Below are 144,179 nucleotides of genomic sequence, written 5' to 3'. Positions count from 1 at the left end.
CTGGGGTGTGAGTCTGACTGTGAGTGTGTGTGTGTGTGTGTGTCTGCTGTATCTCCCCAAGAAAGGCCTATCACACAAAAGCATGTTCATGTTGTAAGAATGAAATTCCACAGCCTTTTAAAGAGAAGCCACGTATGCGGCTAAAAAGCCCTTTACAAACCTGAGATTTTGTTTGCCAGAATTTAACCTAAGGAGGTTTACTGGAAACCATCCACTTAGCCAACAGTACAAAACTGGTTGGGCCATGTTTTTCTTTCTAAACGTGACACGTTACATAAGCAAAACAACTGTGTGAACTGACTCTCTGGGCTGTGAGGAGAGGCATGCCGTGCTGTACATTAAATGTGCTGTGGGCTTCAGTGTCAATGTCCGCCATGGGCTCCTTCATTTGAACACTTGTTCTCCAGCTCATGGCGCTGTTCTGCACAGTCATGGGACCTCCGGGCCATTGGGCCTGGCTGACAGACCTAGGGCTGTAAGGTGGGGCTAGAGGGTTACAGCTGGCCTCATCTTGTCCACAGACTCTGCTTCCTCACCACAGGTCACACAGCAAGCTTCTACCACCATGGGTAGACCCCAGCCAGAATCCTTCCCTGCCATTAAACTGTGCACTGAAACAAATCATTCCTCCTTAGGCTGTTTTTCATCAGGTACTGTTGACAGGCGTGAAGGTGCGACTAGTGCCCTATACAGGGAAGAGAGAAGCTTAAAATAAGCAATGGGTTCAAGTCAGGACACACACCATACACAGATGTAGACAGCCCTCCCACAGGCCAACAGCAAAATTCTCCTTGCCTCACCCCTCTGAAATGTACATATATCCCTTCCACTAAAAGAAGAGAGGAGAGAGAGGAGGCTCTGGCCCCACCAGCAAGGAAGCCTAGAAGAGGTTGTGGGTTCTCTCTCTGCCAAATCAACACATTCTAACACCTTTAGCAAGAAAGAAAACAACTGGGAATTGTGTAGGAGGGAGGGCAGAGGAGGAGGTCCTGGCCTGGGTGAAGGCGGCTACTGAGACCCTGCCTCGGTAAGGGGCAGCAGGAAAGGTGGGGAGCTCAGTTCTGGCTCCTGGCCACTCTTTGACACAATCATCCAGATCATGGATCACCACTTGTCCCTTTCTTAAGGACCTGGTGGCCAAAGTCAAGGCAGCTCATGTAAAAGCCTGGTGGAGGAGAAGCCTGGGAAGCTGCCATGCCTTAAGGGAACAGATGAGGGGCACAGGAGGGCACTGACCAACCTCAGGTGGCCACTCCTGCAACCTCCCCTCCAGGGCCCCGGGGCCTGGTAGACTGACATCAAAGGTAATGTCCTCCTTCCAACTCAGTTTCTCCTGAGGGAGTCAAGGCAGAAACTTGAAGGCGGGCTGGTGTGGTTGTCTGATGGGGAGATAACAGACATGAATGAGTGACTGTCGTGTTCTGGGAGGACCTGACACTCTGCTTTCCATGTGCTTCCATGGTTAGATGGACTATGGGAAATCTCCACAAAACTATCTCCTATAGAACACAGGCACCAGGGAACCTACACTGGGGTCTAAATGAAGGAACAGTTTTTATTTCCCATCCTCCTCTATCCTCCCTTCCCACCCAAAAAAAAAAAAAAAAAAAAAAAAAAAACTATTAAAAAAAAAAAAGGGAGAACTTAGTTAAAAACCCCTGATATTCCATAAAAATAAGCCATATGTGGGCATAAGTACACGTGACCCTAGTGGTACAAACGCAGCACTATGAGGCACAGCGACAGAGGGTGGTAGGCCTTGTTGGCTCCAGTCTCAGTCAGAGACTCTGTCTTGAGGGACTAAGGCAGAGGACAATAATGCAAAGATGTCATCCTCTGGCCTTCACCCACATGTGCATATAACATGCAGACACACAGCACCACCCCATATACACAAATGTATTCCTCTAAAGTGCGTGTACACACACACACACACACACACACACAAATGCCCAAATCAGCAAACACAAGACTAGCATGCCTGTCCTAGCGGGCTTTCTATTGCTGTGATAAAGACCTTGATCCAAAGCAGCTTGGGGAGGAAAGGGTTTATTTGCTTGACACTTTCTGGTCATAGTCTATCACGGAGGGAAGCCAAGGCAAGAACTCAGGCAGGGCAGGAACCTGGAGGCAGGAGCTGATGCAGAGGCCATGGAGGGGTGCTGCTTACTAGTTTGCTTCCCATGGCTTGCTCCCTCTGCTTTCTTATAGAACCCAGGACCACAAACCCAGGCATGGCCACAGTCAATGCCTTATAGACTTGTCTACAGGTCAGTCTGGGAGAGGCAATTCCTCAGTGGTCTTCTTCCAGAAGACCCTGGCTCGTGTCAAAAATACTAATCAACACAATAAGTATAAAAGATAAAATAACAAAAATATTAACATCATGAAATAGAATTCTGAAACAAGAGAGGCTTCATGTCTCAAGCCATTATGATGCGTGAGTAGCATTAAAGGGTAGAGATGGCACAAGTTTCAAAGTCAGTGGCAACAAAGAAGTGATTTTCAGAGTACAGCATATTTCTTTTCAAAAACAAACTTACTGTTCTTTATAAAGCATTATATAGCAATAAACTAACTCAGAGTTTCCCACACCCTAATGCAAACTGGCTGAGCCTAATCACAAAGGCCTAATCTTTAATCTGTCAAGAGAAATCCTGAAAATGATTAAAGGAAAAGACAATCTGGAGAGTAATATGGGTGGACACAGAAGGGGCAATCAGTGAGACCGAAGAAAATCAAGCGGCTCTCCCAAGGGGGGGCTGGGGGGGAGGAAACCCGAAATCAAATAACAATTTAAGCTGGTACATGCACTTGAGAGGTGAGGTAGAAGAATCAGAAGTTCAAGGTCACACTAGGTTACATAGGGAGTTTGAGACACACACACACACACACACACACACACACACACACACGAACCAAATTATTTATACATATATGTACAATGTACATGTATAAGTATATGCATGCGTGTATCTTAAAGTGGCATTAGACTTCTCAAAAACAATGCTGGAAAGAACAAAGCATTAAACATACAATGGACAAAAGTTTACCCAAGCTTCTGAGAAGTGTCGTAATATGCGAGGGAAATTACACGGAATGCCAACAGGACACACAAGGAAGAGCCGTTCAAGGTGTACATATACTTCTATTTTAAAATTCAAGGAAACTGGATACAAAGGGAACACTAAGGACTTTCAGAGAAAAAGACCCATTACCTTAAAGAAGCAAGAACCAAAGGAAGTGACACCGACACCTCAGCATCAACGCAGATAATGACACCACAGAGAGACAATGTGTGACTTTGTTAACATCCTTAGAACCAAATGATGTGTGTCAGGTTTGAAGAGATGGCTCAGCAGCTGAGAGCGTACTGTCCTTCCAGAGGACTAGGGTTCAGCTCCCAGCACCCACATCAGGTGGCTCACAAGTACCTACAAGTCCAGCCCCAGGGGATCTGATGCCCTCTCTGGCCTCCTTGAGCACTGCAGTCATGTGTGTGTGTGTGTGCGCGCACACACACACACACACACACACACACACACACACACACACAGAATGAAAACCAAACTTAAAAGCAAACCAAAACGCAGGCAGCGGCCCATATTTAGTTCACAGTCTGCAGCTTGCCAGGGTCTGAGGGGAGTACTGGCTAGAGGGAGTACACGGATGCCCTGGACATAGGATGGTACAGGCCTTGCTGAGCTCACAAGATTTGAGCAGGGACCTGACAGAGGACAAGTTACAAGCTCCTGGCAAAGGGAGGAGAAATGCTATGGCCAAAGAGGAGGGAAGAGACAGAAGAATGGCTAGCAGGAGCCTGGTCACAGGGCCTTGTGGTGAGGCTGAACGCAGTGTTGTAGCAAGCCTCCGTGGCTTGGCATCTAGTAGCTGAGACCCTGAGCGAGATGAACCTTTCCATAGCCATCATTCCTCATCAAAACAGCTTAAATAAATTAGAGCTATTATAGAGGGTGTTACAGGACTCAATGTCCGCATGAATGACAGCTGTCACATAAGCATTAGCTGGCACTGGAGTCCAGTTGGAGGAGCCAGGAGATGAGAGCAGCAAACGACATTTATCCAACTCACCCACGATGTCCACCACATCCGGCCGGATGAGCGGCTCCCCACCGGTGAGACGGATCTTGTCCACACCTTCCTTCACAAAGAGCCGAGCAAGGGTCAGGATCTCCGCTGTGGTTAGGAGGTCAGCTTTGGGGGTCAGAGACACACCCTCTTCAGGCATGCAATACCGGCCTGAGGTGGAAAAAGGGGGATGAAAAGGTAGGCGATAGGGTGGCAGGCAGGTGAAGATGTCCGTGCTCCTCAACAGGCTAACAGTAGTCCTGAACCCCATCTGAGTGGTACAAACTTATTGATACTCCTCACCAACTTGTAATCCGGCCTTACTATCCCTCCATCAGGGAGGTGAGGGTATGGGTTAAACATGATAGACTAGGACAATGGAAACCCTGGCTCAGAGCAGGGTCATGTCTGAGATACTGACTCCTTCAATCTGAGGGCACCCGGGCAGTCTAGAAAGGCCAAGGCCTTGTGCCTGTGTCAGACTATGGTCAGAGACACGATAGTCCATTCTCATTCAATCTAGCTGTGGCAAAGTTTCCTCTTTCACCCATGTCATGAGATGAAGACAGTACTTTGGCGTGGTGAAAGCCACTGTCCTCTGCTACCGCAGTATCCGCAGGTCCAACGGATGCACAGATTTGCATCAGGCTGGAAAACCCAGAGGTTCTTTTTCAAGATGAAGGAGCAGATGAAGGTAAAGAGGTGAGCTGTGGAGGCGGGGGCACAGTTTCCTACCATCACTTCCTGCAGGTCATTTTTATCAGGAGTCAGGCCAGATCTGCTAGACTCATGGCATGCCCATCCCAATGGATGGGCTGTATGTGGCCCAGACAGCTATCAGCACAGCCCATCGAAAAATCACAAACAAAACATTGTGAGACTTTTTACAGTTCTCTCTCTGTGTGTGTTCATGTGTCTGTGCAAGCGCATGTGTGAATGTAGAGGTCAAAGGTCAACGTGGAGTGTCTTCCTCAGTCACACTCTATCTTATTTTTGGAGACAAGCTCTTACTTTTATCGAAGCCTGCTGGTTCAGCTAGGATAGCTGGCCAGGGACGGGGTCCCCCTACCTCTGCCCTCCCAGCACTGGGATTATAAGAGGGCACCTCCAAGCCCTGCCTTCCACAGCCTTTTTTTTTTTTTTTTTAACATGGATTCTGAAAATTGAATTCAGGGTCCCATACTTGCATGACAAGCTCTTACAGACTAAGACACCTTCAGCCCCCCGACAGTTTTGTGCGTGTGAGTTTGTGATTTTGTTTGTTTCTTTGGAACCCAGTTGCCAGGGTCTCAGTGTGAACTCTGCAGACATCAACATCTTCTAACAATATAAGAAGACTGGAACTGCCCACTGGAGTCACAAGGTCAAATGCACACACTGAATGTACACCTGGATTCCACACTGAAGAGCCAGTGAGAACAGAAAAGCTCATATGCACTATATTGTTTGGCTAAACATTTACCAAATACGCATGCATTTACTTACTCAATTCTTCTTATTGTGAAATATAGTAGGAGGGCAGGAGGGGAAACGAGAAAAAGGAGGGAAGAGGTAAATGAGGATAAGAGGGAAGGGAATGGGCTGGAAAGAGGGGAGATGCAAACTGGAGTCTCCAGCAGTAGACACACCCCAAGAACACCCCTGGGATTGCACAGTGAGTTCTGTGTGTGGGTGTGGCTGCAGCTGGTCCAACACAGGCGAGTGGCATCTCATAGCTACATTTATCACTCCTCTGCAATGCCCCCCCCCCCCGTGTCCTGGTCTTTGGGAACTGAAGGGAAACCGTGGGAAGGAACCCTAAAGAGAACAGCCTCAGACCTATCCTTACCCTAAACCTGATCTCAAGGACAGCCCAACTTCCATAACGCAAAAGCTAACTTCAACCCTGTGTAGCCACTACAGGGTGACCAGCCTGCCAATGTGGAAGGTGGAAAGGAAAAGGGAGGGATGAAGAAGATGCTTTTGGACAGGGAATGGCTGCAGACATCACTTCATCAGAGGGACAGTGGCCCAGAGCTGTCCCAAGAGGTCACTCACACCGGAGGTTGCACTTCTCTGTGAGAGAGATCCGCAGGTAACTGTGTTGCCGGCCAAAGCTGTCTGTGAGGAAGGCGGAGAAGGGAGCTGCATGCTTCTGCAGGAACTGGAGCCTCATGGACAGCCCCTGCAAGTACAGGGACATGATGAAGCCCTTGCTATTGACTTTGGGAGATATGCAAAATATCCCAGCTGTGGAGAGCTGGGGCAGCCCAGAGCTGCCTCTCCCTTAGCTTCCACAGCACCTCTAGCCCTTCCAGTCAGCCACAGCAGCTAGCACTGCTCCTCTCACTGACAGACGGAAGGAAAGGAAAGGACCACTGAGACTGTGCAGACATCTTCCCTACAGGATTTACCCAAGCCAGGGGCATTCAAGCTGGAGGTGGGTGGGAATTCTAGATTCTTCTTTACAGTCCCCATTTTTTTGCATACCCTATCCGGTGCTAGAAGGATTAGTCAGCCATTGTGAGGCCTAGGGGAAGATTGCTACAGGCTCAAGAGAGGAGGTACCTAAAAGAAAGTTTGGGGCAGAATGCTAGCTACAGAGAATTAAGTCATTAGTGAGTCACTCCAGGTTGCAGGTCGTCATGGCCAGAGGTGCTCTCCCTTCTAATTTAACTTGTGGTTGCGCAAAGACAGGGGAGGAAACAAAGTAAATCCAGGAACTGGGAGTGAGAGGACCAAGGAACATGACTCAGCAGAAACCTGAGAGCAAGCCTGGCCAAGGAGTAATTAAGGGGCTGGCCATCAGCCCAACCATCCAACACACACCCTGCCGAACTCCCAGCTGGCCAAGCAAATTTATCACTTGGAGGCAGCAAGGCCATCCCTGACTCTTTTCTCCTCCTACACCTCATGACCTACTTCCACCCCAGGCCACTTTCCTCCAGCCTCCTGGAGGTGGAGCAAGCCTCTCCCACCCAAGGGGTCCAATGCTGCCCACAGCACGGCAAACCGCTGTGTAACATCTAGGCCTGCATCTAATGAAAAATGATAGCTGCAAACCCAGCTGCACAGAACCACTCCCAGACGGGTCTCTGTCAAACGGCTTAGCTCCGCCTCGGTTCTCAATGCTGGCAACAGATTTACTGCGGAGCTTTCAGGACAGCTGGAGTCCTGCTCCCAGGAGCAACTTCCTCTGAGGGCTGAGAGCTGCAGTGTGCAGCCAGGGCCGAGGAAACTTTTAACCCAGAAGTGATAATCCTGGTTCTGCGTGCAGATTTGGGGGCAGGTAACCCTGACTTACAAACCTGGTTCTAGCGATGGACCAAGCACCCAGATTCCTTTTTTTTAAGTTCCAGGCATGTCCCTGTTTTTGGATGTTGCAACATGACCCTGCCATCTACAAAGTTTATTTGCTCAAGAACCACCCACCCCATAATTTTTAAGTTATGACTTTGTGTTATCTTGGGGCACAGGTGGACTGTAGGTTGTGTAATGGGTATGGCCAAAGGACTAAGGCCGTTCTAGAGACACCGTTCCTCAATGTCTACCTGGACTGTTGAGAAAAGGTACCCCAGAGAATTGGAGTTTGCCCCCAAGGGTCTCATGTTGGGAGAAGGAAAAGATGCCAGGCAGAGGGGAACCTTGCCTTCCTACAGTGATTTCACACCACATTATAACCAGCCAGACTACTTTGCCTCAGACTGGGGCTGAGACAATGACAGGTCAGTGATGGACAGGACCACAAACATGCCCAGGACTGCTCAATTATGCACACTTCTTGCCTCCTAGTTGAGCGTACACCTCACATCAGCACCCCAAACACGGGCTTGTTGGGGGAGGTGTCCACTGAACCTCTTTGTCCCTCTTTCCTAAGTGGCCACATTAAATAAAACTTTTTTTTTCCCGTTTTTCACTATTAATTTGTCTTCTTGAGGACAGTGGCCAAGCCTGACCTGCTTTAGCGGGGCACGGGCTCTGACATGACTTCACAACATTTGGATGCCTGCTTGGCTTCCTCTTCTGCAAAGTGGAGACAAGGCCATCTAATTCAACTCAAGTGTCCCTAACAGTCAGTGACAGTATGTGACTGCCATCTGTGATGGTTGACAGTGTCTACCATCTCGATCCAGAAGTGCCTAGGAGACAAGCCCCTCTAGGCATGTGAGAGGCTATCTAGATTAGATTAATTGGGGGGGTAGGGGGGAGTAAAGTGCCCGCTTTACAGCGTGAGGGCCTGAGTTCAGTAACCAGAACCCATGTTTTAAAAGCTAGGGAGAGAGAAACGGGCACATCCCTGGTGCTCACTGGCTAGCCCTGGTTCCTAATAACAGACCCTGTCTCAAAAACAAAGCAGATGGCACCTGAGGAATGACACCTGAGACTGCATCATGGCTCCCAAACACAGGGACACATGAACATATATACATACTACATACTACAAACACACACACGCCTCAAACTATTAAATAAGTATTGCCTCATGCTTGGTCAGATGGCTCTCTCCCTTATGCCCTGAGAGTGAGGGTCTTTGCATCTTGTGGGTCCAGACCACAGAAGTCCATTCCCCTGAGACATGGATTTCAAGAAGCTGGGTAGGCTGAATGTGAAGGGGAAAGACCCTCCCGGCACTGTCTTCTACACTCCTCCCGGCACCACCACCCTGTTTTCCTCCTATACCTATTTCCTGTCTTCAACATCCACTTGCCAGCTTCTGGTCCTTTCTAGAACTCAGAACATGTAGATGACTTTGCCTTACCCACTCACCAGGTCCTTTAACCCCACCACAGATAGCAGGCTCGGGCCTCAGCCTCCAGAAAGTCAGAATAGAGTTCCAAAGAAAGAAAGCACAAACCTGGAGCTAAATCTGTTAGGGAAGATGTCTGGCACACCTGAACCATGATGGCGATTCCTCATACTGATCCAAGGGCCCCTTACCACCACCCCATGGCCAGCTCCCACAGCAGAGTGCTGTGGAGGGCAGGTAGAGAGTCCCTATAGGAAAAGAAGGGGAGAAGGGATGTTGCCACCTCTGCTCCTGCCCACTGGCAGTTCCATAAGGAGCTGAATGCATAATCTGACCTCGAAGATACTATTCTCTTACAGATGCCCACGCCCTATGCTCCTGTACAACGTGATAAGGTATAAGCCTCTGGCTTTATAGACAGAGAGCAAGGGAAAGTAGGAACATAGATTAGAAGCCAGATAAAATTAGAGGCCAACAAAAGATAAGATCACAGGTCTCCTTGTGTCTTGCTCTGTCTGCAGTTCTACCTAACTCATTAAATGTGCTTCAAGCAGCCAAACACAGTCGCTGGCTTGGCTGGCTGTATGCACTGTGGGGAACACTGTGGAAATGCTTAGAAAGGTTGAGGGAGCCATAGCATCCAGGAACTCTCAACTGGTGGAAGGCAGCCCCAACTGCGAGACTCAGAATACCACGGCCAGTGGCAGAGTTGACAGAATGACTGCTTTTCCCAGGTAGGAGGAGCCTAATAGGCCTTACTACAACATTTGCCACAGACTGAAAGGATCAATCATTACCACACACATCAACATAACAGTACCTCCATTCACCAGGCTTAACATGTGGGGACACTCAGCTCTAGGACACCCCATGATGAAGACATTTAACACTCTCATCCTAGAAAAAACACACACTAATTCTCTGAGAGAAAAGGCTCCCATGGCTAATAAGGTGTGAGACTGATTCAAATCCCCAGATTCCATTCTGGGGATGGTGCTAATGCTGCTGTATCAGACATGCCCTCACCATATAAAAGACCCAGTCCAGCGTCTGAGGGGAGAGGGCAGCACAGGCGTTAGGGTTATTCAGTTCTCGCTCCTCTGCCTTAGAGGGACCTGAGAGAAGATACACTCAGTTCACATGAGGATGAAAGGCCAGTTAGTCATGTCGCAGAAGAATTTTTCTTCTAATATCTTTTTTTAAAGCTCTCACAGTGGCTGCCGTTTCCCTAGCTTTTCACTCAGTCAGATACAAAGGTCAAGGGTTTGGAAAGCCCTGTAACAATGAGCCTGCTTTATCTCAGGATCCCAGAGAGGCAGGTCTGGTAAAGTGAGCAGCTCTGGCATAAGCCTGCCTATATCTTGAGCAAGACGGGAGAGTCAAACATTGTGAAATTCATAGTCCCCAGCACATCAAACTCAGGAGGCGGAAGAGAAGTGGACGGATAGACATGAAAAGGAACAGTTTCCCCCTGCGAGGGTTTCCTTAAAGCGGTACACAAAACAACAAACTTAAAACCTACTGTAACTGGAAACACTCGCAGAGGTGCAACGGAGGACTGAAGGACTGTGCCCCGCACTATGGCGGGAGCTCTTGACCATAGAGCTTGGTCTTGCTCTGTCCCTGACTTAAAATGAGGCCAAACCCTCCCAAGAGAAACAAGATAGGTCACGGAGCCCTGCCGCTACAAACTAACAACCGACTGTGGGTGGCACTTGCTAACCATATTTTTAGTCCTTGTCACACGAAGAAGCAGGTGTCCAGGGACACCTGCCTGGACTGGCATCCTCCACTCCGGAGGTGAAGAAAAAAAAATGTTTAAAAGGTTGGGTGGGAGGGAAGTCTGTGGTCCCTATTTCCTGCAGCGCGGAGACCCGGCTAGGGTCCGGCAGTCCAAGGGTTGGGTAGGGGTGAACTCAAGCAACCCATCCGTGAGTACCCAGGGTCCTCCCCAGAAAAGTACTCCAGGACTGAGGGTGCGGTCTCCACACTCAGGGCTGCATGCTCGGGTAGACCTCCAGGTAGGTGTGTGCAGGCGGGCGGGGTGGGCTCACCTCCCTGGCAGGTCTCGCGGGCTCCCCGGGGCGGGGCTGCGTCACCGGGGCCCCCGAGCTGCAGCCCCGGGCACCGGACCTCAGGAGCCGCCGCAGCATTCGGGACGCAGGCCTTAACGCCATGAAGCAAGCAAAGGAAGTGCCGGGCCTGGAGTCGGCCTCCAGAGCACTCTAACCCGGGACCTGGCTCGGGGTCATTTCAGAGGGGAGGAGCGGAGGGCGGTGCTCAAGCAGCCAATCAGCGAGGGCGGCGCTTCGCGTGGCCATCTGGAAGTTGTAGTCCCCCCTACTTCCCACTTCCAGACTGGAGGCAAGAGTCAAGTGTGGGAGAGCTAGGCTCTTTCAGCTTTGCCTGGTCTTGGACTTAAGCTCTCTTTAGATGCAGAATTTAAAGGGTGGCATAACAACTTTCAGGGAAGTTATACATTTGTGTGTGTGTGTGTGTGTGTGTGTGTGTGTGTGTGTGTGTGTGTTGAGATCCTACACCGGATCTCACTGTGTAGACCTGGCTGGCCCGGAACTCATTTTGTAGACCAGGATGGCTTTAAATTCAGAGATCCTTCTGCATCTGCTCCCGAGTGCTGGGATTACGGACGTTCGCCACTGAGCCAGGGGTGAGGTGGGGGAAATTTTTTTTACTTTTTTAGAAAACCTTTTTAAAAAATTATTTTTTTATGTGTATGAGAGTTTGCCTGTATATCTGAACGTGTACCACGGTGCATGCGGTGCTCGCAGAGACCAGCAGAGGGCGTCAGATCCTCTGGAACTGGAGTGACAAAGGATTGTGGGATGCCATATGGGTGTTGGTCCTCTGGAAGAGCAGTCAGACCTCTTAACCACTGAGCCATCTTTCTAGACTGTTACTTGTAAAGTTATGACATATTCTTAAATCAAGTGATATGTCAATATATCAAGATCTGAAAAAATGCCAGTTAAATATCAATCTTCTATTTAAAAACGACTTTACTCACTTTTTTCACTTTAGCATGCTCCAGCACCTGCGTGTAGGACTCCTCGCTCAGCCCCCTTAACATACACACTGCTCTAGTTGTGTCTCTATAGTCTTGGCTTCTCCATTCAGAGAAGATACATGAGAGGAAGACACAAAAAAAGTGATGACACTTGAAGTTCATTGGGGGTGCACACCGGAAGCTGAGTCAGCAAGATTATTGTGAGTCATGGCCTGCTTGATCTACATAGGAATCTACAAGCCGGTATGGGCTACAGGGTGAAGCCCTGTCTGAAAGGGGGAAAAAAGAGGGGGTGCTATTCTCAAACCTGCTAATCCAACATACTCAGAACTCTTCTGCTATGAAACTGATAGAACCACGACCAGTACAGAGCATCTGTGTGTTTGAGCTGTGCGTTTGGAGGTGGAAGTGTGACTTACAATCTGGAAGAACTGAAGATAACTAAGAAAGACAAGAATAATTGATGTTTACAAATACAGGCTGGTTATTGGAAAAGTGGGGATGGTTTTAGCCTTATAGCCAGATACACCTTCCCTTGGTTGTTTTCACTTTGAGTGATATCACACACACACACACACACACACACACACACACAGGTCAGCTTGAATTTGAATGGATTTGATGATGGTATGTCTGTCAACGGGGCCTAGGGACCCACTGAGGATGGCTAAAGTACTGCCCACTGCTAAGGCTCTCTATGCCTGCATTTGTCAGAAGAGCTATGAATGGGATTGAGGAAACCAAAACTTATTTATTTGCAGGTATGAGGCCTGAAAAGCCTTCAAGAGAGCATCCGACCCAGGCAAAGAAGCCATTGACATGATGGACTTGATCCCGGAACAAGTCTTTAGACCTCAGAGGCAGATGCCTCGGGTAGCTGCTCCCTGGAAGGGCTGCACCATACCGCTAAAAGCGAGTCCTGTGGCCATATCTTCTTGGAAAACAAACACTGAGTGTCCCCACGGAGAGGGGATGCTCATATTGGTGTCCAGAAAATCACTTACCATAGGAAAGCTTTCCCATGCACTTCCGTGGACCGTATGAGGCCATCGCTTGTCCTGGGGGACTTAGATTTGTTGTAGACACTTCCACCTCATGGTGAACCGGCCACGGAGATCACAGATGTGTGGACCAATCCTGGTGTTTCGAGAATTCCTTCCCTGGGGAGACTCCAAGTCTACGCCCTCCTCCTAAGGTGTGTCCTTCTAGTGACAAATTGGATCCCACCAAAACTTAACCTGGCAAACAATGAGTTTGTTGGGCTTCTTTACTTACAGGGTGTGAGCGAGCGGTTCTCCACACAGTGGCAACCCTGGAAAATCTTTATCTGGCAGGAATGATGGCTTCCCTGTAGCTGTGGAGGAGGAGACTACTTCCCAGACCGTGTACTCGAGACACCCAGGAGCCACCAGCAGTCAGGGCAGAAGGGTATACAAATACGTGGGAGGAAAAGCAAGATCCCGTGGCCCTTCCTACTTCCTCCCTCTGCAGGCCTGTGGTGACAGACCCTTGAAACCAGGCACACCTGATCTAATGAAGATGGCAGCTGTTTTTGCTCAGAGGACCAAGTTCTACAACCCCTGGTTCCAGATCCATGAAGGGTGGTTGCCAGAAATTTATTCTATGTTGTCAGAAGATGAATGCAGTCGGCAAATACCCTTGAGTAGTCACTTTATTTCTTTAAAGACACCGCCATTACGTTGCAAGGAGATACCTGTTGATGGTTATCTTGGAGGACTTGGGGTGTCCTGTTCTCCACTTGCCTCACTCTTGATATTTTTTCTACCCAAATCTGCTTCCTCACTAAGAGGTTAACTCCATGATCTTCCAATCTGCACTCAGGCTTTCCTTGGATCCCACCAGTGGAAGGCATGCCGGGGGCGGGGGGGGGGGGAGAGCAGGGGGCAGTGTGGGAGAGGGACAAATGGTCATGTGCCGATCTCCCTGACTCTCCTTTCTGACCACCACGCCAGGAAAGGCAAGGGATGACAACATATAGGGCAATTTTACACCTGAAAGCCAAGATGCTCTATACAAAAGCAACTCCCACTCAGTTCAACATTCAATCTGGAAAATATCTCTTTTCAGGGGCTCAGGAGATGGTCAAATGTTTGCCATGAAAAGATGAAGACGTGAGTTCAGATCCCTCAAGCCCCAGATGTACTGGAGTGCACTTATAATCCTCACAGAGATGGGAGGATCTCTGGGGCTTCCTGGCCAGTCACTTGCAGAATCAGGGAGTTCTAGCTTCAGTGTGAGACTCCATGTTTAAAAAAAAAAAAAAATAGGTGAAAGGATGAAGTCCAGTGGATAACACTTGGCATGCAAATGTAAGGACTAGAGTTTGGATCCCCAGGACCCACATAAAAGCAGAGCAAGTGTGGTGACGACGTGTTACCTTAGCACTCAGGAGGCAGAGGGCAAGGAGCCCCGGGCAAAACAGCTAGGTAAGCTAGCTGAAACCTGTGAGCGCTGGACCCTGCAAGAGACCACACCTCAGTAAATAAAGGGGAGAGCAATTGAAGAGGACACCCAATGGCAACTTTGGGTTTTCACACATGCGCACATGTATGTTCATGTACATTGGTACCTACACATGCATCCACATACATAAGAACATGGATATATGCTTATATAAGGGTAAAAAAAAAGGATTGGTGAGATGTGTCAGTTGGCATGAGGAAAGGCACGTGCTACATATAAGCCTGGCGATCTGGAATCCCCCAAACCCATGTAAAGACGTGAGGAGAGAACTAGATCCACAGAGCTGTTCTCCGACCACCCCCATACATACACATACGATGTGCACACATGTATTATGCACACACACTTAAAAAATTAATTTAAAAATAAATAAATAAGGAAAAAGCGACAAGGGGCAACAGACCTCTGGCCTCCATACACATGTGCCCATGAACACACATGCACACGTACGCACACATACACACAGAGACAGACAGACAGATAGAGAAAATAAAAGAAGGAAATTTGTGTGGACTCCCCAAGACAACAAATTCCACTTCCTTGGGCCTGATTCCTGCATCAAGTTCGGGTTTGCTGCCTTTGGTTAAACGTGGTTGGAGCAGTTAGTGGGTGGAGATGGAAGCAGGACGCTGACATTTCTGGGAATGTTTCTTTGAGCTGTTGCTGCTCCTGTGGGTACTGGCCAAGCTGAGAACACTCTGAGCCAAGATCCCCCTGTGGATCAGGCGGGGAGGGGTGCACCTTCATGAGGGAGGCCGGAGAGAAACTTCGAGGAGCCCTGACTTAGCACTAGGAGCTCTGATTGCCAGCCTACACTTGCCACACATTCAGGACTGAGCCTAGGGCCAATTGCTCAACATCTCTGGCGTCACCCTGTGTATCTGAGAGAAAGCTGCTTAAGCTGTTTATCTTCACTGTCTCACAGGGTTGTAGCTACAGTTTAAGAAAAAGAGAAAGAAAAATCCAAGATAAATTTAAAAAAAGGGCTAAGGAATTGGTCAAAGATCATATTAAGTGCAAAGCTGAGACTTGAACCCAAGGCATGGCAGAATCCAGACCTAACACACCATGCCCTGGCCCTGACCACACCCTTGCAAAGAGTTCTTTTCATAAATTGTCTTTCAGGATCCCTTAGCCTCTGTTCTCATGCAATATAACTTAAGCAGCACTCTTAAAAACAAAAGAAAAACCGAATTGTGTGTGTGTGTGTGTGTGTACTCACAGGGCCCCACAGAAGCCAGAAGAGGGTGTTGAGTTACAGGGGGTTGTAAGTCACCCTACCTGAGTGCTGGGAACCAAACCTGGGTCCTCTGGAAGAGCAGCAAGTGCTTTTAACCATTGAGCTATCTTTCCAGCCCCATGATCAATATTTTAATCTACTTCATGAATAATTTTCTTAACTACATGTGCCCTAAAACTTGTTGCAAAAACGAAGTGTGGACAATAAGACAAAAATCGAAATGCCTACATCAACAATCCTGAAGCCTGGTAATTCCCAGCTGTGTCTAAAGTTCACCGCTCATTTGTAGGGCAATTTTCCCCTGTGTACATGGTGCAAGATTAATGAATAGGGAGGAACAATGATGGTACAGATACATATGAGAAGAGCCAAGTAATTGAGCTTTCTATTTGAATTGGCTTACAAAGTTTAATCAATGGAAAGAAAAAGAACATATGAACTAGCAAGAGATTAATCTTGCTCCTCCCTGGCTTTTGTAACCATGGGTCAAAGGGCAGAGACTGGGGTAACAACTTCCACTTCTCTTTCAGTTCCCACTCTTGAGTGGGGCTTATGCTGCAGGAAGAGAAAGCCAAGCCAAGCCAAGCTCTTCCCAACCACTCAGCCAGCCATGCCCAGTCCCCTTAATCCTGCAAGGACTCTCATTGATTTGATCCTGCTAATCTCTAGCTTGCTCATGCCCACCTTCTGTGCACTTTAAAAGGCCTTGACCGTCCCTGATTTAGGCTCTGAGATTTGCTGAAGGAGCCAAGGAGTCATGGGTGTGGTTGGCATGCCAGACACCTGTAGCTGGTGCCCTGCCCACACTCTCCATGTCTTCCAGAGTTCAAGGCAGCTGGGATTGGCAAAATCACAAGAGAGTGAGCTATGATCTTCCTGAATGCTGAGGGTTTTGCCCTAAGAAGTTGGTTGGCAGAATCCTTGGCAGGGAACTTGTCATCAGAGGAACTCTACAACCGGGCATGGAGTTGGGAAATAGATGAGTCATGGAGTTCCTCAGTGGTCCAGGAAATGTTAGCCTTAGGAGTGTACCACAGTCTTGCCCAAGAGCATCTGCTTTCCTTCTCCTTGTCTCCCCTGTGCCCTCATTGGTCATTATAGCATTCACCTTCCCTAAATTAAAGAGCCAGTAGTTCCCATTTCTTGTCTGAGTCAGGTGCTGGAGAAATACAAACTAAGACAGAGGCTGGAAAGGAAATTATCTACACCAGCCTTGCTTCCTTCTCACCTCCTATTTCCTTTCCCACCCTCTTCCTGGGCCTGTCACTATGAAACATCCAATATTTCTATGAGTTTGTCCTATCATACCCCATATCCCCTTGGAACACATTGGCTCCTGGGACAGCCCTCTCCTTCATTTTCCCTTACCATGTTACCTGTCATGAGCATGTTCAAAGGGGAGTGCCATCTTCACCATTGCCCTTAAGATTCCATGCCCACAGAGCTCTGCCTCATTTCTCTTCCGTTCTCACTTGGCCAGGGCCCCACGTCCATCTCTTGCACCCGGGTGTCTATTCTGAGCACTCTTCTCTTCTGTTCAACCATCTGCTGGGAGGAACCCTGTCTTAGCACGTGGGTGGTCACTTCCGCATGCCCTCAGATAAGTCTTTGTAGCAGAGCCTTTTCCTCTGAAGAAATTTGGCAGAGGATGGAATAGAGACAAGGAAGGGAGGAGGCAGGCTGAGATCCGGAATGGACTGTTTTCATATGGGTAAATGCCCTAGTTAGGTGGTAATGTTAACTTTACACAGCCAAGAGTCACCTGGAAAGAGATTATCACCTGAGGGACTTCCCAGATCAGAAGGGCCTGTAGCCATGTCTGTGCAGAATTGTCTTGATTATTTATTGATATGGGAGGCCCAGGCCACGATGGGTAGTGCCACCCTGGGTAGGTGATCCTGGGTTGCTTGAGAAAGCTGGCATCGAGAGCCATGGGGAGCAAGCCTAAGAACGTCCCAAAGAACAACACACACACACACACACACACACACACACACAAAGTTCATTTTCCATAATCCACTTATAGTGGCTCATTACCACCTGTGATTCCAGGGAGATCTGATGCCCTCCTCTGGCCTCCACAGACACCTGTGTACATGCATGTTCATGCACAGACAAATAAAAAATGAACTTGAAAGGATGGGGAAAGGAAACTTTCAGAAAGAAAAATCTAGAAGCTGTTGGGAAAGGGAAGAATGCTGGGAAAGTCCATCAGGAAATGTCTACCCTATTTCATGTAACAAACTATTCAGGCTTATTAAGGTAATTGAAGTCAGCATTATGATGTGTATGTAGGAGAGAAACACGTGGTGGCTCCAGGCTCCTCGTTCCACTATGGTTCCCAGCAACCCGAGGCTGATGACAGGAGTAGAGAGAGTGAGCAATTGGATTGATTTGGAGCTGGCATCGTGCCAGGTATACATTCTGAAAGGACAGCTGGGCAAGATTCAAGCGGAGGGTAATAGAGTGCTTGGGGTGATGGATGGGGGGAGATGTGAGTTTGGAGAGAGCTGATAGATTAGATAAAGTGGAGCAGGTTCAAAGACTGAGAGCTTAGATGAACTCAGAGAAGATGGCATGAGGTTCGGGAAGGCTTGGTGCCTACACAAGAGACAGTGAGCAAAGCCAAGGAGCAAGAGAAAGCTAGTAAGAAGGGAGAAGGGAGAGGTTTAAGCCCCTCGAAGCATGCAAGTGGCCAGGCTCACCCCTGAGGACCTGCAATTGCCAGGCTCTGCCCACAGAACCCTATGGGCCCTAACAGCCAGACCCAGACCCTGCAGATGGCCAAGCACCCCCCTGCAGAGTAAAAGCCCCAGCTCAGGGATTGAAAACCCACCAGTCTCCACCCTAGAACTCTCCATCCTGGAAAACTCTGCTCCCCTTCCCAGGAAACCCTATATGAACTCTATGTCTTCTGCTCAGCTGCTTGCTGCTTCTTGCCTGAGCAGAGGCAGCCACCCTCCTGGACTTTTCCCTCTCAATAAATCTCTTGTGTGAGGTGTGTTGTGCTGTGTGAATTTGTGGTATTCCTTGGCTCCCAACTTCCTCTCCCTTCAGCCCTCTAACGCTTGCACTGGGAAAACTTCCCTCGGAGCAGAGCTGTAACACTTTCACTGGTAAAGCCTTTTGTAAATGGATGGCTTTTCTATGCCCACACTAGCTCCCTAATAATGGCACTGTGAGGTCTTATATTTATTGTTCGCTTATGGCACTACGCTGGGCAGATCCTGAGCTATTCTAACTTGACTATACTGGCTTGGCCTACTTCCCAGCCATATGGCCTGTTACCTGGCATCGTTGTCTCACCTTGGCTGCTTCTTTTTCATCTGTGTTCCAATGGTGACTTCCCCCTCTCTGGTCCCCAGAAGTCCCGCCTCCTAATCCTGCCTCAGCTTATTGGCCATCAAATTTTCATTAAAATCAATCAGAAGGTGATGGGGAACAATGTTTACAAATCATTGAGACAGGTGATGCTTCATGAAAATGATAATGCCAAAGTCTGGCTTGAGTCAGATCTGAACCAGCACAGAAATCAGCATCTGAATGTACAAGCATAATCTTTACACAGTGCACAAAGCGTCACTCCAACAGCCTTTCCCCTCAGAGCTGTAACACTTAAACACTGGTACCGTCACTCTGATAGGCTCTCCTAGTGTCCACGCTCCGTCTTGAAGTCTATACACACAACAGACTGACCTTTCGGCTCACTGATCACTTGGCACCCCATCCACCAGTAAAAATTAGGTAAGTTTCCCCTTTGGTTAGTGCAAACATCTCTCTAAGCCTGAGGAAGTGACCACTGAGCATTCAGAACCCTCTGGTTCTCTTGGAGGTGGACATAACTCCAGCCAGAGTCTTTAAGGCCACAACTGGCCCTCTTCACTTGACTATGCCCCTCTACCCTGGGAGCTGCAATCCTGTAGTTTCCTTAGGCCCAACTGGCCTATTATGCCCCACTATGACTTCCTCTCCCACCTTCCCCTCAGAGCTGCCTTTCATCCCACAGCTCCTCTAGGCCCTCAAGGCTTTTGTGACTCCATTCTTCAACCCGTTCCTGTGGATTGTGGATGAGATCCTCCCCACCACTAGACCTCCGTTTTCATCCTCACCTGGCCTCCTCTCCTTCTGGCTTCCACAAAAGCCCTGGTACCAGGCACCTAACCTCATCTCATAAGCTTCTGACCCCAGCTGAGTGTGGTAATGACCCACTAAAAAGCTTGTCTTCCTCTGGCCCTCTGGAGACTGGAGTCCTTGGGACGGCCTTGACTACAGGCTGCAGTGACCTTTTCCCTCCCATCCCCCCTCTCATCTATGAGAATGGCGTCTTCCATACCCTCTCATTCCTCCTTGGGATGCCTCTCAGAAAACCTCCAGCCTTTCTGCCTGATACCTGACATGAAGGACCCTAAATTTATTCGCTTCTGTGATCAAATTTAGCCTCAATACCCCTTAGATAATCAATTCAAATGGCCACCTAACCGCACCTTAGATCCTAGTTTTATTCAGGACTTAAACAACTCCTGCAAGCAATCCAGTAAATGACAGATTCCCCATTTCCTATTTCTCATTTCTCCTCTCCAAGCCCTGTTTTATCTAGCCATTATGTCATCCTGTGCTCCCCCTGCCCAGGAGAAATGCTCTGTCTTTTAAGTTAGCATTTATGGATGGTAAGCTTGTTGTGAAGCTGAAGTGGGGACCTAGCAGGAGAGGGAAAAGACAAAGGTCTAGACAGGCCGGCTGCGATGTGCCCACCCCCAGCACACACTAGCTGCTGGCTGGTGCCTCTCTCAGCTCTTTCCTGCTGCATCCTCTGCCTACAGTCAGGGCTCAAAACTTTCCTATCTTGAAGACTTCTTTGTTCTTAGCTTTACTGGATTCATTTTTGCAGGGATTCATTGTAAACATGGAAACAATGGCAGAAATCAGTCAGGCTTAGTTGAAGTTATGAAGAATGGTGGCCACCACATGTTTTGTTTCTGACCGGTCTTCTTTCGGTGTGTGAGCTTGCTGCATTCTGTGCTTATTGGTTTTGTCTTTGCTTTCTCTGCCCCTGCCAGCCCCTGGTCACTGCTGCTAATGCTACTTGCTATGGCTGCTTCATTGGCCAGAGATCAGAATTTATCTCTGGGCTCTCTGGTCACTGAATTCAGTTTATTAGAGATAGGATTTAAAAACAGTGCTTGCTTAATAAGGTATTAAAGCAATATGTCCATGCATTCAGACACTGTTGGAAGCACTCTGCTGTTTGAGGTTGTAGTTTGCCTGGTCCAGATAGCCATTCTGAGCGTTAAGAAGGACTCCTTCTTTCCCAGCACGGCCCCTTGCTCTCTGCCTGGCTTCATCTGGAGAACATCTTTAGACACAGATGCCCCTAACCACATTTGCTATCTGGCCTCTGACATAGTTCCCTGCTAGTGCCTCCCCCCCAACTCTATGACAGGGACACGCTGTATAATGCAAATCAAGCATCCTTAAAGTGTCCAGTTCCAACCAATTATGTTCAGCTATCCTTGGAGCCTCCACCCACTCCCCAAGGAGCACATAGCCTCTGTTCTCTGGAATTAAAGTTGAGTTAGCCGCCAGCTGGTTCCTGGGTGTGTGATCCCTGCATGGTACTCCCCGGCCATTCCAGGCAAGCGTCTCCTCTCATGCCCCTCTTGACGTCGTGGGCTGCAGGGAGACAGCCCCCAGGCAGGAGGAGAACCAGAATGTACAAGGATGCACCTCTGGCCGTAGCTGGACTTCTTATACACAAATCGAAAAGGCTAACCTTTGAGTCACCTATTGCCTCCTGTTACTCTCCTCACCACCTGTCCCACCTTCCAACGTAGAAGGGTCTCCAAACACTATTCTCTCTCTTAGGTAGCATCGGCAGAGGATGCCACACTTACCTTTCAGTCATGCCCATGTGTCAACATTTCAAACTGGCTCAGGTTGACTCTTACGCTGAGTACAGATCATTTGTTTCTGCTGTCTTCTGCCACCCATTATATTTGATTCCAAATTCCAGAGTTCACCTCTTCAGCTACCCTAAGCATCTGTCCCTCCCCGCCTACTGGACAAAAGTCCTCTCTCTGACTCCTGGAGCATGCTGTGCTCTCTGGAGCCCCACCACATGGACACTTGCTCTGCTCCCTCTGTTGGAACCCTCCCTATTTCCTTGCCTCCTCGCTCTAGGAGCTGCCTGCTAAGGAGCTTCCTTCCCTTCTGGGCCTCTGTAACATTGTCCCTAGTATCTCTCAGCTCTGTCCCGGAAGTCTCACACCCTCCCTCTGCCCTCCTGAGCGCCAGCCTCTCAGCTCTCACTTGGAACTTATAGGAAACCCCTCAAGTGGAGCTCATTTCACAGCCCTTCCTCTTTTCTTCCCTCCATGTACTCAGATTTTATTAAAGCCTCGCTCTGTTACTGCAAACAACTTGGCCTCTGTACAGTTCAATGTCCAAAACTGACATGCTCAATTTACGATGGTGACAAATTCTGCCACTGTACAAATAATTTGAAAATCTTTTATATAAACTTGCTCTGGTTATGCCCGAATCGCGAGCCCCCAAAACACCACCACCAGGAGTCGAGACCATTGCATAACACATGAGGATCTTTTTATTACAAGCTGCAGCTTGGGCTCACACCCCCACCGCTGAAGCGGTGAGAGCTGAGAGCCCTGTACTCAGGTTAGTTGGTGATTGGTCCCTCCCAGGGTGCCCAAGCAGGGGATTCCTGCCTAGCAAGCATCTATTGGTCGAAACACAAAAGGGATGTTGCATTTTGAATTGATTGGCTATAGGAAGGTCCCTAAAAACATTTATGACCTGGTGTCCCTCCCTAGGGGGATGGGCCGGTTTCCTAGCAACTAGTGGGCATGCAAAGATTGCCTTAAGCTAGTTTCTTTTCCCAGGTGGTTGCGGCTTTAAACTTTTTGGTCTCTCACTCTCTCCTCTATTACTGCCTTTCTACACCTGTTTGGTGTAGCGCTTACATATGGATATTTAATATCCAAGAGACCTCTATTTCTAACCAATACCCCCAGCCTAGTAGGGTCAAGAAATTGCTCTGTAACAATCAGGCTGTCCAAGGCTGATTAAGTTCCCTATATCTCCCTCATCCTTCTCTCCCTCACTGGGACTCTCCGGACTAGGTAAATCTGGTTAGAAATCTAGACAGGAAGTTTTTGAGGCAGGGTGTGGCTAGTCGGATTAAGAAAAGGAGGAGAAGGGGTGGTAAGAAGGGTAATATCGATTCCATGCTCAACTGTCAGTGAGCCGCCAGCCAGAGGTGTGGAGCTGCTTATGTTTTTGGAGATCTGTCTGGAGTTGCCAGGTTTTATCTTTTACAAAGACTATCTTCTCTTCGCCCCCTATGCTTGTTTTCTCTATGACGAAAAAGAAGATTGCTATGAAAAGCAACCAGAAACTTAAAGAGGTTGCCCATATTAGTTTTGTAAATACAATGGGACAAACCTAGACTGCCCTATTTGCATATCAGCTACTGAATAACAACACTCTGACTGGATGCTTTGAAGAGTTCCTCCTGGGTCAAACTCACAGTCACCCTTCGAAACCTCACCCATCGGACTCGGACTCTCACCTCACCTCTCATCAACTGCTCTGAGCCAAACACCACTCTACCCCTTACCTCTCCCACATCTCTCTGGTCTCACAGACTGTTTTAACTTCTCAGAGACACCCTTTACGGGCACACTGGATCCCTCAGACTGTAATAATACTTGACTCTGAGCACGGCCACTTAGCTCTTATCCGCAAACATTCACAATGCCTCAATTATCTGTGGCCTTCAAGTTTACTGCTTGCTAGCCACTGGGTGGTCTGAGACTTGTGCCCTGGTCTCCCTTTTTACCAAAACTGGGGGGAGGGGTTTGAAACCTGCTGAAAAACCCTTGCCAATTCCCGTCCCCGGGTTTATATTGGCAGGGCATGAAAAACAAGTGGTTCAGGTTATTCCCTTTCTCACAGTTCTCGGTATAACTGCTGGTGTCTCTACCGGAGCAGCAGGACTGACTACTTCCCCAGATGCTTACTTACCACCTGTTTTCATCTCAGCTCAGATAGGATCTGCATCAGACCATCCTTACCCTCCAGGGACAAACAGTCTCACTGGCTGCCATCGGTGAAGATTTGATTTGCTAACAGCAGAGAGGTGGCCTTTGCCTCTTCCTCAGGGAGGCACACTGCTTCTGTGTCAACCAGTCAGGTAGTAAAAGATAAGATCCGACAACACTAGACAGAACTCCAAAAATGTAAGAAACAAAGCGAAGCCTCTGGCTGGAGGATCATTGACAGTTCAGCATGGAATTGGATATTACCCTTCTAAATCCCCCTTCTCTTCCTTTTCTTAATCCTACTAGTCATACCCTGCCTCATAAACTTCCTGTCTAGATTTCTTCAACAACAGATCCAAAAGGTTTCCAGCCAGACTTTTAATCAGTCGCTATTCCAGGATTATCAGCTCCTCACTATGGAGCCAGAGGCCTATGACACCTGATCATACCCTGACGGTGAAGATCAAGTTCACCCTAAAGACTCCGTTGCCCACATTCAGCAGAAAGTAGTATAAAGATAACTTTGCCTTCTTTTCCCAACCTCTGATTGTGTGTAAATACTAAACAAAAAAAGGGGGGGGGGGAGGAAATCACCTCAAGGCATGCAAGTGTCCAGGCCCCGCCCCTGAGAACCTTCAACCCACTACAATCTACCCACAAAACCCTCTAAGGACCTTAACAACTGGATCCAGCCCCTCCAGATGCCAGTGGCCAAGCTCCACCCTGGTGGCCAAGCTCCACCCTGCAGAGTAAAGGCCCAAGCTCAGGGCTTGAAAACCCACCAATCCCCACCCTGGAAATCTCCATCCTGGAAAGCTCTGCTCTCCTCCCCGGGGAAACCCTATATATATATATCCTATCTTCTGCTCAGCTCTCTGCTGCTTCTCGCTTGAGCAGGGGCACCTTCCTGGACTTTTCCCTCGATCACGGAAGAGATCAATAAATCTCTTGTGTGAGGTGTGCTGTGCTGCGTGAATTTGTGGTTTTGCCGGGCTTCCAACTTTCAGGATATGTTTCTCTTCAGCTCTGTAACACTTGCGCTGGGGAAACCTTCTCCCCAGAGCAGAGCCCTAACACTTTCGTGGTGTTACTTTCAGTGCTGTAATTCTTACAAATGACCCTGTCCTTTCAAACCCAGAGCTACACAGTAATGCCAGGAGACCCTTGGGCTCTTTTGTCTAAATGGAGACACTGTGTCACATGTGTGACAATTTGTAATTGGCTTGCTAACCTAATACACAACTAAAATCTCAGATGAGCATCAGCAATCCGACACGACACAGGGGGATGGAGAGATGGCTCACTGGCTAGAAGTGCTTACTGCTCTTAGAGAGAACTCAAGTTCCTTTGGTTCCTAGCACCCATACCAGACAGCTCACACTCATCTATAACTCCAGGCCCAGGGGTTTCGACACCCCCTTCTGACCTTCACAGGCACCAGCACCCATATGTGTATACCTACACGCACACACACAACTTTAAAATAATACAACAAATCTAAAATATTATGTGTATGTGTGTGTGTGTGTGTGTGTGTGTGTGTGTCTGAGAGAGAGCAGATGCCTATGAAAGTCAGGGTCATCAAATGCCCCTAGACTTGGATTTACATGTGGTTGTGAGCTACCCAACATATTTGTTAGAAACTGAAGTCAGCCTCTCTGCAAGAGCACAGTAAGTGTTCTTAACTGCTGAGCCATATTTTCACCCCTACCTCCAGCCATTAAAAAAAGAGAAAGAAATCTGAGCCATGTCACTAATGTGTGCCTTGCCTGTCATTTCCTGCAAATGTCAGTGCAGCTGGCCTATTGCATTTAAGAGCATCCTGGACTTCCCTTTGTTTAGACAAATAACCACGTCCTAATAACCACGAGGCCGCTTTAAGCTTTCTCATCATCCAGGGAGTCTGCAAAAATTGTTCATTTGTTTGTTTGTTTTCTATCTTTTTCTTTCAAAGACATATTAGCCTACCTTGATTCTTGGAACAGAAAAGAGTAGAAAGGTACAAAGAATATACATGTTTTAACCACTAATTTTTAAATCAGACTTACTGTGGGCTCAAGAGATGATGATGATGATGACAATAATAATGATAATAACATCAGTCTATGAGCTTAGCTGTTTTCTTCATAAACCCTTCAAAAGACTCATGGTTCTAAGTTTGGGGTTTCCCAGATAGAAAACAAATCTCTGTGAAGTCTTCTAACCTCTGAACACAGTTTAAGGTCCTCTACTAGATCTTTGATTTCTCACAGCAATGTGTTATAATTTTTAAGGTTTTTAAAATTAATTTAAAACTTTGTATGTATGCTGTTTTGCCTGCATGTATGTCTGTATACCACTTGCTGGTTTGATGTCCATGGAGTCCAAAAGAGGGCATTAGATGTTCTGGGACATCACACAATCATATGTGATGATTATGAGCCATGATGTAGGTGCTGGGAATTCAACCTGGGTTGTATGGAAGAGCAGCCAGTGCTCATAACCCCTTAACCACTTCTCCAGCTCAATGTGTTATCCGTTTGAGCAATAAGCTCCCATATGCTCTGCTTGATTTATCTCTCGATCCTTCTCAGGCTTTGGGTGTTATACACTCTGCTTTCTAAATGTGTAATTATCCGTTGCTGGAACCTGCCCAGCCTCCACCTGAGCCAGTCTTTCACTGCCCCTTCCCAGGTCTCTTTTGTTTTGAAACAGGGTCTCTGTAGGGTGGTTGTGAATATGTGCTTTCTTGCTTCAAGCTAAGCGCTCCAGCCTTCCCAGCAGGGGGAAGCAGACAAGCAGCCACTATGCCTGGGCCCTGACATGCTTTATAGCCAAGAGGAACTAACACAGATTTGCCTGCCATCCTACAAACGATTTTGTGCTTTGTCTGTTGCCCTGGCATCCTCTGTCTGCAGGAAACTATCAGGTGACCATGTTAGCTTGTACATAAAGTAAAATCCCAGCCCTTCCCAGTTTGTGAAGTTGCCTGTTCATATTTATCATGATCAACAGCCACCAAATGTCACTGGCTTTCCAGTCACTTCTAGCCTTCAGGGAATCTCAAAAGGTAGACCTGGTTCAGTCTTAAACTGAAAATCCATGCTTTTAAAGGAAGTAAGTGATGATAGTATAAAGCATGGAACCCCTGGGTATATATAACCTGATACCCAGACCTCCACACTACATAACTCCAGGTGTAGTGTTTGTTCCCTGCGTAGCTAGCAAAGAGTTCTTCTTTTCCTAACACTATCAATAGCAAAATATACCGTAATTTCAGGTGTCACTGAGGAAGAAAAGGCCACCTATTAAATTATGACAAAAGGTTTTCTTTTATTCAGAGTTTGTGTATTTATTGAGAGAGAGCTGTTTTAGACTTACTATTTATCCATCTTGCTCACAAGTGAGAATAAAAGGCATATGAATTGGAAAGAAAGAAATAACTATTTTCAGGCAACGTGATTATTTACATGCTAAGTCCTGAAGAATAGAAAATAAATGCCATTGTGATTTTTTTCCCCTCTGGTTGCAAGATACAAGGAGAATATACAAAAGTTCCTTTTATTTCTAGGACCTGGTAATGAACAATTATAAATTGAAAAAGAAATGTCACATATAATGCACTAAAAACTTGTGAAGTATTTGGAGATAAACAAAATAAGACTCTGTGGAAGGTTTGTGCTGGAAACTATCACATATTGCTGAGAGGAATCAAAGACCTAAATAAATGACAAGATACGCTGGGCTTAGAGGACTCAGTGCTGTGAAGATGTCAATCCCTTCCAAACTGATCTATAAATTCACCATAATCCCCAAATACCCAAATCCAAGCAGCTTTTGTATTGAACCAGAAAAGTCAATTAGAAGATATATAAGAAAAGGCAAAGCCACAAGAATAATTTGAAACAAAAAGTTGAAGATATACAGTACTTGCCTTGCTGATTTACTTTAAAGCTCAGCAATCAAGATTGCGTGAGCTGACAAAGGGATAGAGACACGGATCAATGAAACCGAACCGAAAATAGACCCACACTTACACAGCCCATTGATTTTCAATACATGTGGAATTCAATAGAGGAAGAATAGCCATTTCAACAAATAGTGATGAAGCAATTGGACATTGGCACAGTGCTATGTACAATACACAAAAAACTGAATTGAAATAGACTACCCACCTACTTGTAAATTTTCAAGTCTCATACAACTTCTTTAAGGAAGCACATGAGAAAATCTTCGTTTGGGAGTGGATTTCATAGAAAGCATAAGACAGAAAAGAAACAACCTGACAAATGGGAATAAACAAAATTTGAATGTTCTGTTCCTCAAAAGACACTGTTAAGAAAAGCGAAAACAGAAACCACATATTAAGATACCTTTTGCAAAGCACAATAGCTAGCATTTTAAAACTCAATGAGAGAAACAACTCACTTGAAAAGGATTCAAATAGACATTTTGTCAAAGAAGATACATGAACAGCAAATGAGCCCATGAAAAGATGTCCATGATCATTAGTAACCTTAGAACTGTGAATTAAAAACTCTAATGAGGGGTAGAGCAATGGCTTGGTGGTTAAAAGCACTGGCCACAGAGGACCAGAGGAGTCAATAACCTCTTCTGGCCTCCACAGGCACTGCTTATACTTCATACACACACACACACACACATGCAGGCAAATATTATGTGCATAAGATAAAAATAAATAAAAGTAACCTCAATAAAAGGCAAAGGGAGAGGCCATAAAGATTGGAAAGAAGATCATAAACACAGCTGGATAAAAGTAATGAGTGTTAGTGTCTCTCAGTACCGTGGGGTGACTGTAGTTAATGATATCCTATTAAACATTTTATGAACAAGTAGAAGAGAGGAGCTTGTAGTGTCCAAACACAACGATGATAAAGAGATAGAAATATTAAGTACCCTCATTTGATGTATACACACTGATACATGCTATGATGGGTGAGGTTAACTGAGCACCTGACAGTATACAGAGTCCTGGAGGATGGGAGGATTTATCTTGAGTATGTTAAGAAATGTTGAAGACCTGCCCACTGTGGGTGGCATCATTCCCTAGCTGGGATTCTGGACTGCATAAAGCTTTGGTTGAGCACCAGCACACTTTCATTCCTTTCTTCTTGTGGCTGTGGACACCTTTCACACAGCCCTACCGAAGAGGAAATAGCAAACAGAAACCATAGCAAACACAAAGAAATAACCCACCAAAGTAAGAGTTGGCATCATGAAGAGCAAGATTAAATTCTAAATAATTTAAGATGTTTAAATATTGCTTAAAGCCTTTGGCTGGTAGCTATATTAATGGCATAGATGGACTCTTTTAAAAACGCAGGAGAAGACTGTAATTCGCTCAGTCAAATCTCAGTTTTAAGGGCCTTTAGCTGAGGATCTCTAGAAAGCAGAGCTTGGGAGGCCTACCAAGCTCGTGTTTTCTTCAAGTTGTTGTTTGTAATTTCTGCGTAAAATATGAGTAAGCTGGGCTGGGTAAGAGGTGAGACATTGTGCTGGGGGTTTCTTCCTGTACCAGTCCTATTGCTAAAGAAACTCTGAACAATACACATTTATCGGGCATGTTTGTTGCAGTCTTGTCCAATCTCTTGATGTTGCAATACAATACAGTCATCTGTAAAGTTCATGCTAGACAACCGTGCAACCAAGTTACCAAAACAAATAAGCACAAACGAAACAAAACTGTACACACACACAAAAAAAAATATCAGTTTGCAATTAATAGATTGGGTCACATTCATAGCTGTCCTGGAGCTCCAACGTGTGATCTGTGGCCTTTGGATTGGACACAGTTGGAGGGCTTTTCTGACAACTCTTTGAAAAGAAATATCACCTCTGGTTAGAAGAGAGAAAGAAGGTGGAATTTATCTTCTTAACTCCCTCTTGGTTCCATATTGCATACATTTCTCTGTGAGGACACCTGGGAATGTGGCACCACTCACCCTTTGATGCCACTCAGCCCCATGTCCAAAAGCAGAGACATTGCTCTGTGGAGACAGGCATGGCATGTGGGAGGGCTGTGAAGCCCCAGGCCTCTGGGGGGTTGGGGAGGCTGGTGCGCTATAGACATAGCCCACCTGCTCACCCAAGTCAGGTCTTTGCAGGGAAAACGGGGGGATTTGGAGAAATGAAGCAGTAGTCTGAAGAGCTGTAGCGAGTTGTGTGATGCAGAGTGAGAAATAGAGACATTACAATTAAGAAAGGAAGACCCCGGTGGGTGGATTAATCAGACCCAGATGAAGACATGTTTGAGAATTGGAAAAGACATCCTTACGAGGTATTTCTCAGTGCTTCAAGCTGGAGAAGGGAACTGAGAAGCGAGGCATGCAAGAACTAAATTATAAAATTTATACCCAGTGAGAAGTGGGAGAGAATGAGCAGTGAGGACACTGAGAAAGGAGAGTCAGTTTTGAGGTGATGTGTGTGTGTGTGTGTGTGTGTGTGTGTGTGTGTGTGTGTGGTTGAATGCATAGATGTGCATGCATTCTTGTGTGTGGAGACCAGAAGTAAACCTGTGTGTCATCCCCAGATACGCTCTACCTTGGTTTTTGAAACAGTCTGTCTCTCACTTTGACCTACAGGTCTCCAATTTAGCCAGGCTGGCTGGCCAGGTTGCCCCAGAACCCACATTTCAGCCTCCCCAGCACCGGGCTTACAAACATAAGCATGTACTACCTTACCTAGCTTTCTATGTGGGTTCTGGAGATAAGATCCAGGCCCTCACTCTTGGGAGAAAAGTGCTTTACTGACAGCTGCTTCCTAGTTCTTGGCGCATAGAGAAGAATGTTGTAATTAATTCGGTTTGCTTTTTAGCATTTTATTTATCAGTTATAAATTAAAATTTTTCCTTAAACTCCTAAATACTTCATATAAATTCCACTTACTATTTTAATCTGGTATACTTTATATGAAATCATTCTCTTCAGGAAAACTTTAATACAAATTAGACTGGTGGCTTAAGGGAATTTGATATTCATTAATGCCAAGTAAATTTGATTGAATGGACTAATTTCACTTAGATGCTTTAAAAACATTTGCAAATTTAATAGATTTTATTTTTCTTTACAAAGTTAGAATATCTAAGTACAAGAGACTTGCAGCCCAAGACTAGTCTGCCTTTCCTGCATGATCAAACAACTCTGCAATGCAAGTTCTCTTAACCATTTTAACATTTATTATAAATTATCTTATATATTACCTTAAATTATAAATTATCTTCCATTTATACCATTTAACATCAAATCAAGCCAACATTTAATTTAGAAGCATAGATCAATTTGTCACTTGCTTGAATATGCCAAATTCAATTATATTTTGCAAGCATTTAAAATACCCAACTTGTAGAGATTACCCCAAATGAACACAAGCTAATTAATGCCAAGGGTTTGATATACTTTATAGGCCCTGTCATTCTGGGCTTAATCAATACTTAACCTACCAAGATTTACAGTGGTTTTAAGTTTCTCTGAGATGATCCAGTTGTCACCCAGAGCAAAGTTCAGTCCCTAGGTGCCTCTGCTCATGGGATTGTCCTTGTTTGCTTTCTACTGCTGTGATAACCATGACCAAAAGCAACTTGAGGAGGCATGGGTTTCTTTCACCTGGCAGTCCATCACTGAGGGAAGTCAGGGCAGGAATTCAAAGCAGGAACCTGGAGGCAGGAGTTGAAGCAGAGGCCACGGAGGATGCTGGCTTGCTCCCCATGACTTCTTAAGCTTGCTTTCTTATACCATCCAGAACCAGAGGTCTAAGGGTCACTACCCACAGTGGGAATTGCCCTTTCATATAAAACATTAATTTTAAAAAATGCCCCCCAGAAGGCCAGTCTGATAGAAGCATATTCTGAACTGGGGTTTCCTCTTCCAAGATGACTCAAGCTTTTGTCAAGGTGACCCAAATCTAAGCAGCCCAGAGACAGAGATATTTGGTAGAGGGACCTCAGACCTGAAACCACCCATGTCTACGGTGGCTCTTCCTGTAGCACAGGCTGACGTGTTGAACCGTGGGTCAGCCAGTGTTTTCTAGAGGAACAGAACTCTCGGAAAGAATACATATCACAAAGGGCACTTATTAGACAGGATAGAGGCAGTGTAGTCCTTGCAATGGCTCTCTCCACACCACAGAGGCTGAGAACCCAGCAGCTGCTCAGTCCACAAGGCTGGGTGCTTCAACACCCTCACTCTGGCGCTGAGGCCCAGGGGAGGAGGCAATGGGGGGGGGGCAATGGGGAGGAGGAAAGCCAGAGAATCTGGGTTCCACGTCAGCCACAGATAGTGTTGACAGGACAAACATGCCTCTCTCAGACATGTCTTCTCTAGGCGCCTTTAGCGTGCACAGCCTGCAAGTTTGCAGCTTCCTCAGAGAGTGTGCGCCCCCGGTTTCCTTAACAGTACCCAGCAGCTCACTGCCACTTCAGGCTTTCATTTCTCACTGGCCCCCCACTTTCCCATGACTTCATTACAGACACTGTTTCCTGATGTTTCTCCAAAAATCCTATGCCCACCCTCTTGTTTCAGGGGTGACTTTCTGAAGACTGCAAATTAGAGACTAATTAGCTTTAAATTTTTAATGTGGGCAGGCTTAGTACCATTTAAGAGTCATTACTACAGCGACACAGATAGAATGTGTAGCTTCCACTCATGTATAGAATGAAAAAAAGTTAAAAAATAAAATTAATAAATATGAGAAAGGAGCTGGAGAGAAGAAATAAATATAAGTGGAAAACAAATATTATATTCCACAGACTCTAAGATTACACTGATTGCAGAATATGCCTGATTCTTTTATGAAACGAAGAAAGAAAAAAGCTGGTAATTACATGAGTTATAAGAAGCATTCTAATTTCAAATATATGAAAATGTGTGTCTTATAATTGATGAGATTTAGTGGCACAAAAGATTATAGAAATAAATATAAATATTCAATAATCATAATTAATAACATCAAGGAGCTAGATAATGTAAGAGGTCAGATTGTTTGACCAGAGGGTGCTTAGAAGATTGACTGTGTGCTCTTCAGAAGTGATTATTTCAAACATGGATGACAGAAAGAGAGAATAACATAGAACTAAGCAAATACAAACTGAAGCAAAGCTACTGCTTTCTCAAGGTGAGATAGACCAGCTCTACAAATATCTTTTGCATAAGAATAATGGCTCTTTGGCTAATACTCTGACCAAGGTCCACGCATGGAGATAACCTAGAACCCCTGCACAGATGTAGCCCAAGACAGCTCAGTATCCAAGTGGGTTCCCTAGTAAAGGAAACAGGGACTGTCTCTGACATGAACTCAGTGGCTGGCTCTTTGATCACCTCCCCCTGAGGGGGAAGCAGCCCTACCAGGCCACAGAGGAAGACAATGCAGCCAATCCTGATGAGACCTGATAGGCTAGGGTCAGATGGAAGGGGAGGAAGACCTCCCCTATCAGTGGACTTGGAGAGGGGCATGGGAGGAGATGAGGGAGGGAAGGTCGGGTTGGGAGAGAATGAGGGAGGGGGCTACAGCTGGGATACAAAGTAAATAAACTGTAATTAATATAAAAAATTAAAAAAAGAAAAAAGAATGACTCCTTAATGGTAAAAAGGTCAATTTACGAGAGGGCTAAAATATTGTGTCTCCTGAATATTATACATGCAAAATAGTCTCAAAATAATAGATTAAAAATCCAGATGTGATGTTGCAAGCCTTTAATCCCAGAACTTGGGAGGCAGAGGCAGGTGGATCTCTGTGAGTTCAAGGCCAGCCTGGTCTACAAAGTGAGTTCCAGGATACAGAAAAACTCTGTCTTAAATAATAACGCTACCATCACACACACACACACACACACACACACATATACATACATACACACATACATATAAACACACATACATACAGAAACTTTAAAGATGTTTCTAACTTGGGTTCTCAGGGAAGCCTGAAAATTTTTGTTTGTTTGCCCTCATATATATATGAGGAAAGAAAAGAGTTAAATGCAAGAAAAATATCAAAATTGCAACACATGGAGCTTTTTTTTTTTAATCTTAAACTTTATAGATCAAGTAAATAAAAATCCATATCTTTGGAAATCATTCTCATAAGTAAAATACAGTGAACACATATTGGATCTTCTACTCCCAAATTTAAAATACAGGTTTCCCTTAGCAACTCACAACACTTGTAGAAATTAGGCATATGTTAAACTGGTGAATAAAATCCATAAACGCTATTTAAAAAGAAGTCAATACTACCCAGATTATCTGACCGCAGGCCAATTAAGTTAGGAAGCACAGCCAAGAGAGAGCATAGACACATTTGGGGATGTGAAAACAACATTCCTAAGTATGATTTTTTTTTTGGGGGGGGGAGATTTTTTTTGGCTGTCAAAGACAATATTGTAAGGAACATTCCATGTGAGAGAAAAATAAACTGACACGGCAAAACTCAACAGTAAAGAAGAAGCAGAGACTTTAAAGATGTTTCTAACTTGGGTTCTCAGGGAAGCCTGAAAATTTTTGTTTGTTTGCCCTTATCTTTAGGGTTGTGCTACCGGCAGGAGATGAAAACACCGTCCGATCCCACTGCTCCTGCGTCGGTTCGGTGACAGCCTTCAGGGCCTCAGAAGCACACAAACCCACCGAGAACTAAGCAGAAGCAGGTGCTGAGTCAGAAACGCTGATGCCCTTTCCCGGAAGGACCTCAGCGTGCTGAAGTCAGCCCAGGCGACGTCACCACCCAGGGCGCCTGCCCTCTCTGTTTCAGCCTGGACTATCTGCGCCCAGGTTTTCAGGGGTATCAGTCATTTTGCGTGTTGGTTGCTAAACAAGGCCCCGCGGCGCCCCAGCTTTTACACGGGTTCTGGGTATGTTAACCCTGCTCATACTTTGCGTGGCAAATGCTTTATCCTCAGAGCCATCTGCCAGCCTTCTGCTGTTAACTGTGTGTCATAGCGAATAAAAAAAAATGCATCCCTGTCTGCTCACGTTAGACACACTTGGAATGAAGGGAGTAATCACGATCTCTGTTTCTCTTGACCTCCCTCCCTCCCTCTCTCTTGTTTATGTATTCTTTTCACTCTGCGGAGGCTTTTGTCACTTCTGTTTGGGGCACACACTGAAATTGCTTCTGTGTGTTTCAGTAGGTTGTGATTCTCAAACAGAAATCTAATTGATTTATTTATAGGCTTCTGATTTCATGGCTTCTATTCATGGTACGGCTTACCACCCCACTCTCTCCCCTCCCACACTAAGTGTCAGAAGAGTGAGGCAGATCCCCTGGCTGAGCGTGCTTCTGAGCTATCTAAAGCAGGCGCTGCTGTTATTTTGTGTGTTGTCTGGCTTGACTTCCTGATCAGGTTGTGTCCAGACCATTCACAACTCCGAGGGCCGCAAATCTGCGTCACAGCTACGAGGACTGGGAAGGTATCGCGGCTCTGAGATGGGTACCCTGAGACATGGGAGGGAGCCCAGAAACTTCACAGCTCTCCGTGGTGCAGTGTCACAAGGGTATCCTGAGGCCCGGGAGCCCGGGAACCATACAGCTCTGAGAAGAGGCCTCTCGGCAGAGCCGCTGCAGCTTCCAGGGGAGGTAGCCCCAATCCCTGTTGAGCTGAGGAGCCTAGGAGCTGAGCTTCCTCCTTCTTCGTTTCTTCTTTCTTCTCTTCTTCTTCCAAAGAGTGAGTGAGTCACAGCAAACAGTAAATCTCTTAAAAGATTTATCGAAAGGACGAATCCAGGAGATGAGGGACAAATCCAGGAGTGGCCGCCTCTGCTCCCGGAAGAAGGCAGCAGGGGACTGGGGCAAACACAGCCTGTAGATAGGAATTCTTAGGGGGCGGAGCTTTCTGGGACAAGGATTTCCGGAGTGTGGAAGTCCTGAGCTTTGAGGAGCTTTTGGGAGGGGGAGGATTGCAGTGGGCCTTTGGATTCCTGGCTGCCACAAGGAGGGAGGGGCGGCAGTGGGTCACCGCAGCTTGTGGGACATCAGGATGGCTTGGACGGCAAGCTACCTCAGCTAGTGGGCTGCCCCAACCCTTGGGGTGGGGTGGGACAGCGGAGGTTTAGAATTGCCAAAGCCTGAGGCATCTGCCGCAGAGGGTCTTGGGATGGTGGGTTGCCTTGGCCCCAGCCTTACATTGGTGCTGGGAATTAACTCTGGTCCTCTGAGAGAGCGCCGTGTACTCTTAAGCAGTGAGGCATCTCCATAATGTTTATTTTTAAAAAGTGCCATTATTTCTTGTCTGGCCCAGGCCTTGAGTCATGTGGAATTTCTCTCATAATGTTTTAGCTTCCTTTGCTGGTTCTGGGCTGTGACCAGATCCTCTGTTTTCTCATGGGTCTGCCCTTGCCCTTTTTGGATTTTTTTTTTCTTTCTTTCTGATATCCAGGGTTAATGGTTACAAGCTTTGAGAATCCTTGCACATCAGTGCGCTCCTGTGACTCCGGTGGGATTGCATCCCTCAAATCTCCACCAGAGGAGTGGCATTGACCTCTGGTCTCTGCAGTCCATCTGTGAGTTCATGCCAAGGCTCCTCCCCAGGGGTGAGCAGAGAAACTGGGATGCCACACTGGGAACCTGAGACCACCCTGAAAACTCTCAGATGTGTGCCAGAAGTGCCCAGCCATCCACACTATCACCTGGCTGGTCTGTCCTGCCTCCATCCTTTAGAGAGACTCATGCGTCATCACACCCGGACAGCATGCCCAGTCTCTCTGCTTCTGTCTCCTACGTTTACACTGATAAGTTTCTCTTACATACACTCCCCCTTAAAATAGTTCACACAAGCTCTAGAGTTGTAAAGAGTGTTGATGTTATTTGTTTTTTCCCCCATGAGCTGATATTTTGCACCTAGACTTCTACCCCAACCGCCTTGCTCAGATTTCTGAGGGCTCACTCTCCTGCCATTTAGCCTTGGGAATTGCTGATGAGGTCTTCTGTCCTTTTGATTCCTGGTCCTTTGTCGAAAAAGGAACACATTTTTCATCTCCGAAAGCTTTTGAAATTTTTCCTTTATCCTGGAGATACGGAAATGTCACTGGTATGTATCGAAGTGTGTGTCATTTTAGAAATTCTCTCTGCTTAATATTTTATGGGCTCTTTAAACCTAAAGACTGAGATTCTTGCAATTGTTGCTCAAAGATTCTCTTCCCTCTTGAACCACCATGTTTGTCCATTCTGTTCTTCTGAGGTTTCTAAAAAAACATTTGAACTCCTGAGAACTATTCTCAAGAGCAGCCTGGAGAAACTGGACAGGATTCCCACGGTGGGAGGGGAGAGGCTCGGACAGAGGATCCCGCAGCAGGTGTGTGTGGCTTTGCAGTGTCACCAGGTGAGCTGCGTGCTTACATAGCTTGCCGTGATATGGAGAATTTGCTTCGGTGCAAATTCTAAATTTTCTAAATTTACATACTGACAATATGTAATTGGCCAATAAAGAAAAATTACCTGTGCTTGAACGCCATAATGGACATTCCTGCTAGCGCCCAGCTAGCCTGAAGTTTGGAGAAGCAGAGGTAGTGTATCGGGGTGCGGCGCACGAAGAGCCGGCTAAAGGAAGGTGTCACGCAGACGGACTCTGATGTGCACACGCCTGCTGTTGGTGTGTCTGTCACACCTCTTATCTCAATGCAGTGACCAAACACTTGACAAGCAGCGACTTAAAATAGAAAGGGTTTGTTTTGGCTGCAGTTGGGGCCAGGGAGGTGGCTTAATGGTTAAAAGTACTGTATGCTCTTCCAGAGGACCAGAGTTTGATTCCTAGCACCCACATGGTTGGCTCACAACCATCTGCAGCTGCGGTTTCGGGGGATTCTGGCTTCCGGGGGCAATGTAGGCACATGGCACACAGAGATGCATGTATGGAGAACATCCACACACGTAAACTAAGAACCCATCCATCAATCAAAGAAGTAGCGGGAGGAGGGGTGTCGTCCTTCGGCCGCAAGAGAGTGAGGCAGCTGGTCCCCTTCTGCCAGCACTCAGGAAGCAGAGAGCAGACAGGAAGGGGTGGGGCTGAAAGCCTGAAAGCCAGGAGAAATGGCTCAGTTGTTAAGTGTGCTTGCTGCTCAAGGCTCAGAGGCAGCTGAGGGAGGGATGACTGCTGTGTCCTCTCAGGATTCTGGCATCTGGGAAGCCCAGACACTGAGAAATGAGCTGGATATTCTGGAGGAAGGAATTAGGCGGGAGCTTAGTTATAGTAGTTTCTCAGTGGCCACTCTGGCCTCAGACTCACACCAGCCCTAAGTACCTCAAGGGATCTTTCCAATTTCTGGTCTTCCTTTCCCAGGTCTAAATAGCTCCCTCTTTCACTGCTCATAGGGTGCAGCATAGTGTGTCTAGATTAAATATGTCTTGTGTACTTATCCATAAATGGCACCTTTATAAGTTACAGGTTCCTTGCCTCCAGCAAGCCATGGACATTGTATAATAGGTTTGTAAATGTGAGGCTGGAGAGGTGGCTCAGTCAGTGGTAAGGGGTGCTTGCTGCTCTTGTAGGGCAATGGAGTTCAGATCTCATCACCTGTATCAGACAGCTCACAACTGCTAGCAACTCCAGCTCTAGAGATTGTATGCCTTTTTCCAGCCCCCACAGGTACCTGTACACATGTGCATATGCACACAAAGACACATACTTGTACATTGAAAAGAATAAATTATGTTTTTTTTTTTAAAGAAGCTTTCTCTGTAGGACTGAGCACTGTCCAAAACAGGGACAGCAACACAGAAGAGTGAAAGGACCAGGTCCCTGCTGCATGAGGCCAAACCTTTGCTTTCTTTCAGGCTAACTAAAGTCCTGCTCATGGAGACACTCCCCAACTGCTCCATCTTCATGACTTTTCCCAGGAGGTGGGTGGAGAAGAAAGTCCCAAATCCCTGGAAAATCAGGATGGAGTTTTCAATCAACAGGAAAGAATCATCATAATCCTTGGGACTTATTCTGACAGTAGCAATTGTTAAAAACTCAGGGTCAATAAAGTACACAGAACAAGACGCCTCCCCACTCAGCTTCACTCCTTACCCTGGAAGGAAAAATGTGGAGCCAGCAAATCATTCAATTTAAACAACTTCAATTCTGTATTACATAAAAGTAAGTAGGACGTCATGTTAAGGGAACATCAAATGAGGCTGGAGAGATGGCTCCGCAGTTAAAATTACTTGCTGCTCTTGTAGAGGACCCCAGGTCAGTTTCCACCACCCATGTCGGGTGGCTCAGCCTCATGTAACTCTAGCTCCGCAGGATCCAATGCCCTATCCTATCCTGGCCTTCACAGACACCTGCACGTCTGTGGAGAGGGAGAGGGAGAGAGAGAGAGAGAGAGAGAGTCAAATGACCCAAATTGTGGGCACTTTCTTTTATTTTAATGGAATCTTGATGGTGGCCTTCTTGCTATCTTCTGCTTATTCATGTCTCTGTCCCCAGCCTTCCCCCCACATTTGAGTCTAGGATGAATATAACACGCCACAAGTAGATGGAAGTTCAAGTGTCTCCTTAAATGAGCCCACCTGGGATGGTGCCTGGAACCTGGATCCAGAATTCATCATCATCTTCCGTTTCTATTCAGGACGAGAAACAGACTAGTAAGGTGGGCTCTCTAGTTTTCCTGCCAGATTTCAGGCCTGGTCAAACCGACTCACCAAGGGGGAAAAGAATCCCACCTGGCTTCCTAGGGTGCTGGTCAGCCGTCCCATAGACCTACTGTTCTTCTGACCCAGGCTTGAAGGAAGAGGGGAACAGAGCTGAGGGTCAGAGATAAATGAGTAGAACTGGGAGTAAGGTGAGCATCTCCATGGAATAGCTTTCCAGCCCTGGAGTGCAGAGCAGAAACTTTGGTGCTCTAATGTCCTCCTCGGATGTAGAGTATTCAAACATCAGACCATGGCGACAGCATTTGAGGCATGACAACCACCAGCGCACTTGGTGCTCTCTGAATAGCAACTTTTGACTCTCTAAGGCCCCCGACAATGACATGAGTAGCCCAGACAGTAAAGGACATCTAGTGTTGGTGGTTCTTTCAGGCATGGAAGACAGCCCTAGTAGTTCACAGGGATTTGTGCCGGCTCATCATACAGGGGAGGGGAGACGCTGTGATCTTCCTGAAGACCTGCATCTCAGTTGAGTTACAGACATAGTTCACGAAATCAATAGCAGACATGCCAGTCTGTGCTGGAGTTGTCAACTAGCATGAGTGACAATTCCCAAAATTGGTAGGTAAAAACATGAGGCTGAAAGTAGCATTAAAAGTAGACAGAAGGATAGTCAGAGAAACGCCACTCTGGGGAACAGCATTTGCGTCTAACCTTTATCTCAAGCGGACGAGTGGAGGTGAGGAATCACAGGCCGTCTCTACGATGTTTGATGAGGATTAAGAAGCCCCATTTCCACGTAGATAACTATGTTTATGTACACAGCAGAACTAAGATCAGGCGCAAAGAGCCTGGTATAAAAGAGCTTCACTGAGTTGAGGCAGAGAGGATGGGGTGTCCCAGAGCCCCGGGGTTGATCTGGGATGGAAGATGGGGGTGACTTCCAAAGCTTCCCGCTAGGTGGCGGTGTTGGTCAGTCCACAAGCCAGCGAAGCCTTCCAGGAATCGTCTCTTTGGGCTGCATGTTGAGGTTCTCCGCTGAGAGCCCAGGGTTGAGGTTTGCCAATGGCGAGCCTTGCTACGTTCTCCTCTGCTCCGCCCCTTTAAGGATAATAGGTCGGCACAGAATCTGTTTCCAGGACCCTTGAAGCCACTCATAGTATCTAATCTCTTCCACCTACCACCTAAAACAGGATCAGTTGTTCGGAACAAAAACTGATAGGGAGGTTGGGGGTCTAGGACAGCAGTCCCTGCAGCTCCCCCACAGCGCAGGAGATCGGTTCAAACACCTAAGGGTAGCTTTGGAAGGCCTCCTCGTGATGCAGAACCACCCAACCAACCCCTTTACAAATTAAGCTCCTTAAATTCTGCCATGGCGATTTTTTTTTTTGTATTCTGAACTAGGCATGGCTTCTACTCCCTGACCCATTTAGGGAGATTTGATTACTATTGACTTTCTGCCATTGCTTTACCTAATCCAACTAGTCAGGGATTTAGGTTGAAGGTGGCATGATGGCCAGGAACCCAGAACTGCACATACATTCTCCCTAATCCCCTACCAAAGCGGGCAGGACTCTCTTGCTTGTGACAGAAATCCAATTAAGTATATCCCAGACAAAAAGGAAGAGCTATGGGCACAGGATAGTTGCCGGGAGAGCTGGGGGCTTTGGATAAGCAGGGAATCACAGGATATTTTGGGAACATTCTTGCAGACATTTTTTACTGCTTTGAGTGCTGAGTCCTCGGTCTCTAACGGAAGATTCTGTTTCTCTCTCCCTCTGGTGAGGGCATGAATCCTGGACGCTTTGCATGCATCTCTTCATTTATCTAAGTTTAAAATTCTTTTTCAGAATGTCATACATAGGTGCAACATCTTTTCATTGTGCCCATTCTTCCCCCCTCCAACTTTTTTCATGTATCCCCAAACTGTCTCAAATTTATTTCCTCTTAGAAGATGATTGTTTTACACACACACACACACACAGACCCTACTGGCCCTGATTAGTGTTACGAATATATGCTTGAGCATAGAGCTGACCACTTCAAAATGGACAACCTATCAGGGCCTTGTCCCTGATGAAAATGAACTCTAAGCAGCGGGGGCCTTGTGAGCCCTCCCTGCTCTGTGCTGGATTGTTGGCTGGTGTGGTTTTCTGCAGGCAGTCACGTTGTTAAGATTTATGGGTGTAGCGCCCCGCCATGTCTGGAAGACACTACCTGGCAGCAATCATCCTGGTCCTCTGGCCCTTACAGCCTTTCTGCCCTCTCCTCTTCTGTGTTCCCCGAGACTTGAGGCTAGGGACTGTATTACAGATGTCCCACTGGGGCTGGACACTCAATAGTCAGTCATTCTCTTTGCTTTGATCAGTTGTAGTTCTTCGTGACAGCCTCCATCTGATGCAAAGAGCAGCTTTTTGATGAAGGACAGGGCTGAACTTATCAATAGATATAAGGATTGGTATTTTGAAGGCAGTTGGAGACTATAAGTTTATGTACTCATCTCTAAGTAGTCCAATTACCAAAACTGAAAAAATCTCCCCAACGGGATTCAGTTAAACAAGATGGAAGGACACTTGAGAAGGAAGACATGTGACCACTGAAGGGCTGATCATTACTGCTGCTCTGATTGGGCCACTTCCAGGCATGTGCCCAACCTATATACTGTGATCAACAGTCCCCCATTCAAACTGCAAGACTGAAGTCAGCAAAGAGAAGTTTTCAGGAGAAAAGTGCTCTTACTTAGAAAACAATCGTGGTTGGGCTATGGGGAGGGTATGGACAGGCAGCAGTGTGTGTGGGTTCACTTGCTGCTTAGGTACTGGACGGACATATGCATTTAAAAAATAAATCAGAATTAAAGCAAAGTCTTTGTTTCTTGCCAGATAGCTCATTGGCAGGCAGCTCCCAACTCAAGCCTCTGCATTAAGCCCAGGCTCAGGTTGGAGATCTATGCAGGACTTGACCATCTAAGCTCAAAGGTTACTACAGGCTAGGAAACACCATGTCAAAAGTGGGAAGATAGAACTGCAGCTACAGGGAGGGATTTGGTGAAGCCAACCATACCACCAAGCATATGAAGCTTCTTGGGCCAGTGATCTGTACAATGATTCACAAGCCCCTAACAGGCCTGGCACTGTCACAATGAAGGTGGTCCAGTCAGTTTACCAGTCAGAAGACCCCAGTGAGGTAATGGGTCTTTCTTGGTGGTGAGGAAAGGGTGGGCTCAGTGGTAGAAAGTCTTCACTGGACATCTGCCCACGTGCACATTGGCAGCCAAGACTCAGGAAGCCGAGGTTGGTCAGTGGAGAAACTAGAAGCATTAAGGGAATGTCCCTTGGCACTTACCATTCAGTTTTCTGACTCTATTGATGGGTGCTTCTCCTGCTGACTTGGAAACTTCTGAAGACACTTAGCCTAAGTTCACAGTCCTGAAACACTGAGTAATTTATTTCTCAACTGTGAAAGCACCTGGTTCTCTAGAACAGTAGGCCACAGATAGAGTAACACTCATGGAAAACATGAGAATCTCTTCCCCTATAAAAACTCTTCTAATGATATTTAATGATATTTAAGTTCCACTGTCTTCCCTTTCTCTCTGCATAGGGAGAATCACAGCCATCTCCCTTCCCTGGGAAATATTAATTCCTAGTGAAATTGAAAGCCAGGAATTACTGTGATTTTCTTGCCTTTCTTTAATCCTGCCTGGTTAGAGTTTCACTGAGATGAGTCTGCTCATATCCTGACATTCCCACCCCTCGTATCCCCATTTTTCATATCTCCTACCCCTTTGCTGCCCGGGAGGCTGGGTGCTTGAGAACTGTATCCGTAATATTATCTTGTTGGCTTTCTTGCGATTGGTTCAGCCAGTGAAGGCTAGAGGCAGCTGCAGACAGATGAAGTGGTGACCAGGGAAATTAAGGTACACAGAAAGAAGAAGAGGAGAAATCTGGGCTTCTGTTTCATTGGAAAGCTAGTGATGACCATGAATAAAGCTGTCAATTGTTCATTCCAGGTACATTGAAGACTATATTTCCTAGTCCTTTGTAATTGGACAGGACCATAGAACCCATTCAGCCAATGTGTTATGAGTGGGAATAGCTAGAAAGGATGTGTTTCTATTTGGGGCTGAGCACTTAATCCTGGTTTAGACTTTTCCAGTATGTTCTTTTCAGGGTTATCAGCTGCCAAGTTCAAAATAACAACTGTTTCACTAGCTTGTTCCACAGAGTGAGTGCAATGAGATTATGATAGTTAGCTTTAGTGTGGACATGAACTACGAGCAAGAAATAAAGCATTGGGCTACCAAGAGGTTAGCATTGATATAGCCTAGCTTATCATGGCTGATAAAATATTTTTAATATAATATAAGCTCAATGAAATTGCTGAATTGTCCATTTGCTTCTCCCCAAGCCTTTCAAAGCTGCATGGAAACTATAGACGCTGCCTAAGGTGCTGCGAAATAGATGTTTAGTTTTCATGCCATATTCCTGATATACACACTTGCCCAAATGCATATAGTTCTTAACATCCCTGGAGTTCTAAAGTTCAATGGGCTGCTTGGCCTCAGTCTTTGGGCTCTGCAGATCCCAAGTGATTTCACTGCACAGTACCTGTTACCTTTCCTGGTTTGTAAAAGCATCATAACTGTGGCTCTGCTGGGGAAGCAAACTCCGGGGTGATGGTTGAGAAAGATTTTTTTTTTTTTTATGAAGAAACTGTGACAACCAAAAGCTGTTACAGCTACCAGAGACCAAACACTGAAGTTGTGAATCTCACTTGGCACACGGACCGAGGTGAGAGCCCTGCCCTCTCCACGCACAATGGGGTTAGCCCACAAGAACTTATTATAGGTGCAGCTTCTTCCATACTCTAATGTTCAAGAGCAAGTGCCCCTGACTTTATGAAAGACAATTCAATGTGAGCTGAGAAAAGATCCAAACTCATTTCATTTTAAGGTCCAACACTAACTCCAACCAGAGACCCCAAGCTTTAAACACAGTGCTTAACTCCCTCAAGTCTCTGAGTGTACTCACTTGATCCATCATGATTATAGTCTCATAGTAGATGGCATTTCTGTGGGACTCTAGCACGTCAGTCATCCACTCAGATCAGAGATTTTTGGAGAAGTAGAAGGCACAAGAGCCAAAAGTAAGTCCATTCATCTCCTCCCAGTACTTGCTCTTGGCAAAAGTTATGTAGGTAGTCCAAGGGGGTGTGGCTGCCATTTTCCAAGATGGCTCTCAGTGATACCAAGCTAATGGTTATTGGGTGGTCTTTCTCCCATTCTGAACTGTGCGATCAATAGCTTGTGGCAAAAGTGATGGACTGTCACTTAAAAATTATTTTGTGTATGTGAATGTGTGTGGTCTACAGGTGTAAGAAGAGGGTGTTGAACTCCATGAAGCTGGAGTTAGAGGCAGCTGTGAGGCACCCAGTGCTCACAGTGGATGCTGCCCACCTAACTCAGCAAATGGTCTTAACAGCTGAGCCATCTCTCCAGCCCCATTTATGAAATTACATTTGAAAAGATATTCATTACCTCATCTTGATTACTTACTGGAGGCGGTGGGGAAGCCAATTGCTGGGTGTTTTCAACCATCAGGGAGTGCTGTGGTGAGTTCCAGCAGGGAATTAACTGAGCCCTGCACTCTTTCCAACAGACTGGGAGGAGCTGAAGCCTGCCGAACTGACAACCCTGTGAATACCTTGATGTTGATCCTCTAGTTCTGAATGTTTGACAGCTCGACTGTAACCTCCTGAAGAAACCACTGTCAAATTCCAAAAATTAGAAACTATTATGTACCTGGATAATCCATCAAGAGAAACTGTGTGAGATAATGCTCGTGCTCTTAATCTGCTCAATTTTTGCAGCATTATGGCTTGAACATGGGTTGTCTTATCCAAGAGTCATGTTGAAATCTAATCCCCATTAAGAGCTATTAGGTGGTGGGACCTTAAAGAGGTGATAGGTGCCCTGCCTTCATGCATGGATTAATCCATTCACACAATTAATGGATTAATGGGTGAGCTGAGAGTACAGCTATCATTAAAGCCAGTTTGACTGGGTTTCTGGCACACACTCTGTCTCTTGATACATGACACCTTGTGCAACTTTAGGACTGTGTCAGCAGGAAAACCATTTTCAGAAATGGCCCTTTGGGCCAGAACTGTGAGGCAAAGCAAATCTCTCTTGTTTTTTGTTTTGTTTTGTTTTTTTTTATGTTTACCCTATGTGTGGTATTGTGTCATTAGCGGCTGAAAATACACTAAAACAATGCAGTTATGAAAAACCAGTGCTTCTCTGAATCCTGGGACTTTCCCACACTTAGGGTGGATAAAATTACCTTGGAGCGTGATACAGTGCCCAGCCCTACCTGTATAATTAAACACTGGGAACCACAGCCCCAAACCCTAGTCAAGATGACCCACATATCATCTTCAGTTTTTTTAGGCACAAGGAAAAAGAGGGCAGGAATGGGTAAGTGACCAGGTCTTTGATCAGAGTAGGGGCGGCAAGATGTTAATTTTCACCTTAAAATTTCTTGGGGACTGCTCACAACTCCTTGTAATTGCAGTGTCTGGGGATCTGGCACCCTCTTCTGGCCTCTATAGGCACTGTACTCATGTGCACAAACCCTTCATCTACATGTAACTAAACAAAATTTAAGAATCTGTAAAAAAAAATTAAAATTAAAAATATATATATATACATGCACACATACACAAACAGAGAAAAGTAATAATATTTAATATGTCCTCAAGGATAAAGGGAAAATTTTAGGATGGGATGGAGGGCATAGTTGTGGGCCATTGTGCTTCACGTTTAATGTTGTATATTGGTCTGACAGATAAGTTCTCTCACCGGCAAAGCAAAGGATCTAGGAGCAAGAGACATTCCTGGAGCCAAATCTCATCAGGAAAAACTGAACACTTTGAAGAAATGCTGTGCTCTGCTGGCTTAGGAGGACTGTGCACAGAGCTCCCCTTGAGAGTTCCGTTTGCATAAGTAATAAGTAATGACTCCATTGTTTTCAATATTTAGTATTTTGCTAGAATATTTGCAGCAGAAAGAAAAAGTGAGAACATATAGCAGAAAGCCAATGATTCTTGCATCCCAGGAGTTGGGGGTGGGTGGATGGGTAAGCTGTACTAGGCATTTTTACATTTTACTGTAATTTAGTCATCTTTAAAATGTATAATTCCCATAAGGAGCTTCTATGCTTCCTCCCTTTTAAAGAAATGATATCTAATTGTGTGCATTTGTGTGTAAGTGTGTGTCCATCAGTGCACATGCCCACAGAGGCTAGAAGATCCTGAAGGTGGAGTTACAGGCTGTTTCTAGCTACCCAGTGTGGGTAAAGAGATCCAAACGTAGGTTCTCTGCAAGAATGGCACACGGTCTTGACTGCTGAGCCATTGCTCCGGCCCCTGGGTTTCCTCTTAAATAGTAGTTTTCCTCTTCATATTAAAAATTGCAGTCAAAACCCTGCTAGCAACAATGAAGACCTAATTACAGTTTCTCGAGACATTTGAGTAGATGGGGGCTTCCTAATCTTCCCCTGCTCTCTCTACCTGTTCTTACCCAAGAAATAATCAGATAGCCCTAGATTTATAAGTGCTTTAGTTTGGGTTTTGTTGCTGTGATGAACACCATGGTCAAAAGCAACATGGGGAACAAAGGGTTTATTTCAGCTTACAGTTTACAGTTCATCTTGAAGAACAGTCAGGGCAGAAACTCAAGGCAGGGACCTGGAGGCAGGGACCTGGAGGCAGCGACCTGGAGGCAGGGATTGAAGCAGAGGCCATAGAAGAATGCTGCTTACTGGCTTGGTCCTCAGAGCTTGCTCAGCCTTCTTCCTTATCTACCCTAGGACCAGGAGTGGCACTTGGGCCCACCCATGCCAATAATTAATCAAGAAAATGCTCTCTAGACTTGCCCACAGCCATTAGATAAAGGCATTGTCTCAGTTGAGGTTCTGTCTTCCCAGATGACAGCTATATAACTATAACTATAGAATTGGTATATAAAAAAAAGATGACAAAAGATTAACTGATTAAGAATTTTGGGGATTTAGTTCTAACTTTATTTTTTTAGTCACAGATATGCATATATCTGAGTCTGTGTTTGTACACAGTGCAGGGCCTGTGGAGGCCAGAGGAGGAAGTGGATTCCCTGGAGTTGGAGTTCCAGGCTACTGTGAGCTGCCTGACCCGGATGTTGGAAATAGAACTTGGGTCCTCTGCAAGAGAAGTATGTGTTCTTAATCAGTGAGCAATCTCTCTAGCAAATCTCTAGAGGTTTATTTTAAGTCCCCAAATATCTATCTGATGTCAGCAGACACTCCTGGTACGAGGCCATCTTTTCTACCTCTTTCCATTTCAGTGTGTGGGAGTCTAACTTTTATTGCCCCACTTTTACCACTTTGCCTGAGGACTTCCTCTTTTCCTATCATCACCATGTCCATGTCATAAACATGGGCATACCGGTTCTTTCCATGGATGACGCATGGGAGAGGCTACTCCCAGCCTTGCCTCTTGGAAGAGATGATGTCAGACACATTTACAGTCTTCAGAGTTCTACAGCAGGATAGCAGGATTAAGCCTTAGGGACCCACGGTGGTGAGAAATACACTCTTTACTCTCTTTTTCATCTGGTACTCTCCCTTCTCCTTTCCCCATCCCCACCCATTGTTTCCTGGGATCATATCCAAAATCAACTGCAGGCGCTTAAATCTTAGTTTGGGTTCCTTGCAAACAGATGCTGAAACAGACATTGGGATTGCTGGCTTCTTGTAACTAATCCCTGTGCTTATAGCTCAGCTACTTTTGCATATGTAAATTTGATGTTATTGGATAGAGAACAGCCTTATCTTTGGTTACAGAGGTTCTGACACTTGGATATCTGCACTAAACACTGTTAATTGCCACAGACTCTCAGAGGAGCCCTTGAACTTTAGACTTGGGTAAAGACAAGAGTGGTTTTACAAACTGCAAATATTTTATGATATGCAGAGTCATTTATATTTAGAACAAGTAGGAATGAATAACGTGGCTTTGAGGAGATTCTTTTAAGGTTGGTTTGCAAACACATTTCAAGATACAGAAACACAGGAGGGGCCTGGTATTGTCAGTCCTTCATTTCAGGAGATCTATGTATCTGTTTGGAGAGAATCCCTTCCTTGATGAATGTCACAAAACCCCCCTCCTAAGGTCCCAAAGACAAAGTAAAGTTCCACTAAAGTTTACCCTGGAGAACCAGTGAGTGTTTTGGGTTTTCTTACCAAGCATGGGACAGGAGTGGAGGAAGGAACTTGGGTGACCCCAAAATATTTGCACCCAATATGGATCACGTGGCTTCCTTATAGCTGCACAGATGGACATTCCTCTCAGTTAACCACCCTCTGTCTACATACTCTAGCCCTTTCCCCAGACACCAGAGGCGGCATGCAATTAGGGCAGAACTGTCTACAAATAGGAGTAGTAGCTACAGTCTCTGGTGAGGGCCCCATGATACTTCCCAACCCCTCCTTCTTTAAGGGACTAGCAATAGTCAACAGGTCCACTCCTGATGGCCTCTTGCATGAGCTGATAAAAATGATGGCTGCTTTGCTCCAGGCACTTCATTCTACAACCCATCTCTTGAAGAATTCTCTTTCCTTACTATGGTCTGCATTGTTTGTTGATCTGTTTTGTGCCCTAGTTGGTCCATAATCAAGTATCAGAACCTCTTGGTTGCAGGTGAGATGAACACAAAATGGACCTTACACATTCAAATTTTCTTACACACACACACACACACACACTTTGCTCAACAACCCTTTTTTCGTAGTTTTATTCATTTGTAACTCAGCATCACAGTTAATGTGATTTGGACTACCACAGTTTGGGAAACAAATTCTCCTTTTAATACGAAAGACCACTTCTTAAGAGACTGTCACCTAGATGTTCTCCCCATTGTCAGGAAATTAACAGACACTCCTAAAAAATGTCATAGGAAAAGGAAGCAACGCATGAATTCAGACACTGATCAGAATTCAGATACCATCTTGCCTAAGTTAGAATGGGTACCACAGTCCCGCTATAGCAATAAATGCTAGTTAGGATGTATAAAGAGAGAAATTCTCTTTGTTGATGAGAGTGTAAATTGGTGTAGCCATATGGAGAACAGTGTGAAAATTCCTTAGAAAGGAAAGAAAGAAAGGAACGCAGGGAAGAAAGAATGAATGAAAGAAGGGAAATAAAAGAACCACTGTATGATCCAACTATACCTTCTGAGTACATGAATGAAACTACGCCAGCAATCAGCCGACCAGAGGAAAGAACAAACTCATCTCAAAGGATTAAGACATATGGCTTCATCTGGAGTCAAATATGAGTGGTCCTAGGCCAGAAACACAGATTTCAGCCTCCCTAAGTTCCATGTTCCAATGAGGTAGCAATTTCTTGAACTTTTTATAGTGACAATAAAGACATCCATGAATCGTAACACTTTCCAAATACAGTGGTGGATGAGCCCATTGGGAGGGTCATAGCAAGATGGGGAGAACTCTGTGTCAGGCCACAGATGCTACCTCACAGCACTCCTAGCCCTTTGATGGGCGGAAAATCAGGCTTCTGTTACTACAGTCCAAAGGTGTGTTTAATCCATCAGGATGGTAGATATGGCTTTCTCTGTTAGGTCCAACAGAGGGTGGGGTTGGGGCTTATTTTCTGAGCTAGAGATAGGTCAAGATAAAATGCATTTAGGCTCCAGACCTGCAGCATTCCTAACTCCACATCTCTGGAGTTCTTATCAATCCAGTAGCCTTTGCGGACACAGCTTTTTTTTCCCCCCAAAAAAATTCTTGTTCACCATACTTAAACAGAGCCATGCTTACTGCAGCAGGATCCAGAATAGCGAAGAGATGGATCTGACCTCCATTCACATTCATCAATAGATGAATAAAAAAATGAAGCATTATGCACTCATAAAGAAGGAAATCCTATTATTTGTAGTAAAACAGACGAAGTTAGAGATTGATACATCAGCCAAATAGGTCAGATACTTAGAGGCAAGTAGTTTGCTTCCAAGTATCTTTAGTTTCCATTCATAAGATGCAAACTGAAAAGAACTGACGTGAAAGTGGAATAAAGATTACCAGATGTTGGGAGAGGCATGGTAGGGAGGGCAGGGTAGAAAAAAGTAGTTAGTCAGTACATGCACCTGTGGAAAGACCAGGCCAAACCTCATTAATGATGTATAGTATGATAAAGACAAAGACTTTCTGGCCATGGTCACTTACTCTCAGAACTTAAAGCTGGTATGTGAGGCAGATTCACATTTTAAGCCAGCCCCTGAAGGCTGCCAAGCTTTCCATATTCCGACCCATTATGCAAACTCCGTTAACAGCACAGGGTCTGCCGTTTGTGCTTTGAAAAATCTGAGGTACAGAAGATTGAATTACGGATTGGCTATAATCTTGGTTTGAAATCATTCGTAGATCTGTAAATATACTGCTGTTCATGCATTTTTTTTAAGAAAAAAATTTGTTTATTTTTATGTTTGTTGGTGTTTTGTCTGCATGTATGTCGGAGTGAGGGAGCCAGATCCCTGGAACTGGATTACAGACAGTTGTGAGCTGCCATGTGGGTGCTGGGAATTGAAGTGGGGTCCTCTGGAAGAGAAGTCAGTGCTCTTATCCACTGAGCCATCTCTCCAGGGCCCCATTCATGTATTTTTTAATGTCAGTGCTTATACTCTTTTCCCTTCTAGTCCTCCAGCATGAAGATTTTAACAACCTTGAAGGTTGTTTTCTAGCCATCTCAGAACCCCATTCTTACGTCAACATCACCCCGAATCTTGTATTTATAATTTCCACGCTTTCTGTTCGTATGACCTCTTTTTGGATTTGTTTTTATCTGTGTGTACTCCTGTGTGAGTGAACACCACGTGTGTAAGGTGCCCTCAGAATCCAGATGGCATTGGATCCACTGGAGTTATACATGTTTGGGGCACCTGATGTGGGAGGGGAGATCCTTTTCAAGAGCAGCATGTGCTCTTAACCACTGGACCACCTCTCCAGCGCTCACATATAACCTAAGACCAGGTGCACTTGAGTTTTTCATTTCATAAAAATACATAGAGGGCCAATGAATTGGCTTAGCAGGTAATGATATCAGGCATGATAACCTAAGTTTTATTACCATGACTTATGTAGGAGAAAAATTAGCCCAGCACGTTGTTCTGACTGCCACACATGTACTGTGTGTGTGTCAGACACACATACATACATACATACACACACACACACACACACACACACACACACACACATACACACACACAGAGAGAGAGAATGTACCAAAAATTCTTTACATTTACTTGGCATTGAAATATATAACATAGTAATATAACTCTAGTGCACATAAATCTTTTAGATTTACATTTTCACTGTATTTACATTGCTAAGTTTCACACATCCTTTTATATCATTGTCATTTGGTTCACTACTAAGTAACCTTCCACCAAGTAAATTCATGCTGATTTTTTGTTTGTTTGTTTCTGGGACTACTGTAAAAACTGGTGCTACAACAGTGTCTACGAGTCTTTTTGTGCATGCATCCGTCAGTATAGGTTATGATATGTTGTAATAACAACCTTCATAGTCCTAGTAACCTGAGAGTGCAAAGGCTTCTCACTCAGCTGTGTGTCCTTTATAGTCAAAAGGTGAGACTTTGCTCCCTCTTGTCACTCTTGGACTACGTGATGAAATGGCACCTTGAATGTTGATGATGACTGGAGAATCTGGGATCTGCCTCTCGGACACGTGTCATTGTCTCATTGCGCCTCCAGCGACTACTGTAGTGGAATTTTAATCCAGCAACACGGCTGCTCTGATCATGCCCAAAGATCTTCCAGGTCTGTGTGATCTAGCTGGAATGCAAACAAGCCCTTGGTACACACATTTAAGCAATGAAGGTACAGTTAGTCTGTAGAAGAAAGCACTCTTGTTTTGAAAGTGATGTCTAACTGAAAGACAGAGTGATGAATCAGAGAAAGATTTGATGGAATAGGATATGGCCAACTCTCATGAGAGAGGAGAGAGAGGTGACTTAAGAGAGAGCACCAGTGCAGAGGGAGGGGGAGAGGAGGCAGTTTTTACTGGGAGAGTTTTATAGAGACAGGTTCAAGAGAGAACAAGCTAGACACCAGTGAAAACAGATGAGCCAGAGAGTGAGAAGGAGCCAGATGATTAGAACAGATTGCTAGAGTTAGTTTTGAGGCCAAGCAGAAACCACGAGAAACCAAATTGAACCAGGCAGCTGGGAGAGGAGTTTGAGCAAGAACAGCTGAGTTAAACCAGCCAGCCAGAGTTCAGAAAGAGCTCGAAAGGGTGAGCTTATTCAGCAGTAATTCTCGGAGGCTGAAAACATTCTAGGCCTAGATATGACTGTACAGAGGCTCGAAGCTTCCAGGACTAGGCCTGGGGTAGCAGACGGAGGCAGTAAGCCTCCGAGACAAAAATTACATCTGCTAAATAAAAGATACTTTTACAGCCAGGCACAGTGATGTATACCTGTAATCCCAGCACTCGTGGAGGCAGAGGTAAGACCATCTTTGTGAGTTTGAGGCCAGCCTGGTCTACAAATCAAGTACAGGACAGCCAAGGCTACCCAGAGAAACCCTGTCTTGAAAAGAAAAGGAAAAGAAAAGAAACCAAAAAAGCAAAACAAAATATATTTTACAAAATACAGGTGCCAAAGCAAACATTTAATCAGAGTAAGGGATTAGCTATATTTGGAAAAGAGAAAAATTAAACTTTATAAGTTAGTCTAAATTTTTAATTTGATTCCAGCAATCTCCCACCTACGCATGTGCGAAAACTATTCACATTGTGACATTTTGAAAAAGACAATTTCATCTGCATGCAGGTGCTGTGTCTGCATATATGTTTGTGTGGCTCATGCTTGCAGCACAGGAGGAAGCCAGAAGACAGCGTCAGGTCCCCTGGGGATAAGAGCTCCAGGCAGTTCAGGGCTGCCTTGCAGGTGCTAGGAACTGAGCCCAGGCCATCTGCAAGAGCACTCAGTGGCCTTAACTGCTGAGCCATGTCTATAGCCTTCACACTGTGACCCTAATGCTATCTTCCCAAAGTGGTTGCACCAATGCATGCTTCTACCCATAAATATTTCCGATTCAGTTCCCCCATTATGGGTGACATTTTAAAATAGTTCCCAAATACATAGGCCTAAAATAATAGCTCATTGTGACTGACTGGCATTTTTATAACCACTCTTGATAAATATTTTCTTGTGTTTTATTTATTACATCTATTGCCTATTTGTTATTATTATTATTATTATTATTATTATTATTATTATTATTTGTCAAGACAAAAATAACACAGGGTTTCTCTGTGTAACCTTGGCTGTCCTGGACTCACTTTGTACGGCAGGCTGGCCTCAAACTCACAGTCCCCCCTCCCCCACTGAGTGCTGGGATTAAAGGTGTGTGCCACCATGCCTGGCAATTTTCAGTATTTTAAGCATTAATCTACACCAGCATCTAAAGCAGAAATCTTAGTTTGTAGTAGCGGCTTATGAATGAACAAAAGATCTCAAAAGTCAAGTTTATGAATATTCTTTTAAAAATACTTTATGTGTAGCAAATGATTTCCATGTTGAATAACGTGAAGATAGGATGATTTGATGGTTTAAATAGTTTTTAGACTTATGTGTACGGGTATATGTGCATCTGTACCACAAGTGTGCAGTGCCCACGGAGGCCAGAAGAGGGTGTTGGGCTACCTGGACCTGGAGCTACAGGCAGGTCTGAGCTGCCTGGATCTTCTGTAAGAAGATGCTCCCAGCTGCTGAGCCATCTCTTCCTCCCCGCCCCCCAGTTTAAATTAATATAGCACCATAGGGACTCTGATACTGAAACGATCCCTCTGGTACTGTCATTTTATTGGAGAACATGCTCAGCCACTTGACATTCCATATAAAATTTACACTCATCTTATTGAGTTCTATAAAATTCCCAGCTGCAAGCTTTCAATCGATAAACATGCTATAATTTCCCATTTATTAAGATCTTTAAAAGTATTTCTTAAGACTCATTTTCCCTACAGAGGTCTTACACTCTTCCAGGGCTTATTCTCAAATCCTTTTACTCTATGATGGTGTTGTAAATGGTGTCATTTTAATTACATTTTCTTGTTTGCTGCTGGCCTACAGATAAACAACCAATTTCAAGGAACCATTTGGATAAACCATTCCTGTATCTAGTCACCTTAATACACATCATTGTAATAACCTGTCTGTAGATTACTTTGAGTTTATATTGCACAAATAATGACAGTTTTACTTCCTCCTTTTTGGTCCTTATGTCTGTATTCTCATTTTATTGCCCTAGCTAGGATCTTCAGTACAAAGTGAATGAATTAGTTACATTGAAAACTCTTGTCTCAGGGGCAGGAGTGATGGCTCATTGGTTAAAAGTGCTTGCTGCTCCTGCAGAGCTCCTGTCAGACTGTTCTCAACCACCTATATCTCCAGCTCTGGGGTATCAAGTGCCCTCTTCTAGCCTCCTTGAGTACCATACGTGTGTCATATACCCATACACACACACACACACACACACACACACACACACGTAAGTCTTTTAAAAAAATAAATATTCTTGTTTTCTTCCTTATTTTAAAGTCAATTCTTGAGTATCCTCCCAGCTAGAATTGTAACACAATTACACACAATTGTGAGATGTTATTATCTGCTTCCTGTATATTGTGAAATAATTGCTCGGAAGCACGAAGTGCTGAAATTTGAACCTAACTGGAAGCGAGTTAGTTTGTCATAGCTTCGTAGATGGCAGAGCATAGAGATTTGGGTAAGAGACAGTTATTATCTGCGGCACAATCAGAAACCGGCATGCCCACATTCACTTGTGTTCCCCTGGCCGGGCATCACAGGCAGCTAAGCGTAGTTAGCACATGCACAAATGGACATGCCCAAAACCTGCCTTGGAGTAAAACGTTACCTTTATGATACCAGACAGGAAAAGGACAGAGGCCTGCTGATTAGTTAGGCTGGCCAGCCAGCAACCCCTCGAGATCTTGCTGTCTCTGTCTCTTTAACACTGGATTTCCATGAGTGTCACCCATACCTCGCTTTTTAAAATATGGGTTTTGGGTATAGAACTCTGGTCGCTGCTTGGGCAGCGACTTCACTGAATGAGCTATCTTTCTGGCCTAATAATTCATCTTTTTGGTTTATTTTTTATCCAAGGTTTTTAAGGAGATACTGTGAGAGCCGAGGCTTTGGGAGCCTCTGCTCAGATGTGCCCAAACACAAGCTCTGTCTGGCCTCAGTTTAGTTCTTTGAGAGCAGATTAACTTATAGATTTTCTAGGATTAAATTCTTTTTATGCGTATCCAGGTTGGAAATGGTGTATCTTTTTGTACACTTGGTACCACTGAAGAGTGAGGCATCCAGGGGCAGCAGAGTCGCCAGCTTATCATTCTGTTGATAGTTTCACTAGGTCTGGCCTCACAGTTCGCCTTTTAGAATGAGTTGAGAAATCTGCTTTCCCACACCCTAGGCTCTATGAAATTAGGAGGTCTTTTCCTTAACAACTCGGTAGAATGCCTTTGTAAAATCTTTCAGGGCTGGGTTTTCTTTGAGGATTTTCAAACTACTATTACAATTACCTGCTAGTTATAAGAGTGCTATGTCAAACAGAACAATGGGCATTAAACATCTGGTAAGGGACTAAAGATAGCCCAAGGTAATTGTGGTTCTGAATTCACAGCATTTCAGCTCCCCACCATCACTAAAATTGTAATCATTCAATCAGCCTTGTATAATCTTCAACACAGGTGTTTTTTGTTTTTTTTTTTTTTTCCTTTCTGGGACTTCAGTGCACGGGAACTTGACTTGTATTTATAGTATATAAAGACTATATTGGTAAATTATGAACTATGTTGTCTAATGGTTTATAATTTATAAACTATGTATAGCAGTTTATATATAACAATATACTCTTTTATGAAATAGTTACATAGTGTGCATCATACTATTTAACTATATTTACAAAATGCATCTATATTATTTCTTTTGAGAAACAAGGAGCCCTGTCATTAGACAGGGTACATTGTAAACACAGGAGCTGAAAGGCCACTTGGCCCATGGAGGCATCACCCGTGGAGGCATCACCTATCCAACGGAGGTACCAACACTCCCATTTCCTGGTGAACTACTACAGGAGAATCTGGCCTAGATGCTGCAGCACCTGCCCCTCTATCAAACCAGAGCGTGCGCAGCCAGGGTCTGGCCCAGCTTCTAGTCAGCTGTGAGCAACAGCCCCATAAGACTTGTGTGGCAAGCTTGCCCACAGCCCAGGTGATATAATGGATGGGTTGTCACGTGAGCAGAAGGGAGAGGGACAGCATCTCTGCTCTGACTCAGTCGTGGACCATGTGGATTCTAGGCCCCAAGGCCTCATCAGTGGGGGAGTTGCAGCCTCTCCAACCTCGTCAGCATTCTTGTTAAATATTTAAACTTCATTTGCCAGAGCAGCAGGATAGAGGTTTCTAAGGAGGGCAATGCCTGTGTATCTGGGGACATTGTTCTTGCCCCTCTACAGAGCCACATCTTTCTGGAGGCTTTAATTTCCTTTCAGAGATGCTATCAGGTTTGTGGGGAACAGGGGTTAGGAGGGGGAATGAGGACAGGGCAGAAAACAGAAAGAGTTAAGATTAAGGGAAAAAAATAGCTTCCTGCAAATTGCTACTCACAGACAACTGGGGGAATACTGGTTCCATTCTTTAGTGTTTGTAAAGCACTTCTATAGTCATTCTTAATCTTCCCTAGACCTGTGAGGCCTGACTTTTTCAGTTATCAATTAAATGCATTTAGCGTTTTGAGAGCATTTCTCAAGTCTGAGGACATGGGTTTCCCAGCCGGAGCTGTCCCATCCACTCTGAGCAGCCAAACCTGCTTCTCCCGCTGACTCCCACAAGTGCAGCAGGACATAGCACCTCATGGAGCAACTAAGACCCAAGTCAAAGTTTAGTTGGGACAGTGCCCGCCTAGCATGCAGGATGCCCTGGGTTCAGTCCGTGGTAGTGAATGCCTATACTCGCAGCTGTTCAGAAGGTAGAGACAGGAGGATGAGAAACTCAAGGTAATCCTCAGCTATGTAGCAAGTCTGAGGCAAGCCTGGGCTACAAAAGACCTTGTCTTACCAAAACAAAACAAACAAACAGAGATTCCAATAGGCAATTGTTTGCCAAAGGAAAGAGGAAGCAGAAAGGTGGGAGGAGGGAGGGGTAAAGGAAAGAAGGGAAGGAATGAAAGACAGATGGGAAGGGAAGAGGGAAGAGCAGGGAGGAAGGATACAATGTTTTACTCTTCTGTCTCGGGGAGCAAGCCTGGGACCCTGCACAGCTCACTGGAGGCCTCCAGTGTGTGCACACAGAAGGACATGGGGCAGGCAACACCTGCTGGGACTCCCCCTTTCTGGTTTCATGTAATCTCTCTTCTCTAATTTCCAATGATCATTTCTCACACGCACAGCTTCAGGCTGTTTCTGTTTTTCAAACAGGTCACCTTGAATTGCTGCTTCCCCACTAAGTCAGATATGTAGGGATGGGAGAGAGGCTTCCACCAAAGCTTTGCTGGGAACCATTGCAGGTGACAAACTCTGGCTTGAATGGAAGTTCATTGTCTTAAGGTGTCAAGGCCAATGTCTGAAACAAGGTGCTTTCTGAGCCCTGTTCCTGCTGAGGACGGAGAGAGAGAGAGCCCTCCCAGTCCCCGTCCAGCTCTGTGACTCCAGGGATGCCTTGGCTTGCTGTAGCTTACATTTGCCCCCAAATTTTACGTGTCAAACCTCCTAGTAACTCCTTTCGAGTCCTCAGAGGAACAGAATTGATAGGGCAAGTATAAATGAAGGGGGGGGGTGAGATTGGCTTACAGGATGTGATCTGGGTTGTCCAACATGGCTGGCTGAAGCCTGAAGACGCTGAGAACCCGGTAGCTGCTCAGCCCAGGGAGCTGGCGGGTCAGCAGTTCCAATCTAGCACTGAAGGGCAGCAGGATTTCTGGAGAGCAGCTGGTCTGCAGTCTACAATGGGAGACACTGGAGGCTGACGTCGCTGTCAGGCCTCTTTCTACCCGGAAGAGTCCATCCACTCTAGAGGAGGGCCTTCTCCCCCTAGCTATGCCTTCCTGGAAATGCCTTCCCTGGCCAGATAGGCCTGGGCATCTTACTTGTTTCCCAATCCAATCACAGTGATAATTAGGAGTGGCCATCATGGATGTGAGCAGCTGGCCTAGGCCCTGTCCTAGATTAGGATGATCTCATCTTAAAAAAAAAAAAAATCCCTAACTTTATTTCCAAAGTTACACCCACAGGAACTGAAGGGGCCCACCCAGATTAGCATACCTCTCATTTGGACAAAAGATAGAGATAGGCCTTAAGCTCAGAATCTTAGGGTTTGAAAGCCTAGAACCTAGACCCACTGAAGAGAGAGGAGGTGCCTAAAGAAAGTTCTAAGAGAGAAAAGCTAGGTGGAAGGGGTACAGACAACCTAAATTCAAGGTGTGGAAGACACTGGGCCTGTGCAGCTCCCTTACAGGGATCTCAAGCCACAGGGCCAGGGTTTGGAATAAAAGTCTATGGGCTCTGATTGCAGCCTCGCTGGCTGAGCCCAGAACAGAGGAGTCAGGCAACTTCTTCTAGATTGTCAGGGGTGTGTGTGGGGGGGTGTATCAATGAGATGGAAGCACCAAGCTTCAAGACTTCGCAATAGAAGTTTACAGGAACCAGAACCTTTAGAACAGTCTGAGTGCTGACAATACAGGAGTTTCCATTATCATAGGGGCTGTCCCAGATCTAATTAAAATGCGCAGAGACAACCAGACATTTAAGTTGCACACACTATCCTCACTTTATGAACTTGGAAAAGCACGAGCTTTGCTGTAATTAGGCCAGACAAAAAAATATAAATACCAAACCACCATTACATTTAATGTTTGCAGAAACGGATTACATTCTGCTTTTAATTCACCGTGCTTTATATTTTCCCATGTCAAAGTACATTTCATCATAGGCTCTATAGTTTCTGTAATTTAATCACTGCTGAGTATCTGAATTGTGTTTCTATTTTTTCTGTCCTAAGTACTGCAATAGATGTTTTCTTATATTCTTGCCTAATGGCATAAGGCATATTTTTACAGTGGAGTTGAGTTAAATCGTATATACACATTTCCCCTTCCAGACTAATTCTGTTTATTAGGGGAAAGTATATAGAAGGAAATGTCCAGATCTTAAGTGTGTGCCCAATGAGTTCTGACAAAGGCACACACTGTTTAATCACCTTCCATCTACTCCTTGTATAAAGTTGCTCCATCATTACATTACTTTTCTGTTGCTGTGATAAAATATTATGAACCAAAGAGACTTAGAGAGAGAGAAAAAAAGTGGAGGGGTTATTTTGGCCAATGGTTCCAGAGTAAGAAAGACCTTCAAGCCTGGGAAGACAGAATGGTGGCGAAGCAGGAAGATGACCTGTCACATTCCTATCCACACACAGGAAGCAGAGAGACCAGGAAGTGAGACGAAGCTATAATCCCTCAAGCCTACATCTAGTGACTTACTTTCTCCAGCAAGGCTGTGCCTCCTAAAGGTTCTACAACCCCCCCCCCCCAAAAAAAAAAAACAACATTATCAACACTTTGACCTTGGACCTCAAAGTTTCCAGACTTGTGACCTTCCAACACTCATTGATAAGGCTACCAGGCTTAGGTATCTGTGACACTAACCTAAATACCCCAACAGTCTCCTGGAATGGTGGAGATGGTCCCACCATCAGGAGACACCTTTTGCTCCTTGCCACCTAGTTTTATAGAGCCCCAGAGTTTCTGGTGCCGGAATCGGAAATGACTCATTTCCGCCTTCCATTAGAGAGTGTGGGAGGGGAGTAGAGAGAATTGGGGGTTGGGCTTCTGGATAATAGAATTTCCCTCCTGCCTGGTAATTTAACAACTCCAATACTCCAGGGGGCAGTAACTCTAGAGGAGGTTGGTTAATTACTGCCAGCCTGCAGAATGGAATTTCCCCAAGACCCTGTTTTCTGGGCTGCATTTCATACCAATTAAAAGTCTAATCCAATGGGACTCTCTCCCAGCAAATTAACATCGTGGACTTTGATGAACTGATGCTTTTAATAGATTAGTATTTTGGGAGACTTGATCACGGTTGTATGTTATTCCGCTCTTCCTCAGTGTGGTCAACACAAACAGAGTCAAGGAGGGAGGCCATAGGCGCAGTGGGCCAGAGCAGTGAGCGAAGGGGAGTGAGAAGCTTAGTTACTTAACGCGCTCGCCAGGAGCTTCTTGGCTGTGTGCTCATCAGTCATGCTTCCCAGGGAATCACCTTTGCTATAAGATTTCATTCTGCCCTGTGGGGCCCTATGTGCTAGACACAGGGTTTCTAGGAGAAAGAAGTCAATGGGAGACGAACCTTACAGTGTCCTCTTGCCTTCAGCACACATATTCACATCCGTTTCTCTCCCTGTACTGTCCCTATGAACCCTCTGTGTCCAGAGTCTTCTGATGAACAAACAACCCCACCAGGAAATATTTCTACCTCAAGTTATATTCATCCGTAGAACCTCCATCGGAGACTGGTTCCCAGCACTCACATTGGGCTCACAACAGCCTGTAGCTATAGCCCCAGGGGAATCTGACACCCCTCTGTGACCCCATTTTAGCTGGAATGGAGGAGACAGATGCAGATCAAGACGAGCGTGGCATGACATGGGATTTAAGAGATGGGGGTGGGGATGAAGGATGAATGGTTGCTTCAGTTGTTCCTGCTCTGGGAGGAGATTGGAGCTCTGTTCCCAGAGTTCACCTTGGAGAGCCCACACTTGCCTGCCACCACAGCTCCAAGAGATCTGATGTCCTCTTCTGGCCTCTGTGGGTCCCTGTACTCACTTGCATGTACCTCTACCCAGATAACTACGCACACTTCCCATACTCCCACTCTCACACACACACGCATTCACACTCACTCACAGACACGCTCACACATACTCACATACACTTACACACATCCACACTCACATACACATTCACACACACACACTCATACACAATCAAAAGGGCAAATGGCTTGGGTTTTGTACTCTACTGTGCAATGCACCTCTGGTCCCTCATAAAGACAATTTGATGTTGAAGGCACTATAGTGCTTCAGAATCCATCATGTTCTTGGCCCATGATTTCCAAATGCAACTTTAACAAATGTTCGTGGTGTTGGCGTCACCCTGCACTGCTTAGTGGGCGCGCAGAGCAGAACCATTATGGAACCACCGTTCCTTTCGGAGGTTGGCTTTATAAACAGAAAATGTTTGGATTAGTTTCCCATGGAGTCTAATTTACCAATTACTTCCATCTGGACATGCAGATGTCAGGAGCTTGCACTAGTAAGATGGACAGTTGCGTGGCTTTCCAGATGCCAGGCTTTAATGTGAAAAGGGATCCTGATCTTCTCAACCTGGATTTACTGGTAGCAAACATAAATCCTATAACTTCAATCATTCTTTCCTGTGGTAAAACTGTCTTTCTTTTTGCAGGGAGAGCAATTGTGAACGGTAGCACAATCGGGATAAGCTAATAGATGATGGTAGAGACCTCTAGCTGCCTTACATTTGGTGGCGGTGGGTCGTAATGAATCCCTAAGTAAGTCAAGGACCCTGTCCAAGATGGTTGTATTAGTTACTTTTGTTTGCTGTGATAAAATACCATAACCAAGGCAACTGATGGAAGGTTCCAGAGGGAGAGTCCAGATGGCAGTTTGAGCAGGAAGTTGAGATATTGTATCTTCAATGTAGAGAGAACAAATTGGAAGTGGGACCTGCCCGCAAGGACACATATCCTCCTGCAAGGTTGTGCCAAACCAGGAACTGGGTGTTCAAATTCCTGAACCTGTGGAGGACGTTTCTCATTGTAATCACCTCAAGTGGTGCTGCCCGCACTCAGAGTGTGTCTATTCTGCTCAGAAAACCTTTCAGAAAAGCCAGGCAAACCCAGCGGTGTTTCCATGGTGACTGTATATCTCAACAAGTCGAGAATCGAGATTAACCATGACAAATTTGGCTTGGTTTAGCACACCTTTAATCCCAGTGCTGAAGAGGTAGAGACAGGATCTCTGTCAGTTCAAGGACAACCTGTTCTCCATAGTTCTGGGCCAGCCAACCATTCACTGTGAGACCCTATCTCAAAATAAACAAAAATAAAGATTAACCATGCCAATGCTCAAAAGAAACATGGAAAAACTCTCACGTTTGTTAATAGAAAAATTAGTGCTAAATGTCCTGGCCCTTAGTTTAGGCTCTCTGTTTTTACTGCAATTTAAGAAAGATTAAGATCAAATAAAAGGTATGATGAGTCATCCAAACTACCATGATGGACACAGCTGAAGGAAGTGAGGTTCACCTGGGTGGGAAAGAAACATGTTTTTATGTGAGGCTGAATTCGGCCCACTGTCTCAGATGAGAACCAAAGAGAGCAAGCTAGTGGTCGCCCTACGCCTGGGGTGTTGGGAGAGAAAGGAGCAGAAACAGGAAAATTAAAGAGTCTCCCCTCATAAAGCCAGGCTGCCCACTCCACTTGGGAGCTTCTAAAATAATTCCCTGGACCAGGTGCTTGTAGGAGCTCTGCCTCATGCTCCAAATGTCAGGACTGTAATTACTTCTCTCTCCAAGGACCCTGACATTTATGAGGACCAGCTTCCCAGGCTCAGACTGGCCTTCAGCATCACAGACAATGCTTGGGGGGCTCCTTTCCTCTTTCAAACAAGCATTTTCTGACAACAAACAAGTGCCACATTTATCAAAACATCTTGTCACCAGGGACTGAAGATGGATGAGACAGATCTGCCTTTCATGAGACAGCTTATAGTCATAGAGAGAAAGCTCACCACCTGAGCCAGCTTCCTGGATCTCTGTTCTATCAGTTTTGCTCTCCCTTGGTAAGGTCTATGGAGCTCCACCTCTCCTTCCTCTTTGCATGGGCCCTTTGAGGATGCCAAAGACTCACCTGGGGACCATAGACTTTTCTGTTTATTTTCCTCGGGACACAAAATTACAGCAAATCCGTGAAAGAAAGAAGGGGAAAATAGACTGTCAAACATCATATGATAACGTGAGCAGACCAGGCTACCTGTGTGGCAGAGCCTGTCCTAGGCTCTTCTTGAAATGCAACCTTACCACCACCTAGAAGAAACCAAGACTGTGCTACAGAGTGAGTTTCACTTCTGTGGAGACAGGAGCAGCTGATGGGTCCAGTAGCTTGGAAGCAAGAGAATTAGTCACCCGCCCGTGATAACAATGAACAGAACCAGTGTTTTGAGAATAAAGTAGGCTCAGAATTGGGAACCTTCAGGAAGCAGCAGACAAGGAATTTTGATAATAATAACTTCTATGCCAATCTTCTGCCTCAGTTTCCTTCCACTCTCCCCAGTAAGCAGTGCCTGTCCATGAGAAACAACATGTTAGAGATGGAAAGAATCTTGCTAGTTGCCCCTCCAACAATTCATGGGGAGAGACAGAGCTTTCTAGAAACGAGACAGTTGCCTTGAAGGAAACAGTAGAGACCAGGCAGTGGCCCCCACAGGCACAAACATCCTAGGCTCACCTCAAGATTTTGGAATGACCCCTCTACCTTCTTGAAACTGACAAGTGAGTCTTTTTTTTCCCCCTAAAATAAGGAGTCAATTAATAACACCTTGTCTTCTTAACTGCCATCTATGCTCTGGTTCTATAGGAAGTAATCTGGAAATCGCTTTACATGTAACATGTATGAATCCAGTCATCTTATTAGAAATCCTCTCACACGACATCCTTTAGTATGAGTTAAGCAGCGAGGTCTTTTCTAGTGCATTTAATGTGATTTAATTTGCATGGGTTCAAGAACTTGTCTCGGGTGGGCACAGCCACACACAGAGTCTCAATTTGCAATCTGTTTGGTGGGATATAATTTGGGCTTCTCTCCTTTTAGATTTTAACAAGGAAGCGGAAACATTTCTTGTGCTTGTGGCCTACCTTACTTCTCATGCAAATCCATGGCCAGGGTGTGAGGGGCCAGGAGGTCTGAAGAGGAAAGACATCAAAATAAATGTGTTTGCAGTGTTTGGGGGCTAGAACAGAGTCTTCCCAGAACCCAGGAAGTCTGTAGAATGAGATTAGCTGGAGTCACTTAAGGTTTAAGGTGACTACAGACTACATCAAACAGCGCCCTGCCTCTGGCTGTTCCAGGATCTGTAAAACAGAAGCTGCTGCTTACTGCTTCTGCTGGAGGAAGGTCGTTGTATTTACAGGAAAGCCACTCTACAATTCACACTGTGTGTGTGTGTGTGTGTGTGTGTGTGTGTGTGTGTGTGTGTGTGGACATGCTTGTGAGGGTGTACATGTACATGCGTGTGGGCTTGTAAGGGTAAGAGGTGTCAGGGCCTTCCTTGGTCATTCTTATGTTTACATATGAAAGAGCTTACCTATTTGGCTAGTCCATGGGGAGATGTCAGTTCACTGTCATGGTGAGGTTTTTCCCATAGGTTACACAGTACCTTCTTTTCCCTGTTCTTCCATGCTGCAAGGCTTAACAACAGTGACAACTGTGCAGCTCATTGTCCCTCTGTCCTCACAGACCCTGCAATGGCAGGGATAGTGTTCCTGCCCTCAATATTTTTAGGATTTTTATTTTTCATTATGCATGTGAATGTGTGTGTGTGTGTGTGTGTGTGTGTGTGTGTGTGCACAGAGGCATGCACACATGAATGAGGTCATCCATGGAGGCCAGGAGAGGGCGTCAGATCCCCTGGAGCTGGAGTCAGAGCTGACTGCCCACCCCTGACGTGCTTGTGATGGACACTGAACTCAGCAAACACAGCCAGCAAACTCTTCTCCAACCCCCGTGTTAAACCCTTAATCCAAGGTTGAGGGAATGAGGACATAGGACCTTGGGGAAACACCATGGCCTGAGGGTAGAGTTCTTCTGAAGGGCCTCATTGTTGGGACCAATTAATGAATCATGAGGCACACGGCAGATCTTATATGAAAGAGGTTTATTAGATGGAGATGAAGAGGGCGAGAGGAGAGAGAGCAGGACCTGATGGGGGGAAGAAAGAGGGGATGCCCCCCGACAGAGAAAGGGAAGAAGGCAAGATAGACAAGAGGGCAAGAGGCAAGAGAGGCCAAGAGAGAGACAAAGTAGTGGGTTGATCCTTTTAAGGAGCAAAGTAACCACACCTGCCAGGTGTGGCCACCTGGCTGGCGACACATGATGACATCATAGGTTGCTAGGCAACCAAGAAGCAGGTGCCTAAATACTTACACTCATGCCCTCAAGAACTTCTTTGGCCTCTCTCTAAGGACACAGAAAAGTGGTGCCATTGATGCACCGAAACATGAGCTCTCACTGGGCACCAAGTATGCCAGCCCCCTGTCTTCAACTTCCTAACTTCCAGAACCTCAAGAATGCCTTTGTCCATTCATAAAATCCAGTCTGTTCAGGATGCTCTAACAAAATGCCCCACACTAGGACAGCAGGGGATCCTTCTCTCAAGCTCTGGAATGAGCTCCTCAGCAAGTCAGTCTTTGCTCTAAGTTTAATTGAGTTAACCCTGTCTTCTTTTTGAGGCCCCACTTACCCCAGGGTAGCTGCTGCTGAGCTCTTTTGGGTTCAGCCACAGTCCCTGGCCTCTGTGTTGTCCTTTCATAAAGTTGGTGGGGAACTGGAGACACTGTGCTGTCAGGTACCTGTGGGAGAGACGGCCAGCCTGAGTGTCAGCGTCTCTTACCCACTGTCTGTCACCCACTGTTTCTATTGCTGTGAAGAGATACCATGACCGCGCCACTCTTATAAAGAAAAGCATTTACTTGGGGCTGGCTTACAGTTCAGAAGTTTAGTTCATTATCATCATGGAGGGAAGCATGAGGTGACTCAGACAAACATGGTGCTGGAGAAGTTCATCTGATCTGTAGGCAGGAGGAAAGTAGAGCCACTGGGCCTGGCTTGAGTGAAGAAATGGCAGCTGCTCCTGAGCTCAGTATAGTCATTCCTGAACCAAATGGCTGTGTGAGCAAGGCTCGCCTGCTCTTGACACCCTAATAAGAAAGCTGAACTGTACATGGGACCTGGGTGGTGGGTGAGGGCAATGCCCCACAAGTCCTAAGGATGAAGGTGGCAACAGAGTAACCCAGCTCCTTCTCTATCTGAAGGGAACTGCTCAGCCACCATTCACAGGATCAGAAAGGGGAGGAAAAGCCACTAAGAAAAGCTAAAGCCCAAGCCGTGATTCATGTTTATCTAATTATCTAGTTCTGTGATGCACGTACAGGCCTGTAACCCCCAGATCACCATCCAAAGAGGATGTCCAAGGATAGTTCCCAGAGCCTCTGCCCTCCTGTCTCAGTCTCCAGGCCTGGCTGTGTCAGGCAGAAAGGGCAGAACCAGCCACTCAAATTCAGCACAGTGTTTCCTGCTGGTCATGGGGTCTGTGATCCAACCACAGAAGCTCATTATTTCTTATGGAGGCAACAGCCTTCCCTATGCTCCCTGGTTGGGAATTCTGGGAATCCCTCTGCTTGGTGGCCCCACCCTGAAGATCATTAGAACCACAGGGAAATAGGACCCAGGTGTTCAGCAAAAATAGCGCTGACAGCACACCTACCTGAGGCATTCTGTGCTCGGTGACAGAGATGGTAAGGGTTTAGAGACCTGGTCATTTTGGCTTCACACCCTGAGGATTGGCGGAATTGAGCTTACAGGCCCGCCCCACCCTGTGGTCTCCACTGGTCTCTTAATAACCAGCTTTCCAAACTCTTTCCCAGCCTCTCTTCATGTTGAGGAGAACTTGACAAACATAGGAGTTACCGTCAAAGCCTTTAAATGCTAGGACATCTGAAAGTGTGGACACAAACAGGCCAGAGGACACATGGCACTTTACTGATAACTGTTAATAAGGTTAACTGTCATTAATTCAAAGCTTCCTAGTCCTGGTCTGAGGTATTCAAGGATTCCCAAAAGCCCTGTAGGCACATCCCATTTGGTGTATGTAGGGTCTGCTTCCCCAAGCAGACCAGGCCACTATTCTCTTGGAAAGAGGTATGTTCAGCTACTTCCTGGGCCACCAGCCAGCTTCCTTCTCTAGATCCCGGCTGTGACTCACTCAGGCATGTCCCGGAAGCCTCCTGTTGCTCTTCTCCCTGAGAGGATGCTCCTTCCACTGAACTGTTTAATCACCTCACTTAGAACTGCATCATTTAGCATCAGTGCAAAGCTTTCCTTGACAGCACTCAGGAGGTGGGGAGTCCCACTCAGGGCTGGCATGCACACAGGCTTCATAGTGCAGTGACAATTATATGCAGACAGATCCTTGTTCACCATGTGGGCCACACGGTGGGCAAATATACCTTATTATAGCTCCCCATTTTCTTACAGATGTTCCCAAATTCTTCAGGTCCCCTCAGATGGATGACATGCGAATTTCTTCATCCCTCCCTTTGCAGAAGAGTTAGGGTAGTAGAGGGCACATGAGTGTAACGAAGCGCCTATTTCTCAGCTGTTCTGTGCTTCTTCATTTTTCTCTCACACATCCACAGGAGGCTGACTTGTAGATGTTGTCACCTGTTTTCCCTGCTACCATGGATTGACCTCTCTGGAAGCCATGTTCGCCATGATCATAGCCTGTGGAAGAAATTAGGCACCAGACTTCAACACTGGTCCAGCAGAGATTCTGCCAGTGTAGGTGAGAGCTCAGAATCACAACAGCTGTCCATCCTTGTGACTCTCTATGTGTGGGCAATATGACTGGGCCTTTAGGGGTTTACCTCTTAGTTAGTGATGTGACAGCTTCAGCCTGACTATCTCTTGGATCAGTGGCTTTCTGTGCTCTGTTAGCAAACCTGTCCTGGATAGAAGGGGGTCCTGATGGAACAGCTTGTCTTCCAAACTCACTGCTGGGTTTTTGCAGACATTGCTGATGGGAAGCACTAGCGGGAGGATCATGGGTGGGACAAAGGCAGAAGAGAGTGTTTATTCTTCTGTCCCAACAACTTATCTTGGCAGTGGTTGTGTTTTTTCACCAAAAGTTCTAGCAGCTACTGAGTGGCCTCTCTCGTGGCTATCTTTTGTGCTGGGTTCCAGTAACTACCTCTCTACACTCCTTTAATTCTAGCTGGTAAAAGCCCTCTGGTCGCTGCTCCCTGAACACTTAATCTTGTCCCGCATCTTTTAAGAGCCCCTTTCCTGATTAAATCCTCTTTAGCTAAATCCACTTAAAGTACCCCTTCTCTTTCCTGCCCTGATCTGATTGGTCAGTCACTAGGGGATTTTATTCTCTGCTGCCTTCTGAGGTATTCCACGATACCCAAGAGCATGAGCCACTCTGGGACATGTTTGAAGAACATTATAATGTGAGAACTTTAAGGTACAACAGGGTACTGTTTGGCTTCAATCCTGTGAGGCTACAAACTGCTGTTTGTGCGGGGAAATAAATGTAATATATACTGTGGATATAACCATGGTGTTTCTGAGAGAAAGGGGGGAGGTTATTGGTGTCAAAGGAGAATCAGAAAGAGCTGGACCAGCCCCACACCTGGAGAACAGTCCCAAGAGCCTTTGGGAAACCTGTTATGCTGTGCAGGCAAGTCAACTGGCCTTCCTGTGGGGATTTTCAGGGTCCTGACAGCATCTTAGACCAGTACCTGAGTCCTATGACATCATCTGGGCCAGGTACATAGTGACCACTCCCCCTCTCTTTGGCTCTCTTGCTCTTCCCCTCTCTTGCTTTCTCTCCTTTCTCTGCCGGGGTACCCCCCCCTCGCACCATGTCTCTTTCTTTCCTTTTCCTCTCTCTCTCCACCTCCATCCAATAAATCTCTTTCATATCTGGCATCATTTTAAAATAAATACTAACAAAACCTATAATCATCTGGGAAAGGTGTCATGCTTTGGAGAGATTTTTTTTTAAGAAAAAAAATGTAAAACTTTTTTGCATACAGTATATTTTGGTCAAGTGTTCCCTTTCCTGTATCTCCTCCCAGATTCTCCCTACCCATCCACCTTCATGTTCCTGTCCTTGCATTCTCTCTCTGTATATATTTCTCTTTCTCCCTTTACCTCTGTTTCTCTCTGCCTGTCTCTGTCTCTCTCTCTCCCACTCCTAGGAAGACAAAAAAATGCCCAAACTAAACTAAACAAAGAGCCCACAGAACTAATAAACATGTGGTTCATTCTGTTGGATAATCGCTCCTTGGCAGAGGGATTGCCCCTGGGGTGTGGTTGATATACCCAGTTATACTTCACTGGAGAAAACCGATATTCCTTTCCCAGAAGTTATCAGCTTCAAATAGCTTCTTCGTTAAGTGGTGGAACTATCTTTGCTTAGGTTAGTTGAGGTAGGAAGACCTGCCCTCTCTAGGCAGCACCATTCCCTGAGCTGGGCACCTGGGTTGTATAAAAAGGAGCAAGTGAATACAAATTACTGTTTTCATCCTCAGTGTGCATGCAGTGTGTCCCGGTACCGCAAGCTCGTGCTGCAGTAACATCCCCACCATGAAGTCTGTAACTTCCAACTGTGGACCAAGAAAAACCATCCCTTCCGTAGGCTGCTTTTGACAGAGTGTTTTATTACAGCCACAGGGCAAGTAACTAATGCTGTGAGGAAAGTTCATCCATCAGGAAAACTGGGAAGAGTTCAGGAAACAGGGACAAAGAATGAAATACTCAGACTGACTCAGGCAGAGACTTGCCGAGGGTAGTTAGAGCTGACCCCATGGGGAAACTCTGGGGTAAAAGTTTGGCTTTACCACTGGCCAAGGACTGTCTTGGATAGGTGCCCAAGGAGCCCTTCTGTCTGTCCATCGGTCCGTCCATCCATCTGTCTGTCTGTTCCTGCAGGCGAGGTGGCTCCATGCCTGAGGCCGGTCCTCTAAAACTGTGAGAGTTCAATCTATTGGTGTCAAAACAGAATCAGGAAGAGATGGGATAGAAATGGCACAGAGGACCCAAGGGAGTGGAATGATGAAATGGCAGAATAGCATGCATCTGCCTGCCATACCTCCATGGAAATCCTAAGCAGATTGATGATAGACAAGACAGAAAGATGATATGACAGTTAAGGGAGCTTTAGGGGCTGGGGCGATGGTTTTCTGGTTAAGGGCACTTATTCTTGCAGAGGGATCAAGTTAGGTTTTCAGCACCAGCAGCATGGCTCAAAACAGCTCATAACCCCAGCTCTGTAGATCAGAGCCCTCTTCTGGCCTCGTTAGGCATCTGGAGTCACATACACCCTCAAAGATTCCCACACATTGATATAATTAAAAGTAAATCTTTAAAAAATAAAATTGCTTTGTGAGGATCTTAGGAACAAATCTAATGCAGCCACCAAGAAAGCACCACATTCGGCCGACCGGAAACTGCCTAGCATGGCTTGTCTTTTCCAAACACAACCACAGGCAGTTAGGAAAAAAGCTGCCCAATTCCTGGCTTCCTGCATGGAAAGAAGAGACTGGAACTTGTTTCAAGCTCTAGTTTGTGTGTGAACAAACCTGGAAGTTTGCTTTGTCTCTCCTGACTGCGGGTCCTGAAGGGAATCAGAAGTATGAATATTAGGACGGAGGCTACTGACAGCAATGGTAGTTGACATAATACAAGAACTCCTGGATTCATCCATCCATGTGTAGCTATGGTAAGAGATTGTGTGGGTCATAGCACAGACCTCAACAAGCAGATGATATGATATTCATGGGGAAATGACCAATATATAAAGCAAATGTGCACACAGGTGTTAGTTTATGTACAGTATTAACTTTTCGTAAACCTGACAAAAGACTTAAAATACAGGCACTTCCTCCCTTAAGAGGGGATGAATTTTCCCACGGTGGGAAGGCACAGCACTCCAGAGGTGGCAGCAGGATTGGGAGGCAGCTAGCCACACTGCTTCCATTCTCCGATACCAAAGAACAAGCAGGAAGTGGAACCACCCCTAGGCACCCCTAAGTCTGAGACAGACACTGAGAGAGTTGAAAAAATAGACATCCCTACAACAGCAGCAGGAGATTTCAACAGCCTACTTCTAATCGTGGGCGGCACCACCAGACAGAGGACCGTTAGAGAATGGGACTTGAATAACGAGGTAGAGCAGTTGTGCTAAGCAGGTGCCAAACACTCCTAAGTGCCAATAATCATTTTTCTCGAGTGGATATGGAACAGTTGAGGATAGACCATATGTCAGGTTACAGCACACATCTTAATAACTATAAAAGAATTGAAATCATAGAGAGTATATTTTCTGATCACAATGAGACAAAGCCAGAGATTAATAATCTAAGGGTAACTGGAATTATCAACCATAGCTGGGAGAAAATCACAATGAAAATCAAAGTCTTGAAACAAATGAAAACAAAAGAACATACTCCAAATTCACAGACGCAATAAAAGTAGTGCCAAGAGGGACATTTTATGCCTAAAACTGAAATTAAGATTTCAAACTACCAGACGTTGTACTCTAAGAAACTAAAAAAAGGTAAAAATTAAACCTAATGATAGCAGAAGGGAGGAAATAAAAATTAGGAATAGGCACAAGAGGGGAACATGCCAGTTCTTTGAGGAGGAAATTGGCAAAGCTTCAACTAGACTGAGAAAAAAAGACTAAGAAAGTAAAGAGCAGTGCAGCAGGCTTTGTGACAGTAAGATGATTAAGAAGAGGATTCTAAGAGTAATTTCGCCCTGACCCGTATTAGTTGGCCCAGATGACATGGATAAGTTTCTAAAACTCAACCAAAACCAATTTGTAAAATACAAGAAAATATAACCAAGCCTGAAGCCAACATGGAAACTCATTCAGCAATCAGAAACTCCTAACAGTAAGCTTAACCTCAGCTGGTGTTCTACTGGACACTAAGAACAGGCCAGGGTTGGAGGTGCAAGTGTGTAATCCTAGCTCTCAGCAGGCTTAGACAGGAGAGTCTGGAGTGCATTTGGGCCTGGAAGCATCTGTGCCTGTCCTTTTGAACTTATATGGAGATTTCATCATGTAGGTGTGATTAATGTTGTCACTGGTGGTTAACTGTACCTTCACTCTCTTTCCTCTGAGCGTCACAGTGCTAAAGCCCAGGCTTTTAATCACGGCTTATTTCTAGTCACCAGTTCCCACTATGGAGATATTAAGGGTTGCTACCACTCTCATTAGCATACAAAAGACACTTGCCACTCACAAGATTCAAAGGACTTTAGGGGCCATAGAGTTGAAAACAAAGAGAAGACTGATGGGTGATTCCCATTGCCAACTTGCTTAGATTTACCGTGACAACTGAACTCTTACTTCCTTAAGTTGCTTCTATTTTTTTTTTTTGTTGTTGTTGTGAAAAAATGCCCGGACAAAAGCAGCCCAAGAGAGAAATGGCTTATTGTGGCTGGGAATCAGGGAGAGAGTCCGTCAAGGTTGAGAGGTCAAGACAGACAGCCGCAGCCACAGTCAAAAAGCAAAGAGAACTGCAATGCTAAGGCTTAGCCTCCTTTCGCCATTTCATACAGTCCAGGATCCTCCCCAAGGCATGAGACCACCCACAGCTAAGCTGTGAATTCCTCTATCAACTAACCAAATTGGGTAAACTCCACAGTGGATCCTGTCATGTTACTAATTAACAGGAACCATCTCAATAATACCAAGGGAAAATATAAACACTCACTTCACTTGTTTGTAGCTCACTAGAAAGATTACTAATCCTGGAAGTCATTCAGTTAAACAATTGATGGATCAATTTTCTGCTAGCTGTATATATAGATATATTTTTCATTTAAAAATTAATTATTGAACAAAATTAATGCCAGGTTGATCACTCCCAACTCTTCCTCTTCCTCTCTCTCTCTCTCTCTCTCTCTCCTCTGAGGCTGAAGACACTAAGATCAGAGAAGATATTTGAGATTTGCAAAGGCACCATCAGCGGATTGCCAACAACAGTCTTCAGTGTTCTGTTCTGGACCAATAGAGTGTCAGAGCCACACATCCCAGTTCCTAATCCTTTCTAAATCTAAGTCTCCTCTCCCTTCTCTCTTTCTTACCTAGGGATAAAAGAAGCTTAAGCTGTTGGTTGAGTGAAGATGGCCTTTGCTGGCGATAGATTTCCATTTTCTTCGGTTTGCTGGCTTTTCAAGTCATTTCCCCTTGTCCTTGACACTGGAGCAGTGAGGACATGGCTTCAGTAACAATGTCACTTACCTTAAGCCCATCGGGATATTTTCAAAAGAACAAAGTCTGCCCACAGTTACCGCAAACAGGACATGCCCTCCATGCTGAATACACCCAGTGAATTAGCTTTTGCTCAGTAGAAGATCTGACAGATTCTCTCCACTGAGGCTCTTCACCGTCTCACGCAGGCAGATAACCCTTGGAAGTCAAGTTATAGACAGTTGTTAACCACCGTGAGTTGTTAGCCCCTGCAAGAGAATTTAGTGCTTTCAACCATCTCTTCAGCCTCCACTTACCCTTTTGGCATCTGTAATAATTTCCTCTCCTTATGGAAAACCTCACTCTATAGTAACACAACCTCACTGATTCCCTCTGATTATCTAAATCTAGGTAAGACCCAGGATTCTGAGGCATGGAGTGATGAAAAGAGGGAAGAAGCAGAGCGTATATGCTTCACTTCACCTCATCTTATTAAACTGGTGACTATTTGCTAGAGTCAGCCGTGAGTGGAGCAGCATGCTGCCAGCACTTTGGCTCCTGGAGAATAAACAGCATCTTATCTATATCACAATTTTTTCCTAAAAATCTCATCCTTCAGGAAAGATGGCGTTAAATTAGATGAGGGTCTTTGTAGAGACTTCAAAGTCTGCCTGGTGTACCTTCTCTGTAGTCTTATTTTGACCACAGAGTACCTCATGGCAAAAACCAATGAACCATCGCAGGCCTCAATTGATTTGGTTCAAAACTCTGCTGGGGTCGTCCGACTGGATGAGCAAAGGAAGTGACCAGTTTCTTACTCACAGTGACACTGCTCAATACTTGTTTCTGGAGGGGAGCTACATGTCTTGTAATGAGACTATAGCTACTTCTGTGTAAACAAGACCTTTAAAAGACCCCTTTAATAGAATTATACAGTAGGCAGCACAAACATTGGATCAATGGAGGAACAGAAGTAAAGGCTGGCATATAAATGGGTCCAGATGACTTGAAGACAACATTCCTGTCATAGTAGCTGATTCTCTCATAAGCTCTAGAAACTTGGGCCACTCCACTTTTTGGTAGTGATGGTTTACATGCATAGGTGGGCAGGGAGGTAGCCTTAGGCAGGGGTGGGAAAGAAGATCAACAAAAAAAATTAGGTATAATGGAAAATGTTATAATAGAACCTGCTATTTTAATGTATGGTTCTCATTGGGTTAAAGCATTTACCACACAAGTCTGAAGATCTATCAGCTGATCCTTCAGGCTGATACAGGAATGAGTGTGGAAGAAAGGAGGGTTAGAACACATGGCAGTGTCAAAGAAAGGCTGCTGCACAGCTGGATGGAAGCATACATGTTTTGAACATGTTTCAGATTGTGGCATCACCAGATTCTACTTTAAAAATGATATGCGCTCCAAATTACTTTTGTCAGCAATATTCAACATGGGAGGACACTTCATGGAAAATATAAGTGGGAACACTGTTATTAGGACTGGGAGCTTCCTGCTACACTGGAGGGGGAGTTCTCGCATTACATCATTTCTAAATAAGGGGTGGTCAGACAAAGCCTGGAAATGTGCATACTATTGATGGAACAAATTTGATTAGGAAAAAAAAAAGACCTTGCTACTAGAACTAACAATTGTCTATACTATGAATATTTTCATTATAATATAATTGAAAAAGAAAATGAAGTATTTTAAATATAGTACAGGGAATCCTGTACTGAGCCTGAAAGATGGCTCAGTGGTTAAGAGCACTTGCTGTTCTTGCACGGGACCTCAGTGTAGTTCCCAGCACCCATATGGGGGAACTAGCAACTGCCTATAACTCTAGGTCCAGGGGAATATGAATTTCAGTCACCTGCACTCAGGAACATGCCTCCCACATACATGCATGCATACAATTTAAAACATCAGATCTTTTAAAAGATATTCTGTGCATGTATGCCTTGGCAGAGGTTCAAATGTTCTCCATTAGCTAACCTTGCCAGTGCAGAAAGTAAAAGTATCAAGATTCCCAAGATGAAGTTCTCAGCACAAAGGAGATTTATTTGCCCCAGAGGGACAGAGGGCAGGGATAGGGGATACAGAGAGGAGATAGAAGACAGGGGAGAATGGAAAAGGAACAAGGGAGAGGGGAATGGGGTGTTTGTCCTGGAGGGAGAAGGGGACAAGATAGACAAAGGACTGCCTGAATAGAGGAGACAGATGTGACAGGTAAGTAAATGGCAGTACGTAAATTTAAGAGAGGAACCCAGGGTTAGGGTGAGGTGTTGAACTTTAATTGGGCATGTTAATTAGGTGAGCCAAAGGGGGCTTTTGATTGCTGGACTTCAATACTTTGATAGATGGACCTTGGTAGTCAGCCTGCGGAGGAGGAGGAAGTGGCCAAATAAGGGAATAAGCCTTCAGGGCTACCTTTAGGAATGTAGTCTAACAGTTTTTTAGCAAGGCAGAGGGAAAGGGGGAGAAGTGCAAGGCCTGGCAGAGCCAATCTAGTTAGAGCTGACCAGAGTCCCTTCAAGCGTAGGACTGCAGATTTGGGGAGATGCTTCCAATGGGGGATTGATTGTTCATCCTGGATATTGTGTAGGATTTCTTCAGTCAGCGACAGAGAGTTTTATAGAACTTCAAGTCTTTCAATGTCAGGAGGACAGATTGGTTAAAAAATATAGAGAGAAATGTAATCTTCCAGTGAGTTTGCAACAACTGAATGACAGGGGTGAGAAGGTTAGGGAACTTTGGGTGATGAGTGTAAACAAAAAGTTATGAAAGGGAAGGTGCATCTGACTGTGAGTGAAAACTCCTGAAAGGAATCTGTGTCTGCTGAGAGCCACAGGCTGATAAGAATTTCAGTGCTGTGGAGAGATTAAAATGCTGAGGGCCCGGGGAGTCTAAAGAGCCACTCCTTCCCACTTCTGTATCGGGAGGAACATCTTGCAACAACAGGTAAAACAAGCCTTCTAGACTCCTGACTTAGCTCTTCTTTTTCCTGTTAAGATGTCACCATCAGCATCTCTGGCCTGCAGAGCAGCTCAACACCTTATCCCCGCCTCTCTGATGTTTTCACCAACGTATTTTAAACTTACTTTGTTTTATGATTTTTTTTGTTTGTAAAACTATAGAAAAAAAATCATGAAACTGCTTCCAGGTTGAAACATGGAATTTGGGGTAACCTAAATCTGTGTTCCTTGGCCATGGTCACCCAAAATGGAACGAGCTATCTTTTATTCCCTGTGTGATGGGAGCTGTGGTTTTTTTGTGTTAACAGATGGATGGAACTGTAGCTTCATTCTTTTCTTTGGTGTTACCAGTTTCCAAACAAATCTCAGAATGACAATTCCTGCAACTAAGAATTACAAGGAATTAAGCTTAGAAGACTTGAAAAATGCTGGATCGCTGTTTTTAAAGTGTACTTTAGAAAATAAAGCATTTTTATTCACATGCCTAACATGTTTGGTACTCTTAGAGGGTTTGGTACTATTAGGGTTTAGTACTATTAGAGGGTCAAATATTCTATGCTACCTAGTGTAGAATGTCAGGACTACTCGATTCATTACTATGGCAATAACAAAAGAGATGTAGAGTTATTTTCCTGTCTCCAGTCTGTCGAGATCAGTTCATTTACTGCTTTGCATCCAGTCACAAGAAGCAGACTTTAAAGACATCCCATTAAATTTATTAACCATGATTCATCGGAGTTTTATTCAGCATATTAGTCTTTCCTAATTTCACCTTTAAAATTTTATGCTTAATTGTGTATCTACAGGGTGGAGGTTATTTGCGCATATGAATGCAGGTGCCTGCAGGGGGGCAGAGGAGGGAGTAGGAGCCCCTGCAGCTGGAGTTACAGGTGGTTGTGAATAGCTGGGAATTGAACTCAGGTCCTCTGGAAGACTAGCAAGTGTTCTTAGAGGCCGAGCTCTCCAGTACTGTATCTCATTCTTGGACCGTTTCCCTTGAGCTTTGGTGTGATTGTTCCTGTGGATAAAGTATGACTCAGGGACACATGCTCAGGTTACAGCACCTACTATGTTCCATGTAGCAGAATGAAGGACTTCATAGATCAATGCTTTAAAATACAATGGAAATTGGGTAAGTGGGTTATCATAAAGCCAAACAATCTACTACAGGCTTCAAATGCTGTCCGATAGCATTCCTCAGCCTTTGGTTAAAAGCATCTGGTCTCATTTGTACTCTCCAAAAGGATTAACCTGATAGGTAAACACAGAAATGGATAGTGAGAGATAGCCAATATAACTAGGCTCTAGACTTGCAACGTCCCAGCTCTCCTGAAACAAATTTGGTGTATTCCCAAATTTCTATTGCAGTACCTACCTTCCGGGAACCTATCTTTTTGTTCTATCAGTTGGACCAGGCTTGATAAATCCACCATGACCATCATTCACGTTGGAAGCTGATGGCTCTCCTACAGTTTAGATGAAAAGTCAATCCTAAACCTTTGCTTATGTCATCTGAGAATTAATAGGGTGGAAGTCACTCTACCTGGTCACTCTAGCCTCGAAGCCTTCCAGACTTGCTAAATGCTGTATGATGTAAGTACTACTTAATTTCACTAACTTACTCCTCCAAACCGGAGTTTGTATAGTTGACAGATGTGCTTATGTCCCATACACTTATATATCCAGCTACATGGTAATCACAGGACAGGGAACTGGTCATCAGTGGCCGGAAGCACAGTCAGCTACAAAAGATTGACCATTTTGTCCAATAATTTGTTATATTTTATTTCCCTAGAACTGGAGTTAGGGGTGGTTGTGAGCCACTCGGTGTGGGTACTGAAAACTAAACAAGTTCTCTGTAAGGGCAGCAAGTGCTCTCAATTTCTAAGCTACCTCCCCAGCTCCACAGATAAGGAATCTGATTAAGATCAGAAAACTATATAGGCTAATAGGATGACCTGAATTTAAAAAAATCCTGGGAAGTTTTACGACTATTCAAGAACCCCATAATCAAAGATCTTAGCCTTGTTTTCATTCAAGGAATAGAGACGCCATCCAACAGCCTTCCTGTGGTGGCTTGGGTAAGAGCGGCACTGTATGCTCATATATTTGAATCCTTAGTCCACAGCTGGTCGAACTATTTGAGAAGGTTTGGGGGGAGTGTAGCCTTGTTGGAAGAGGTGTGTTACTGGAGAAGGCCTCTGAGATTTCAAAATCCTAAGCTGTTCCCTGTTAGCTTTCTCTGCTTTATGTTTGTGGATCAAAACGTAAGCTCTCAGCTGTTCCCTCAGAGCCATGCCTGCCTGCCTATGGCCATCCTCCCCACTCTGACGGCCACGCACGGACTCTAACCATCTGGAATGGAATGATCCAAATAAACTTCTTCTACAAGCTGCTATAGTCATGGCATCTTATCACAGCAATACAAAGCTAACACACAATCCATAACTATCTTTTCTCTTCAACACAGAACCTTGTTTTGCTTTGAGATAAAATAGTCAAGAGTCTCAGGAAAGGATAGAGTATAGAAGGTTGAAAGGGTTATTTTTCAGAATTTTGGCTCTAACAGCCTCTAAACTTTTGTTAATTTTCTATTTTCTGGTTTTGAAAACTTTTAGAAAATTATCCATTTATGTATGTTTTAAAATGCCAACGATAGGGGCTAGAGAGATAATCCAGGTGTTAAAAGAGCACTTGCTGGGGCTGGAGAGATGGCTTAGAGGTTAAGAGCACTGACTGCCCTTCCAGAGGTCCTGAGTTCAATTCCCAGCAACCACACGGTGACTCACAACCATCTATAATGAGGTCTGGTGTCTTCTTCTGGCATGCTGGTGTGCCTGCAGATAGAACAATGTATACATAATAAGAAAATTAAAAAAAAAAAGAGAGAGCACTTGCTGCTCTTGCAGAGGACCCAGGTTCAGTTCCCAGCATCCACATGGAGGCTCACAACCACCTGTAACTCCAGTTTCAGGTGATTTCTTCTTTGGGCCTCTGAGGGTGCTGCATGCATGTGGTGCAAATATGCGCATGCAGCCACACACACACACACACACACACACACACACACACACACGAAACAGACTTCCGGTGATAGTAGATCGACCTATTCATGATCCTTAATTCTATTGCCTAGAATTTAAGCCAATTTAGGAATATCAAATATTCCCCATTGAGGAAACCAGTGAAGCCAAAATATCTTCAATTAGATTCCCCCCACTTTCAACTTACAAATACTTGTAAGTTAAATTACTGTAATTATCAAACATAAAAGCAACTGGGGCACCAAATGGCAAGGTTTTTCTCCAAACACTTCCTACTTCCTTATGCCTCTGGCTCACATTTTCTCCTAAAGGCTAAGCCTCTCTGCATGAGCTAGAGATCCATGCCTCAGCTTAGGGCTTATGTGAAGCTTTCAAGAGTGGCTCCCTGTGGTCAGTTCTTCCCACTGAGCCCCAGCTTGCCTTGAACGCTTAGGAGGACAGGAAGGGGGTTCAGGACACTAGCTGATCAACCCTTATTTGTTTGTGTCTTCCTGCCTGACCCAATAAAATTTCTTCCAAGCAGGAACAGAGCTTGCTCTGTCAGGCTTCCTGCTGGGCTGGAGGAAAAAAGTGCCTTTTATCTTTAGTGTCTTTATAAGGCACAATACATTTTCTAAACTAAAGGCATCAAAGTTTAAATAAGCAGGAGAAGTCACAGGAAGAAGAATGCAGAATTAGGTAGTGGAGGAATGATAGGGTGAATGGCTATAAGCATTCAGTTTCACAGCATTAGATTTTTGCTGTCAGAATTTTCATTTTCTTTTTTTTAAAATTGGAATATTTATTTAAGACACAGGAAAGTACAATATAGCCAAGAGCATACACACACAGGAAGACACATACCTACAACATAGGCGCAAAAATCAAAAAGTCTGCTTTTAGTTTTGTCCTGCTGTAATTCTCAATGTGGCTAAGTGGGCATGTACTACCATCATTGCTGTAACAGCATCGTGAGGTCATAATTTAATGACTGATTTACCTGGTACAAAATGAAGACAACATCTCTGGCATAGTAGACTTGGCTGGGAAGAGAAGTACTCCTGTAATTCAATTTTCTGGTTAATAAAAAGTGACTGTGGAATATTAGACAGTAGGGGGGAACAATAAATTAGGTGTGCATAGAGGAAAACAGGTTGCAAAAAAATATGGAACGCTTCACGAATTTGCGTGTCATCCTTGTGCAGGGGCCATGCTAATCTTCTCTGTATCGTTCCAATTTTAGTATATGTGCTGCCGAAGCGAGCACAGAATTTTCATTTTCTAACAAAGAGCCAAGAAATGATGGTGGGCCCTCATTCCCAAGTGGAACAGTATATTCTCCACCTCTGAGGCTCATGGAACATGAGAGAGGAAGGATGTAAAGGCTAGAGGCTAGAAGCTGTGCAACAAAGTGATGCCTTCTGGACATGACATGGCCACAAACTCACTTGCAGCTGTGTGTATCTGCACAAAATTTGCACAAGATTAGGCCTGTCAATACTTCACATGGATGGGGTCCCAGGGCTACTATTACGATTTAACACTCAATGGAGAGGATTTATTTTCTTTGGTGCTGTGACCACAAACAAGTTGCTCTTGGTCAGATGAAACACCAATCATTTGGGTTGATATCACTGAACTCTTGGTTTGGTTGATGGTCTCCTGATTTATTCTGAGCTGGTTACGGATCCTATATTGTTTTGATGTGATTATTTCAAAGCACTCGTTTTAAGATACACATTTTATTTTTTAAAAACTGTTGTGACAGCTTCTACCCTCATATAATGAGTTTTAGCCACATCCACCTCCATCCATTTTCTTCTCTTCTCCTCTAGCTGGCACATGTCTCAACAAGTCCTCTCCTACGTTCATGTCATCTTTTTATGTGTGGCCTCTACCAGGCCAGTGAGGGTAGGGCCAGCCTTCCTGCCACCACAGGAGGCAGAGCTCATTTCTGCTTGGTCATACTTGGCATAGCAGGAATTGTTATTTATGTATGCCATCTCGCCTGGAATCTTCAGGTTCACTGTCTCCTTCTGAAAGGAACATGTTAACTTTACAGGTTTCTTTATAAATTTTATACCCCATATTAAACTAGGTTCTCTAGTACTAAAGCAGGAGGAGGGACGGGTGAATTGAAACAGGACCCCACCCCGTTGCAAAGGAATGCCAAAGGTCTCCACCGTGCTGTGGAGGAGTGTCCAGATCTGCAGAACAAGAAAACGTTGCCTGGCACCCGGGGGGCAGGACTGACTGGTCTTGGCACCTAAAATAGACCAATCATTTTAAAAGTCAACTACCCTACCCAATCCAGAGTTGCCAAGTTTGCAACCTCTGAGATTCCCACGCTTTTCTCTTTAAAAACCCTGGAATTCTGTCTCCCGCTGTTGTTCCTCGCTGGTTTGGGGAACAGCCACGTTGTGTGATGGCTTGAAAAACCTTTTGCAAATTGCATCAATCTGGTCTCCTGAGTTCCCCTCATCTTTCCCTGTGAAAGTTAGGCGCCCCCTGGGCTTAACACTTCTAGGTCTGCATTTGTTGGGATCTTCTTACTCTAGGTCAATTTTTCTTGGGATAATCCACACCTGATAGCTGAGTGATGAGGAGAATCATGGATGGATCTGATCCCTTGGGCCAGATATATGACAGTTATGGTAGTAATACTCAAGTTGGAGACCTCCCACTGTATTTGATGAAGACTCTCTGGCTTGCTCCAGAGTCTGACTTCTACATCTGTCCAACCCACAGCACCCTTATTCTTTTTGCATGTGTGGATACCTAACTGATGTCTTATTTCCTCAATATCAAAGGTAATTGCTTTGGGAAGATAAAACCCGTAAGAGGCCAGTGCTGGCATTGTGTTTATCAGTGCTTATTCTTTATTTCTCTCATCACAACCGTCATTCTTAGGCTCTACACTACTCACTTGACGGCTAACCCAGACATTATCCCTATCCTTAGGCTTCCCCTATATGAGGCCTGGTAGCAATCTTTGGCCAGACCATGGTTATTCAAGTTTCTATTTTTCACCTGTCATAGGGGCACTGAGTGCTATCTAATGAACCCCAGAAAATCTACTTCTAGGACTCATGTGGCAGCTGCCTTAGCACTTGACTACCACTGCCCCATCGTGTAATATTTTCGTCTTTGCTAGCTTTTTTTGTGTGATGACATTCTAGTACTAAATGTTGTGGCTCTCTTCTGCATCTCTTTGGTAGAAATATACACCCTTCTTTCTCCCTACAGAATCGAAAACATCTATGGCGATGTCACTGAAACTCAAGTTTCCCGTGCGTGTTTTTCCAAGAAGTAGAAAAATGTCCACCCCTAGTCTCACATGCTTGGAACAATATGTACACTCTATCTGCTTCTCATATCAAATGATGGCTGTTGGCTCAAGGGACAGAGACATTTTAGAGAGCTCAATGTCCAAGGCACTGAGGCTGATGAAACGGCTTTGGACAAGGGGTCATACTTGGGTCTGTAGGCCAGCAGCCTCTCGTAGCCTCAGCAATATCACTCACCTCTAGGATCCTGCATTGGCTTCATCAACTATAATTGACTTCTAGCATCATAGAGCTAAGCTGAGGAGAATCCTACTCCAACTTTGAGAAGATGGGACTCTCTTGTTCCACCCAGAAACAATGTCTGCTGCTCTCTCACTGCTGTAGCTTGTTGGGCTTCTCCATGGTCTTTTAAACTTTCTTAACTCTTAACTTGATCTGCAGGTGAAGGCAACAATGTGGGATTACTTTCTAAGTCTGTCTAAGCTGTTCAGACATCCAGTAACTGAACTGACCAGAGCTAGTCTTTTGAATCTCTGATCATCCCAGTGAGTCTCTGAATCCGCTAATCATAAGCTCTTAGTCTAAGAGAAAGGCCGTCGATGATTTGAGCCTTTCCTATCAGAACCATAACCAGCATCCCACGAGAACAATTGAGCACTGTCCATTTCCCAGGGTATAGTTCGTCAGGCATCCACAGATGCCCCTGAAGGATATAAGAAATAAAGTGCATATATATTATGATATTGTGGGTTTAAGTGGGCATTGGCTCAAGTTGAATGATGGAGGACAATTTCCTGTTTTGCTTGCTTGCTATCAGTCTCCTCGATCCAGTTTCTTTCAGGAATGTTTCATAGTTAAGCCATAGACATGTGGTTAAATATGAGATATTGCCCACAGACTCATGAATTTGAACACTTGGTCTCCAGCTAGTGGCACTGTCTGTGGAGGTGACAAAAGCTTTAGGAGATAAAGACTTGCTGGAGAAAGTGGGTCAGTGGGGCTGAGGGCTTGAGGCAGTACAGTGAGACCCTATTCTTCTGTGCATCCTACTGAGATACAATGCAACCAGCCAGCTTTATGCTCCTATCACCGGCATTCACATGCTGCCATGCCTTTCTTACTGTGATGCACAGCATCTTATAAGCCAAAACAAACCCCTTCTCTGAGCCTCTCATCTTCCTTAAACCAAAAAAGACAACTAACACACTTCTCAATGAAGCTGGCACTCTGTGTTTTCCTTTTTGGAGGAAATGTGTGAGTGGGGTATTCTGGGTTTGTTATGGTTTCCCTGGTCATTCATAATGATGCTCCACCCAGAAGGGATTTATCTGAGCACCTGATCCTTTCCTCCAAACTGTGAAGTAGTAGACTGTGCTTGTTAGTTTTTCTGTGAACTTGTCTTAGTCAGTGTTCTATTGCTGTGAAGAGACATCATGACCACGGCAACTCTTATAGAAGAAAATGTTTAACTGGGGGCTTGTTCACAGTTTCAGAGGTTGAGTACATTATCATCCTGGTGGGGATCATGGTGGCATGCAGGCAGGAGCTGGAGCAGCAGCAAAGAGCTACATCCTGATTCATAGGCAGAGAGGGTGAAATGGGGGAACACCAGGCCTGCTGTGAGCTTTTGAAATCTCAAAGCCTATCCCCAGTGACACACTTCCTCCAATAACTTCCTAATCTTTCTAATCCTTTCAGAGTTGCACCCTTTGGTGACTAGGCATTCTAAGGTATGTGCCTCTGGGGGCCTATACTTATTTAAACCGTAGCAGATGGTTTAAGCAGATTGGCCTGTGGGGTTTCCATTAATGACTGATATGGAAGGTGTAGGCCACTGTGGGCACTGCCACCCCCAGGGAAGGTGATTCTGGGTTACATAAAGAAGCATGTTGAACAAGCAAGCCATGGTGAGAAATTGAGGTAAGTCATGAGGGAGGCAAAAGTTAATTGTTAAATAGGTAGATAGTTTTGCAAGGAGGCCCAGTTAACTAGTTCCCTGAGTCTGAGCTTTGTCATTCTTGGAGCCTTCCAAGCTCTGTGCCTTGTCTCCTGCCCTGGGAAACAGCTTCCAAACCCCACCCCAGGAAAGAGTAAAACCACACTTGGCCCCCAACATGATGCTCTGGACTGCACCAGGAAACCACCACTTAAGAGAACTGAGGATGTTGAAGGAAGCCACACACAACTTGAATGCATGACATTCTCCATGTCAGCACCAACACCTCCTCAACAAAAGACTTCTCCTCATGGTTGTGAACAAACCAGAGAGAAAGACCTCAATGTATCAGCAGGTGATCCATCCCTCATATGATCCACCTGTCTATTGGCACCATTCATCCTGGAGGAAAAGAACCACGATACTGTGGAATCCCCCTCAAGAATTACTGAGAACCCTGACATCCATCAGCAAGTGCTTCCCGTGAGGAGCAGAGCAACATGCAGAAGGATATATTGGTGGGCAAGGGTTACTCTGCCAGGTCACACTTGAGGTCTTTAGTAAGCTGACTGAGTCCTCCATAGGTGATGAGAAATCTGATAAGAAAGCCTATAGTAATGACAGGCTGTTATCCCCACATACCATGCCCCAAAGAATAGGATTCTCTCTGTAGTGCGGTGCTGAAGATGACTGCATGTCATGCAACAGTGTTGACGAGGCTGTGATGCTGCAGTCTATGACACTCCCTTACTCCTTAGGCCATAAGGAAAATGACCGGCTATTCTCTGGTTTACAGTCTGGCCTGACATGACAGGTCCTGAGAAATTACTTATGGACAAGGTCTGAGTCACTTTTGATGTCTTTGGAAAGCTCAGATAATTTGATGAGTCTAAGCAAAATATGTTGTTAGCATATTTTTTTTCAGCTGGTTTGGCTTGGGTTTTGTTTGTTTTTGTTTTCTGTTTTGGTCGATTGGTTGGTTGGTTGGTTTTCTTTGTTTTATTTGAGGCTTTGTGGTTTTTTTTTTGTTGTTGTTATTTTATCCTTCTCATTGTTTTAACAGTTAGCTGTATATACTGACTGCCCTTTTTAAGCCCCTACTGAGTAAAATGACTATTTTTTTTTAATGAATAAAATAGCAACTAAAAAAAGAAAGAAAAGAAAAGAGGCCCGGGATTGGGTCAGGCTAAACCCCAAATAACTTTTGATTCAAAATGGCTTACTTCAGGGTTCTTTCCCCAAAGAAACCCTATTGTGGGCAAGGCATCCCCCCCTTTTCTGTCAAGCTGGCCAGGTAATCCACATGTGGCACATACACAGATATACAGTAAAAGTTCTCTAAATCTTCAGAAGACACCGTGAGGCCTTAGATAAGGTGTAGACACACAAGCAGCATATCCAAAACACAGTACAGAAAAGCTTAAGCGAAGACACCAGGTTAGCCCAGGTGGAGGGTGCCACAGCTGTCAGACATTAATGCGTCAGGTTAAGGCACACGGGGCCAAGAAGCGGTATTGGAGAGAGTCAGACGAAAGTCAGTTGTTTGCCTTGGTTGTGTAGCATAACCTCATCTTGAACTACAGCAGCCAAACATTGTAGTTCAAGGTGAGAAAGACAAAGGCCATTAATACACCTCCCTAGCAACTATAAGAAAGTAAATCAGTAACAATATTGATTGGACCACCACAATTAATAAGTGTACACATTTTTAAGCAAAAAAAAAAAAAGGTCAAACACAAAGCAAGTTGAAAGGCAAATTATTCTGAATGAGCCCCGGGGAAATAGGCGTGGAGATCAATAAAAGTTATTGAAAAACGATTCTGTTATTTGGAAGATAAGAGTCTCATTTATAATATAATCCATACAAATTCATGGTAAAAACCAAAAAGCATTTTGGGGGATAAGGCCCTAGTTTTGTTTACAACACAGGAAACCAAAAGAACAACACAGGCCCTAACAGGGAGCCAAACAAGCCCCGCAACTCTCACGTTCCTTGAGCTGATGCCACTAAGTAACTCACTGGAATTAGATTCCAGAGAGCGTGACAGCCCTTGGAGGAGGCAGACATACCCCAGCTTTACTCTTGTCAAGGAATCAGCCATAGAGATGGCTAAGGAAAATGTGAAGGAATTCTTTTTTTCTTTTTATCTTTTGATTTTAATTTTTTTTCGTTTCTTTTTTTGTTAATTATTTTTATTTTTATTAATTACAGATGAAGGAATTCTTTTTTTTAAAATTTGAATAAGATCATTAAGAACCTTTAATGATATCATAAACATTATCTGTGAAAATCATTAAAATCAGTTGTTTTCTGTTTTGTAATATTTCTGCCCCCTTTTTCTAAAACCATTGTTGCAGCTCATCTTTTTCTTTTTATTTTCTTTTTTATTATTATTTTTTATTATTATTAATGACACTTTATTTATTTTGTATCCCCCCAGAAGCCCCTCCCTCCTCCCCTCCCGATCCCACCCTTCCTTCCCTTTCTTCACACATGCCCCTCCCCAAGTCCACTGATAGGGGAGGTCCTCCTCTCCTTCCTTCTGATCTTAGTCTATCAGATCACATCAGGAGTGGCTGCATTGTCTTCTTCTATGGCCTGGTAAGGCTGCTCCCCCCTCAGGGAGAGGTGATCAAAGAGCAGGCCAATCAGTTTATGTCAGAGGCAGTCCCTCTTCCCATCACTATGTAACCCACTTGGACACTAAACTGCCATGGGCTACATCTGTGCAGGGGTTCTAGGTTATCTCCATGCATGGTACTTGGTTGGAGTATGGGTCTCTGGGAAGTTCCCTGTGTTCAAATTTTCTTGTTCTGTTGCTCTCCTTGTGGAGTTCCTGTCCTCTCCAGCTCTTGCTGATGAAGGAATTCTCCAAATGTAAACTAAAGAGTGGAGCTGCTGAGGGTAGGCTGATTTTTATTTTGCCTTAACCTAAATATTTGACAAGCAACAGTTAGAGGAGGTAGTGTCCATTCTGGCTTACAGTTCATCCATTGTGGCAGGTAAGGTATGTTGGGAGAAGCCTCCTGATAGGAGTGCCGGGAATCAACCTGGGTCCTCTGCAAGATCTTTAAGTTCTGAACAGCCTCTCCAGCCCTCCTCTATCCATTTCTCAATGTCTGCGGACTGCCAGCACCTCCGTCCTCAGCATTGTTTGCCTGGGTTAAATTCTCCTTGTGAATACACAAAGTTTCTCTGTTGTCCCATTCAGGTGGAGACCCTGGCTAATGCAAAGGGCCATTTCCTAGAGAATTTCTAAAGTAAAAAGGAGGGCTGCCTGTTTCCCAGAGCTAGCAGAGTCTGAGCCATAAACGGAACAGGGAATGCATGTAGATCAGCACCATTAGGTAAATGTGGCCCCGAGAAGTCTAAACATATCGGAAAACCGAGCACAGAGATGCCGTGAAGGAATAATGGATAGAGACCCAGTGGGAGCTGTCTCAGAAATGCAAGCTAGATCAGCATAGGGGGAGGGGATCAGCGACTCACTCCATTAACATGGTAAGACAAAACCCCCACATCTTAGATCTTATGCAAACAGTTACAACATTTTTAAATCATGAATAAATAAATTCTGTCAGGTTAAGCAATTGAAAGGAAATTTCTAAAACTTGAAATAAGGAATCCTCCAGAGCTTCAGGCAGCCCCATCCCACTCTCTAATGATGATTCTTGATTTTTTTTAAGGAAAGTATTACTGCCCCTGTTGCTGTTTTCCCCAACAGAACACTGCTCTGGCCATCAAATGAGAATAATGCTAATATTAAAGAGAAAACTGTTTAGCAATAATTGCATTCCAGGTCCATGATTGTGCTTCCATTTACTGTAAATGTAAGTGTTTGGGGGATGAGAAAATGTTGATAAACAAAATAGCTATGTTTAGGATGAAGACTAAAGTCGTCCTTGGCTTAGGCCAGTGCTCTGAGACTCCTGGTGGTTAAGCAACATAGCTAGATCCTCTTCCTAAGATAAAACTGCTCATAGATACCTATCTCCATGGGAGGGATCAGCAATAACTTCCTGTGGTCCATGCTCAAAGGTGGGAAGAGTCTCCGTCCCACCTTAGACTTGGTTACCCATCTCTCAGCAGGTGTGAGCACAAATACACCAAGACAGACTGAGTGCTAGTATTTTGTGTAGCCAGGCTCACCTTAACTCTCACTTTAGCTTAGCTATAAGCTTAAACACAAAGGAGAGAAACAGTTGGTTCTCAGCTAAGTGACTAGTCAATAGCCAAGTTTCTGGACCTGAGACCTGCCATTTATCAACTAAAACACTTCAATTCCATGACAAAGACTTGTAGCAGTCTCCTGGCTATCTCCAGCCTCCAGCAGACGCTGCTCTCAGATCTGTTACTTTTTGCCTTTCTTGCTTTATTCTTTAGTAATCTTAAACAGGAAAGAAAAAAAAAAAGCTTACGGAATTGACTAGACCTATAATTAAACTCAAGTATTTTGTAATGTTTTTCAAAAACATGTGTTTCTAAAAAGACAAGTATTTAAGGTTATGCGTTTACCTATGGGTATTTGATTTATTCTTTGACCCAGTAATTATGAATCAGGGTGTTTTAAATTAGCAGGGCATGGGCAATTATTCGAAATCACATAGGTTCTATTTTCCTCATGGAAATATAATTTCTGGAAATTTGTGATTCTCTGGCCTGGTATAGAATTGATTTTTATTCATTTTTCACAGATGCTGAGAAAATGTGCACCCTATTAACAGGGTCCAGAGTTCAATGCTAATTATCAACTTACCATAAACCTCCATACTTTTTCCTATTCTCAAACATCAGACGGGGGGAAAGCTGAAGAGAAGTAGCTGCTTGACCTAGTAACTGTATTTCTAGATATTTCCCAGAATACTTTTACATCCTTTCTCTTAAGGTGACTATTTTAGGGTAGTCATTTAATGTTGAGAACCAAGTGATCATTGGAGGAAATGAAGCAAAGCCACAGCAGTTAGAAACTATGAGCTGTCAGCTCTAATGGGTGTTGCCAGTCTTAGCATTACAGAAAGATCTATAGCACGCCTTGCAAACCCATAGAGCAAAATGTACAGTGTAAGTAATCACTTACTATATACCTGAAGCCAGGCTGCTTTGCCCTGTCTATGATGGCCCATGCCACAGCAGCCACAAATAGAGTTTTGTAGACCCAGCACACACCAGACTCATCCGGCTTTGTGGCTATTATATCAGTGAACTAAGCTGAGTTGCGGATAAGGAGTTTATCAACTTCTTTAGGAGTGTCAGTGATCCTTCGCATACTCTTGGGATGTGATTTTGCTTTGATTTGTCAGTTTTATAAAGGCATGAAAGTAAATGACTAAATAACTAATTTAAAAAAAATGTATAAATGTAGAGTTTGTGGCAGGAATGGGGACTATAGGCCAATAGATAGCCAGTAAGCCAGTAAGGTAACTTTTTGGTAGATCTATAATTGGATATTTAATTCATCCATAATTGACTGTCAAAAGATGGGTAAAATTTCACCTCACTTAAAAAATAAAAAGGTGTCTACGTGGCTGTAATAAGAAAAAGTTGGCTTGGCAGCTGGCTCAGTCATTGTCATGCAAGTGTGAAGCCCAGAGCTCAATTCCCAGACTATACATCACAGAACTGGACATAGCGACACATACTTGTAGTCCTAGCATTGGGAGTCAGAGACGTGTGATTCCTGGAGGCCTGCTTTCCAGCACAGCTTAATCAGCAAGCTCTAGGTCCCAGTGAGAGATTCTGCCTCAAAAACAAAGTAGATGGCTCATATGGGATGATATCCGAGGTTGACCTCTGACCCCTGCAGGTGCAGGAGGCATCATTCTTCATAAAAGAATTATTAAGAGCCCTTTAAAGAACTTAAAGGACAAAAAGGCACAACTTGGGAGCCTTTTAGGGAGTACAACAAAATAAGCCTTTAAAGTTCCTGGAGAGTGCCCGTAAGTCACAGCATAGTGGGTCTGACAGGTTTACACCTTCACAGCCAGGTTTCCAGGGGAGCGCCGGAAAGTTCTCATAACCTGAGGAATGGTCCTCCTACCTCAGCAAACAACGGCTCCGACCTCTCATTACGACTGAGTCCTGACTGCTGTATAACCATTGCAGCGGGGTCAAGGAACATGCACTGTCACCAGTCTGTGTCACCACATCTTCTTGTTTAGTTTCTCAGGTCCTCCGTCACCCGCACGCAAACACACAAAATCAATTCTCTGAGCACATTTCAAGCGAAGGGAATTTGCTTTGCTAATTAGACCTTAAGGGATATGCCGATGCCACGCCACGCTTACATTCTGAGGTACTTCCTACCAAGAGGTCATGCTTGTCTTTTACTGTTGAATTTTGCAGGCATGTGGATGAAACTCAGCCTGTCTCCCCACTGAGAGTCATCTTCCAGGTCCCTTGCTCTAAAATTCTTCAAAGAGTTCTTAATATTTAACTTTTCTTTTATGGATAATGCTTCCCCTTTCCTTTGGGGTATGTGTGTGCATGTGACTGGAAACCAGAGGTCAGTGGCTTGCCCTTAGTTTGTAAATAAAGTTATTTTAACTTCAAAACAAGTCAACAAATGCCCTCTTGTCTTTACTCTGTTGGAAATGACTAAGGAAGCTGTGAAACGGTTTGAGCCTGACTTAATTTCTCTCCTGGCATAGATAACTTCATTTCCATTTGGTAAATTTCTGTACAGAAAAGTGTTCACTTCAAGTTATTGAAAAAGAGTTATCGACAAAGTGACTTTTTGCTCTTGATCTTTCTGCCTCAGTTTCTTGAGTCCTGGATTCTCAGCATGGATTCTATCACAGCAGTATAAATCTATGTGTAGCCTACGTCCTAACATTGCTTCCTTGTAGGCTTATTTTAGAATGATTATTTTAGTTTTAAGTTCTCTTAACAGCAGACCCTGGGGCCTCAAATGCAAGGGCGTTATTTGGGAAACAGGCAGAGTGAGAAGGCGAGGCATGGAAGAAGACAACACAGTGTGCTATGATATTAATCCACTCCCTCGCCACTGGAATTTAACATGGGGTGGGGTTTCTCAAGCTATCCTAGCTAAGGATGGCCTCGGGTACTTTTCTGTTTCTGTGATAAAACACTGACAAAAGCAACTTAAAGGAAAAGGGTCATATTCTGGTTCACAGTTCAAGGGCACAGTCCATCATGTTGGGAAAAGTCACATCTGTGGGGGCTCAAAGCAGCTGCTCACATCACAACCTAAGTTAGAGAGTAGAGAGTAGTGTGTGTGGCTTCCCACCTGGCTTTCCCTTTCTGTACAACCCAGGACCCAGCCAAGGGGATGGTGTCGCCCACAGTGGGCAAGTATTCCCACCACAGTGAACCCAATTAAGACCATCTCCCACAGTCATGCCCAAAGTTCCAGATGAGTCTAAGGTTTGTCAAACAGACAATAAACGTTACCATGGTCCTGGGATATTTCCACATGTACTGCAGTCGTTCACTGGTTCAAACCTGTTCCAAAGACTGGGGGATTCCACAATTCAGTTAGCCAGATCTACACAAAGGCAAAGGGGCTTTATTCTGGCGTTGGGCAGCCATGTGACCCTGGCAGCTGACAATAACCCATGCTCACTGATGGGATGAGAGTTGAGAGGTGGGTAGTGCCGATGGAGTCTGACTCACTGACAGTTTACTGTAAGATGAATGTTTGGTTTTGCAAAATCTATTCTACTCTATTCCAAAAGAATCTGCTATCTCATGCATTTTATATCAAACATACACAGCATCCAAACAGGTAGGAAAAAGCAAACTTGATGGTAGGAAAAAAATGATGTTAGTTCACTAACAAAAAGATGTTCAAGCTAGCCTAACCTTTTAAACTTTACTTTCTGTATCTAGAGTTTGATTACATTTCTAGGCTCTTCTCATTTACATGGCAGTTTGATCTTACATGAAGAATTTCGATATTTTCAAAGTTCCAAGCATGTGGGAGTCAATGTAGATGAAGAAGGGAACTAAGTCTTATTTGGGTCAGTGAGGGTGGTAGCTATGCATAGCAGGCTGGTGACCGGACTCCTTTCTCTGGGTCCTATGGCATGCTTTCTCTGGAATCTAGGAGCTCATTCAGTGTACTGAGTAGCTCAATACAGGGAGTTACCGCTTCCCAGGAGGCTCTCACTCATTAGAGGATGGGAGGTGGGAGATGCATGTTGCCTTCCATCCTACAGAGGATCAACCAAACACTTACCCTCAAGATCCATCCAGGAGATCCTGGCCCAGATGCTCACAGCAGGAACCAGCTAAGCAATGTTCCTTTTATTGACTTGTATTTTTAATCTTTCTTCCTACTCGTCATGCCTACTCTGGGCTCACTTCCAAAATAAGGCTCCTGCAACCACATTTTCTCAGACCGTGATTTCTAGGAGAAAAAAAATCAGAGGAAGATAGGGTGATGCAATGCCTGGAGGTTTTTAAAACTATGAAGTAACACCTGGTCATTTTGTAAGGATTCTGCATATATTTGAGAATATACGGTTTAAGATGTTGAACTTTGGGGCTGGCAGAATGGCTAAGTGGATAAAGACATTCCCTGGAAGGAAAAAAACAAAAACAAAAACAAAAAACAACTCTTGCACGTTGTCCTCTGACCTCTACACATGACCATACATATACCTCCACACCACAAACTGCCCCACCCACAAAATTCAACAAAACACTTTAGGAAGATATTGTGTTCAAGATATTGGGTTCATATGTGTCCCTCAGGTCAACATATGAAGTGCTTGTCATGTCTTCAACACTCTGCTCTTTGCCTCTTGACCTATCGGGTATAGGACATCAACCGTGATGCTCCATCTTACCTGGCCCCTGCCCCAGTGGCTGATTGACATCCTCTGATATGGGAGACATCATATTCATGCTATCACTTCAATTCCTACTCTGAGTTTGCCTATTTGTGCGGGGATAAGACTAGAGCAAGCTCTAGACCTCCGTGAAGAGCTTATCCTTGGGCAAAAAGGATACAAGAAAGGCTACATGGAAGCAACCACTCGTGACGGAGGGGGAGCTGAAGATGCACTGTTTCCTTCTCTTCTCAAACTTTCAGAATAGTTTCTACTATCATATGCTCTCAGGAAGATCTGTCTGTATATAGTAAGCAGTCGAGAAAGGCCGTTACAAATTCGTTCCCTGACAGGCACTCTCATCCCAAATCTCATCTCTGCTTCCTTGCTCACGTCAGCTGAAGCTCTAAGTTAAGCTTGGGCAGTGTCTCCTCTCCAGTGAGGTTTCTACATGTGGGGGCTTTCTATCCCTGGGTTGCTCTCTGAAGTTCAGTACATGTATAAACACAGTACGGAAGGCTGTGTTAAGATCTTCATAGCATTTCTTTACCAGTGGGGAGTAGGAGTCTGTGGTGCTTTGAATAGGTACGGCCCCTTAGATTCATGTGTTTGAATACTTGACCATAGGAGGTGTGGCCTTGCAGGAGTAGGTGTGGCCTTGGAGGAAGTGTGTCACTGGAAGTATGCTTTGAGGTTATATATATATATATAATATGTATATATTATATATGTATATATGTATACATTATATACATGACCTCAAACTATATATATATTTATATATCTATACACACACACACATATATATATATATACAAATATATATATATATATACTCAAGCTCTGCCCATTATGGAATCCAGTCTCCTTCTGCTGCCTTCAGATCAATATGGAGAACATTCAGCTCCATCCCCAGCACCATGTCTGCCTGGATGCCACTATGCTTTCTACCATGATGATAGTGGACTAAACCTCTGAAAGCCTAAGAGCCTGGAGGCTTCACTGTGAGGTAAAATTGTCTTTATGAACATGGTTTTTCCAAGTGTGTTATACACTAGCCCTTAGCGATTGAAAATGTCTTGTTTGACTTTGTGTCCTAGCTTGTAGGTCATCTACTTCAGAATACTTCCCAGATTTTCTATGATTTATTAAATTAGTGAGCAACTAAATGGGGATTCTCCATTATATATGCTCACTTCAGCAAGATCTAGAAGAGGGTACTGTGAGAGCCAAGCAGGTCATTGTTAGAGAAATGACAAGAAGTTGGTTGGGAAAAGGAGCCGATATAATTACCCTTCAGGAAAGAGGTTTGTTAGGAGAAAAGGCCTTGACCAGGATGGGGTGCTGAGTGAACATTAGAAAAGAAACAGTATAATATTTAAAATAACATAACAGGGACTTAGAAGGAAGGAGGGACTTCCCTTTAAAATGAAAAGAAACTTTAAGAGGGATTAGCTTAAAGAATAAGAGATAGCTGTCTTGGCAGCAATGGAAACCCTATGATCAAAAGCACCTTGGAGAGGAAAGCATTTATTTCAGCTTATAACTTCTCATGGCACAGTGCCATCATAAAGGAGTCAAGGCAGAAACTGGGGGAAGGGTCACAGAGGACTGCTGATGACTGGCTTGCTCAGTCTGCCTCTTATAGCACCCAGCCCCACCAATCCAAGTCCGGTGAGCTGGGTCCTCCCACATCAATCATTAGTCAAGGAAATGAACCATAGGCTTGTCCACAGGCTGATGAAATGTCCTGAGGACATTTTCTCATTGAGGTTCCCCCTTCCCAAATGACTCTGGTTTGTGTCAAGTTGACATAAGATTGATCAGCATAATTGACCCCTTTTTAACACGACATGAAAACATCACTATTAAACCACAGCCTTTCATTTCCCCAAAGCATCACATTAATATTAATTAGTATGACAACATGAAACATTCCAACTTTTTGTTTGTTTGCTTGTTTGAGGATTTCCTTGTGTAGCCTTGGCTGTCCTGGAAGTAGCTCTGTAGACCAGGCCAGCCTCAAATTCACAGAGATCCGCCTGCCTCTGCCCCCTGAGTGCTGGGACTAAGGTATATGCCACCACTGTCTAGCTCCAAATGCCTCCTAACTACGGGCTCCTGTAAAATGAGTCGCTACTTTGTTACTCTAAGAGGGCACAGTCACCTTCAGACCAAAACGAAACCGAAGTTCAGCAGCGTAGAGCTCAACGTTAACATGTCTGCCATTCATGGTCTTCTGGGCTCCCAAGGGCTGGCAGTGGCATCTCTGTCTCTAACATCCATACACAGTGCATCCAGCTTTTTTCCTAGACCCAGGCCGGACCCACTCCACAGCTGCTGCTGTCCTTAGTGGTACTAGGATCTACAAAATGCTGGGGCTTCTCTGAAACTAGGGTTCAACCTCACAATAGTCCTTTTTGGACTTTCTTCGGAGACTCTAACACTGCCACATGGTGCCAAGCCTTAGCCTCTCGTTATCCCTTCAGTCATGGGGCTGCTCCTTTACCAGTGGCCTCTCCTGACCTTTCTTTAGGGATGTTCGGAAAAGTGTTTCAGTGTTTAATTATTTAAGCCTATAGTATGAAATCATCTGATCAAAGGCATTAGGGGATGCTTGGATTATAGATGAACCATAGCAGATTTCATTGAATATAAAACGGTTAGGAAAATGATGATCTGAAATTCAACAGCCAGACCACAGATGGAGATAGCATCTGAAGCAGGCGATGGTGGCGTCCTTTGCTTAGCAGGGAACTAGAAATGAAGTCACTAGTAATTTGGGGGATGTGGGGAAGAGATGAGACTATGCTATAAGGGGTAATTTATGCATTAAAAACTTAGAGCGTTTTCTGACTGTGGGGGAACCAATAAGCTATAACCTGGATGGGTGAGATGGCTCTAGAGGTGAAGGCTGACACCCTGAATTTAATATTTGGGTCACACATGGAAGGAGAAATGATTCCCTTCAAGTTCTCATCTGACCTTCACATGTCTACTCACAAACACATATGCTCACTAGAACGTCAGTTGTATGTACAGTGGGAAGTTTGTTCTGCGACACAGGAAAACCAAATTAAGTGTACTAAGAGATAGGAAACAAGGTTTACATTGTGGAATTACAGGAGCAGAAAGTCCGATGAGCTGAGACTCATTGACAACCTTTTCAGGACATCTGCTCAAACACCTTCCATTGATCACTCATCTCAGGGCTATGCAGTAATTCAGATTCTTCCAAGATCAGATGAGATCGGGCGCGTTCAGGATGGTATGGCTGTAGACAATAATTCAGATTCTTAGACGGAATGAGAAGGGTTGGGGATGTAGCTCAATTGCTAGAGAGCATGTTTAGAATGTACAGGGCCCTGTGTTTCATCCCCAACACTGCACAAACTGGCATGTGCGTGCCTGTAATCCCAGAGCCCACGAAGTGGGGGCAGGAGGCTCAGGAGTTTAAGGTGAGGGGTAGAGGATAGCCCAGTCAGTAAGGTGCTGGTTAAGCAAACATGAGGACCTAAGCTCAGACTCTGGCACACACATTCGAGAACATCTTCCAACACAGATACTTACAGAAAATAAAAAAAATTCAAGGTCAGAAAACAAGGTAAGAGAGACCAGTGAGATGGCATCGTGGGTAAAAGCATTTGGTGTGCCGGTGAGAGCCGACTCGACCAAGCTGTCCTCTGACCTGCAATATTCGCTGTGGGATACCCATCTCACTCCCAACGAACAAAATAAGACTTCAAAGAGCAAGGTGAAGACAACATGACAAGTTTTATATTATCGATTTGACAGAAATGAAGGTTTACACATTCGATGTGGTAGAACTAGGCTGAGAGATGAAATTAATGTAATAAACCTTTGGGCACTCAGGTAGCACACTAGAGCCGTAGGCCAAATAATAGTAAACCTTTTAACAGGATCCTTGAAAAAGTATCTTTGAGACAATCATTGTTGTCTCGCTTTCTTATTAGTTACTAAGATAAGAGACCTGTCTGTTCACCTCACAGCATGGATGTGGATACCTATGTGGTAATTTAGATTAGATACCTATTATGGATTAGATACCTATATGGTAATTTAAAGGATTCTTTTTAAATGCCCATCGTCTTAGCATGGTAGTTCACACTCTTAATCCAAGTACTTGAGAGGGCAGAGGCAGCTGGAGCTCTGAGTTTATGATAGCCTGATCTATAATGGCAATTTCCAGGCCAGCCAGGGTTACATCATGAGATCTTGTCTAATAATAAAAATAATAATAATAAAAACAATATTAAGTGGAATGAAGGAAATATCTAGTTAATTTCCAAGGAGAGTTGGGTGGACTGATGAGGAAGATCCAGCATCCTAATGCCCAGGATCTTCACACTCATCAGCTGGTTCCTTGGGTATCTGCTTCCCATCAGGGTTTGCTGTGGTTCTGGGATCTTCGGGTCCGACCAGCAATTCAAGCACATCCCTTCGCTGCAGGGAGGTGACAGACGGCAAACAGCCAAGTCCTGTAAGCTACACCAAGTCACAGTTCTGTATGGTGTTTTGGTTGACACCAGACTGATTCACATCAGGCACGGGTGTCTAGGCTAGGAACTGTCGGGAAATGGGCAAAGAGAATGAAGGACATGTTCAGCCTCCTGCCTTACTGTGTTGAGTCTGGGCAGCAATCTATTCTGGGCACAGATCACTTCATGAGTCATTTAGTGTTTCATCTCCTACAACACTTTGCTGTGAGGGGCAGGAACAGCTCTCCCATCCCAGCCCTGTGACTCAGGTACAATGTCAGAGTTCTCTTCTTCCTGCTCAGTTCAGACTGAGACAGGGGACACAGGAAGAAGTCTGTCTTCATGCTTACTGTCAGTCTCAGGATGAAACCTGATGGCATCTGCAAGGCCAGCCTGAGGATCTCCAGGCTTCACGTCTTGGTAGTCAAAGTACATCTACTACAGGAGAAGTTTTGGGAAACCTCTGTCCCCCCCCCCTTTTTTTTTTTAAACAGGGTTTCTCTGTGTAGCCTTGGCAGTCCTGAAACTCACTCTAGACCAGGCTTGCCTCGAACTCAGAGATGCACCTGCCTCTGTCTCCTTAGCACTGGGGTTAAAGATGTGCGTCACCACCACCTCGATGCTCCTTCTTAGTCTCCAGACTAAGTTCTGGTCTTCACTCTGACCTTCGCTTGGCTGTTCATACCCTACGTCCATGTATATTCATTTCAATGTCTTCGACCTCAGTACACAGCAATGGAATCAGAGAGACCCGAACCTCTAAGATCAGCCCCGATATTCCCTGGACTGACCTGTGCACACGTGGAGAGGCCACTTCTCCTATTCCGCTGGACCAAGAGGTGGTGAGTGATATCCCCAAACAGGAAACAGCTTCGTAAATTGTGGAAGAAAAGACCCAGACAAAGACCTTACCTGCAAAGCATTTAAACAGCCCAGCCTGGGAGTGGGGGGATGGGCTCTTTTGCATCTACCTGCTGAATCCTAAGAGATGCCAGCAAAATCTTGCAGAGCCCCCCAAACAAGCAAAAGCCTGGCAAAACACTAGCTTGTTGGCAAATGCACAAGGCAAGACCAAGTATCCAGAGCATTGGTTTCTTCCAAGAGACGTTAAGTGACCCTTGAAAAGTGAGGCCTGCCTTACAATCTGTCTCACAGTCAGTCTCCCTGGTCTGAAGATATCAATCCTCCAAGGGGCAGGACAGCTTGTCTGTCACTTTGAGGATAGAATGATGTGGAGTTTGATGCCTTGAGGTAAAATTTCCTCGGTCTTCTAGAGTTTTCCACTTTACTTAGGGAAACTGACCTACCAAAATAATCTGATAGGACAGAGAAGTCGTGTACAAGGTAGGTTGACATTCAGTCAAGCTTGTGTGCTGCAGGGAGATGACAAAGCCAACAGCCAAATTCTACAAGCTACATAGGAATCACAGTTCTGCAAAGTTTGGATGTGGGATTCAGAGGTTGAACTGCTGGGGTGGAGGACACCCATGCACTGAGAAGCCAGGTTTGCAAGCGGTCCTTCTTCAGTCAGGTCTTTGGGCAACCCCAACCTATCAAGATAATATCGATATTTTAAAGCTCTCTTTCAGGATGGTGACATCAGAGCTGAGGTTCCCCAGCCAACCCCATTCAAAAGACATGTCAGATGTATCGCCCTCTTTGCTGTCTAATTGGAAACCTGTATTGAATGGATTTTTTTTTCTAGAAGTCAAAGCAAACCATTCCTCAGGAATCTGCTCTAAGACCTGCCACCAAGGACTTCAGCATGTTGACAGAGAAAGCTGGAACGGGGCCTTATGTTGCGGATTCCACATTAGACTTTTCCCCACCCGCAAGGAGGAACTGAATATGCAGCCTGCAAAGGCCCTTGAGCCCAAGTCCCTTGAGTTATTTTGGTGGTAGTCTGATCACCACAATGGGGACTCATCATGACAACTATAAAACCTGCTTTCTCGAGGCTATTCTGCACTGAAAAGTGGCCAAAATGTCATATTTAAGCTTTCTGGTCACTTTGGAACAAGCAGTTCAGAAAATCTCAATGCAACATAAGGAAAGAACAGATGAGCCAGGTTCGTCCAGGGCCTTCTAATAAATATTTCAAGTGGGATTTAAAGATAAGAGAATAGCTGTTCTCTTAGTATAAAACTAAAGTTGTGATATCAGTAATATGCTATAATTAAAATATGCTAAAAACCTGTCTTATTAGCTTCACTAAAAAGTAAAATTAGAAGTAGTATGTTACCATTTTTAATATAAATAATTAGCATTTATATTTTATGCTAATTGCATACATTTGGTTATAATTGGTATGTCTCTATATCATGGTTTTCAACCTAGCCTTCTTTCTATGGCCAGTTAAGTTGAGTAATACGCTACCCGATGCTGTCTTATGGTTTATTCAATAAAAGCCTGGTTAAAAATTTACTATCCTAGCATTTTCCTAGCTACATACATATACATCTTAAATAGTTTTCTCTCCTAAGTTGGCTTCTCAGAATCAAATGCTAGGATGTACTGGAGCAAGTGATAAAAGGCCTGCTAATGGCTGATAGGCCAGAATGGCTCTCAGAAGCATCCTAGCACTTTAGGGCAAAAATAAATGTAGGAGGGAGGTTGAGTCTAGTGTAGCCCACCAAGATGGCTCACAACCATTCATTCTAACAGCTTCAGATTAATTTTCTTTGGGTATGGCATGTGGCCCAACTTGTTATGGTTTCCCTTTTTGAGCTACAACCCAGATGCCATTAAATCACTCTGTTGAGCCCTTTACAACCTATGAATATATTGAAAAGCCTTGTATTATACAGTTCAATACACCTCCTCTTTTTTTTTTTTTCAGGCCTCCTGGCAAGAAACTTCAGACAGGTTTCTTGTTTGGTAGCCCAAGTGTCCTGGCTAGTTTTATGTCAACTTGATATAAGCTGGAGTCATTTTGGAAAAGGGAACCTCCGCTGAGAAAATTCCCACATCAGACGGACCCGCAGACAAGCCTGTGGTGTATTTTCCTGATGGATGATTGATGTCAAATTGCTGTGGGCAGTGCTAGTCACCAGGTGGTGGTTTGGGATTCTATAAGAAAGCATACTGAGCAAGCCTTGAGGAGCAAACCAGTAAGCAACACTCCTCCATGTCCGTCACATCATGGCCTGTCCTGGCCTCTCAGTGTACCGAGCTCCAGCTGATATCCATGACCCCTTCATGCTTTTTAAACTAGTGCTACCTGGGAGACTCTTATCCTACCAAGTTGGGCTGCCAGGATGAGACGCGAACTCAGCCCCGCTGGATCACAGCTTCTGTGTGCTGACCTCAGAGGAAATACTCAGATTTATGATCCTCAATCCTGCTGCTCTCTTCTAGTCACCACTAAATCCTCAGCTCCAAATAAAATAACCAGCACTGATTATCACAGTGACGCAAAGGTTTCACTTCAGGGGTCCTTAATCCCAAATATTACAGAAGTGGCCCCAATAGAGTATTTGCTTTCTTCCAAAGTTTCACAAGCCAGTCTTCCATTGTCTACACTGCTCTCAGAATTATCTTCCAAGTTCCTACAGAACAGCCTATTGAGCTCTGAGCACTCAATGTTTCCGAGTCCAAAGTTCAATTGCTACCGGAGGCCTCTTAAAAACATGGTCAGATCTGTCACAGCCGTACCCCTCTCCTGGTACAATTTGTTTTAGTCAGGATTATCTAGAGCAACCAAACCAAAGGACTGACCTTTAAAATAATGATAGCTAAATCACCCCCCACCCACAAAAGAAGTTGAGACCCTGCTGGAGTGACTCGGTCCACAAGGTGGGGTGCGCCTCAGTAGTCTCAACCTTGTGCCAGAAGCCCAGGAAGATCCTGGTCTCTATCCACAGTGATAGCTCAGAAAGGCTGATTCTGCTATCAGTAAAGGCACCAACAGGGCAAGTCAACTCAGAACTCAGTGACCAATGGGAAAGCCAAGTGATCAAAAGGCAAGCTGACCTTCCTTCTGACTTGCCCTTTACATCTTGGCTGCTACCAGAAAGTGCAGCCACAGTTGGGGTTTAGAGTAGGCCTTCCCAGAACAATCAATGCTGTCAAGACACTTCTTTAGACGAGGCTTCCTACTCTGGTGATTCTAATTTGTGCCAAAACGACATTTCAATAAACCATAATGAAACCCAAAGACTATTTGGCTATAGAAGGACCTTGAGAAGATACTCTCCAGAAGAATTCAAGTTCCTTTCACATCAGTGCTGGTACTTGATTACCTGGAGCAAAGCCACTCAGCCATCATCCCCACTCCCCCATGAGTAATACATTTTGTTTTAAACTTTTAACAAAAGTAAAAAGGTTGGGCATGGTGGCATTTGACTTTGATTCCAGCTCTTGCGAGGCAGAGGCAGGCGGATCTCCAAGTTCAAAGCCAGCCTGGTCTACAGAGTGAGTTCCAGGACAGCCAGGGATCCACAGAAAAACCCTGTCTCAAACACAGTCAATGAGCGTTCTGGAGTCTTTGTGACTAAAGCATGTCGGGAGCACCACGGTATTCATGCTGGGCATCTTTCCCCATATCTCTAACACACATAGGTGAACATCAGTCTCTCATTTCTTAAGTTGTCTTTGACAAAGTTCAGAAAGCAAACTGCAACTCCCCCAGAAGCATGATGAATGTAACTATTTAAAAGTCTCTCTGGTCTTTTTATACGCTGGCTTTAAACATTCTATTCTACTGCACGGAACGGAGAACAGCTGGGCCACTTTCCAAATCACTCAGTCGTAACCTTCAAATGTGGAGCAGTCCTTGTACTACTCGGTGATTTGTGGTGCTTCCAACGTCAGGAACTGATTTAGATGACAGGCGTGGCTTGTAAGCTGACTTTTCTTGTGAGGTTGAAGTCACTTTCACAATGGCATCAGGACGGGACTTGTTCTTTCAAAATTAGTTACTTTAACATAGTTTTAAGAGTTTTACATTAATCCGTGTCATTCCAATGAGGTGGTTTTTTTTTTTTTTTCCTTCACCTTTAGGTTTGGTGGTTTTGTACATTTGTCCCTCTTCTCCCAGGCTCCTGAGGTACCTGCTGAATGGTGCTAACTCCTCCAGGGAGCCTCTGCCAGGAAAGCAGTGTAACATCCCTTCTCCCCTTTGTTCTCAGTCTAAAGCATGAAAGTAATTTCTGCTGTGAACATAGATTCTTCTAGCTCCTCAAATCTTTGTACTTTATTGTCCACGAGGGGACCAAAGTTAGACTATCAACTGATGATTTTTTTTTCCTACAAATAAGCCATTAAATTGCTTTCTAAACTGGCATGAGGTAACGTTTAGGGCAATCAAAAAGAGACGTCTTAGTAATAGTGCAATCAATCACAAATACAGGTCTATCTGGAATCAGACTATATGCAAATTTATATCTATTAATTAGCCATAGCAGGAGCCATGAACTTATCCTAGAGGTCAACGACATCTTGAGGAAGCACAATCTCTTGATTTTCAATCAAGAGTCGATTCTTCAGCAACATTTAAGTGAGGAGCCAGTTTACTTTCCAGGATGATAGGTGAAAGTTTGGCTATCAAGCTCTACATACAAGTGCCTGATTTGACAGGGGACCCAAAAGCAGGAAGGACAGGAAGGAGAAACTGCCATTTCCAGAGACCTTGGGGAATGAGATGCTCCAGGAACAGGGTATATGACATAGGCCTGGGTTTTGCAATGTCGTGGAAATTCCCCATGACGACAGGAACCTTGTGGAACGGCCTGACTGGTAACTCACCAGTCAGCAGCCCAGTGGCCAAACTTCAGCCTTGTGGGCCTGGAACCTTCCAGGGCTCACTGATGCTCAGCCAGACCTACTCACCACAGAGAACAAAGAAGCCTGGGAGGTAAAGGGGGAGGAGACAGGAACAAAGGATTGGTTTCCTTTAGGAGTTTATCACAAGGGGAGACAGTTCCACTCTTCAGTCCTGAGACAGAGCGTAACAGGGAGAATGGCTGCTTCTCAAGAGAGGGCCTGCTCACCTCAGTCCCTTAAGTGCTGGCTCAGTGCCTTCACTGTGCTCACTTCTCAGAGCATCATGGTCCGTGTGGTGAATATGGGAGGGTCCTTGGGTCAAGGCTCAAAGCACATCGCCCATTAACATGTGAATGCCCAAGAGAAGTCTTACAGCCTAAGGAGCATGGAAAATGATTCGAGACTCCCCCCAGGGTATACATTCTAGCACAAGTGACACCGCAGAAGACTGCAACAAGTACAGATATGGTAGGCACAGTGACTCCTTTATGAAATCACCGACCCTGAACAGACGTAAAGGTCCCCACATCAGAGAAGGACTTTAAGTACAAAGATTGTGACAAATGCCTAAGTTTCTGCTCAAATATCAAAGTCCAAGGATCCACCCTGGAAAAACAGACCATGAAATACAGAGTATAATAAGTCCTTTGATAATAAACACAAACTCATGGTTAAAAAAAAATCCATAGTTCAGAGAAATCAAACACATGCAAGACATGCAAAACAAAACAAAACAAACAAAAAAACAAAACAAAAAAACAAAACAAAACAAAACCAAACCAAACCTTCAGGACCTGCTTGGACTTCAGTGGTCATCAGAAAACTCATCCTAAAGAGAAACCCTAGAAATGCAGAGAATGTGCCTACGAATATCTTCACCATAGAATTGTTATGATCATGAGAAACTTGAGTAAAAAAAGCTCTTAAAAAAGCTCTTGAGGAATGTTTGAATCAGAAAACATCAAGAATATATACTGAGGGAAGATTATGAAAATGTGACAGTGTTTGAAAATGTTACATTAAATTATTTTACTTTTTCAGCTTCGAAATTTTCCTAATAAAGATAAAATGGAGAAGCCTGAGGAATGTCTATTGTGCAGCTGTTTCCTGGAGACAGAAACATTCCATCCTGAAAGCAAGAAGATTTAGGCAGGAAATAAACACCTTTAAATAGTTTTAGGAAGTCCTTGAGACTGACCAGAATCACCAGGCCCTTCTCTCTGGGAAGGGTATCAAGAGAAAATACTGCTGCTCTCAGACAAGCCCAGCCACCTGAAAAGATGGGCAAAGAGCCTAACTTCCTGAAGTAACTCAGAGCAGCCATACCTCCTGGAAGAGACCTGGACCAGCTGAGCCACCAGCACTCTGCCATCAGTGTGCTCAGGTTTCCAGTGTTTGTGAACTGTCCCATGCTAAGGTGGACTTTCCTGATGATGCTGTTTTGGTGACCCTTCTGTACCTGAAAGCAGCACCTTAGCCAGATTCTTGTAGGTAATTCCAAGAAAACTCACTGGCTCACGCATTTGGACTTTGTCAGTATGCGTGTTTAGAGGTGTTTTCATTTTCCCTTTTATGGTGAGTAGATGTATGTATGTGTTATATACAACATGTGCCTGTAATTTTTCCTTCAAGCTTGTTCATAAGAAAGTTCATATTAAGATATTTGAAGCTGGCAGTGGCTGCCAGCATCTGTGGGGCCGTGGAGCCATTCTAAGGCGCCCGAGAGACCTGCAGATGCTTCAAAGAAAGACTTGGCCGTGGAGGATGAGCCTGTGCAGGTCACAGTATCTCCCACACAGCTAAAAAGAAGGCAGGTCTTATGGGAATTGAAAAAAGATGGCAGAACGGAGTGGCACAAGTGGTAGAGAGAAGCGGGGCTAGAGACACAATGGTGGTGACAGGTGTGGGAGCTTCTGGGAGGCTCAGGCTGCCACCCATCAGGCCCACCTCGCATGGACACTCCACTGCTGCTTGCCCTGATGGAGGGAGGAGAGCCTGCGGCTGTGGCCCTCGTACTGCGGTGGCCACTGCCAAGCTTAGGGTGGCGCACAACAGCCTGATGCAGGCACAGGTCCTTCTCCTGGGCATGCTGCCCCACCACAGGATCACCTTGATCTGAGCAACAAGATATCTGAGTTGAAAAACGGTTTGTTTTCCAAATTAAGTCTCCTTATAAGACTTACGTAGTCCTTGCTGCCACTGGAGACTATACTGATGCTCACTATCCATGCTGACACCAGAAACTATGTGGAAGTCCGTTATCTTAGCTGTTTCCAGCTTATATGGGCAAGGATGCTTCTTTTATGGTGATATCAATGACCACAGACTCATAACGAGAATGAGAGAATGAGAGACATGGAAGGCATCTGTAATGTCCCTCCCCTCTCCCCGAAACACACACAAAAGCCAGACAGGAAGATAGCTTAAGGACTGAAGAAAGTCCTTAAAAATTATGATAAAGGTGCCAAAGTACAGCTCTGAACACTTGATGGCTTCTGGTGGGGATGAGGGTTGGAGAAGTACCCAGTTTTCTTTAAGGGGCTGGCCACGGAGAGTTTGACCATACTCTAGTGAGTAGACGGATAACACAAATTGTACTTGTTTTTATTTTGTTTTGTTTTCCTCTTTTTTTTGGGGGGGGGGGGGGCAGGGAAGGGAATGCACAAAGGTGGACCTGGGAGGAATGAGAATCGAGTGTGCTCAGGTGCATTGTATGGAATTCCCAAATAATTAATAAAAATGTTATGTTAGGGAAACGAAGTTTATATTAGAAAGAAAGCATTTACTTGTTCATTGTTTTGTTGGATTCATGTCTGATTTTACCTTAAAAATCCCATGCTATGGGAGGAGATGAGGTAGGGAGGGAGGGCGGGATTGGGAGGGGATGAGTGTGGGGCTACAGCTGGGATACAAATGAATAAATTGTAATAAATAAAAAATTACATTTAAAAAATCCCATGCTAGAGAACCCTAAGAAATGTGCTGATGTTGTCAAACTGTTACCTAGTAATTATAATGGCATTATAATGGCATCTGAAAATTGATTCTCCAGAAGACCCCTTCTGGTGCTTTATTAAAGACTTATGTGATATTTAAAAACAAACAAAGAAAATAAAACCCAAACAAGTGGTTGATTCTTGGCCCTCCTCCAAAACTCCACACTCAAAGCCCAAGCAGCTAGCTACCTGTCTTGGGAAGCCATACTCCGAAAGCCTAAGGTATGACCAACCTTCACTTCTGCTCCAGTCGACCAAGGAGCCAACATATTGTCCTTTACACCGGTCACCAGTGTTGAGAGCCCCCGCCCTTAGCTCAAGGTCTCTGTGTGCATTCTGCTCCTCTCAGTACTTGCTGGCTGACTCAGCTCTACCCTATACCTGTGCATACAGCGGTAAGTGCGAAAGTCATGTCATGGTTTTCTGTTTCCAAGATGCTCCCAGTGGTGATTACAGCACAAGAATGGTAGGGTTTAAGATGCAGATCTCTCCAACCTTCAAGGACATAAAGACATGGCTGGCTTCTTCCTCCGTGTCACACAGAGTCATGCTACTTGCCACACAAGTAGGGTATCCCTGGGGAGGTGGGTAACCAGCACAGCCCACAGTTTTCATAGGAAGTGTGGAGCAATAGAAATACTTGGATTAGTTCAGCTCCCATCATAGGATATCAGGAAGCAGAAGGGGAATAATAAACTCTCTAGATTTCTTTCTCTTTTATACCATTAAGCCCCTCAGGGTTAAGATGGTGTACTCATATTCAGGATGAGTAACCCCCCTCCCCATTAAATCCTCTTGAAGTGCTCTCAGACATAAACAGATGGGTACCTTAATAACCTGTTATTCATAATCTAGTGCAGTTGACCATGATTAACCAACAAAAGTCCACTCTTATCAGCCTGACACCCGAACATCTCCTTGACCAGTGGTACTTTCCTTGACTAGTGATATTGTGCAGCCAACAGCTGGCAGAGGTTTGCGTTCAGCTCACATTGTGCATGAGTCCCATAGACTAAAAAAAAAAAAAAAAAAAAAAAAAAAACCTGTTCAAACTCTTAGACTAAGTTCAAAGTCTTTTCTTTGACTAAAGGCAATGTAGAATTGTGAGCACTCATGTGGAAAATGCAAATTATGTGCTTCAAATACAAAATTGGTAGCGTAAGCATTTGCATTTTTGAAATGGAGGGAAGGAGGCATAGGAAATAGGGATGGAGCCAAAAAAGGTTCAAAACCCAGCACGGCGAACACTAAATCCTATAGCTTTTATTCCTGGCACTTCAGATGTACGGATACATGTGAGTTTCAACAAGCTCGGCAGCCATTCTTTTCTACGGGTGTGCCATTTACAGCCACGGAGCCTCTCTAGGGGTGACTGCACTTCTTGGCTGCTTTTTTCAGCAGACATTCTATATTCCGGACCTCTCCCATATCCTGGGTTCTCTTCTATGCCTTACCTCACATCTTCATACTCCACTCTTGGAAATCTGACCCTGCTCTCCACTGCCTGGCACCCCAAGCTTTCTTTTGGAATGTTGGGTGGAAACCTCCATGACTCTACAACCCTTGCTGTTTGAATATCTGCCTTGAACCTCCCTCCGTCACCTTTAATTCTGCGTCTCAAGTTTAAGGCATGTGCCAGAGAGCCATTTATAGTAAACATGCTAGCGAAGGATCTGTCTGTATTTTGTATGGCTCCCAAGAGTGCTCATTCCCACCTGAAACCTCACAAATACAGCAGTTAACTGCCTAAATTTCAATCCGCCTTCAGGGTTTCCAAGCTCCTACCACCATCACCCACTCCACTTTCCCTCCCACACGTTCAGGCTTCACTAGCCCACACCTCCCAAGTCTTCAGACACCCTTCTGCAAATTAGTTTCAGAAGCTGAAGAAACACAAGGTGAGATTTTGTTGCAGCAATGACGCCACTTCTGATACCAATTTTCTGTGATGGATTGCCTGACACATACAGCTTAGAGGCAAGATTTATTTTGGCTTAAGGTTTGAAGGTCCAGTTCATTATGATGGAGGGAAACAAGTGAAACAGCTCAGTCAGTTCACATCATGATGGGCCAAGGAGGCAGTGAAAGGAAAGTAGCCACTCTCTGGCTTGCTCCCTTTCCTCCTCTTATTTCACCTGAGCACCTAGTCCATACTCACGTGACACTCATGTTCAGGATAGGTCTCTTCCCATCACTGAGTCTTCAGGAAATGCACCCTCACACACGCTCAGAGGTGTGTTTCAGTCTCCTTTGTGGCTCTAGTCCAGTCACATTGAAAATGAAGAGTAAGCACCGTAACTGCTCCTGGGCTAGCTACCTTAGCACCTGTGCCATCCGTGTTCATTTAAACCACCAAGAAGCTTCATGTTGTGTTTTACACCCCCGAGTGGTTTCTAAAACAATCTGATAAAGGTGATGGCTGCTGATCCAGGTTGCTTTGGTTCTGATATGTTCACTAGCATTAAGTCAAACCTCAAATTTAAAGCGTTTAATGGGGACCAGGGACCCAGGTGTCCAGATGTTAGTCTCAAATGCTATCAATTATTAGGCTTCGTGGTGAATCAACATCTCTTGTACATTTGAAATTCACCTTCCGCTCCAAGAAAGCTCTAAATAACACAGGGTGCATTAAACGTGATGCCTATGGTACCTTGAATGAAAACTATCCCCCATAGGTTTTATGTGTTTGTGCCATTGGGCCCCAGCTGGCTGTGCTGTTGGGGGAGGTAATGGACTCTTCGGGAGGTAGAGTGTGGCAGGAGGAAGTACCACACTAAGAGCTGGAGTTGGTAGTGTCGCCCCACTTGAAGTTTGCTCTCTCCTTTCTGCTTGTAGCTGAAGAGATGCTCTTTCAGCTTCCTGATCTGGCTGCCTGTTCCACATTCCCCCCCCCCACGTTAAAAACTCTCTCTCCAGAACCCGGAAGCAAAATAAACTTCTACAGTTTGCTTTTGATTGTGGTATTTTATCACAGCAACAAGTAACCGCTATATCCGTTACCCAAGTGCACCTTTTGCTTTGACTACCTTTCTCAGGCCCCTGACTCTCACCTAAGCAACTACACAACACTTACATGTAGATTTCCATTTATGCAAACCTCACGCTTTGCGTAAATAAACACAACTTTGTCCAAAGCCTTAGCTTATCTCCGTAGTAACGGAGCAGGAAAACCATACATCAGGTCGGAGGACACAAATCTTCTTCCTACCTTCTCAGCAACCAGTTTGTTTTATGTCTGATCCTGTTGGGAGCTATTGTGTTTCCAACGCTGCTTCTTGATCCCAGCTGCATGCATCAGTGGCTCCATGAGCAGACAGCAGTGAAAGAAGGTGTCATGTTGCTCCATTGCTGCAAATGTTCCTAGTGGCTTTTGGTAACATCTACCCTCCCAAGGTTCTGCATAAGATGTCATGCCTACGTCACTTGTTAACTACTCGGCACAGCCCCTCCTTCCAGCTTTCAGCCACACCGTGGGGATTCTTATCTTCAGTAATTTGCCATGGTCTACACATCTGAAACCACCTCTTCTAGGATCCCCACATTTCTTATTAAAAATAAGACAACGTAAAGGCCATCTCTGAAAAAACTGACCACCATATCACCACCTCCACCATTTCCCATCACCTGTTTTACTTATGAAAAATGTCACCAACCAGAAGCAGCTGAACTTTCTTATTTCTTCTGTAGGATGACAAGATCCTATTCTTAGGGATTTCATCCCTTGAGAACAATGCAGACAGAGGTGTTTTGCCTTGGTTATTTTCCCGACAAACTCAGTTGAATTTTGAAGACCACACAAACCAACACATCCTATATAGGCAGCAGATTTGAAATCCACTATGGTATTTGCTCATACACCATTCTCCCTGGAACAGAAACCACATTCATGATGGAAAGAGGTAAAAGGACAAAAAGGTTTTGAGAAACTCCTGTGTGAACGTTTTTTTCACAGAACTTCCTATGAGATTGCTATCACTTTGTCACTTTTATTTTCTTTTTATTTTCTGTACATAGGTGTTTTGCCTGCTGTGTATCTGTGCACCATGTGTGCAGTGCCCATGGGGGCCAGAAGAGGGCATCAGATCCCTTGGGGTTGGAATTTATAGCCTGTTGTGAGACACCACGTGGATGCAGAGAAGCAAACCATCACACGGGGTCTTCTGTAGGAGCAGCCAGTGCTCTTGACCACTGAGCTGCTCTTGACCAGCCAAGCCAATGGCTTTCTTACAGATGGCACTTCATCCTGAGCTTGTTCCTACCCAGTCCTCTATGTATCCTTTCCGTACTGGTTTCTGAAGGTTTTCCTTGCCTAGTCCAGCTCCTTTTGTCTCATAGCTGTTAACTCTTAGAGGTCTCATGCCTTCAAGTGTACTTGCAAAACATTTTCCAGAGGACCAGTTGTAACAGAAGTAGTGAGATATAAAATGAAAAGGTGGGGTTGGAGGATTGAATCACCTCTCCAACTGGCCAGAGATCCTGTGCTTTAGGTGTCTAGTTGTTGTGACTTTTGAGGGAAATATAAACAAACATCTATTCTTGTCGGGTAGGGCACCAAGGACAGGCTAAAGAAGCCACTCTCCCAGTCTAGCTTGCTGAACCACTGAGTCCAAGAGTGCTTACAGGAGCACTGGAAGCCAATGTATCATCAGAGATACTCCATGTGGTACGTGGCAATCGATGAAATAAATGGTCTCTTTTTCATTTCGATTGTAAGATCATCAGAACAGTTTTAATTCACAAAGAGCTGTATACAGTTAGTATAGCCCAGGGGCAGATATCTTTTAGGGTGATATCATAATATATTCAAAAGATTCAGCCGTTCAAACAACACAGAACATATTGCTCCACTGTAGCCTGAGGTCATGGCTGCACCCAGTGAGTAAGAGATCTAGTGCTCTGGAATCCGTAGTGAAGATTCACACTTACAGTGTACCAGACACATCCAGACTGTGAGAAAGTTTTTTTTTTTTTTCAGTTTTCTAAGAAAACTAAGATTCTAAATTGTCTTTCAGGACTAATTCTGAGATGAATTTCTTACAACTTGAGGGAATTATCTGAACCCAGCAAAGTGATGCTAAAAATTTCAAGAGCTCAGCTGCAAGAAAGCATCCCCATTTCACCCAAAGAGCCTGACTGCTTTTTGCACTTACGGACACAAGTGTGGCATACTAGAAAAAAACGTACCTCCAATGTGCAGAAAGTCCCCAGAACACTAATGAGGAGCTGACCAAGCTCCGAGAAACACAGACTCCCAGAGCAGAGAAAGCAGAACTATATTCAGAATTTACCATAAAAGAAACCTCAGCTTCTGGCTATTACAAATAAAGCTGCTATTGCTCAACTATGTTTGTAGCAGCTTTATTTGTAATAGCCAGAAGCTGGAAACAACCAAGATGCCCCTCAACTGAAGAATGGATACAGAAATTGTGGTACATCTGCACAATGGAATACTAGTCAGCAATAAAAAACAAGGAAATCATGAAATTTGCAGGTAAATGGTGGGAACTGGAAAGGATCATCCTGAGTGAGCTGTCCCAGAAGCAGAAAGATACACACGGTATATACTCACTCACATAGACATATAATATAGGATAAGCCTACTAAAATCTGTACACCTAAAGAAACTAATCAAGAGGGAGAACTCTGGCTAAGATGCTCAATCCCCATCCAGAAAGGCAAAGAGGATAGACATCAGAAGAAGGAGAAAACAGGGAACAAGTTAGGAGCCTGCCACAGAGGGTCTCTGAAAGGCTCTGCCCTGCAGACTATCAAAGCAGATGCTGAGACTTATGGCCAACCTCTGAGCAGAGTGCAGGGAATTTTATGAAAGAAGTGGGAGTTAGTAAGACCTGGAGGGGACAGGAGCTCCACAAGGAGAGCAACAAATCCAAAAAAATTGGGCACAGGGGTCTTCCCCAAAACTGATAGTCCAACCAAGTAGCATGCATGGAGATAACTTAGAACCCCTGTACAGATGTAGCCCATGACAGTTCAGTCTCCTAGTGGGTTCCATAGTTAATGGGAACAGGGGCTATCTCTGACATGAACTGATTGGGCTGCTCTTTGATCACCTCTCCCTGAGAGGGGAGCAGCTTTACCAGGCCACAGAAGAAGACAATGCAGCCACTCCTGATGAGACCTAACAGACTAGGATCAAAAGGAAGGAAAAGAAGATCTCCCCTACCAGTGAACTTGGGTAGGGGCATGTGTGGAGAAGGAGGAGGAAGGGATTGGGAGGGGAGGAGGGAGGGAACGACAGGGTGGATACAAAGTAAATAAAGTGTAATTAATAAAAAAAGAAACCTCAGTTAGATGAAAACCTGTCTTGATTTAGAAAAGACCACCCTGAAAGAGCTCAGATGTTCAAGAACTCAGTTTTCCCTACAAGGCACCACCAAAACAAAGCTCCAGAGTTATGTAAGGTCTCTTCCAGCAACTAGAGAATTTTCCAAGAAGGTGAAATATCATTGAGAACCTAAGAACTCTTCCACGAATAGGTATCACCAAGATTCAGGGCCAACCAAGTACGAAGCATAGGCTTTGCCAGAAACAGGTTGACGTGTAGCTAGTTTAGAGGCCTAAACCTCTGCCAAGAGTTCATCTAAGGACAATGCTGTAAAGACTCTATTTAGGCTATTTAGAAAGTGAGAACAAGAACAAGATCATGTTGGAAGGCCCAAAACCCAAGTTCAGATGGACAGCTCTGCAGTCCTCTTCAGCCTAGGGCCTTCAGAGGGCTTGAAGAGCGGGGATGGTTTATTCTGGGGACAGACTAACAGACTATGCAGTCAGCTGCTGCTGCTCATGGGATCAAAGAGTGTGAAGGACAGGGAAGAGGAATAAGCAAACAACAGGTTGGACTAGCAAAGCAGGCAAAGATGATGGAGATGGGGCAGCATCTGTACCTCCCTTTCCTTGGGATTGCTTAGACAGGTGCTACTGATTCAAATCCTAGGTTAGAAAATCTCCTAGCAAAGTTCAGAATCTCATCAGAGCGGATCAGTTTATGTGACGGTGGTCATAGAGAAAAGAAATGAACGGAAGAAGAGACCTGGGCAGGATATAGTCGCCAGGGCACACCCTTAGCACCCCGTTCCTCTAGATAGGCTCCTCCTATTTTTTGCCACCTCCCAATTATATAAAATAATCCCCATTAGGTCAGAGCCCTTATGATCTATTTATCTCTAGAGAGTTCATCACAAGCATACAACACTGTGTGTTTTACTAAATCCCCTGGGCATTTTTTTTTTCACTTATTCAAACTGTGTTTCAAGACTATATCATTAGACTTAACCATTGTACTTTGTGAACATTTACTTCTTGGGCAGCTATTAATCAACTTGACAAGAGCACTATATCTACAATAGGACAGCCAGGGATTGTATTTGAAGCCATTGTCCTAAATCATGTCCAGGTGGATCTTCAGACCTGAGGGAAGAGCAGTATTTGCTACTCCATAGTCATTAGTGGAACTAGAATCTGAGCCATCATGTCCTCCGTCAGATCAGATGGCCTTGCAATTCAGGATTAAAGGCAGGTCACAGTACTGGTTACTATGTGTGTAATAAGGGATTTGGAGCTGTTTCATAGAGAATTCAGGACCTAGTCAATGCACATAAGCAGCATCGTGATTTGGATAAGCTCTCCCCTATAGTCTAGGGCATTTCAATAGTTGTTCCTCTATTGGTGGAGATGTTTGGGTAGGTTTAGGAAGTGTGGCCTTCCTGAACGAAGTTTGTCATGGGGAGGAAGGAGCTTTAAAGCTTCAAAAACTCCAAGATGTGAGACCTCAGCTTTCTACTCTCATCTAACTTTCCTCATGGACTTCAAACCCCTGGAACTAAAAGCACCCCTCCCCCACAAACACACACAAATCTCTACTAGACATTTGCTTTATCGTTGTTGTTGGCCGGCCTTTCTGGCACTTGGATGGAAGGGTGTCCAGGAAACTCATACCTGGGAAGCTCTGGTGTCAGACAATGTCTGAAGGGTATGCTGAGACAGGAAAGCCCAAGCACCAAATAGCTGTGGGTTGGGACAGTGTCCCAAGTGTATCTTGAGACACAGAAGACCAGGAACCTCATAGCTCTGGGGGGGACAGGGTCCCAAAGGTATCCTGAGGCACGGGATCCCAGGAACCACACAGCTCTGAGAGGAGGCCTCGTCAACAGAGACAATGCAGTAGGCATTCTGAGGCAGGAAATAGGTTGGCTCCCACAGCAGTGGACCAAGACAGGGAAGTCACCATGGACAACTCCCGCTGAGCTGCTGACAGGAGCCACTCCTCCAACTGTTGCAGTTCCCAGGGGAGGGTTGCCCCAACCTGTGATGAGCTGAGGAGCAATGGGGCCTGAGTTTCCCTTTTTCTTTGATTCTTCTTTCTTCTCTTCTTTGTTGCTTCTTCCAATGAGAGAGTCATATTAGAGAGTAAATCTCTTAAAAGAGATTTATTAGAGGGACAGATTCAGGAGTGGCTGCCTCAGCTTCTGAGAGAAGTCAGCAGGAAACTGGGCAGACACTGACTTTATGTAGGATTTCTTAGGGGATGGAGCTGTCTAGGGCAGGGATTTCCAGAGAGAGACTTGGTAAGATTTCAAGTCCTGAGCTTGGGGAGCTCGGGAATTGTTGAAATTTCCTGTTTGGGGATTGGTCAGTTTTCCAGCTCAAGGATTGGTGGGTTTTAATTTGGACCTTCGAGGTAGGAAAACACTTTTAATCCAGATCTTTTAAACTGGGAATAAATACACTTTTAAACTGGATCTTGAATTGAGAAGACACAGCTTTATCCAAATAATTTGAGCTGGGAAAACTCACCTCTAACCTGGGCCACACATTCCAATGGATGTCTATCTAAGGACAGAAGATGTCATGAGGAGCAAACCAGAAAGCAGCACACATCCATGGCCTTCGCACAAGTTCCTGCTTTCAGCTCCAGGTTCCTACCCTGTGTGAGTTCCTATCCTATGTGGAAGTGAGAGCCAAGTAAACACGTTTCTCCTCAATGTCTCACTGCAGCAACAGTGACCCTAAGACAACTGTCAATAGCATTCTAGAACAGTCTGACTGAAACAAATATTTAGATTCTGGTGGGAAGCCGAGTTTTGACAAATCTTTCCAGGTTGGGAGCTTGTCACAGGTTAGAATACCTAGCTAGAGGAAATTCAATTGAAAAAAATACTTCAATCAGATTGCCTGTAGGCAAGTCTGTAGGGCATTTTAAAACATTAATGACTGAGGAAAGGCCCAGCTCACTAGAGATTGTGCCAGCCCTGGGCAGGTGGAGCAGGGAGTAGAGTTTCCTCCATTTTTTTTTTTCCCTTCAGTTCTTGCCTCAGCATCCCAGAGGCTGGGGTGGTTTCTTACATCACTTCCTTTAGCTCTCTTCTTCTCAAGTGAACAGAGGTGTGTGACCATCTGAGACTTGGGACTCCCAGAAGCTGCTTTGCCAAGACCCCAGGAGAACAGCCGTAGAAAACACTGCTCCTTAAGCAACCCCCTAAATAACATAACACCTGCGGCCCCTGTGGCCCCAGTGAGCACATTCTCACTCTCTTCAGAGGAGAGCAGAGTGGGGAAGACACCTTCCAGCCTCGTGCACCTCCTTGCCTTCCCGCTGTTCCTCTGTGGCATAGGCTGCTAAAGAGTTCCGCAGCAGAAACAGGATCAGCCTAAGAAAAGGAGGAGGAAAACCCTTCTCCCTGAAGTCTTGGCATCTGAATCCACACGACTCTTTTTTTCAAAATAGAAGAAACTTGTCCAGTTGGTAGGAAAGCTTTTGACCAGTTCAGGAAGCTGGGCTATTTGGCTTCTTGGGGAATGGACACCAAGCCACTGCTTGAGTCCATCATGGGTTAAGCCTGTTTAAGCTGTTTTCGTTACTGTTGGTTTTCCTTAACTAGGAAATTCAAAGCTACTGTGAGGATAACAGATTGCCACTCCCGCCTCCATCCCCCTTTCTACTTGCAGAACTCAGGCCCTGAGGACTCCCCAATATTAGAGAAAGATCATTCTTTGGAGAGGGTGGCCTTCCCAAGCAGAATAGAGTAGAGCTTTGTTTTAGCCGCAAAACTACTGGAGGCGCTTCTTTCCCAGTTGAGAGAATTAGTTTTACACAGAAAGCACCATTCTGACGGAAAGCAAGTCAGGAAGGCACGGGAAGGGCGGAGGGAGACGGGACTTCAAGAAATCCTTAAGGAAGAGTGTGCTTCTAAGAGACAGCACCAGGTAGACTGACACCTCTAGCCAGCGAGGAGGCAGAGACAATGCTTAAAACCCTGGCCCTCATCTTAAAAATCACCCAGGAAGATAACTGAAGTTAGCTTTCTAGCTCCAGGGTTTCTTCAGCCCCTCCCCCAATTCTCTTTTCCAGTACTCCCATTCTGTAGGGAGTTTTCCATCACCTCCATTTCCCCCTTTTCCTTTTTTTTATTTTTATTTTTATTTTTTTTTCATTTCTTATATGACAGCCTTCACCAGAAAGTGACAACTTACCAAGTTTTCTGAACAGAGTCAGAGCAAGGAAGGGGTTATAGCCTGTGGAGATTCACACCCATCCCTGCTCCCAAAACATTCTCAGTGGCCAGCCTGGTTTCTTGTTTCCTATAGACTCTTCCCTCCTCCTTCCCCCTTTCCCTCTCTCTCTCCCCCTCTTAAACACCCCTGCTCTATCCCTCTCCTGCTCTCTTTACCTCCCCTCTTCCCCCCCCTTTCCCCTTCTGCCCTCAAACAGCAGATAGATCCCACCTCTACACTGGCAAATCACCAATAGCAGTAAAGGAAGGTGAAAATTTTATAGCCAGGTTGAATCTGCCACTCCCCCCACCACACAAATACTGCTTTGCATATGTAGGCAATTCAAAGTCAGGCCTTACTTGAAAGTCAGGTTGTCCTGTACTCTTTTTCTTCAGCTTCTGTGTTGTTAGTTGTCACCTGGTATGCCCATAAGCCCAGTTTATCAATTTTTCTTCATTTGCCTCAGGCCTTGGGAAAGGGTTCCAGCGTATGGAATTTAAGCAGCTCCAAGAGTTGTGCTGTCTAAGAAAGTACGTGCTCTTTTAAGGGCCCTTAACTTGCCCTGATGAGCTCAGGATTCCCTGTTTGTTCTTTGTGGAGGCAGTTTCTCTGGCCTGACTTAATTTCAGCCTACTCCTTCCCCACCTCCTCAATGGAATGGTCCAGAAATGCAGGAGTCACACTGACATTGATCATTAGTGCCCTCACCTGGACCAGTTTAGAAACTTAGGCTCCAATATGCTCCGAGGCCCCGAGGACATGACAGTGTGAAATAGACTTTTCCAGGAGTGTCAGAATTGGGATGACAGGCCACAGTGCCTTTTCGAAGAACTTTGAAAATGAAGAGTGACATTTTGTGCAGCATGATTGGTAGCACGTGAACTTGACTAAAGCCTCCTGCTCTAGGATCAGCAACAACAAAAAGTGGGCCCTTAGACACCAGGTGCTTCCGCTTTTCCTGGTAGTCATGTGACAGTTCGGTCTGTGAGTGCCACTTCCTGCTGTGCCGAAGAACGCCTTTTATCTCCTCAAATATTACCAAAGCCACCTCCAAGGCTGAGATGTGAGAATTCAGGGGAAGACCGCTCCATTCCTCATGCTCACGTATTTGTCAAGCGCCCTCAGGGGTGGGGGTGATACTGTACAAAGGGCCACATTCTGGTTCTTCCTCCATCCCCAGTAGCCAGTCCTCGGCTCTGCTCCATGCCAGTGCCGCTTGCAGCTCCAAACAGCACCTGATCTATTTGGTTGCTATGTTGTTTACCCATGTCATTTTATTTTAAGTTTCTAGAAGGACACGATGAGCCTGCCTCTAATGCAAGGGCATGGTGTGTGATGGGTTTGTTTTTAATTTATTTATTTTTTTTTAATTTTTATTCCTTTTGGGTGTTTAGTCTGCATATATGTCTGTGCATCATGTGTTGCCTGGGGCCCAAGGAGGTCAGAAGAGGACATCAAATTCTCTGGAACTAGAGTTACAGAGGCTTGAGAGCCGTCATGTGTGCTGGGAATCAAACCTGGACAGGCAGCCAGTGCACCTAACACCTGAGAGGTGTATTGAACTCCCATGTGTGTTTTCTGAATAGACAGATGAGAAGCAGAAGAGGAATGGATACTGTGGTGGCTATTCTTGGTTGTCAGCCCGACTACATCTGGAATGAACTAAAACCCAAATTGCTGGGAACACCTGTGAAAGATTTTTTTTTCCTTAAGTAAAACAAATTGAAGTGCAAAGAGACACTTCTAATCTGGATCTTTGAGGTGGAAAGATACACCTTTAATCCAGATATTTTGAGCTGGGAGATATTTAATCTGAATCTCACCTGTTGGTAGCCTATATAAAGGGCAGGGGAAAAAGAAGCTTGCTCTCTCTCTCTCTCTCTCTCTCTCTCTCTCTCTCTCTCTCTCTCTCTCTCTGCCTGCTTGCTGTCATCCTCCCTAGCAAGTACTTCACTGGCATTACAGCCTACTTCTTTGGTATTCTGGAATGACTGAAGGCCAGCTGAGGTGTCCAGCCTCGTGGACTGAACAACTACTGCGTGGTTGGACCTTCCACTGGTAAACAGTCATGGCTGGACCAGCTGGACCACAGCCTATAAGCCATTCTAATAAACCCTTTTCTATGTCTCTACAGATATAGTCCTGTTTGTCTAGAGAATCCTAACTAACACAAATTTTGTAAAAACAAAATTCTTCCTTCTTCAGCCTTTGATTGTGGTGATGACATTGGATTAAGTTCTGGATTTCTTTGAGTGCTAGAAACATCTCAGCTTCATACAGCTCGTTTACAAGACGAAGAAAAGCAAATTGCTGGAGGGTGGAGCAAAAAGAGATTCGAGGCGGGAAGGAGGCCTGTTCTTCTCTGTCCTAAGCCCTGTCAGAGCTGTAAGTCAACTTTGAGGTCTTAGGAGATGGGACAGTGGTGCAGTCTGTAAATAGGCATCGTCTGTGTCACTGGTCGCATGACACTATGGCCTTGGGCATGTCATATGATCTCAGTGGCCTTTGATTTCTCTACAGGTAAGTGTGAAGATTATGACTGGTATACAATCATGACCTTTGAATGAGTTAACACAGAGAAATGGTGATCAGATAGTAAGTCTTAAGTTGTTGCCATATAATATTCATGGCTAGGTATCACACAGTCTCATATGTTTAGTTGCTACCTTGCACTGTCCTGGTTCATTTTTACAACTTGATATAAGCTAGGGTTGTTTTGGAAGAGGGAACCTCAACTGAAAAAATGTTTCACCAGATTAGCCAGTGGGCAAATCAGTGGTGCATTCTTGACTGATGATTGGTGTAGGAGGGCCCCTCTCCCTCTGTGGGGTGTCCCCATGGGCTGATGGTCCTGGGTGCTACAAGAAAGTGGGCTCAGCAAGCTTTGGAGGAGCAAGTTATTAAATAGCATTCTTTCATGGCGTCATAGCAGTTCCTGTCTCTGAGTTCCTGCCTTGACTTCCTGGCCTGTCTTTTCCTCAGTGATGGACTGTTATGTGGAACTGTAGGATGACAATATTGCTTTCCTCCCAAGTTGCCTTTGGCCATGGTCATGGTCACAGCACTAGCAATGTAACTAACACAAGCACTTAGCCCTAAGTATGTACCACCAGCTGACTGGGAATGTCAGGGGAATTGTGAGGGAGCCTCAACCTGCCCACATGTTCCTACTAACAGGCAGATTCTGGAAGAGGAGGGGACCTTGTGTGTGGCTCCGGTGCAGAGGCAGATTGATCTGTGTTGTTTAGATTAGGGGGAATGGCTTCTATTTGCAGAGAAATAGCATAGCCATAAATGATTAATTTAGTTTGTAATGCAAAATGAGTTGACATGGTGATGGCAGCTATGGCGAAATGACAGACCAAGCTGTCCTCTTGTTCTCTAATGGGGTCGTAGGATGAGTTCTGGAATCCGAGGATCTGGTGTCTGCCTTCTCTGTGGAGGAATAGACTATTAACTGAAGGAGGGGCAGCTCGGCAGGCGAGTATCTTTTAGGGAACAGGAGTGTGAAGCAGCACCCTAAGACCTCAGGCATGTGGGGTCTGCCCATCTACAATGCTCCTGGGGACCATCTGTCCTGGGATGGTCCTTGCTGCAGGAGAAGTCGGGGCCCCCATGGTGCCTATGATGTGTGTGAAGAGGGAAAATGACAGATGGATTTGAGGCTGTTCTGCAATCAGCAGCTTCTGTCCCTGTCTCTGCAGGCTGGGGACAGTGGTTCCTCTCTACAAGTGTCATTTCATACTCACCAGGAGCTTCTAGAGCAGAGGTTGTCAGGTTGTGGCTTCTGACCCAGAAGGTCTGGGTGGGGCCTGAAAATCTGCATTTCCAGTTGGTTCCCATTCTGCTGGTATGTTGGGCAGACCTTGAAGAGCAAGGTCGAAGCCTGGACATGGAACATCAAGTGCACCAGAGAAACTCTATAAAATGCAGATTCCCAGACCCCACCAAGCACCCTGGGTAATCTCTTTGCCTGTTCTACTGTAAGCAGGGTTGTGAGAGATTCCTCAGGAGCTATTGTCATAGAAAGAAAGGACCACAAGCATTTAGAGAGTTTAGAATCTAGGAACAGAGACCTGTCCCAGAGCTCAGTCCTCTTGGTGGGCCCTGGGAGAAAGTCTTGCACTCAGGGGGCAGCTGGTGCTCCCATCTTGGAATTGTCCATAGAATGACTACTAAGATACCTGCTCAGCTTCTAGAGCTTTCCTGGCCTGTGACTTACACAAACAGACCTGTTTTGTGCTATGGACCAGAGCTGCCCTCTGCCCTTTGCCCTGGGGTCCGAGACAAATGGAGGATCCAAGGCCTGATGGGTGCATCATGCCCAGAGGACAGTCAGAGATGTCAAGGGACCATTCTTATAAAACTCACCAGCTGCTTTACCATCTAGCTAATTAACTCAAAAAATGACATGAGATCCTAAAGTCTCAGTAGTGTTGGGAAGAACCTTTGATGCCTCTGAGTGTGGGTGGCAGAGAGGTGGCCAGTGCTGGGCTGCGGTGACATCTCCCAAGGATGGCCAAGCAGCCTTCAGTTAATCGACACAATTAAACGCCTTCCTTGGGAGTTGTTTGTGATTCCTGTGGAATAGATTAAGACTCTGTTTTAAATCCCCTGGGATTTCCTGTGGAGCATAATTATAGCTGCACTGGAATCAGAATTCAGGTCAACAATTACTTTAATGAGATGTCTGAAGAGCATGACCAGTGAGGGGGAGGTCCCAAGGGAGAGGGGAGGGAAGGAGAAAATCTAGTGAGATGAGAGGATAAGAAGTGAAGGTTTTATAAAAAAAATAATAAATTAAATAAAACTGAATAGGAAAGAGACTGTGGGAGAGGGAGGAAGGGGGAGAGTGGAGAAATAAAGGGAAGGAGAAAGAGATGCCAGCCAAGTGAAAGACATGAAGAGGGAGGGAGGGGAGCCAGAGGATGAGAGACAAGGAGACGAAGGGCTGCTGGTTAGAGGCAGGCCAGTGAGACTCAAGGAGAAGGGAAGATCGAAGGGAGAGGTGAGTAGAATCGTTGGATTCTACAGTGAGCCAAGCAAACTTTCAAAGATGTACAGAAAACAGGTTAATGAGATTGGGCATCTATGGAGAGGCCTATGACTTTCGAGTCGACATTTCTGGAGAGAGCAGAGAGGTAGGAAGAATGACCACTGCCACCCAACACACCAGGCTTCTATTCCCAAGGCCCCTCTGGGGAGCTCTGTGCCCCCTTCAGTGGCCTAGTACAGTCTCATGCACCCAGAGGCACACTTCTAACTGGAGGACAGTGACAGTCAAGCACAGGCTGTTCCGGCTGTCCTTTGACTTCTAGAATCTGACTGTGAGAGCGTGAGAAGGCTCGCCCTGGCTGCTTGCCTCCCCAGGCTGTTCTTAGCCAACAACCACCCAGCAGGGTTACGGCTGGCTTATTTCTCTCCACCCCAAGGAGGAGTTCCTTCTCTCTCCTCCCTTCCTCTCTCTTTCTGTCACTCTCTCTACCTTTCTATCTCCCTTGCTCTCTCCTGTGTGTATGTGTGTGTGTGTGTTTTGTGGTTCTTCATCCTCACCAGCCTCCCAGCTCCCCTCTAGTCCTTCCTCCTTCTGCCTCCATGCTTCCCCATTCTCCTTGCTCTCTCTCTTCCCACCCAGCTTCCCTTCAGGGTCAAACACCATCTGTCACAGCCAGAAGACAAAATAAACCCATCTACATTTTCCAGAAAGTTTTCTCCACAAACCCTTTTGTATCTTGTGATGGTTCATCTTCATTGTTAACCTGACAGAATTTACAATCTCCATCTGTGGCATGAGGAAGCTGGCAGAACATAGGGGATAAAGGAGTCTGGGTGGTCATGGAGCCACCCACCATAGTCACTGAGAATGCTTTATGAGAGAAAAATAGACTCCTGTGTTTTCTGAGCCGTTAGTATTCAGTCTTTCAGTCTTTCAAAGCAAAGTCTGGATTTGTATTTTAACTGGAACCAGAAGCTTTCTCTGTAAGTCTGATCAGTTCTGCAAGTAAGGAAGGCATATGCCCTGTGGAAATGTCAGGCTGACTCCTGACAGGAGGATAATGGAAGTGTGGGAAGCTGGGTCCTGGGTGGAGTCAGAGCCCCCATGTCTGTGTTTAGAAACACTGTGACGGGGTCAGAAGGAACGGAAGCTGGACGATGCCACCGTGTGGAGAAGTGGAGATGAGGAAAAGCTGGTGAGGAGAACTTTGGTGGGAGTCACTGAAGGTCGCCACGTGCTCTTGTCCAGAAACATCGGATCTGAGGCTAAGACATGGGAGCCAAAAAGCTGAGGTGTATGTGAAAGTCAGAGACTGGGATAAGTACTTAGGCAAACAGGCCCCGAATAAGCTCTGTGGTTACGGCTGGGCTAAGTGGTGGCGGCAGTGAGTGAGAGACCGTAACAATCAAAGTTCTACAGCCTGGTGAAAGGCTGTTTCCCATCCATGATGGCTCCAATCCCATGCCCTGCCAATGTCTTAAATGGCCACAACAGCACTTATCCCGAAAGACAATTTGGCTGTCACTCCACCCCCCGCCCAGGAAGGTGGTACCTACCATGCACATTTAGGTGTGCCCTTGACTTCTAAGCATCCTGTAGACCCTTCTCTCGCAGTGTAGCAGTAAGCAATCCATTATTGCACACGGTGTGTAGCTGAATGTCACAGCATTTGATAAAGGCAGCGATATCTGTATCAATTCCTTCATGGCTTCCTATGGTTTCTGGCACATGTTAGAGCCCTATAAACAACAGGGGAGAAGGATGGGTGCTTACACAGCGAGAGAGCACAGTGTGTGGTCTTAGATATGACAGGGAGTGGGGTGGCTGCATTACCTTCAGCTTGCTGAGGTTCTGGGGCCTTCAGGAACAGAGAACAGGCACTGAAGGCCAAGCTGACGTTAGCAAGGCCTTGGTGCTCTTAATATTGGCATCATTCATACCATTCAATAGGCCCATTGGTATGATTTAGGTTTAAAATGCCTTCTATAGGCTCATTAGTTTCAGCACTTGGAATCCAATTGGAGGCACTGTTTTGGGAGGCTGTGGAACATTTCAGAGTTGAGACCTTATTGAAGGAGCTGAGTCACTGGAGGGTGGGCTTGGACGTTGTGTTTGTTTGAATGAGAATATCTCTCATATACTCTTGTATTTGAACACTTAACCCTTAGCTGGTAATGTTGTTTGGGGAGGCTTAGGGTGTGTGGCCCTGGAGGAAATTATGTCACTGGAGGCCAGCTTTCAGAGTTTAAATGACTCATGATGTTGGCCTGTTGTTCAAGATGTGAGCTCTGGCACTCTGCTCCAAGCTCCATGCTGGCCTGTTGCCATGCCTCCCCATCATGATGGTGATGGACACTTATCTCTCCACCTATAAGCCCAAATAACCTCTTCTTTCTGTGAATTGCCTTGGCCATTGGGATGTTTATAATAGCAATAGAAATGTAACGAGTACAAGGCTCATAGCTGAGCCCTGCTTCTGACTCTGGCTTCTCTCTGCTTGATGATCCGCTGAGGTGTAAGCAGGTATCCCCCATGCTCTTGTTGCCGTGTCTTTTCCATCATGATGGACTGGCTTCCTTCAAACCATGAGCCAAAATAAACAGAGTGATAAGAAAAGTAACTGATACAGCCACATAATAGTCCCCAGAGGGATAATTATCAAACCCAGAGGATAAACAGGTACCCCAGGGTCACACCCCCTCACTTTCATCCCTGGACCCTTGGAGAGGAAAAGGGGTTGCAGCCCTTTCCCATTCTCATCACACGCACGCTGCACCCTGAGGTGTGTTTTCTTTGGGGGAGAAAGTCAAAAGGCCACATTTAAGTGTACAGAGAGGATCTAGGGATGGGACTTATTATCTGATCGCTTCTAGTCCTGCTTAATCATTTCACTACTAATTAATGGGGTCATTACTGCATTTCAAAGGGAAAGAACTATGATTAAAGGTTAATGCCACTGCTGCAGTGCGTCCCACCTGAAATTACATTATAAAAATGTCCGGAGTATTTAATTGAACCTCTAAGCAACAGTGTAATTACACTCAATGTATGTGCCTCTGCATCTATTTGTTCCTCTCTGAGGTGCAGAGAGCCCCACGTGGGCCGGTTTAAGAAGAGCACGGTGATTTTCCAAAACTGCTTCAGCATCGCTCTAGTCTCCTCTGTCTGTCTACACCCACAGGGGATATATGATAGGTAACATGGTCACCACATGTCTGTCCCTTCTTCAATGTAACATGATCGTGTGTGTGTGTGTGTGTGTGTGTGTGTGTGTGTGTGTGTGTAGTGCATGTATATGCTCTTGTATGTGGAAGCCAGGGGATCATCTTGGCTGTGGCTTCTCAGATGCTGTCCATCTTGTTTTGCTGACAGGGATTCTCACTGGCCTGGAGCTTCCTCATTTGACTAGGTTGACTGGCTGGGTCAGCAGGCCCCAGGGACCAGCCTGTCTACTTCTTCAGTGCCAGAGGAAGCGCACACAGCCACACCTGGCTGTTGTGCATGGTTCTGGGGATTGAACTTAGGTCCTTCATGCTTATCTTACCAAGGAAGCCATCTCCTCCTCACAGACATACAGGTTATAATGTCAGTATGATGCCCTCTTCTGGGCACCACTGGCACTGCACTAGCACACGCTGGTGCCCTGGCTATGCTTCAGGTGGCTCTCAGCTTCCTTCAGCAATCTGTCTCCTCATCCCTAGGATGCAGAACACTCATTGAAACACACTAAAATCTTCATTACCTTAGCTACCGTTTGAAGCATCCAGAGCAGCAAGAGAAAGCCTACGTTATTGCCACTCTCCTGGATGTCGCTGAGATGAGAATGAATGGGAGTGAGCCAGTCATTGCTTTAAAAAAGAGGAGGCATTTCAAGAGAAGGAATGGAACTTGCAAAGGATCGGGGATTGAAAAGGAGTAACATTGGTTCGGCGAATCCGGGACCATTGGCAAGACTGATGTGGCTGTTCATGGGCAGCTGCAGCTTCCTCAGCAACTCCTCCAGCCACCTCCTTTGTTGGGATTAGCCACAGTACCGGCCTCAGTCATCTCTAAATGTAACTGGCAGGTTACTTGGGGCTCTTTAAAGATATGTTTCCCACCTCAGCATTTGTCCTTTCTTCTTTTCTTCTTTCTTTCTTTCTTCCTTCCATCCTTCTTTCTTTCCTTCCTTTCGTCCTTCCTTCCTTCCTTCCCTCCCTCCCTCCCTCCCTCCCTCCTTCCCTTCTTTTCTTGATAATAGCCATTCTGATTAAGTAAGATGGGACATCAAACTAGTTTTAATTTGCATTTCCCTAATGGCTAAGGATATTGAACATTTTTTTAAACAACAAATAGAGTGAGATAAAACAAAACTATCACATCGAAGTTGGATGAGGCAAACCAGCAGGGGAAGAACCCAATATAAGACATAAGAATCAGGCACACTCATTCACACACACACATGGGAGTCTCAAAAGCATTAGATTGAAAGACATACTATAAAAAGAGGACCTGAAACAGATCTGGCAGGTCCTATACTTGCTGATTCAGCCTCTGTGAGTTCATAAGAGCTTCACTCAGCTGATTATAAAGGGTTTTGATCTCCTGGTGTCCTCCATCCCCTCTGATCTAATACTTCTTCTGCCTCCTCTTCTGAAGGGTTCCCTGAGCACCTAGGAAAGAAGTTTGATGGAGATCTCCCATTTAGAGCTGTGTGTTTCAAGGTCTGTCCCTATGTGAAATATCTGGATGTTTGTCTCTGTGTTTGTTTCCAGTTGCTACAAGACAAAGCCTCTATGATGATGTCTGAATAAGGCACTGACCTACTAGTCATTAGGAGTCACTTTATGACAATCATTTTAAAAATGATACCAGTAGTATCTGGTTTTGTTCTAGGTCTCTAGCCTATCTAGTCTCTGGTTCTTGGTCATCTAACCAGTGTCAGGCATGGGTTTCATTTTGGGGAATGGGCCTTAAGTCAAACCTGAAGTGGAAGTTTCTGGTTTCTTTGAAGACTCAGTTGTGTTACGTGATGTCTTGCTGGAAGCTGTCTGGTCAGAGGGCAGATGATGTTTTGCTGCAAGCTATCTCATGCTAGGGTATGACTTTGGCCAGCTGAAAACATTCATGGGTGGACTTTGAGGAGAGGAGATATATATAGAAGCCCACGGACAGAGAGACAACGCTTTTTGGATCAACATCGCTGAGCTAGTTTTTGTGCTTCACTTCGCAGAGAGAAACGTTCCAGAGAAAACGTATGGAGCAATCCAACTGAGTCTTGCAGCATTCGCTGACCTGTTCTGATCTGGTAAATCAGGCTGATTCGTGTTGTTTTTTGGTGTTGCCACTTAGGCTGGATTGCTGGTGTCTGTATCACAAAGAGTGGGCTCCCCCCAAAGGAACTACTTCTAAATAAGTCTTTTCTTTCCAAAATTCTTTTCTTAACAACATTCTTTCTCCCCTATCTCTGGTCAGTGGATAGGAAAAGGGTAGAAGCATTTAAGAACCCTAAATGAGGTCGGTTTGGTGAAAAATCTAAGCCTCCACAAACCAGACGCTGGTTGATTACTCCCAAGAGCTTTGTGCCAACATAGCCCTAGCATATTGTACAGGCAGAACAGGATTTGTGGCTGGGTTGGCACTTACATTTCCCTTTGGTAGCCAGTAGAGTACTTTCCCATACCAAAGAACGTTGAGGGTAAGGTTCTATGGAGGCACCATCTTGACCTTCATCTCCAGGTTTAATGAGTTGTGTGGGATTATCTTCAGCAATGGGGCCTTGCTGTCAGTTTGTGGAGAACAACTTATTGTCCTGGCAGCAGGGTGGGTTGTTTGGGGGTGTCCATGAGACCCATTTGGACACAACTCAATTGGATGTAACCCAGTCCCAGTACTAGAAGCTTCATCTGGTAACAGAGATGGTCAGTGGGGACTCCTTTTCCCTCATTATTTGGAGACTTCATCAGGATTGCCTTTATATGTTTTAGGAAGTTTACAGTGCACTAAGTTTCTCTACCACTTTGCAAATGCCCCTCAATTCCGGCTGTCTGTCCTCGATTCTCTACCTTGACGCCTTCTGCTCACCCCCTTCCCCACCTAGTTCTCCCATTCCCGTCCCCTTTCCCTCACCCCCCGTTCACCCATAAAATCTATTCTATTTTTCTCTTCCAGGGAGATCCATGTCTCTGCCTTTAGTCCCTTCCCCTATAACTAACCTTTTCAAGTTTATGGATTGTAGATTTAGCTATCATTTATTTAAAGGTTTATATTCACATATAAGTGAATATATATCATTAAGTTACCTCACTTAGGATATTTTTCTAGTTCCATACATTTGTCTTCGAGTTTTATGATGTCATTTTTTTTTAAACTGCTAAGTAATACCAAATTGTGTAAATGAACTACATTTTCCTTATCCATTCTTCTCTTTAGGGACATCTAGGTTGTTTCCAATTTCTAGCTATTACGAATAGAGCCAAATCAACATGTTTGAGCAAGTGTTCTTGTGGCAGGATATAGTGTCTTTTGGGTATATATGCAAGAGCAGTAGAGCTGGGTCTTGAAGTATATAAGAATCCCACGTTTCTGCGGAGCCGCCATATTGATTTCCATAGTTCCTGTACAAGTTTGCACTCTCACCATCAATGGAGGAGTGTTCTCCTTGCTCCACATCCTCACACTATCACTAGTGTTATTGATCTTAGCCATTCTGACAGGGTTAAGAGAGAATCTCAAAGTAGTTTTGATTTGCATTTTCCCGATGGCTAAGGATGTTGAACATTTCTTTAATTGCTTCTTAGGCATTTGAATTTCCTCTATTGAGAATTCTCTATTTAGACCCACAACCCATTTCTAATTGGATTGTTTTTTGATATTTAGTTTCTTGAGTTCTTTATATATTTTGTATAGTAGTCTTCTATTGGATGTGGAATTTGTGAAAAATTTTTCCCATTCTGTAGGCTGTTGCTTTGTCCAAATGACAGTGCCTTTTGCCTTACAGAAGCTTTTCAGTTTCATGAGGCCCCGTTGATTACTTGTTGGTCTTAGGGCCTGTGCTAAGTAGTAGTGTCCTGTTCAGGAAGTGTTTTCCTGTGCTGATGAGTTCAAGGCTCTAAAAAAAAACAAAAACAAAAACAAAAACAAAAAAAAACTTTATTTTCTATCCAGTTCAGTTTATCTGGTTTTTTTTTTTTCTTATCAGTTACATTTTATTAACTCTGTATCCCAGCCCTGTCCCGCTCCCTCATTCCCTCCCAGTCCCTCCCTCCCTCCCTCATCTCCACCGTGCCCCTTTCCAAGTCCACTGATGGGGGGGGACCTCCTCCCCATTCATCTGATCCTGTTTTATTAGGTATCTTCAGGACCTAATAAAACAAAGCCCTCCTCTGTGGCCTAACAGGACTGCTCCTCCCTTAGGGGGTGGGTGTCTATCTGTTTTTATGTTGAGGTATTTGATCCATTTGGAGTTGAGTTTTGTGTAGTGTGATAAGTATGAGTCTATTTGGATTCTTCTATATGTAGCTAGCCAGTTTGATCAGTACCATTTATTGAAGATGCTGTCTTTTTTACAGTGAGTATTTCTGGTTTCAAAAAAGTAGGTGCCCATAGGTGTGTGAAATCAGGCATTGATCTTCAATTCAATTCCGTTGATTGACACATCCATTTTCATGCCAACACAATGATGTTTTTATTACAAAAGCTCTGTAGTAAAACTTGAAATTGGGAATGGTGAGATCTCCAGCAAATTATTATTATTATTCAGGATTATATTAGGTATCCTGATTTTTTATATTTCCATATAAAGCTGAGAATTGTCTTTTTAAGATCTATGAAGAATTGTGTTGGAATTTTGGTAGGAATTGCATTAACCTGCTTTTGATAGGATGGTCATTTTTATTATGTCAATCCAACTGATTCATGAGCATGGAAGATCTTTCAATCTTATGATATCTTCTTCAATTTCTTTCTTCAAAGACTTGAAAATTTTATTATATAAGCTTGGTTACAGTTACCCCCAGGATAATTAAATATTATTTGATGCTATTTCAAAAGGTGTTGTTTCCCTGTTGTTGTTGTTGTTGTTTTTTTTTTCTCAGTCCATTTTTTTATTTGTCTATAGGAGGGCTACTGATTTTTGTGAGTTGATCTTGTGTTCCAGCCACTTCACTGATTTAGAGAGGAGGAGTGGTTAAGGGCTTCAGTTAGCATATCTGTTTCCCTGGCCTTCTCAGCTGGGTTGTTCCCGGGGAATGTCTGCTGGTTTGGGGATAATGGATCACTCGAGGGAAGGAAGGTTAGAGAAGATCTTTTTGATCCATCGAGGATGGTGTCAAGAAGGAAAGGGAACTGCAGCAGGTGTTCAGCTGTAGAGCTGGGGATGAGACTGGGGGACTGGATCTGGAGGAGCAGAAGGAGAGGTGGGGATCTTTGCAGGCAGGTTAGCTGCTTTCCTGGCAGAAGTGGCCTTTGGCTTTTAAAGAGATGCCTGTGGGGCTGGAGGCTGGGATAAAGTGTAAAGACTATGTTTAAGATTGATTTATTTTGTATTATTTTGTAGTTGTGGGGTGTGGTGTGGGGGCATGCGTTAGTGAAGGGGCATCAAATTCCCTGGCACTGGCGTTAGAGGCAATGTGAGCCACTCAGCATGGGTCCTGGGCACCTAAATGGGGTCCTCGGCAAGAACAGCCATCTCTCCAGCCCCCTGTTCAAAGACTGTTAGTGGATCTAAGACCCACAGATGAAACCACGTCCTAGTTTCCTGTCCTTTTATTACGTGTGCAGACAGGTGAATATATCCCCCAAAACATATTGCCTACTTAGTTCTCAATATTCACCATTGCTTACATGCGATTATAAACTCAGGTGGGGATGAAGTTGTTTTGTAATTGATGCGAGCATTCATACTTTGACATGTAATGCTTCGGGCAGGGAAACTACCCTATGCCTTGACCCTTGACCTTAGGGCTGATCATTTGATAGCTTTGCCTTGGAGGATGAAGGCAAAGATGCTGTACCAGCTCTTAGTTGCCAAGAAACTAAGACCAACCTAAACAGTTCTCCACAGCCTGTACAGAACGCCACCATGCTCATCAGCTAGCTCCATGAGAAGAATGGGAGACAAGGGGGATGGGTGGCAACCAAACCATCAGAGGCCAGCCTTGACATAAGGCCTTATGGCCTAACTGCAGCATAGCAACAAAGCTTTTTGCTCAAAACTGGCTCCATTTGTGACATAAGAAACGAATGTTTGCTGCCATAGCCATATGTCATTGACCCTGTTTTGTTTACATTTATTTTATTGTGTGTATGTGTGTGCGTGGTATGCGTGCTATGACACGAGTGTGTACACCAGAGGACAACTTCATGGAATGGGGTCTCACCTTCCGTGTGGATCTGGGCATCTGATTTAGGCTGCCAGGCTTCGCAAGCACCTTTGCCCACTGACTCATCATTGGGTCCTGCTGTCTCTGATCTTGAGAGGGTTCTCCTTTATCATTATTGTGAGAATGGGCCATTGGCCTACTTGCCTTCTCGAGGGTTCATGAGAGGGGGATCTACGGGGATCAGGGCCTCCAGTGTCTCACTGAAAATGTCATATATTTGGGAGTTAGGAAGCCAGCTTCACGGTTTTAAGGTTTTCTGTTATTTCTATGGCCTGGGTGACTGATTTGCTTATTTTCTGTCTCATTTTTCAGATGCTAATTAATAAGCATTATTTCTATCAATTTCATAATTTTGTCAAGATAACTTTGCAGGAAAAGTAAGCCTGGTGGCGCAGAGCTTCTAATCTCCAGTTCCCTGGGACATTGAAGCAGGAGCATTGCCAAGTTTAAGGCCAGCCTGAGCAATTAGTGAGAGGCTGTCTCGGAATGAGAAGTGAAAGGAGGGCTGGGGCTGGATGTAGCTCAGTGGTAGAGCACTTGCCTACCATGTGCAAGTGTGCAAAGGCCTGGGCTCACCCTCTGGTGCTGCCAACTAGAGGCAACTGTTTCTGTTAGTTTCTTACATGTGTTCATGTATGATGACCACATTCACCCAATCATTCTCTTATGTCCTGTGCTTCTGCTGTCCCCTTCTTCTTTTCAACTGTTCTTTCGTCTGTATGTGTGTGTGTGTGTCCATGTGTAGTGTGTGACACATGTGTATGTGTACCTTATATAGCTAGCGACAGATGCTGTGTGTTCATGATTTCAGGGGCCATAGCATACCCACAAGGCAGTGTTTCACAGTCCTCCCTTTGGATCTTACAGTCTTTCTGTCCCTGCTTCTGTGATGTCCGTAAGGGCTTTGTAAGGGGTGTAATGGATGCTTTGGTTAGGTCAGAGCCCTCACTGGACACACTGGACAGTTATGAGTTTCTGCATTAGCTTTCACCCTCTGAAAAAAGCTTTATGGTGAATGGAGAAATAGCTCAGCAGTTGCTGTTTTCATAAAGGACCATGGTTTGATTCCCAGGACCTATATCAGGTAGTTCACAACTGCCTATAGTTCTAGCTTCAGAGTATCTGATGCCCTCTCTGGCCTTTGTGGGAACCACACACACACACACACAAACCCATACATATATAAAAAAAGAACTTAAAACATTTTCTGATCAAAGATGAAACACTCATTGAGAGAGGCAGTTTGACTGCATATCTATCTGGTGAAAAAAATAATCTGTTCAAAAGTGTCTTCAAGATGTCAAAGCAATCTTTGTGGTTATAAATTACTATTATCTATCTATTCTTGCCCATCTTAAATACGGTTTCTTCAAAGACAGCTAGCCTAGGATGATTTGATTTCTTTTTCATTTTCTTTTGGTAGATAAATCTGAGAGCTTAGGCTCATGTCTGTCCCTGGCTCCTCTCTGCCTCTGTCTATATATGCCTTCATAAAGAACTCTAGAATATTGAAGCTGGAATCTTTTCCCTACACAACCAAGAAGCTTTCCTCCCCAAAGAGTGGTTTTGTTTGGGACTGTCCTCTTTATTCTTAACTTGGTCAGCTGGCTCGGCTTCCCAGCCAGTCTTTCTGGTCAGCAGTGCCCCCAAGGCCCTGTGGGAGGCATAGCCTGCCTCTCTAGCTTGCTGGGCCATCACATCCCTTTGTAATGAGCACTTATGTATTTGGCCAACAATCCCCCAATTTCACCCTTGAGTTCCTCTACTTCTCTCTGGTGGATGCCATCTGCTCCTGGTGATTTATCTACATTTAGTTTGTCAATTAGGTAGAAAATCATGGGTACATCTACTGCCATTCGAATTCACATCTCTGCCCAGTGGGTACCCAGAACAGCCTGGAAGTGGCAACTTTAGAGTGTCACATACAAAGGCAGAACCTGGGCTTTCTGAGCAAACCTAGTCCTCTTGTTCAGACTCACTGATTTAATGAACAATGACTGAGCACCTACTGTGTACCTTCCAGAACATCCTTGATAAGAAAGGATACGGTACAGAGACAGGGGGAAAAAAGAGATGGTGATTGAAGAGGAGTTATGAAGAAGGAAGGAAGGGGGTGAGTGGTTGGGGGTGGCGGTGCTTGAAATAGTGAATGGACGGGAGGTGAACCAGAAGGAGTATGGTGCTGATTAGAGTGAAGGTTGGGGAAAACCTGCAAACAGGTGGCCTGAGTCTCAGGTGCCTTTTGTTCTTTTCCTGTGTGTTCCTTCTCATGCTCCTCCTGGTGAGGAGGTGCAGGTGCAGGTTTAGGTGGTGCTGCTGCTGTGGTGGATGGCCTTTCTGTCCTGAGATCATCCCTGAGGACCAGACAGATGCTTCTCTCTAAGCCAGTGGTTCCAACCTTCCTAATGCTGCAACCCATTAACACAGTCCCTCACATTGTGGTGACCCCCCAACCATAAAATTATCCCGTTGCTACTTCCTAACGGTAATTTTCTCCTGTTAGAGTCCTAATGTAAACAGGTGATATTCAGGATGTTGGTCATGTGACTTCTGTGGGGGTTGCGGCCAGCAGGTTGAGGGCCGCTGCTCTAGAGTCTGCCCCTCAGAGCGACAGTAGATGCCACTGGGACCCCGGTACTAGGAAGATAAATGGAGACATAAAGTTGGGGATAGATCCCTGGCTCTGGGGTGGAGGTGGGGGGAGGGGAAGGGCTTTGGGAGAAATGACACATAGGGAGATGCTAGGACTTAAAAGAAATCTCTCCCAGCGGCTGGAGAGATGGCCGAACTGCTCCCTCTGCAACCATGTGGCTATTGGTTTGGTCCCTGGAAACGTGTGCAAAAGCAGGTGTCAGGCCTGGAATAGTTCAGTGAGAAAAGGCGTTTGCCTCCAAGACCAAGGGCCTGAGTTTAATCCCCAGGATCCTCATGGTAGATGCGGAAGTTTTCTCCTGAACTCTACACGTGCACCATGGCACATGCGTACATGCCGGCACATACAAGGCACATACACACAAAAAATAAATAAACAAAAAAAAAAAAACCCAAAAGCAATTTGGTTTTATAAATCAGTGGTGATGAGCTATGCCTGTATTTTTAGTGCTGGGGGGTGGGGCAGACACAGGAGAATCACTGAGGCTCAGTGGCCAGCCAGCATAGCGACAGATGACCTCCCGGTTCCGTGACTACCCTGTCTCAAAAAGTAAGATGGGAAGTGACTGTGGAAAACACCTGACATTAACTTCTGGCCTCTACATGTACACGCAGACACGCACACATAACACACACACACACAAATACATTTATGCACAGACATACATAGAAATAGGAAAAAAAAAATAAAACATTTGCCTGCTTCCTGGACTTCCGTTGGTCATCAGGGTCTGTCTGTTCTGTCCCTGAAGGTGGAGTGCAGTGAGAAGGTGGGGCTGTCCTGACCTGGAGCAGACAGACCTGCAGAAGTCTAGAGGCCCCAGGATAAGAACTCAGCTCACAGGGGCCAGGGTGAAGTGAGGGAGCACACTGTGAGTTGTGTTGCTGTTTGAGGTATTTGCCGCATACACACCCCTGTGGAGAAATGAAATTCATCCCAGCTTCCTGAAGCAGGCTAAAAATCCCTTCTCTGTTGAAATTCTGGGCTGTCTATGTACTTGCTCTCAGACACCGGATATGAGCCAGAGAAATTCCACCGCTTCCAGGCAAAAGTTTTCAGAGCCACCTGTCCTTGTGGAGACACCGAATCTGATGCTGTTTGCTTCCTCTGCCAACCTGGCTCCTACAATTAAGGCAGCTTGGAGCAGAGGCTCAAGCGGCTATTTGGAAGGTCCAGTGAACAGAACGTAATATCTATCTGCAGCTGCCTTAACTGCCCCACTGGACATAGAACATTATGGGGAAATGAACCCCAGTTGTAAGCCATGTATATTTCAGGACCGTTTGTTACAGAAACATAGTGTAATGCATACTGACTCTGCTCATGCAGGGGCATCTGTGAGTGCTCCGGAAGAGGGGCAAATCAGGACAGGCCAAGGCCAGGAGGTCAGCTATACACAGGGCACTGGGCCGAATAGATAACTCGTGGAAGGATGTCAGTAGCTAAGGGACTGGTGCCAGAACTCACAATGAGAGAATGGGAGTAGACAGGCCTTACTGGCTGACCTAACGGACTCAGAAACCATGTCCCCTTTCCAATCCACTTCAGTTTTCTCCTTTATGAAGTGAAGGTGATAAAGCAGCATCTGGTTACCTGTCGTTAGGTCTAAGTGAATTTCCCAGGCACAGTGCATCACCCACTTAGGCTTAGAGCAAGCAGACCTCAGCAGATTCTCAGTAGACATTGGTCGCCACCGTCTTTTCTAACACTTCAAGTTTGCAAGACCAAGTTCTCCAGAGAGTTGAGCACTCAGAGGAGATCCCACCACTGACTGACAGCAGAGAAGTCTCCACTGTAGCCAACCAGGGAGAGGGCTGGCTCTGGAAGCCATGGGCGTGGGTGGCCAACGACAGGCATTTAATTCACATTTAAGCCAAAACAGTTGTTAGTAAATTAAACATTGATTGTAAAAGAGCCTCCAATTAAGATTCACTAATTACACCACCGGCTCAATTGTCATGCAATTTATATACAATTACCCCAGAACAAATATTTAATTACTTTCCCCTTAATACGTTGAACTAATATTGTTCAGCAAGCTGGTAGATGGGAACGTGGAAATATTTAATTGACGCAAAGATGGGAAGGAAGTAAGAATTGACGGCCACGTTGTCTTGGCTACTGGTGTGACACGGCTTTAATGGTGATGAGGATGGGATCAGGAGAAGGAAGGCCTCCGTGTCTGTGATGGTGGGGGTGGAGGAAGCTGGAAGTGGGGGGCTTCCCAGGCAGGTGTGGTCTAGAATCCTCCGGGAGATGGCTGAGGCCATGCCAGTGCTTAGACCTACGCCACGGCTCTCCCTCCCTCCATCCTTACCAATGATGGGGATCACAGAGATGCTCCCAAACACACACGGGCTGGGCTGGGCAGGGTAGCAGTGTGCTCTGATGTGTCGTTAGCAGGCTGAGACCGGAGGAAGGAAGAGAAGAGCTGAGGGCTGGCCTTGTTGGCCTGTCCGTTTAAAATATATCCTGCTCTAATGTGGCGGGGTTGAACACAGCGGGGGCTGGAGGTGGAAGACCATGAGACTCTGGGATGAGAGAACAGGAGGACTGTGGGTGGAGTGGAGGTGCCCCGGCCACAGCTCTGGCTCTGCCCGGTGCCCGGGAAGGTTCTGGGTTCTGCCCTGTGGGAGGAGCCATGTCTGTCGGTGCCAGGAAACCACTGCGGTGAGATGGAAGCCCGAGAGAGCATACTCATCTACACACAACCACTCAGGCACACTTGCATACATATAATTAAAAATAAATAAATAGAATCTAGAGAGGTGGGTCAGTCGTCGACAGCACACACTGTTCTTGCAGAGGACCCGAGTTCTGTCCCCGGCACCTTCTCCAGCTCACAATCACCTGTCACTGTAGCTGCAGGCTCTCCAGTGCCCTCTTCTGGCCTCTGCAGCCACTGTAGTCACGTGGATACACATACCACAAACACATAATATACATATATGTATATATGTGCATGTATGTGTCCATATGTATATATATATGTAATTTATGTACATATATGAATATATGTGTATGTGTGAGTGTATGAATGACCCTGATTCTGGATTGGTCATGGCCAGAAGTTATCAAATGACAGAAATGCGCTGTGGGTACTGTGACCTAAGAATTTCTTCTGAGGTAAATGCTGCTAGAGCAAGTCACAGGATTGGGAGTGGGGGGATGCCTGAAACCAAGAAGAGTCTCCTCTTCAGATGGGACATGGCCCCCTCTGGCCTCATAGCCCTTCCTTTCACACCTCCTGCCCCAGCGTTTGCCGAGAAGGCAGTGTTTTCCTGTGACTGGATCACACTGAAAGACAGGGCAGAGGATCTTTTTAACATGTGTGCCCAGGAGAAGGCAAGAACTGAACACAGTGTTTTACTCCCCAGATACAAAGAGAGCTACATTTCAGTCACAAAACTTTGTCAGACACTTTGAAATGAAGGCAGTGCTGCTGGAAATCCAGGCAGCACAGCCGAGAGCCCTGGAGAGACCTGTGCCCCATGCTGTCTTGGGTTAATACAGCTCTGTTTAGTCCTGCAGAAAACTGATAGTAACGCAAATTACGCTTGTGTCTCACAACGCCAGTGAAGGTGCAGTGAAATCTTGCCTCTTTGTGAGCACCTTCGCAGGTATTCTGAACTTATTTCCGTTTTCTTGATTTCCTGCTCTTGTGTTGCTTTCTGCAGATATATAAAAAAAGAAAGAAAGGAAAAAGCATTCCCCCTAGAAGGACACCTGTGACAGACCAAAACCATGTGATTGCACTCCAGTGTATCTTGATGAACCAATGAATTTACTGGGGTAACTTGCAGGAACATGGTGACTCCAAGGCAGATCTGTCTGCAGGAGTCCACCCCAGTGGGAGTGAAGACCCACTCGAGATGCTCCACAGGGGCCCCCTGCACAACTTGGGAGCAGTTGCACTGCAGAATCTCCTCTCCCTCAGACAATTGCTTACTGCAGAGCTTCCCAGGCCTTGCAAATTAGTTTTCTTAGGTGCTCCCAACCCTCACAAGGCTCCACCTCCCTACGGTCTACAACCTTCCCCATCATTATCATGGGGATAATGGGGAACCAAGATTTCAAAGGCATGAGCCTATGGGGGACATTTCACATCCACACAGCAGCATCTCACCTCTGACCTCCTGTTACAAAAGGCATTTATTCCAGCTTCAAAAGTACTTAGTCTTTAACACATTCAGTGCTGTTCCAAAGTCCAGCTTTAAAATCTGCCCAGCAGAGGAAATCAGATTGGATTGATCCCTTTCAAGCCTCTGAATAAAATGGTATACACACACACACACACACACACACACACACACACTCGAGGGTCTGAAATTTTTTCTTAGATGAGACACAAGACTGTTTTAACTATGACACCCTGTGAAATTTGAGAGACAAAAGTAATTTGCATTATTTTCACTGACAGACGGTTTAGCCGTGGTCACAGGGCTGGGACTGGACCTAGGGTCTGTCTAGTTCTCGTTCTGTGTCACTGCTTCCATGGGTCCTATCTTGTGGATTCATCTATGTAGCTTTCCTCTTGTCCTGTGTCCTGGAAGACTGAAGAGGCAAGAATTGAGCCTTACATTCAAAGTGCTGTTTGAGAGAAGGAAGGAAGAGGGTGACTCTGGTCTCTGCATGTAATTTACCACGTATTAAAGACAAAAGCATGTTTGCATACTAATGACATGGAGGTTCTCCTATCGTTTTACACATAAAATTAAATTTTGGCTGCATATTGAGTACCACAGGAAGTATCTTCAGTGTTTTACAGAGTTGATCAATATTTTGATTTTATAATCATCAGTGCTGGGAATGCCACTTCACATAAATACAGAGTACAAAATGGCAGAAGTATGCCTCGAGCCATCTTAGAAGTTGCTGGAAATTCTGTTCTAATCTGAAGCCAAAATTCAGTTAACATTTTTTTTTAATGAAATGCAAGTCAGCAACCCAAATGTCAATTTTTAAGTTGAAGCATTCTAACACCATACAACCCAAAGATATCCGATACTTTCGTGCTGAAGAATGTTGCTAGGGAAATATTAAAATTTCCAGCACACACATGCCAGCACATAGCTATTTGTTACTCCTATTCCTAGGGGAGGAAATCTAACGCCCTCTTCTGGCCTCTGCAGACACTGCATGCATGTGACGCAGACACAGACAAGAAGGCAATAGCATTCATACATGTAAAATTAAGAGTAAATATTTTATATGCTGAAATTCAGACCTTAAGGTAGCCTCAATCCTGTTCTGGGGTATTTGGGGGCAGTATTTGTTGACACTGCATGATATGACAACATGCAGTGTTATGTATGATGTGAGAGCAAGCACTATGTGACATGCACATGTTATGTGTTCAGATTCAAGGTTACAGTGACACTGAGTGAAACATGGCTGAGTGCTTATTGGAGATGCCAGGGACTCATTACATGTTTGGCTATTGAATATTTCTTAAGATTTATTTAAATTTTGTTTATTTACATGTATGTGTCTGTGTGAGCCACATACGTGCTGTTGCATGCAGAAGCCAGAGAGGGTGCCTGATCTCCTGGAGCCGGGGCTACAGGTTGTTGTGAGCAGCTGGACGTGGGTTCTGGGAGCTCAACCCAGGTCCTCTGCAGGAGCAGCAAATGTCTCAGCTGCTGAGTCATTTCTCTAGTTTCTGACTTAATTCTGACAGTTGCACATTCAGAACTCTTTTACTATTTCTGGATTTTGTACAATCCCCATATTCAGTTACTCCAATACAGGATCATAACCTACAGTTTTAAGAAGCTGGAACTAAGACTTCCAACTCAAGCGCCCTTTGATTGTGCCTGGAGAAATGGTTCAGCAGTTAGGAGCACTGACTGATCTTTCAGAGGACCCGGGTTTGAATCTCAGCAACCACATGGCAGCTCACAACCAGTAACTTCAGTTCCAGGGGATCTGATGCCCTCTTCTTGGCCTCTGTGGGCATCCAGCTTACAGACACATATTAGGCAAAACACCAATATACAGAAACTAAAAATTTAAAAAAGAACAAAACATTGTTCACTGAAACAAAGAAGAAAGATGATTGTAAATTTACGGGAGCTACCTAGGAACAGAACAAAGTAAGGCTTATTTGAGTGATGGTTAATGCTATGGACTAGAAAGGATCAAGGAGAGACGGTTCTGGCTATGCCTGTGAGAAATCATCTTTACTGGGTTAGCTGTGGAAAACCCGCCCTAAAGGCTGGCAGGATCCTGCCCAATGCTTTGGTCCTACAAAGCACACAAGGGACAAAGCTTGCTGAGTACTAGCACTCACTGCTCCCTTCTTCTTGGCTTCAGACATGGCGTGGCCAGCTGCCTCAAGACCCTGCTGCCTCGTCACTGACAAACTGTAACGCTCTCTGGGACAGGCTTGTACCGCGACTCAACAGCTCTCACTTGGCTCCTCATGATCTTTGTTACACAGACCATGATGCACTAAATCATGTGATATAAAGCTTCCTGCCAACCCTTAACAGAAGTCTGATACTTCCTTTGTTCTAAGTATCCGTTCAAGGGATTTGCTGTAGGGATCCTTGTTGGAGAGGGTCCTCTGCTCCGTCATCCTTCTCATGGTGGCTCTCTGCTTTCTCATACCTACCATTGTCACTCCTAATAATGCTTCTCTCCAGGTGTGAAAGGGAATAACATATATATTAGTGTTTCTCTGTAACGCTCTCCCTCCCACCTCAAGGCTGGTCATGACCTTCAAGTATTTTCTTCTAATGAGCTGCAAGTCTGTATGTCTGATTCCTTTCTGGAACTATCACTGCTGTTCTATTACGCGTCAGGTAATGTTCTTATGAACAGAAATGTTCTTTATAATTGTAGGTTTCTCTTCCGAGAGGAGAACACCCATACCATTTTCAGTTTTTCTTGTAACGGCTGCTTCCAAACCAAAACTATCCTTGTGCCATGGAGGCAGATTCTGGGAAGCACACTCTGGCCACCCGCCCTCTGTGTCCCAGACACAACGTTAGGCAAAAACAATAAGATGAGGGCAGGGGAGGTAGCTCATGCCTGCCTAGAAGGCGTGAGGTCTGCGTTCAGTCACCAACACTGCATAAAACCTGGTGTGGAATTGCTTCTTCATAGTCCCGCCAATTGGGAGGTGGAGGCAGAGAGGTTTGGAGCTTAAGGCTAGCCTCAGCTATACAACTAATATACAACCTGGCCTTCATGAAACTCTGTCAAACAGACAAATAGCAAACCCCCAAACATCATGGTGTTAACTTTGATCGTCAACTGTCAATTAGACTGGATCTGGAATTAACTAAGAGACACCACACTTCTGTGGTAGCTCTGTGAGGACATTTCCAGGAAGGACTCACTGAGGGAGAAATACCTTCCTCAAGACTAGACAGTACCCTCTACAGCAGCTGTTCCCAACATGTGGGCTGCGACCCCTTTGAAGGTCAATGAGCCTTTCACAGGAGTCACCTAAGACTATTTGAAAACACATATGTTTACATTACAATTCATAGAAATAGCAAAATTAGAGTTATGAAGTAGCAATGAAAATAATTTTAAGGTTGGAGGCTCACCACAACACGAGGAACTGTATTAAAGAGTCACGGCATGAGGAAGGTTGAGAACCACCGTTCCAGAGACAGCCCAGGGGTACAGAAGCCTAAGGGAAAAGCAATGCTGCTGGCCGGCCTTCACTTCTTGCTCATGTGTGCATCCATTCCTTTGTTGCTGCTCCTGCTGCTGCCACCACCATCCTTCAATGCTATCAGAACTCAGCTTCTTCTTCTTCTTCTTCTTCTTCTTCTTCTTCTTCTTCTTCTTCTTCTTCTTCTTCTTCTTCTTCTTCTATGAAAGAGATTCATTGAATAGAGGTGGAAAGAGAGAAAGAGAGACATGAGACATGCTGGGCCCCCCCAGGAGAGAAACTGAGGCAGAGAGAGTGCAAGAGAAGAGGGAGAAGTAAGATGCAGGGGTCCTTCTATCCTGGCCCCTGGCAGCGGCGACCAATGAAATGCACCGTTGTCCTCAGCTTCTTGAAGCGTCTGGACAGCAGAAGTTGTGAGAGAGGAGGATTCAGTGAATGTGTGAAAGTAGAGCACTTGAGTCAGTGGGGACTGAAGAGGGAGACAGCTGGGCTTGGTGGTTGTGGAAGGGGTACCACAGGTCTTGCCTTCTGAGATTTATAAACGATTGGTGGGTCTAGCCAGGAGCTTGCACATAACAGACAGAACTCTAGGCAGAAGACACTGTTACATGAAGGCGTTCCAGCCTGCACTGGCTGGTTCTACGTGCAGGTAGGCAGCCATGCCAGATGGGACTGGAGAGGGTACACACAGAGAGCAGGCAGGAAGAGCAGGCCCTGGGGCCAGGCCTTAGAGGCTGCACGACAGGCTAAGGGAAGTAGGCCTTATGCATCCTGGAGTTGGCAAGTTCTGTCTATGAAAGACCAGGTGGACTGAAGGCTTGGAAGCCTGTCATGGTGGATTCCTGGAAAATAGCTGCAGCGACCGCATAAATGAGGGGGTGTGGTTCTGTTCCTGTAAAACTTTATTTACAAACACAGTCTGCAGGCCTGACTGACTCCTGGGCTTCCCTGGGCTTTGTCTATGCTTGCCACAGACAGCAGACATCCCTGAGCAACATTCAGCCAAGGCAAGCGTGGAGCAAGATTTATGAGGCCATAATGTCAAGATGGATTGAAACAGGGAGCTCTCTGGGAACCAGAAGAAACAAGCCACCTGCGAATTTACAAGCCTGACTGATCTGAGGAGGTTGGCAGCCATAAGAACTGAAAAGAGACATGAAGCCTGCTTGTATGTAGTAAAAGCTCCTGGCAGCCTAACAGACTCGGGAGACCAGACCAAGAGTGAAAACTAGATCCCAGATCTGAGCCTAGGTAGGAGAGTAACAGCAACGACATTGTGATTCAGCCTCAGGCAGCACCCGCTCCTCCTGCAGACACTCAGGTCCAGGCATCCACAGGCGGCAGAAACACATCCGAAAATGACTTTGACGCTACTGAGAACGCAAAGGAGATGTTCCTTTTTACACACACACACACACACACACACACACACACACACACACACTATGCAGGTGGGTGTTGGCAGCGGTAGGCAAGGGGGGAAGGAGACACCTTCCCAATGAGCTTTTTGCTACTGTGAAGGGGAAATGGATACATCTGGAAATTTCACAAGTGTTTGCATAAGCTAGCGCTGGCTTCGGAAGCTCTGTTTCTCAAACCCCAGGTGTTCCATTAGATAATGTTGCTAAAATGTTTGGGACCTGGGGAGAGAGACTGTATAAACATGTGATTTTACTATAGCTCATAAAAGATGATTGTGTGGAAACCTTAGAAAAATGGAAGCTCAGCTCAGTGTAAATGAATCGCTTCCCTTTCCATTTTATCACTGCTATCTCGCTAAAGGCTTGGAGATGGGATTAGAAATGAGTGTCCAGGGGCCAGGCCAATGTACTAGGATTTGGCAAGACATGTCCATTTTTCTGCTAGGGTCTTATGACTATGGTGCAGGGGAAGAAATAGAGCGATATGAGCCAACTCACACAGCGATGTATATCTGGATGCTTTGGGCCAGGCTCGGAGAAAATCATCAGTGATATGAGCAGAGAGTAGAGGCATATGGAGTTATCGAAGGGCCATTAGACAGCTCAGTGGATAAAGGTAAGCCTGGCAGCTCAAGTTCAATTTCCAGGACCCACGGAGTATAAGCAGAGAACCAGCTTCGAAAGCTGTCCTCTGATTTCCACATGGGGTCCTGGCATGTGCCCCACCCAGCCATACACCCACCCCCAATAAATGAATAAATAAATAATAAATGTATTTTAAAGTGTAGTTCAGGGAACGGAGACTCAGTGCAGATATTCAGGGGAAGCTCACCCCAAAGGTTCTCTTCAGCATTTCCCATTTTCTCAAGTCAAATGATATCTGAAATAGAGCTGATTCCAGCAGCAGCATCTTGCTTTTATTTGCACTCAAGAGGTCAGG

The 144,179-nt window shown here is 45.0% G+C and overlaps 1 protein-coding gene, 1 long non-coding RNA gene and 1 other non-coding gene across 5 annotated transcripts in view; 1 reads left to right on the top strand and 2 right to left on the bottom strand.

The window, feature by feature from the left end:
* The window catches only part of Mocs1 (molybdenum cofactor synthesis 1), a 23,385-nt gene extending 12,319 nt beyond the window's left edge, over window positions 1-11,066 (bottom strand). For 2 of the 3 annotated variants that reach the window (XM_021636241.2, XM_021636244.2), the window contains exons 1-3: window positions 10,870-11,066; window positions 6,127-6,253; window positions 4,093-4,260 (exon numbers count right to left, since the gene is read on the bottom strand). In XM_021636241.2, coding sequence (XP_021491916.1) covers window positions 4,093-4,260; window positions 6,127-6,253; window positions 10,870-10,992 — 418 coding nt within the window. In that variant the 5' untranslated portion in view covers window positions 10,993-11,066. Of the gene's footprint in view, window positions 1-4,092; window positions 4,261-6,126; window positions 6,254-9,841; window positions 9,931-10,869 lie in introns of all 3 variants that reach the window. The other variant, XM_021636242.2, reaches the window with a different exon arrangement.
* Window positions 11,067-34,880: 23,814 nt separating this feature from the next.
* LOC132648228 (uncharacterized) lies at window positions 34,881-99,965 on the top strand. Its single transcript, XR_009586598.1, has 4 exons — window positions 34,881-35,274; window positions 67,830-67,975; window positions 98,633-98,748; window positions 99,612-99,965. It is a non-coding gene; the product is annotated as an uncharacterized LOC132648228 (long non-coding RNA).
* Window positions 80,552-80,658, bottom strand: LOC132648418 (U6 spliceosomal RNA). The gene has a single exon (XR_009586821.1). It is a non-coding gene; the product is annotated as a U6 spliceosomal RNA (small nuclear RNA).
* Window positions 99,966-144,179: the final 44,214 nt, after the last annotated feature.

This window comes from Meriones unguiculatus, chromosome 16 (genome assembly GCF_030254825.1).
Source record: "Meriones unguiculatus strain TT.TT164.6M chromosome 16, Bangor_MerUng_6.1, whole genome shotgun sequence".
Lineage (NCBI taxonomy): Eukaryota > Metazoa > Chordata > Mammalia > Rodentia > Muridae > Meriones > Meriones unguiculatus.
This window is presented reverse-complemented; position numbering and strand designations above follow the sequence as displayed.